This window comes from Lipophrys pholis (genome assembly GCF_963383615.2).
Source record: "Lipophrys pholis genome assembly, chromosome: 16".
Lineage (NCBI taxonomy): Eukaryota > Metazoa > Chordata > Actinopteri > Blenniiformes > Blenniidae > Lipophrys > Lipophrys pholis.
Genome location: NC_137634.1, coordinates 8,699,254 through 8,842,077, shown reverse-complemented (window position 1 = coordinate 8,842,077; position 142,824 = coordinate 8,699,254). Strand labels below are relative to the sequence as shown.

The 142,824-nt window shown below is 41.8% G+C and overlaps 8 protein-coding genes across 12 annotated transcripts in view; 3 read left to right on the top strand and 5 right to left on the bottom strand.

The window, feature by feature from the left end:
* Nucleotides 1-6,016, bottom strand: part of ar (androgen receptor) — a 22,739-nt gene extending 16,723 nt beyond the window's left edge. Inside the window, exons 1-4 of one of the 2 annotated variants that reach the window (XM_080482785.1) lie at nucleotides 5,772-5,905; nucleotides 4,685-5,689; nucleotides 866-1,017; nucleotides 64-180 (exon numbers count right to left, since the gene is read on the bottom strand). In XM_080482785.1, the coding sequence (XP_080338911.1) occupies nucleotides 64-180; nucleotides 866-1,017; nucleotides 4,685-5,598 (1,183 nt within the window). In that variant the 5' untranslated portion in view covers nucleotides 5,599-5,689; nucleotides 5,772-5,905. Of the gene's footprint in view, nucleotides 1-63; nucleotides 181-865; nucleotides 1,018-4,684 lie in introns of both variants that reach the window. The other variant, XM_080482784.1, reaches the window with a different exon arrangement.
* A 33,059-nt stretch (nucleotides 6,017-39,075) lies between these two features.
* Nucleotides 39,076-52,381, bottom strand: LOC308122215 (moesin-like). Its single transcript, XM_080483911.1, has 13 exons — nucleotides 52,005-52,381; nucleotides 44,761-44,844; nucleotides 44,336-44,431; nucleotides 43,929-44,203; nucleotides 43,755-43,838; nucleotides 43,337-43,483; nucleotides 43,162-43,258; nucleotides 42,912-43,075; nucleotides 42,546-42,676; nucleotides 42,299-42,459; nucleotides 42,095-42,187; nucleotides 40,337-40,567; nucleotides 39,076-39,944 (listed from the first exon to the last, which is right to left on the bottom strand). The coding sequence occupies exons 1-13, from the start codon at nucleotides 52,014-52,016 to the stop codon at nucleotides 39,780-39,782; spliced, it is 1,740 nt and encodes a 579-aa protein (XP_080340037.1). The 5' UTR covers nucleotides 52,017-52,381; the 3' UTR covers nucleotides 39,076-39,779.
* A 7,196-nt stretch (nucleotides 52,382-59,577) lies between these two features.
* On the bottom strand, nucleotides 59,578-69,470 carry zc3h12b (zinc finger CCCH-type containing 12B). Its single transcript, XM_080482597.1, has 6 exons — nucleotides 69,392-69,470; nucleotides 64,779-65,572; nucleotides 64,519-64,658; nucleotides 64,155-64,389; nucleotides 63,734-63,840; nucleotides 59,578-63,615 (listed from the first exon to the last, which is right to left on the bottom strand). The coding sequence occupies exons 2-6, from the start codon at nucleotides 65,405-65,407 to the stop codon at nucleotides 62,192-62,194; spliced, it is 2,535 nt and encodes an 844-aa protein (XP_080338723.1). The 5' UTR covers nucleotides 65,408-65,572; nucleotides 69,392-69,470; the 3' UTR covers nucleotides 59,578-62,191.
* Nucleotides 69,471-70,918: 1,448 nt separating this feature from the next.
* Nucleotides 70,919-77,169, bottom strand: amer1 (APC membrane recruitment protein 1). The gene is made up of 2 exons (XM_080482596.1): nucleotides 76,773-77,169; nucleotides 70,919-75,550 (listed from the first exon to the last, which is right to left on the bottom strand). The coding sequence occupies exon 2, from the start codon at nucleotides 75,438-75,440 to the stop codon at nucleotides 72,387-72,389; it is 3,054 nt and encodes a 1,017-aa protein (XP_080338722.1). The 5' UTR covers nucleotides 75,441-75,550; nucleotides 76,773-77,169; the 3' UTR covers nucleotides 70,919-72,386.
* Nucleotides 77,170-77,797: 628 nt separating this feature from the next.
* On the bottom strand, nucleotides 77,798-88,901 carry gab3 (GRB2 associated binding protein 3). 2 transcript variants are annotated; one of them, XM_080482689.1, is made up of 10 exons: nucleotides 88,556-88,901; nucleotides 84,762-85,062; nucleotides 81,915-82,071; nucleotides 81,376-81,821; nucleotides 81,173-81,222; nucleotides 80,080-80,326; nucleotides 79,807-79,897; nucleotides 79,320-79,404; nucleotides 78,562-78,681; nucleotides 77,798-78,301 (listed from the first exon to the last, which is right to left on the bottom strand). In XM_080482689.1, exons 1-10 carry the CDS (start codon nucleotides 88,625-88,627, stop codon nucleotides 78,185-78,187), a joined length of 1,686 nt encoding a protein of 561 aa, XP_080338815.1. In that variant the 5' UTR covers nucleotides 88,628-88,901; the 3' UTR covers nucleotides 77,798-78,184. The 2 variants fall into 2 exon arrangements, with proteins under 2 accessions (XP_080338815.1, XP_080338814.1); XM_080482688.1 differs by having other exon boundaries at nucleotides 81,915-82,074; nucleotides 88,556-88,805.
* A 1,906-nt stretch (nucleotides 88,902-90,807) lies between these two features.
* On the top strand, nucleotides 90,808-103,635 carry aifm1 (apoptosis inducing factor mitochondrion associated 1). Of its 3 annotated transcripts, XM_080483649.1 has the most exons (20): nucleotides 90,808-91,056; nucleotides 92,772-92,902; nucleotides 93,134-93,242; nucleotides 93,695-93,769; nucleotides 94,790-94,849; nucleotides 95,091-95,150; nucleotides 95,259-95,570; nucleotides 95,928-96,049; nucleotides 96,141-96,271; nucleotides 97,196-97,286; nucleotides 97,516-97,600; nucleotides 97,676-97,752; nucleotides 97,976-98,084; nucleotides 98,174-98,281; nucleotides 98,375-98,463; nucleotides 98,553-98,693; nucleotides 99,235-99,377; nucleotides 100,968-101,092; nucleotides 101,926-102,113; nucleotides 102,196-103,634. In XM_080483649.1, exons 1-20 carry the CDS (start codon nucleotides 90,969-90,971, stop codon nucleotides 102,265-102,267), a joined length of 2,316 nt encoding a protein of 771 aa, XP_080339775.1. In that variant the 5' UTR covers nucleotides 90,808-90,968; the 3' UTR covers nucleotides 102,268-103,634. The 3 variants fall into 3 exon arrangements, with proteins under 3 accessions (XP_080339775.1, XP_080339776.1, XP_080339777.1); XM_080483650.1 differs by lacking the exons at nucleotides 94,790-94,849; nucleotides 95,091-95,150; nucleotides 95,259-95,570 and having other exon boundaries at nucleotides 102,196-103,635; XM_080483651.1 differs by lacking the exons at nucleotides 94,790-94,849; nucleotides 95,091-95,150; nucleotides 95,259-95,570 and having other exon boundaries at nucleotides 95,931-96,049.
* A 759-nt stretch (nucleotides 103,636-104,394) lies between these two features.
* LOC308122132 (glycine receptor subunit alpha-4-like) lies at nucleotides 104,395-114,585 on the top strand. The gene is made up of 10 exons (XM_080483792.1): nucleotides 104,395-104,692; nucleotides 105,109-105,236; nucleotides 106,026-106,093; nucleotides 109,116-109,339; nucleotides 110,487-110,569; nucleotides 110,672-110,809; nucleotides 111,017-111,231; nucleotides 111,959-112,117; nucleotides 112,672-112,767; nucleotides 112,862-114,585. The coding sequence occupies exons 1-10, from the start codon at nucleotides 104,634-104,636 to the stop codon at nucleotides 113,132-113,134; spliced, it is 1,443 nt and encodes a 480-aa protein (XP_080339918.1). The 5' UTR covers nucleotides 104,395-104,633; the 3' UTR covers nucleotides 113,135-114,585.
* Nucleotides 114,586-116,506: 1,921 nt separating this feature from the next.
* On the top strand, nucleotides 116,507-124,406 carry nufip2 (nuclear FMR1 interacting protein 2). Its single transcript, XM_080483118.1, has 4 exons — nucleotides 116,507-116,732; nucleotides 118,807-120,474; nucleotides 120,872-120,904; nucleotides 122,591-124,406. The coding sequence occupies exons 1-4, from the start codon at nucleotides 116,585-116,587 to the stop codon at nucleotides 122,641-122,643; spliced, it is 1,902 nt and encodes a 633-aa protein (XP_080339244.1). The 5' UTR covers nucleotides 116,507-116,584; the 3' UTR covers nucleotides 122,644-124,406.
* The last annotated feature ends 18,418 nt before the right edge of the window (nucleotides 124,407-142,824 follow it).

Genomic DNA, 142,824 nt, shown 5'->3' with positions numbered 1-142,824 from the left:
TATGCAAAATGTTGCTGTGTCGTCACAATCAGAAGCACAATGTAGTACTTAAATCCAACCCACCTCCGAGAGTCATTCCAGCTTCAAAACACTTCTTCAGACGACACGAGGGGCAATTCTTCCTTCTTAGCTTATCAATGGTGCAGTCATTTTTGCTTGCACACAGATATCTCTGTTTGCCTGCATGAGAAACAGAGAAACTACATTTTAACGGCGTGACCGTGAAAATAATTCCGACTGAAACGCGAGAAGAATCGTGAATACTGCCGTTAGTGAGTGTCGACTGTGGCGACAGGGTCTCCAAAAAGTGTCACTGTGTGCAGAGAAAAAACGGCGAGGAGCTCCAGAGAGGAGAGGGGAGGATTGAGGTGTACCGAACTCAGCACCTTTAAAACGGGGGTGTTTTACAGATTTTCCACGCCTACCAGCTGCTATTTCCCACAATGTTTTGTCTAAAAACCAAGGCGTATTATTTAGATGACTTCCTAATGTTTCTCACAAAATGGCTCACAACTGTTGGGATCCATAAACAATAAAACCAGAACGCTTCTCATGCTAGTTGGATGCTTATCCTTTTAAATATCTGGTGAGACTTTATATGAAGTCTGCATCCGACATAACTGTTATGATTTTGCAGACGACATAAAATGATTTCAGTTCTAAAAATGTAAAAAAAATTAAATAAATTCATCGTTTTTTCCTGCACTTTCTTTTTTTTCTAAATCACGATCTATAATCAAAAATCTGGATTTTATTTACTTCATCTGCAGCCCACTCCAAATGTTTCTCTGCAAGTCCCTCGGGGGGACTATCCCCCACCTCACACCCCCCACACACTTTGGAAAACCACGACTTTAAACGTTACCTTCTGCAGCTCTTTTGAAGAAAACTTTGCAGCTGCCACAGGTGAGAGCGCCGTAATGGCAGCCGGACGCCTCGTCTGAACAGATGAGACACGTCCTCTGCGGGGGGAAGAAGAACTCCATGGGAAACACATGCTCTCTAGCAGCTTCAAACCTGCAACCAAACACAGGAAAGTTGACTTAGAGGAATCATAAACAGATCTAGAATGTGTGAGGGGTTACAAATACTGGCATTTGATTGTTTACAACTGTGGAGCTCATTTCCATCAGCAGTGTCTCTTGGATTGCTTCAGCTTGGACGTGCCAGACGATCATCTTTTTTTATTACTTTTGCAATCATTTCTTATAGCTGATTTGTGGAAAGCAATGCCTCAAACGCATCCAACCACAGGAAAACCTTAATGTACATTTCACCAAGACTCTAACCACAGTATTTACTATCAAATCTTCGCTGTAGTGCTGTAGTTCCTCTGTGTTGTTTGAGGAAGGCAGAGTAGGGCAATTTGGTGTGGGAAAGACTGAGGTGCCAACTCTGTGGCCAGGGGTTGGAGGGGGTGGGAGGGGGTGGGGTCAGCTGGTTCAGCTGCAGCCTTGAACACACAGAGATTGGAGACGATTCAGACATAACGAGTGACACACGGCTCAAGATATCAAGGTTTGGTTGTAAAAGAGACAAGGATGAAGTTTAAAGTGGGGAGTCTCCAACTGTAACCTGATTCATTTTAAGGACATTATGACAGAATGTAGTCAGAGGAACTGGATTTTACCGAACGAGTATTTCCCTGTGCAATTCAATTAAAAAAGAAGAAAAAAGGAAAGAAAAGCTTATCACAGCCCGGGTGGTTCACAGTGTAAATTAGACTCATTTCGCACACTGCCATGCAGACTGTAATTAGACTACTGTAAAACTTGAAAAACTGTCAGGCCGTGATTAAAATGAGACGGCAGGTTAAACAGTGAGGGCTGAGAAAATAAAAAATGTGATAGAGAATTCTTTTGGCAACCTGGGATCCATTGACAGCAAGTGTGATCTGTATGCCGTTTGCTCCGAAGGCATACACCGACAAAAGGTGGCTATAAATCATAAGCAACTGACAGAATGGAAGGTGTGGATTGATTAAATTGGCAAGTAATATGTTTACAGCGAAGATTCTTTTTTTGTTTAGCACACATTCCTAAAACACTGATTCATTTGATCTATAATTGTATACAGCCGAGCTGCCTTGGCTTGCAGACATCGTAATGGGATGACTGACGAGGAAGACATCAACCACAATAAATAAAGTCATTTTTTTATTCTGAAAACTGGAAGCCAGGAATATTTTAGACATATCTATAAAATTCAGTGAGAAAAGTGATGAACACCGGCATTTCATTTGTATGGGAAGCAGCCAGATAGAGAGCATGATGTCTGACTCTTCAAGAAACACAAAAATGTGGAGTTGATTCAGTGTTGGGGGGGGGGGGGGGGGAGGCGGGGCGGGGTATATAATTTGTGTCATTCATTGTTTTCATTTATCGACTGATCATCTCAATTAGCTGAACTGAACTGGGTTTGCATTCAGTCAAGTGTATATAACAGTGTCATTTATGTAGGAAAATGTCAAAATACAAACCCACTGACCGATCTCTCAGGATATTTTCCAAAAGAGAGGTCCAAAAAAAAAAAAGAAAAAAAGAAAAAAAAAGCTTGCCGTATCTGCCCGAATAACTAGAAGTCTTGTCTTTTAGCGTCTGTTGTTATGATTCCCGTCCCCACTCACACAGAACATGGCCACAGTATCAACTGTGGTAAATATGTGTGGTGTATCAAAGACAAAACAGTCCTCTGACCTGGAAGTCTGTCAGGTTACAAGCATGCAGATGTGAATTTGGCTCACGGAGCTGTACAGAAGGAAACACAACACGTCTTTTTTTTTTTTTTTTTAATGTTTGTTGAATTTATAATAAGGGATGCTTTTATAACTACTTTTCAGCATGCATGGTTTGAAATGATTTCCTAAATGATCACCTTTAAGCTTGGCAGGACAAACCGATTTGCCTGAACAACTTTGATACTTGTTTACTCACAAAACTGCACCATATCATTTTGAAGGGATCCACCATACTTCAAAATAAACAGGATACACAGACAAGGCTGAATTCTTTGCAGAAAGACACATACTCACAAACACTTTCCCACACAGCCCCTCCTGTGTTCACTGGATTGTAATCTAACTACACACCATATAAGCGAGACGGACCTGCTTTAAGACCTCAAATATGAGTCCGTCCTACGTTTCTTGCGGTTTTCAACAGTCAAAACATTGAGTAAATTCAAAGCACTGTAAACCAAAACCAGCGTGTGTGCGACCTCTTGCCATTTGGCACAGCATTCTTGGGCTTCTTTTCTCCTTGTTTTTTATTATTTATTAATTTTTTTAACATTCAAAGCAGATGAAGTTAGATCATTGCTGGGCAGAGTACGCTCCTGTACCTCCTCTGAGCTGTGATGGGAAGATGAGCAGCTGGTTTCACTGTCCTCACATTCAGGAACATCTCGGACTTCCCTACGTTCATGTTTGTGCTTTCGACATTCACTGTACATACGCAGTTATGTAGAGTCTTTGTGTGCCGAGCCCCGATGTGAGGCAGCTTTCTTAATCATTCACCCCAGTGAACTCACACGCACTTCCAAAAAGGCCTCAAATGACCTCAGCTGCATGACACTTCTGTCTGCGGCACACTCAACAACTCGTGCATCGTCTGTCAGCGCTTCCACACGAGTTGTTTTTATTCCTCAAGGCCAAAACTTGCATTTCAGAGAACAAACAAATGTAACTTAAATTGAGTTTATAGTCATTAAAAAAAAAAAAAAAGCAGAACCAGACCATGCAAAAAAAAAAAAAACAACATTTAAAATCAGAAACACAAATTACCTCATAATGTGTAAAGATGTCACAGGAACACATAAATTCTTCCACTTTCAAAGGCTGTATTTCTCTACAGTGGATTCAGTCTGTGCAGTCACACTGACCTTTTTGTCAAATTACTTTTTTTCTGTGATCCTTTTTAAACTTGGTATACTCAGGAGAAGTTTATTGAACAACACGCATGTGTCATTCATTCAATATATATATTAGCTAAAGAGAACGCCATGAAAGAAAATGTTAGTTTCATGCAGGACAAATAAATTTAATTGAAGCTTTTGACAGATAATCTTATTGTAATATTTTACAAATGAATGCTGGGTGTATTTTTTATATTCATTACTTATAAAGAACCTTTATCAAAAAAATTTAAATAGTGAAACTTAAGTCAGCTTCAAGTAACTAAATATTTCCATTGCATTTACATAAAATGCAAAGTTTGAAATCATGCGTTCACAGAAGAAATTACGGACGATTTTTCTCCTTTTCCATTTTTCCACTACTTGGATCGTAATTGAACAGACAACTGTGGAATGAATGTTTCCAGCGTAGTTCCAAAAAACATCACGACCACAAATAGCTGTCACCAAATGCTGGGCTCATGTCGAAATTGAATGTAAACAAGTGTAATGATGTTGGCAACTTTATTATGAAGTCTTGCAATTTGTTAACATGTGCTGCGGGTGGATTCAGTCCCAGAAACACACTGAAGACGATATTTGGGATCAGACGAGTCAGACTTTAAATACGAGGCTCATTTTACCATTTTATTTGCTCATATTCGTAACGAGGCAGAAGAAGCTCAGTCTGAAGCATTTCACTTTTTAAAATTGCATTCTCATTTACCCACTATTTCTCTCTTTTTTTCGTGTGATATATTCTTCTAGTTGTTATTCCTCAGTTATTACTCACCTCGTGTCGTTGTAGGCGACGTCCAGCCATTCACCCACTTCACTCTTGATGTAGCCAGAGTTGTGATAATGGGGCCTCAGCATCCCACCAGGGTACCACTGCTCAGGACGCACCACGCTCCTCTCGTAGGGATTACATATAAACGCAGCGTTTGACCCGTTGCCGTGCGCATTGACGCACTGCTTCGACCCCCAGAACTGTTGCGAGTTGTACTTGTCGGCGACGTTGCAGTTGCTGCCCCACAAAACCCCCGCGGAGTCACTGTCCTCACACTTCAGTTTGAGGCTGTACCCTTGTGGCTGGTAGCCGCCGGACCCGTTCTCCTCGGGCGGGTTGTAGGTTGCGCACGGCCTGTCCGCAGCCCGGTGCGCAAAGTGCGACGGTAAGCTGTCCGGAGCGTAGGAGCATGAGGCGGCGCGCGCGAGCTCCAGGTGCTCGGTGTCTTTGGGAGCCGCGTCCTCTGCCTCGCACAGCGCGAAGCCCCGCGCGCCGCCGCCGACTGGGGTCCCGGTGGAGGTGAGCTGGTGGAAGGGCGCGGGGGTCTCCGAACTTTTGAACATGCCGACGAGTTGGCTGCGCGTCGGCCGCTCCTCCCGGTCGGGACACCTGTAGGACTCGGCGGCTGGGGGCACCGGGACACCGGGACAGCTCGGCGGCAAGGCGTCCATCCCGAAATAATACTCTCCGCGCATTAGGTCACTAGTCAGCCGCGGGGGGAGCGCGGCGTCCACGTCGCCGGTGTCCCCGGACTCCATGGCCAGACCCAGAGACACGGACACGGCTTTGCACAGCTCCCGGGCTGTCTCCGAGATTGTGGCGCAGGCAGAAAACGAGCGACTGTCGCCCACACTGCACTCTGCGTTTGACAACTCCTCGTGAGGAGCGGCGGCTGTCTGACAGCACTGCTTCTCCATGTCACAGGCGGTGGGATTCACGCGCCCGGATCCGTAAATGTTGGCATGGTCGTACTCCGCCAGTCTGCCGGTGCTGCTCCCCGTCAGGTTCCTGGAGAAAAAGACCTGAGTTTCCTCAGTTTTCAGCGCCATACCGGGAGCGCTCGCAACGTCGCCTGCCTGTATTTTCTTACCCTCTGGCCAAATATTCCTACAAGATAACTGTTGGTTAGTTTGGCTCATCTCCCGGAAAGTGTTTACTTGGCCAGAAGACCGGACTTTGCGCGACACAAGTCTTCGCAGGTAATTGTTGCCGCTCAGCCCAACTCTCACGTTGTGAAATAGGCGTCGGGAGGCTAAAGGTCCTAGGAGAGCTGCAGGAGTCACAAACTCCTCCTAAACAGAGATGTTGAGAGTCAGAGGCGCTCAGGTTCAATATGAACTCAACTCAGGAAGGCACTTCTGTGTCCGTCAACTATCCCCCCTCAAAAAAAAAAATAGAAATAAAAAAAACTAAACAGGACGAGGAGTGATTCATTTCTGAAATTTAATAATAAAGTATTTTTTGTTGTTTTTTTTTCTTCTTTTTTTTTTTTGCACAAAAATGTCAAGTGGTTTCACCATGAAACAAAACCCCTCATTATGCTGTTCTGCATCAGACTTACATGTGTGTAGCACATTTCGAGTGTCACGGTATTACAGGGTGATTTCCACTGCCTATTTATTTATTCATTCATTTATTTATTTATTTATTTATGTATTTATTTGAAGACGTCCCACCCCCACCCCCCATTTCAAATCAATTTCATGCATAGTGACCTAAAGCAGTAAACATAGGGCTCCGGGACCAAGACTGGTATGACAGAGGCTTCGATCAGGCATTGTGCCTGCTGGAGTCCGCAAAATTGATCAACAATTGGCATTAATGCTTATAATATTGTTCAAAACGGTTTTGTTTTTTTTAGTGCTGATATTTTAACTGAAGATTTTGTGAAAATGTAATAAATTGAATATAAACTCTTGATAATATATTCATATCCTTTTGCAGTAAAACAATGAAAAAACATTTGGAGTTATCTAAAGAATGATCATCGAAAGGTTATTATGTTATTTTCCTCCCTATTAAAGATCAATTTGGGTTCAATGTAGCTGCAGAAGTGAACTTGTGACCCAAAGGTCACTGCTTTTTGGATCCTTCTGCCCACATGTCACCACTGTGGCTCCCAGTCCCTCAACCCCCAACTGCTCAGGTTGCATAAGAAAAGAGCATCAGGTGTAAAACCTGTGCCAAACCAAATACCCAGATCACGTGACCTGCTCTGACTGAGGAGCCATGAGCAGCTGAACCACATTTCCAGTCCCCTCTTGTGTAGTTTAGTCACCTACATGTAACTGAAACCAGCCAGACCTGGCAGGTACATTGTCTGTTTCTCCTCCATTTTAACCCCGAGCCAATTTGATATCCAACGCTGAGCATTTACCAGGACTTGATTTGAACTGTGCGAACAACCTCTCCATGCTAAGCCCTCAATCCCCTGAAATCCTGGTTACGTCCCTGCCCTTAACACCCAACCCAGCATTGGAAAAAGAGCTATATATTTACCTCCAGCCTGTCTCAGAATTACAAAGTAACTTATACAAGCCATCAGTGCAAGTTGCGATGAAATTTCACTGCAAGACGCAACGCCGTCTGTCTAACAAAGCGCTATACGGTTGGGGGAGGGTGCAGAGGGGGCATTTGAAACACTGATTTCCCCTGAGTGGTTTTAAGTCCACCTTCCACGGTAAAAATGCTGTTCTGTTGTCACTTTGGTTGTTACTTTTAAATGTTTGACCTTCACTATGCAAATGATGCATGCTTAGAGTTTGACACGAGGGGTTTGGGGGAGTCTGTGCTCACCTGAAGAGTTAAGAGCGTATGCAAGCATAAATCTGTTGATATCACAGCTGTCATGGAAACCAGCCAAAATCCAATAAGACAAAAAAATCTAATCAGGGACAAATATTTATTCAAAGCATGTGTGAAAATGGTCTTCAAAAGAAATCTGCACTGTCAAGGTATGACATGATGAAGCCATCGCTTCTTCGCTGGTATACGATGACACCGAAATTGCTTCATTAAATTAAAAGGAAAAGGAAAAAAAAAAATATCTGTATTCTGGATGCCTTCTTCATATTTTCTCAAAATTGGGTCTCAGTTGGAATTTAAAATGATATTCTCTGTTTTCTAACGTTGGGGATGTGTAAGCTAATGGACCTGATCTGACTTTAAGAGCGAATGAGAAACCAGAATTCATGACCACGTCCGAATGCTGTGACCTCCCACTAAACCCCGCAGCCTAAATGAAATAATACATTGTGAGTATAAGTGCGACACCTGCCTCAACCACAGGTGCAGTTATTACTTCTAAGAATGTTCATCTTGCTTGTCGCTGCATTTTTCAGACACCGAAAACCACCGAGGCACTCTTCCACCCCACAGTGTGTTTCATCCTGTGTGTATTAACACTGAAGGTGTGCAGCTCTTAGCAGCCCTAGATGTCATTCCAACCCAACCATTAAACAAGTGAGCTGCTGGGCCCGAATTACACACAATGCTGCAGCCTGCTCCATGGTAGTAGAGAAAGCAGCAGCACATATGTCTCTGCTGCTTTTCTGCTCTTATTGTTTGAAATACATGCCAAACCTTAATTACGTTCATTTTTTTTTTCCCAGACCTTTTCCGTACATTGAAAGAAATCAGTTTGCATCCACAAGTTGGCTTAATACAGGATTTCGAAATAACTTTAAAGCATTTCTATCTGCCCCATAGAGCCACATGAAGGATATCCTTGTAAACAGTGTCAAATAGGATTGGTAAACCAGTTGGTTTTTCTACAGCCATAAATGAGTGGCCAAAGCCCAACTAACATGAACTGACAGGACACTATGAAGACACAAAGGCCTCCTTAATGAATGCATGACAGAGTAACAAGATGTATGCCTGAAGCGCCAGCTAAGATCAATCAGGATAATTGCTTTAGTAGTTTTGCCGTGTCAAGAAATCACGCTGTTTTCTCAAAATACCCTGAATGTTAGCAGTATTCAACGAATAGCCTTGAACTCACATTACCAGTGTAGACTATCTGACCTTTGATCAGTCTGCTGTAGATTCAGCGCACAACTATCCATGCCTGTAGGAATTCCCTGGCTCTGGCTGGATTGCTGGAGCAAACAACTAATTATCCACTTAAAGTTTACAGAAAGACTTCATTTTTTACCGTGGCACAACACACATTTCCTCTGATTACTTTTGCTCTGTCTGACATCTTGAGAAAGTAGATCTAATAGTGTTATGGCGATGCAATCACAGACATCTCCGGTTGGTTTTGGCCTGCTTTCACCCTCGCTGTTCAATCACATGCTTGGAAAAATTAACACTCGGGGCCTGATTTACTAAGATCCTACAAATAAGCGTGCTGAATGGCAGGCTCATGCAAATGGCTTGTGCTTTCAGTTTGCATGCATTTCTCGGATCATTTACTAACAATAAAACCATGAGCGACATCACAAATAAACATGAGTATTCAAAAGAGGGTTTTGCATGCTTTGAATCCTCTTTGCACAAGAACTATCTGCTGGGAACTGTATAACCTCTGCACTGAGCACTAAGATGGAGAGTTTGACACGTAGGTGGAGGAAGATATTAAATATATTAGACCGTTAAAGCAAATATATGTAGAAAATAAAAGAAGCTTGCAGACAAAAGTCGTGCCGAGCCAGTTGAGGAAATGACTCCCACCACAACTGTGGTACAAACGGACACAATCACGATTAACTAAAAATGTGTTGAGAGGGTTGTGCATCGTACATAAAGCTATTGGCTTTTACTCATTCAAGTATTTTACACAGTCAATGAGACAAGTCCAATATTAATCTTCATCCATGAAGACAAATGTGCCACATCGATGGCGTTATCTCGTGTGGCTGGAAGCCACCATCCTCAACACATCCTGTTATTAGATCAACATTGTGTAATGTTTGCACTTGTGAAGGTGAACTGCATGTTTGCCATCGTACCAACAAGTTTGTAACTGTTGGGTGGATGCATGAAGATATATGTTTTTCGTAAGTACATGGATGAAAAAGGAGGTCCAGCATAACTTGATGCTTGCATGCATTACGGGATTGAGTTGTACAGCTCAATCTCTATATTCTGATTTAATAATGTGAAAATGTCTCACAGAGAGGACGTATATATTGCAGATTGCTTGTGTAATAATCAAAGGGAAGTATATTGTTTTGCAAATTGATAAAGAAAAAGGCAGAATTTAGAACATTTGTACTTCCTCTCAGGTTTGTATGTTTTATGATACTGGTTCATTATTTCAGATTATATAAAAAAAAAGAAAGTTCACTTGTTCATTTATTACAGTAGCGTATTCTTGAGCTGGGAAAAAAACTAAACCTTAAAAAAGACGTGGTTAACTTTCAGTTTGTGTGTCTCTTGGGTGAAAGTCCGGGCCTTGGGCAACTCGGTGACAGTTTTAAATATGGCCTTGGTGACTACAAATTCATAACAGAAGTGCTGTTCTACAGAGCCTGGGTTAGAATAAAAAAACAAAAACAAACAAACAAACAAAATAAAAAATCCTTTTCAACTGCATTACTTAAAAAGATACTGCCTTTTTCTGCCTCTGCTTCACCACGTCTGCTTGGTGAAAAGAAATCCTCCTTCAAGGTTCTCATTGTTTCTCAAACTTGTGATCACACTCTCGATCAGCCTGTTAAATGACTTGTGACAACATCTATAGGAAAATATTTGATAACGGCTTTAAGAATGTGTCGCCGAACTCACTCACTGATGGTTGATGATTGAGTGACCTGCGTGGATGTGCAGTAGCTGGTGGCGTCAGGTAAAGTGAGTGCTGCTGTTAAGGCTGGTGATGAATGTTGATCGCACAAACATGGAGCTCTTAGACTCATCGGGTTAGGAAATTACTTTATAAGCATTCATTCCCCAAAATAGATCCATAAGATCATCAAACTGTGAAATGATTTATAATTGAAATACCAGACGATAATTTGAGATTTACATCTGTCTATGTATTGAGACATTTTGTACATCAGTACTTTTGACATGCGACTGTTTAATTCACATTTTTAGGGCATTTCCTTTCCTCGGTTGAATGAAAAGCTGACCTTCTGTGACGCATCTGTCAACACTGAAACTCATCGAGATCTGGTTTCAAAGCTTCTGCAGCCTGTTGCTGGGATAAAAGACTCCTCAGTGCTCTGGAGGGCTCCACACCATCACAGTGCAGCTCCTAATTGAAACTATTTCATCTTTATTTCAATACTATAACTGTTTGGAGTTGTACAATCAACTTTATGTGACACAACAGAATAATTCAATGCCTGATCTTTCCAAATCACTCCTTCATTGTCTCTTTATATGTGTTAATTTATTTTAAGAAGGCGACATAAGCTTTTGTTTCCTTTAATGTACACAGTACAATAGTTTATCTCTAAATTCAAAGTTTATATACTGTATATATAAAGTTGTTTTTTTAAGATTTTGCCCAATGCCAGCTGGAAAGAGATGACTTGATGTGGGAGGCAGCCTTCTGTCATTCTGACACAGTGGCCATTCTTGTCAAGCCGTTTCTACGAGTGCAGGACTTCAGCTGGTGCTCTTTGTCTCTTAAAATATGCTGGCATTTGTCCTTCAGCTCTGCCTTAAAATGTCAAGGCTTCGCATTGCTGGTGGATCCCTTCAAATGCTTTGCTGCATCCAGACATCTGGTTGTAATGCATCTGCGTACTGTAATGTCTAAATAGTAGAAGTTAGGCTTTTATTCTTGCCACGGTGGATAATAGATTCAATAATGTCATTAGAATTCAATTTTCTTCTTCATTTTTAATTTTTTTTGTTAAAATATTAAAGTCTCAAGGCTGCTCTAACACCAAGGACACAATTTACACTGCGGAAAAAACTAATATAAGTAACTCACTAAGTCCTCAATGAAATACAAAATTAGAAGGATTAAAAAAATCAATATTTGGAAAGAAAAAGTAAAAAAAGAAAAAGAGTAAAAGTGTTATTGCACTCTGAATTGAAGACCCTGAAATGTACAGTCATAACATTGTTTCTAATCATCATGGTAGATGTAAAGAAAAAAAAAAAAAATGCTGTCCTGCAATAGATTCAAACAATCAATCTACAGACTTATTATCACCTTTTCACACACTGATATGGTGACATGGTGAACTGTGGCACAGATGTGCATCTTCCCAGGCTGGGTCATGTCGTCACGACACGAGAGTCACAAAAACTCACCGGACCTGTTGTCCCACGTACAGCCCGAGTATTTTCAGATGCGCATTGTAAGCTTTAAATGAGATGGAAAAACACTGGCGCGATTAATCTGTCACCGAGCCAGCATTCAGTCAGATAAAGATTCTAATGCATGTTGCGACAAGTCAACGCTCGCTGTCTCTTTCTTCCTCCTGCTGCTACTCAACCGGTTAACAACTCTGGAAACACGTTCTGAGGGAAACATAAAGATAATTTAGCGGCCCGCTTTGTAAAACGTCCATGTTTCGCATTCTAGGATATGGATGAACCCATAGATCAGATAATTAGCTTCTAAGTCTTCAAAACAGAGGTGAAAATGTGAAGTGTTTTTCGTGACGCAAACAGTCAGCGAGTATATAAACTGCTTTTTCATTATCAAAAGCCTCACCCATGAGATCAAGCCTTGGTTTCCTCCCAACAGTACATGTCGGTCAAGGATTTCTTCTTTTGATCCATGTTTACCTTGATGTTGCCTGGGACAACCATCTCCGCAGTGCTGCCAGTCAGATAAAAAAAAAAAACAACAAACTCATCACTGGGATTAACTCATTAAGACCTGAAGTAACACGTCTGCATTGAGAGCCCGATGCAGAGGGCTCTCAAGCGGGGGAACGATTTCGGAAGGATGTCTGAGGTTCCAATGGCTTGAATTCAAATTTGACTTTTTGGTTTGCAAGAGGCACCTTTTGAGAAAAAAATATTAAAATTATCGGTGAGTTGTTGCTTCGGTCGCAGATGGAAAGAGGCTTTTAGCTTTTAGCTTCAGCGTTAGCCGGCCGCCGTTAGCCTGCCGCCATTAGCGTGCCGCCGTTAGCCTGCCTCCGCGGTGCTGATGTCGTATTCGCAGCTCCTAAATAAACATTTACCCTTAAAGATAGCTTGTCCAGTGCTGTATGTGTGTTAGTATTTTTGCTGGTGCTGCTTTTGGTCACTTTGTCATAGAAGTTGTTTTTTTTTCGAGAACAGACTCGCTGTCGAGTTTTACATAATCTCAGAAACCGCTCCCCACTAACAGGAGCAGGTTCAGTGAATTTTTTTTTTTTTTTTTAAATTACAGTACAGTAATAATGACTGACGAACACAAACAGGCCAAAATTATGTGTTATACTCATATCTGACTTATGTAACTTTAGATAAATTTAATGATGGAGTCATTCAGTGATGACAGATGATCTAATCTGTCACACTAATGAAGAACACGTTCACACTATTAGGATGAACTTGTTTTTTAGGTTTTAGCGAAATGTGTAATCACTCGATTGAAGTAACTCACAACTGTTGTCAAGTGCAAATTTTCAGTAACTTGCACAATTTTGAAAACAATCTATAATATTTGTTAGTTGCATCACATTGAGGAGTGTAGTTGGTGTTGTATTAATGTTAATATCCATATATGAGGCTCATCTGTTACTGCCCAACCCAGCACAATAGCTTTGTGAGTGTGTGTGGGTTTTTCTTTTTCTTATTACACAAAAAGTATGAAGAAATGAAATTTTATCTTCATGTCAAAATAGGATTAATGTTCCTAATGAGATCATTTACTGCTATTCTGCAAGAGATCTAACACTCTGGAGTTGGAAACCCTTGTGCCTTTTTTTTTTTTTTTTTTTAAACATATCCTTGGATTTTCACTTTCACAGATTTTCTGGGTTTTTTCAGGAGAGGAGAAGAAGGTCTAATGTCTCAGCCTTGGCTTTTTGCCTCCTTCAAACCTTGCTTTTTTCTTCTCTCTCCCACACATTCCCGCCTTTATCCTCGTCCTCTTTCAACTCGAGGGTGATATTAGGCTTCATGCACAACGAACGTGTAAAAAAAAAAAAGAAATAATGGTGAAACCAAATTGCCTTTGTGAATTCTTGCCAAATGTTTATTCGATAAAAGGGTAATTTGTCACTCCGAATCCAGCAAAGTTTAGAGCGGACGAAGCATATGTCCAGCAACAAGTCAGCTTTAATTGAACCAATCGTGAAAAATTGCTCTCAACATCATCTTTGGAGGACTTCCCTTTTCCTACAGGCCTGAATCAAGGCTACTACAAGATGCAGGTGTTAAATGTTGCTGTCAGTGTTTTTTATCGAGGACATTTTTGTCTGGCAGTCATTCATGGCCTTCATGGTGCTTGCTTTTCCTGGAACTAAATCCTTCGAGCAGACGGACAAAAAAAAGGGGGGGGTGGTGGCGGGGTGGGGATGGGGATGGGGATGACCTAACCCGAGGTATCATGTTGAAACTCCCAACTATCCCAAGCACAAAGATTTACTCCAAATGCTTTCACCTTTAGATCTCCTACACAGGTCATTGAAGTCACTGCACCTAAAGCATCCATTGTGAAAACTGCAATCCTGAGAAACATCTAAAACAGTGAACGTTTGGGCTTGTGGCTTAAGGTGGCAACGGCCCTGGCTCATCTTTAACTACTAATCTCACGTTGACAGAATAAAGTGGGGTTGCTCAATGTATATTGACCAACAGTGACCTCCGACAACCTCACTTTAATCCAATCGGTGGAGGAGACGGTGGTTGGCATATCCTCAGGTTGGAGAAGCAGGCAGCAGAAGCAGTGGTTGGAGAAAACCCACACACGCACAGAGAAAACATGCACGGAAAGATCTGGCCTGGACCCAAACCCTCAACCTTCTCATGCAAACGCCACACACAAAACCTTCACTTCAACTGGGGATGTTACTGCTGTGAGTCATAACGGATAATCACACGGCAGTGCGTCCCATGTTTTAAGCGTAATATGTTATTATGATATACAGGAAGTGATAATATGTATCAGTTTCAAAGATGTCAACTTGTATATATAGATTGTATTGGTTAAATATGCTTTAGATCAGAATTATGTATTTGTACATGAACAGTTTTTATTCACGAAATTCAATAACTCTGAGTGCGAAACCATGAGTGCAGATGCAAAGAAGCTAGAAAGACTTTATAAAGATTTATATAAAAAAAAAAGAGTTGTGCTTTTCAATGGATGTCGGCAGCCATCCACAAAAATATCATATATTGGTGAAAAATGTGAAAGAAGTTACATGTGAAACAGCAAATTACTTCATGTGAAATGAAGCAAGTTCAGCATGAGCGTTGGGGGGGACAATGTGGCTGAAGTTCTGTAAGGAGCTTTGAAAAGCCATTCAAGACAGAGTATTTTAGTCATCAGAAAGAAGGAAAAAAAAGCCTGTTTTTAATTCCACATTTAAAAGGCTTCATAAGTTAATATTCCCTTTGGAAAATCCCTTTTCAACAGGGTACAGTGACATCACATTGCTCAGTAATTTCACGAGGGAAGAGCACAGAAGTTGCTTTTCGGTGCTATTGTGCGACCTCCCCGAAGAGTCTCACCAGACTGCAGTCCTCTAACTTTTTTAATACAAAATTTAAAATTTTATTGTGTTGCAGTCTAACAAAATATTTTGATGCGAATCAATCTTTTTTTTATTTTTTTTATTTGGGAATAAAAATGTGTAATAATTGATATGCAGGTACATTCAAAGTTTTAAATCTAATAAAGTTTATCTTTAGAAGACACTACATGTTTAAAGAAGTCTAAACAGGTCAGTGTGACATTAGTTGAAGCCGGTCATGGCCTGCAGCCTCATGATTAAAATGACAAAAATCCTTTTCTTATTTTCTTCCTATGTTTAGCCTATGCTTATCTCTTTGCATAGTGTTGATTAAGCTGTTTTAATAAGGTGTCATATCAACAGTAAAGTTTGTATTCCATTCACAGGTGTCAACTGCACAGTCACTGATTGCACTTTGTGTCCCTGCGTCTCCTGTTGCAATGCAGTCAAAACATGTAAACCGACCTGAATACTGTCATTGGTGTTTGCCATTTGTGAGCCATCAGGAAGTATTTGTTTTCTGCCTCTTCAGCACCATTGTGTTTACTGCGCAAGTTATGTTGAGACAACTGCGTGGTGTTCAGTGTGTAAACAACACAAGCAAGTTATTGTTTAAAAGAGCAGAAAATGTTCTCCAACATTGGCTAATGTATGATGACACGATTTTCTTTCGGGATTTGCGTGAACAATTTCTTTGATACGATTTGCTTAATCCGTAGTATCCCTATTTCATTCGCAACTAATTAGAGGCGTGAAAACGCGGGAAGTTGACATTTTTCACTCAAACTGAATCAGTATATTTGCCCAGTTCAATTCTAACCTTTGACATGTGTCTCACAACTGTGCACAAACACTTGACGGGGTCGCTTTGTCATCAAACCAAATGGAGCTCATGAGACACGTGCAGAAGGCCACGCTTACACATAGCCAGGTATTTACAGAAACGGATATTTCTCCCTTCTTCAAAAATAATAGAGCATTTCTGAGCACATCTTCAACCGCATCCATTGTCATCACTTTAGCCAAACTTGTAGCTTCGTTTACGTGTAAACAAAAGGCCCCAAACGCATTGAAATATCACAATACTTTTCGGGGCGTAAACGGGCCCGACGACGCATTTCGCATTAGTCTTACTTTCTAATTTGCAGAAAACAGTGGAACGATCACCAGTCTGGCAAACAGGCAAACACAGAGCGACTGTCACGTCACTCATGGCAATTCGGTGTCAGCAATTAACCTCAAATACGTGTTTTTGGACGATGACGGGAAACTGGAGTACTCCGAGAAAACTAGACAAACTCCACACAGAAATATTAGAAGTGGGGATCTTCTCGCTGTGGGGTGGGAACGCTAACCACTAATCCACCGTGCAGCAGCCCAGCAACAGATTAGAAGAAACTTTGAACCCTCGCAAATGTTTAGAGATGTTTTGGAAGCTCCTCTACCGATTCCCTGTCAAAAGGGATAGTTTGTTTCCACCAATGACATTTTGATGGTTATCAGCCTTTTTGAGTGGCTGATATCGACTTCTCCTGGTAGATGTTCTGCTATACTAATTACAGTCAGCGTAGTCCTTTACTATCCTTGTGCTCAGTTTAAAGTGGTTTCTAGAGAAGCTTCATCATCGCAAACACAGTGTTGTAACTTTAAACGCAACATGTACTAAATGGAAATATATTCTATCATGATGATTATCATTATTAAGTTGATATGAGCAGAAATTGTGAGTGGACGGTCCTTGGAAAAGCAGATAACGATCCCTCCAACATGTTAAACTCTAGAGTTTCAGACAATATCATAATAATAAGTTGAGGACACCTGTGCCAATGATGTAGACAGAAACATTTATTTGTACAGCTTTAAAGTTCAGGAACGTCTTGGGGAGTCTTCATGGTGATTTGGCCCCTCTCAAAGTGTTTCCTAGAAATATTGCAGTTCATTATCAAGCCAACAGTATCATGGAGGTCCTTCTCTTACAGTTATTACTGCAACTTGCCAATTAACTTTAAAAAAAAAAAAACCTGTCATCAAACATACAGCATTTGAAACTGCTTAACTATTGGTGAAAATGTAATTATACGAAGAGATTCAGGTCTATCTTATAATCTAACATGCATTCAAATTCTAATGAATTTCAACAAGAATTTGTGTAGTCCTTTACAGTTTTGTTGATTTTAAATTGTCTTTGCATTGTTGTATTGTATTAATCTAAAACTATTTCTAGTTTTCAATAGACATATGTATCCCATTATATTGAAATAGAAAAGATCAAAATGGCTATTTATAATACAACACATGTAGTTTTTCTTGTTTGTTCGTCCAGTTTTTGATTCGACAACAAACAGGAAAGAAAATCTGTTTGGTTAGCGTTATTTAGAGATCATATCTGAGCTCAGCCCTTGGTTTTCCACTGGTGTTGTTTACTGGGCACACTGTCAACGTAATCTTGTGAATCAGCAAGAAATCAAGTATCAGTTTTAATTTCCCGCTTCTCCACATTCAACGGCGCGGTGTTTGAACAGAAACCAGCGCTGAGAGACTGAGCTGACAGTGTTTACGCTGCTGTGGCTGTACAGTGAGTTCATATCTGTTTCACATTTGCTCACAGTCAGTAAAGCCGGAGAGAGTCGCAAACACCGGCAGCAATTCAGAGTGACCGTATGGAGAACATGCTATGGATGTCAAGATATTCTGCAGTCATAAGTTTATATTTGAGGAGGTGCATGAGGAAACTTGTATGTTTTCTCATCTTTTTTTCCTGCCAAAGCAAACAGAGATTTTTGTGTAATAAATTAGTCTTATTTTATCACTTTTAAAAATCCCGTTTTTCCTCGCAATCATTTGGATCGTTTCATTTTGACTGTGAGAAAAGAACTAATGAAGTCTTAACACTTAAACATATTAAAAACTTTCAGTTTCTGCGAAAGTCAAATACAACATTCATTTTGATTAAAAGTGGAATATATGGGGACGGCCTTAATTCCGCAAGATTTTTTTGAATAAGTTTGAACTGCAATTTGGCCTTGGCTTTCCATCAGGCTTAAAATAATCCCCTCCAGCTTGTTGATGGATAAAGTCGTCCTTACAGAAGGTGAGTGAGCAACGAAACAAATGCACGGTAATTGAATTCTATATGAGGCTTCAACGGTTAATGAGCCCCACGGAGGTCAGCAGCCTTAAAATGAATTGAGTGGGTTTGGGGAGATATCAGGAGAGTCACTTAATTTAATCCAGCTGGCCACTTAGTGTTTATTCCTTCCACCCAGTTCAACACAAGCACCTCTTTACTAATGCAACGTGTCCAAAAACTCTGATTTCTGCTCATGAATAACAATTAGAGGCGCTTTTTCCAAAAAATCTGATCATCTTATTGATTTGAAAATCCTACTAAAGAATGGCAAGCTGTGCTAAAAGAGTAAAATCTGGATTTCAGAGGGAATATATAGAAAACAACATGCTGAAGAGTTGCGCTAACTTTCAGCATTATTGTATCAGCGATCCTACGGGCTCTTTTCCTTTAGTTCTTTCCTGGAACAGAAATTAAACTGTGTATCCGTCAATTATTGTTCCTATCAAGCAGCTGTGCCCAGAAAACATGTTACTTCTACTTCATTTGGTGATATCAAACTGATTATTAGGAAACTATGTTTTTGAAAGAAATGCTCTAATTGAATTCTTCATCTACCAAATATTTTAAATGTACTAGAAAAAAACCTCAGGCTATATAGTCCCGATGGTCCTAATACACTATGTCTCTTACTAAAAAACAGTTAGAAATAAAGGACTTTCTCAAAAAAAAAAAAAAAATACATTCAAATCATTTTCAACATGATTTCATACTAAGTGGCACTGATAAGCTGATGACATCAGGTGCTTATCTGACTTCACCCGAACCCATGCAAACTTAACTTACTTTGATACTTTTCCCTACAAGTGGAGAAATATCGAGGCCACAATGTTACACTGAGCAGCTTCTGGTTCTACGTTTCAGTCAGAAAGCAACAAATGACTTAAATCTTCAAAGGCTTTCATCTCAAACAGGAGGAGAGAGTTACTTGAGTGACGCTGCTCCGGCGTGAGAGGAAAGTGAGAGGGCGCAGTAGAATGGAGAGTGGCCAAGAATCGGTGCAGACTAAAATGTACTGCAAGTCCTTCTAAAAGTACAGTGTCGACCGCATTTACTCACACAAATTGCCAAAATACTTTAAAACTGAGTCATATGTTGAGCTTCCTGTTTGCTGAATCAGGAAGCTGAAATAAAATCAAACAAAGGTAACTATGACGCTGTCGGATCTCCTTTAAATCTATAATCAGTGGGGAGGACACAGCAGGGGATCTGAGGAAAGTATTTCTCCGCTTTATAGCTTTTCTAGTTTCAGCCTGCAGATTGTGTGTAGGAGACTTTGCCTTCCACTTTGGTTGCTTCAAAGCAATTTCTTCATTTACTAAATCCTCCCTCAAGCAGGCACACCTGACAAAGTACTTCAAATAGTAAAGTAAGCTATGATATGCCACTGAGTCATAAAAAGTCAATTATTTTCTTTGTTTTTGTATCACATTGATTCACGTTGTAATTCTCCAATTCCCAGTGAGATGTTTAATGCAACAAACAAGCAAACAAACCAAAAAGCACAGGCAGTCAAAATATGTAAGAAAAGGCCCGAATCAGTCAGTACACAAGTTTAAAAAAAAAAAAAAAAAAAAAAAAGGAAGTCAGTGTGATTTCTTACAAATTAAAAGAAATATATCAGCCTTTTGTCTGAGTTGGGACTTAGATAAAAAACAAAAACAAAACACAATTACAGCCTAGTTGTTTTTGCCCAAAGTAAGCAATATTTTATAATATCATATCATATCATATATCATACCATAAATAAAGTTTTCAATTGTGAAACTAGAAGCAGCTTGTTATCATCAACAATAAACACATACTGTAGACGTTCTCATTCTGCATTATTTGTCTTCGGTCTGAGGTCCAGTGCTTCTGATTTCACTGTGACCGATTAATGATTATCAGAATCAAGTAAACAGCCTGTTTACGTTTTCTAAGAAAAAAGGTTGACATATTATTAGTTTATGGTCTTTTGGTTAGGCGAGTCTGTTGGATTAACCTTTGGTCCTTTCAAGGAAATCCTTGTGCGTTCCTGGAGTTTTTGTAAAATTCACACCTTGAGAGTGTGAGGTAGCTCACGCCACCTCACCAGCTGTGTGAACCAGGTCAAAGCAGGGCAGATGGCCCCAAGATACCCCAGGAAAAGTTGCTTCTGTCATGGTACTCACTTAGTTTCCTGTGTTATTTTGAGATTCTAGCTCTGTCTCTGGTTTCAGTCTTCCTTCTTGTCTGATTGCTGTTCTCTGATGCGTCTCACCTGTGCTGTGATTGTCTTCACCTTGCGGCTGTGGTATATATTGGGTGTCTTCTGTGTGTTCTGGTTGTTGGTTTGTCTGTGTGTTTGGGCTTTTCCAGTGTCTCATCGTTTCTCTCCTGTGATTACAAGGACTTTGTGATTTTGGTTGTTGAGATTTTTTTATTTTTCTCATGCTCCTGCTTCACCTCTGTCAGTGTCTGGTATCATGAGTCCTCCTCTCATTGAACCTTAACGGCGTCATGAAGCTCCAGTAAAGAAGTGATAGTCCCGCGCTTTTACCACTACTAATGAAACACAAGAAGGCAAACACAGAGACAGACAATCCCATTACCTACAGGCAATTGTAGATTCATCAAGTAACCTCAAGTGGGTGTTTTGTTTATTTATTTTTTTTCCACTGTGAAAGGAAACCAGAGCGCCTAAAAAAGAAAAAAAGAAACACCCATGTTCAAGGAGAACATGCAAACTGTACACAAACCAGGATTATTTTCACTGTGGGGGGAAGACTGCTCACCACTACACCACTGTGCGGGTTGTTCAAGTGTGGTAGCGTTTGTGTAACTTGTGTTTCCATAGCAACCCAAATCTGGGGTGTTTTATTTATACCTTTCAGACATGCATTACCAACCAGAAAACTGAGCAAACTTGTCTGCAGCAATTAAGTATCCCACTGGGTGCAGTCGGACTGAATTCATTAATGATCTTCTGCCAGTCACTCAGAAAGTAATTTTGTGAGCTCTGGGATGTTTTTATTTGAGTGACTTTTTTAGTAGCAGGCGAGAGAACATGTAATCCTCCTTCAACCATGGGTTTACCTCAATTAACAATCTCATCCAGAAGGATGCTCAGCCCCTCCAAGAAGTCAGGGTGACACTGAGAGTGCAACATCCACAATGAACGGGGTCACACTGCACCGCTGACTAAGAGAAAGGCAGTGCTCGCACTGAGTAGCATCAACTTATATGGCCCCCTCAAAAAAAAAAAAAACCTGCACTCCATTCGAACATGTCTGAAACGTGACAGTAGTGGGAAGAAAATGTGATATACAAAACCTATTGTGCAGCAGCATGTGTTACTCTTTGACTGTGATGTTTTCCAGTCTTTGCACAAGTAAACAGAATTCTTGCCACTTTTTTTTTTTTTTTTTTTTTTTCCACCCTTTTGTTAATCACTGCCTCAGACCGAATCCGCGACTCAAGTTTGTGCACAGCGCGTCTGTTTTAGTTGATCATTACATTTGATGTGTGATAAAGTAATGCCACGAGTTTTGGCAGCAGCGTCATATTTACTGATTACTATTTTAATCACCCTTCATGGGACACTCGCTGAAATTCTTCAGAGTGGAACCTTTTAATCCTAGGGGCTTTCTAAAGGGTATCTTTTCTTCGGGCTGTTTAAAATGAGAAAAGCAACAGATAACACCAGTATCTGCCAATTATTTATGATAAAATATGTGGGTTGAAGCGTCAAACTGACAAAATAACATATTTCATAATCTGTGGCTGAAAATGTGGGGATAAATTCTCACTGGACTTCTGAGGAAAAAAAAGGCTAAAGTCTCATTGATGCAGCTCATTCAGCACTGGTGTTACACAATCTGGTGTGTTACTGGCGACAAAGGTTGCAAACATGGCCTCAAATGTGTCTGTTGTCACTTGTTTGATGGGTGTTTAAAGATGCTGTTGCAATTTTAGTTGTTTTTTTTTTTTCCATCTTATCAGTTTTTCTTTTTTTACGAAAAGCACACATCTGATGACCTTGTTCACTAACCGGGAGCAAAAGGTTATTTACCATGGCCCAAGTGGCGAAACACATCAGTGACTATGTCAATATATGAGAAGTGTGACGCAAAGGTTTCATCATTATTTAGACTCCTACGCAAACAGCACTTCATTTCATTGTTGTTGTTTTTTTTCAAGACTGCCAACAGCTCTATTGTTAGTTTAAAGGATACACAAAGGGATTAAGAAGTTTTTAAGCTTTGCCATCATAGTGAAGGTGTTCTCTTAACGGTTTCTATTTCATAAACTCCTGTTTACTGGAGCAGACGTCGTGCATTCCCATTCCTTATTGAACATGAGTATTTTTTTCTCCACCTGTCTCATAGCTGCTTCTTTTCATCAATGCGTTTTTAAGTTTATATTCAGTTTATTTCATTAACCGCGAACATTCAGATTATAGAGCTTCCTAGAACACTGTGGGGAGACTGTGGCAGAACAGATTGCATTATCCTCTAATTCCAAAGTTGGTGGTTCAATCTCCTGCTTTTCTTTAGTCATGGGGACTGAATTCAAAGACTGAATTCAAACTGTGAAAATGTGTTAGATTAATGGATATGTAGCATCTTTTTTTTTTTTTACTTTTTTACAAATGGCTGATGTAACTTCAGTCATCAGACTGACTGACACAGTGCTGACAGCGTCATTAATATCTCACAGCAACACCAACATGCTCTATAAGACAGGATTTACTGCGGTAGACTAAAATGACACGACTTACTTTTCCAAATAGCAAGTTACTTGTAATTTTCGGTAACTTTTACAGAAATGCTTAAACTCTTTAAGAAGTAACTAGTAACTACAATCAAGGCCCTGTTTTCCATAAATTCCACAACACTGTGGTCGACCTATAATGGCCCCTTGTCTGGGCGGATGTTTTCAAATTGTGTCTAAAAATATTTTCTGTGCACGCAAAACTTGATGCAGTCATATGAAAAAACTGAAGGCATGCCAATAAAATAGTTTTAGTGCTTTGAAAAACAGGCGCATGAAAAAAATGTCATTGGGCAATTGTCTGCTGATATCAGTGACATTCAATATTCCCTTTATTCAACCATTTTGTTTGAGGGGGTTGTTCTTTTTTCATTTTCTCTCAATGAAAAAAAAAATGGAGATACCAGTCTCCGGAAAACAACCTTCAGTAGTCATTATTGCCCAACCAGTCTTATGCATTGACTTGCCAATACATTTGACCAATGTCTCATGCACAATTCCTTGCATGTATTGCCTGTTTAAAATCCCCCTCCACTACATTTCAAACTAATTTAAATTGGTTTTCCTTGATGAGGCCAATGTATAAAACCCTCCATTACTTTTTTTTTTTTCTGAGCTGTCCTTTCTGGATTTGCCCATGTGCACACGATCATTATCCTGTAAAATCAGACACTGCCAGCTGCCCAGTTGCTGAGGCTGCGAAACAACCCCAAACCATAACATTTCTTTTCCACTGCTTTCACAGTTGATATGAGGTTCTCCTCCTGTAAAGCTGTGTTTGGCCTGTGCCAAACATGTCTACTGTTACTGTGACCAAACAACTCTATTTTTGCTCATCTGTCCAGAGCAATTATTTCAGAAGGTCTGGTCTTTGCCTGTATATTTATTGGCATGGACTTGTTTGGCTCTGATGTTCTTTTTGGAAAGCAAATAGTTTTTCCTGGCAAACCTGTCATGCAGGTCAAACTTGTGCAATCTCATTTTGATTGTCGGCGCATACACTTTGATACCAGCACTTATGAGCTACCTGCATATCCTGTTATACCGTTTCGTGATCTTGGAGGCTTGTTTATGCAACCGATCAAGTCTTGGACTGAATCTTGCTGGAGCAGCCTCCCTGGACAAGTTTGAAATCTACACCATTTGCGAATACTGTAGTTTCCTTTCCAGCAAAATGGTTTATTTTACATTTTTTTTGTCCGACTCAGGCAAAATTAGGTCAATTTTTTTAAGTTGTAGAGCGTTCTCTAATATAGTGGCTTGGTGACGGCAAAGAGAAGAGCTGACACCAGAATGACAATGATAAATGAACTTTACTTACATAGTTCATTTTATTCGTATTGCTCATTGCATCAGTGTTAACCCACATATGAGTCATAACATTCACCCATTCATGTAAGTGGCAACTTGGCATTCGTTGTTTTGCTCAAGGGCACTTCGACCCAAGGACAGGGTGAGGCGGGGGATCAAACCTCCAGCCTTGGTAAACTATAGCTGCTACAAGTCACACATACGTTTTTAAGAACTTTTTCCAATTATCACAACCATATAAAGTTCTAATTTGGAACTACTAATTCTCATTTGATTGATTTTTAGGTATAATAAATGCTTGTGTGTGTTTATCACTCCGACTGTTGGTTCTTTTATGCATTCAGATCATGAAAACTCTGAATAAAAAGCCTCAAAGTCTGATATTTAATATGTCCATGTGTCATTTCTACAGATAGAATAAATACAGTGTTTGAATCCATTGAGTGCTCTTCTACAAATATGTGGTCATCAGTTCAGTTTACCGGCATGCAGATCCAACAGACGCAACCCTTTTGATCCACACGCATCCGGTCTGCTCAGCAACTGTAAATAGGCGTGTCATTGTGTGTATTCTATCAATGCTGTTTTCTTTTATGTACAGTATGCCTTACTGCTGTCTGTACCACAAACTGTCCCGACGGAGATAATGAAGTTTTCCTGACCTTGACTTTAACGTCCCCAAACACTTGACAAACAGGTCGCGTTTGAAGGGGATATTTGAATATTTACTTATAATTCATTCATCCAGACTATAAAGACCAGTTATTTGGAAAGTTACTGAACAAGGCAGAGAGTCTTCAACAATGCCAGCTGATCCTTGTGGTAGGCTATAATTTGGCAACAATGAAATGCCAAAATCCAATGTTGATGTCAAACAAATACACAGTTTGTTGTGCTTGAATTACACACAAAGCAGAGCGGAGTCAAATGATCGCGTATTCAGCTTTGCTGAGATTTCGCCCTCACCAAAGTATTGGACTAATCCAAACTCCAAAGATGCTTCAGATGTAAAGCTCAAGGTTCTTCAAAGTTAAATAGATGTGAATGTTATGGTGATACAACTAACAGTCGCTGAGAGATTTCGCACACACACACACACACGTTCACACTCGGTAGTGTTTCCAGAGAAATGCACGCATAAATCATGAATGTCCCTCAAAATTTTTCCTGACAATCTATCCATCACTTGTTGAGATATTTCAGCCTGGACCAAAGTAGCAGACTGAGTCAATGTTGTTCTCGTTCTCAGAGCCTGCGGGCCGGCACGGTCTAAAATGGATCTATACGAGGCTGAAACTATGGAGGACACAATGTGCTGTGAGACATGACGGAGAAAATCCACACATAAGGAAAACCGTAACGACGGGGAATTAAAGGACACCTGTTTGAGATCATTGTGGTCAGTTTGTGTACAAAGCAAATGGGTAACAATACGAGCAAATGCAAGGATCCACACTCGACATTCCAGGAGGAGGAACTGGAACAATAAGACCACATTTGAAAGTGCGTCAAATGTGTTATGCCCATGTCAAGACAAATTAGCTTAGGGTGGATGGATTATGGAGACTTATTTTGGGCATTTTATAAATATTTAAAAACGTCGAAGATGAATTTGTCATTTTTGAGTGATGACTTGTCAAAAGTGTACAGTAAGTTGACATTTTTTATTTGAGCGTATTGTTATCAGCAACTATTCCTACAATATAGTTGCCAACTTTGTATCATATGATATGATATAGCACAGTATAGGAATGCATCATGTTGTTGCATCATATGCATTAAAGCGCAAATGTACAAACTGTGACGTTTGCATGATCTTTCGTTTACCTTGAACAAAAGTAACCTTGTGAGCTCAGCCCTGCCCCCTACAGTGAGGCAGAGGTACTGATTCCCTCACGTCTCGCTATCCATTACAGTCTAATATAAAATCAGCAAAAATGTATATATTGTTTTGAATAAACATGCCAACCTGTGACATGTGACGTGTGACAAACAGCAAGCAAAAAAAAAAAGTGTGCCAAGCAGCATGACGGTGTGTTTCCTCGTTCTTCTACCAGGAAAAAAGATCAAGTTTGGGAACTCGATCATAAAAAAAAAAAAATGACATCCCTACTATCCAGTTAGTAATGTGTTGGTCTCATTTGTACTGTCAAGACTGTTATGACTCACTGAGTCACATGAAATCCATCTGGCACCAAGATGTTAGCGCCATAAATCCCTGGAAGCTGTGAGGTGAAGCTGGCCGGAATCAGACGTGTTTGTCCGGCACATCCCACAGATGCTGAGATCGGACTGACATCTGATGAAACTGAAATCACGGACGACACGCCGAGCTTCCCTTTGTCTCTTTAAACCATTCCTGGATGTTTTTGTGTTGCACGGTGGGACACATTATTCTTGTGGGAGAGAATACTGCTGCCATGAACAGTTGTGCTTAGTCTGCAGATAGCCGGTGTGTGTCACAGTAACATTAACACCAGCAGCAGGACACACAGTTGTTCATTTTGCCGCCACTGGTTTGGCTTTGTCCCGAAGTCTTTGCCATGCTTTCCAAGTAATCCCTGCATCTTTCAGTGCAATATCGGAGAAATTGAGACTGATCGGTGACCTATGTTCGTAGCTCCATGGTTCAGTTCTGATGTTTGCATGTGGCTCGTTTCAGTGGCGGATTGTTGTTATTGTAGTCAACGTTCAGCATTAGGGTTTTAAAAGGTCGGTTCTTCTGTTGCATTGGATGACATAGACTAACTGGTGGTCCTTCAATAGACCCCTTTTGGAAGGTAACCCACTAACCACCTCATACCTAGAACAACTATGACACAATAAATAACATTATCTTCTCACTTCATCCGTCACTGGTTTTAACAGTGACCAATGCAAACCTTATCTTTTTGTTGTCCGAAGCGTTGAGTAAAGCCCCTGGAGGAGTAACAAAAAAAAGCTTTTCTCACGTAGATTGTCTGGGTATCTTATTTTCTCACCTGGTGAATTTGGAGCTCAGACCTATTGTATACCTCAAAGAAAGAAAATTGCAAAAAAACAGAACAACAATCAAACCGCTGAGTCTCTCTCTCTCTCACTTATCTTTTTTTTTTTCTTTTAAACGAGCAGGATCAATCACTGTTTTAGGAGAATAGGCCGACATAATAAACATAGAATAGACTTCAGTCTGTTGTTATAGTGACTGGATGTTTTTTTTCCCACTGTGTGAATTTAAATGCCGTGATGCCAAACAAAAGTGTTTGGGCATCAGTGCTTCAGCAGTTTCTGGACAAACTGCTCGTAGTAGAAAAAAAAATCCCCATGCAAAGGAAAAATCATCAATTTTACGCGTGTTTCTCAAATATCATGACGTTTATTAATGATGTCGTTTGGTCAGTCATTTTTGTTTCATTTGGATTCATGTGACATAGCAAAGCACAGCTGCGAGAGTGAATCACTGAAAATATCAACCGCAAAAAAAAAAAAAAATAAAAAATAGAAGAGCCCACCCTCCAAGACTGACATCCATCCAGAGGACTCCATCAGAATGACATTTCACCCATCGTCGCGTGGTGAAGCAGATTTTACGAGGTGCACGTGGTTCAGTCGGTCTGTAAAGATCTTTTCAGCCTGAGTGAGGAAATCTACAAATTACGAATGTATGTCCAGCATTGTATGAAAACTTTGTGTGCAGGTTGGAACATTAAGGTATTCTTGCATTGTGTTTATTTATTTGTCTGAGCTAATTGAATCTTAACGACTATCTGAGAGCATCTACATCAATAACGGATCCACCGCAGCCTCATCTTATCGTCCATGGACTTTTTTTTCTTTTTTCTTTTTCTTTTTTTATGGATGGAACAATTTAATTTTTCTTTTTATTGGTGCGAAGCTTTATTTGGCTGCAATAAGAGTGTGATTCACCGCCTCAGACTTTTCTGTTAATCTCTGGTACAAACACTCTTGAAAACAACCTGATAAAAAGTATGAATGTGCTTTTGGGAAGTAATGGATTATTAAGTGATTAAGGAACTGATAACATAGTTAGAATCACTGACGTTTCTATGTGCCTGATGATGCTTACTTTGGATTAGAAGAGCGGCGGAGCTGCTGTCTCTCTTTGTCCTGCTTCCCGAGGACATCAGATTCAACCTGCCCCCTCAGTGTATCCCTAAATGAACACCAGCATACCTTTTATTACGAGCTGTTTGTGTCTGTCTGCATGTTAGTTTATCCAAGCTCTTTTGTTGCTTTCTTTGTTATGACAAGTGTTGCATGACTGTTGAAAGGTGCATCTCCTTTTGGGGGGGGGGGGGGGCTTTTGTCAAGAAGGTAAATTGACATTTTTGTGGCACTTTAAGAGGAACAACTTCGCAGAAAGTGGGTCCAAATCTCATAAAAGTGGAATAAAATAAATGAATAAAGAATAATAAAGCAAAGCAAATGTACACTGCACAATACAGAGACTCCTAAGTCTAAAAAGAGTCTTATTGCACACGGACGCCAAATCGAAGATTAAATATGTTATTACACACCGATACAAGGATAGCACAAACCTCTTAAGTTGCTCGTAGTGACTCACACACGCCTTTCTCATCCAGCGTTGGTCGGGGTTTGTTATGCAATGCTTTGTAATAGTTCAGGCATTTAAGAAATACTGCCAAGTAGGAATACCTTGAAAACAAAAAAAATCATTATCAATTAAGCAATAAAATGCACGGTGAATGGACAAAAACGAAATGCGATCCATATTTGATGTGCTCTGCCCTATAATCTTTACTTTCCACTATAACCTCAATCGGCCTTAAACTTTTGCACAGAAGACACAACCAGAGACTGCCTTTTCATTTCTTCATATCTATTCTTGATCTCATATGCTCGCCGGCATACAGTATTTATTATCCCTGGAATTTAAATTGTGAAAAAATGTAAAATAAAAAAATTAAATAAAAAGAAGCCCAATATTGTTAAGCACAGCATCTTAGAACTATTTCTTCATTAGCTATTAAAGTTTGCAGAAATAGGTGGGAACAGTTGTGACCTGAGGTGGTGCCGCTGTTGTGATTCTTTCAATGTTTTAATTAAACATCCAGTGGTGACATGAAAGAAAAGAATTGCTGGCTGTTTCAGACTATACGAAAAAAAAAAATCTAAAGATACAATAATGTTTGATCCGACTGATGGACAACAAACCGCAGCCTCCAAACAGTGCAGTGGCTGCAATTAACATGCACCTCATGCTTTAACGAATGCACAGTCTGTACCTGCAGAAGCATTAATCTCTTTAAATATCTGCAAAATACTTTATATTGGGGTTGAGTGTATTAAAAATTTAGCACTGAGAAATTAAAAAGAGCAAAGAGCTGCCGAGGGGAGATCAATCGTGTGTTGAATTCCTGAAAATAAAGACGACTTGTGAATCTGCATCGTTGGGTTTTATACTCCAGCTCGTTGTGGTGGGAGAATCTGATTGGACGAGAGCCATCAGCACTGGGACACTTCATGGCTGTATCACACTCCACCTCACCACTCTTCCTCTGTCCTTTATTGTGAAAAAAAAAAAAGAAGAAGAAAAAAACCCCATTAAGGATGGGTGAAGTATTTTTTATTTTATTTTTTTCATGAAATAGAATCATACAAATCTGCAAAATACAGTAAAAGATTCAAATAAAATCCTTTTGAGATGTGGTGATAGCACTGGCTTTGTTGAGATGTGCAGAAAAAAAAAAAAAAAAGTCTAAAAACCTAAATCAGTTTGTAATATTCATTAATTAGCAGCATTGAAAATGACAAAGTTGCATGAAAGCCTGATCGGAGTTCCAGATATTAGCCCAGATGTAATTATGTTGTCAGACAGGGGTGTCACACTCTTGAAGGGCCACATGCGGTGCAATTTGATTTTGAGTGGGCGGAACTAGTAAGATGACAGCAAGACAACTTTTAATAACTCGAAATGTTTCCTTTCTTTCAGCACTAATGAGTATTATGTCTACATTTGATTACATATCTTTTCAAAATCCCCATTATGGTGATTTTACTGACGTCCACTGATTAAAAAAAAATATTGTCTTCCAGTTTATCTTTGACTTTTGTGACGTCTCGCCTTGGCTGTCAGTGTTATGTTACTATTTGTCTTTAACCTGACTGAATGGACGAGGAACCAAAACCTGTTATTCAAACTTTTAGAAATCAAGTCAATGTTGTATTTGTAATTTTACTCTGACTCGGGCCAGACTGAGACCCTCAGGCGGGGCGGTTTTTGGCCTGCACACCGTACGTTTGACACCCCAGTTTTACCTCGTCCCAGCCAAAGCAGGAACTTCAGTGTGATATTACTTAAACATGGAGCGGCTTAATGATTTGATTTACAGAAAAGAGAAATGTCTTGGTAAAAATCAAAGCGGGGAAAACTATTAATAGTGTACTGTATTATGTTGAGAAATGAAGCCATGGGCAGAACAATTCAAAGAGAAGCCCTCTACCACCAGCTGCTGGACAAACACAATTACAGCAGCAGCCAAGAACAAAGCTGACAGGGTAGTTTCAGTTTGAACTTCAAATATAAAGCTGTTAGTTCCACCGAATTAGATGCATTTTTTGAAACATTTCCAGTATTTTCTGTATTCAAACACTGTTTCCTGGGTTCCACCTCAAGTGTTTTGTTGCAACAGAGGTTGAGGGGAGTGTCACAGCGTGGAATTTATGTCTGTCAGAGAAGAAAGAGTCATTTTTCAGACAGATTGTGAATTTGACACCGTATATATGGAGAAGAGGGCACGGAGCTGCGGCATTCCCATTCCAGATTCATCGTTCATGTTCATTGCACTTAGTTGGGATTCCTTTATGTATAGTCTGGATGTCTTCACACAACCGCTGCTGTATTGGATGGGAAACTGATCTTTTTATTTGACTGTTTTACACATCACTGGGATATTGAGATGGCTTTTAAACGTGTACTCGAGTTGTGCTCCAGACAAATGTTCATTTGAGAACATTTCCAGCAGCCTTGAAAAGCTCAACAAGACGTGGTTACATTGTACTGAGCAAGCTGACGTTTGGACAACCTTCAAAAAAAAAAAAAAAAAAAAGCAGTTCTGGAAATCGGTGAGCGTGACAGATTTTGGCTGCGCTGCCTGACAAAGTGAAATAAGAGTTTTATTTGCGTAAAATTGAAGACATTTTTGACTGTGCATATGAAACAAAACTGTGCATTTTCCGCATAATCTTGGTCAACTTCTATGCACACGTCAAGCACAACAGCACACAAGCAGCTTTTATTGCCGCAGAGTTCATGCGACTTTCTCAGCATGGCCCTTTATTTTGTGCACCGTGGGTGATAGTGAATTACAGCATGGGCCAGTGTGCACGCTCCCTTCTAAAGGAACAGGACACTCAAACATCTGAGGTGCTCATTTGGTGTATTATTATTATTATTAGTAGTAGTAGTAGTAGTAGTCGTAGTAGTAGTACACGTATCAAGACACCATTTCAGTCCCATTTCAGTTCAGGTCAAGTTAACAGGACTAGAAAACTATTTGAGTAACAACAACCCCACATGTTCTTCATTTTATTATTATAAATGAGTGCAAAAGCATTCTAAAGATTAAAAAGAACACTTAGAAGTATGTTCTGCAGTATTTAATGACGCTTCTGAGGGCGACTGACATTTAAATGCCCAGAATCTTGTTCCGTTTTGCAGCTCATGCTTTCTTTTTCACTTTGTTGATTTCAAAATGCAACAACTGAATTGACTTTCATTCAAATTTAAAAAAAAAAAAAAACACCAAAAAAACCATTTGAAATCATATCTGTCACAGTATTTCTCTCTGGGCCATTTTGGAATAATGCCTTTCGTTTCTAAGGCAGCAAAATTTCCACATGAATGTTTTCAAAAACAAAGTAAGTCCTTCCAATAAAATAGCTTTCCTTCATCACTCCATCACTATTGTTCAGGCCTCACTGTCCACCTCCCTCACCAAAGCTGGGATATCCCCAGTAGGTACACCGAGATACTTTTATTCGCCTCTGGTCGGCCGGTTTGGTGCCACGTTGGCCAAATGTTTGAGGCGCCGGCGATGCAGCGAGCTCCCACAGGAAGAGGAAACACCGGGCGTCTGATAAGTGTCCTTTTAGAGAAGTCAGTTTGTTGGACTACAAGTGGCACTTTGACAGGCTCCACGTCGTGAATGCAATACACTCATAACGATGATTCCATGACTTTATTCAGATGATTTCTTCGCACAAACATTCACAGGACATTTTATTGGACTTGATTTGACAAACTGCACACAGATGTTGGCTACACGTGAAACACCAAAACAATTATTATTTTTTTTTTTTCAAACTCAACACACATTTCTATGAAAACTTTACAAAATGCATTAACCTTCCCACAGGACATCTCATCGGTGCGTCACGTGTGTCGCTGAATACAGAGAACTACTTTCCTTGTCATTGTCCTTCGTGGCTGCAAGAGGAAAGTGCTTGCAGGCTGTTACCTTTCTGCTTTGTGTCTCCAGGACCAACCTGTGCTGTTCGCTGGGCGCTCTGTGGCGTGACCTCAGTCTGTAGACAAATGACACCTCACTTGGGGTATTTGACAAACTGACACTCACTGATACTGATAGTGTCCGACTCAGCTTGTCAAATACACTAAGTGGGGGGCCTGATCGCTCATCCACCCAAGCTGGACCTGTGGAATTGATGAACACGATGCCACTGCATATGTAGATCATCAAAGAGTGCTTTTTTCTTTTTTTTTTTCTTCTTTATTTAATATGCAATGTTTAAAAAAAAAAAAAACCCAAAAGAGAATCTAAAGTCATACCTGCCGGCAGCACGAGAGCGGATGAGTCGAGGAGCAGCTCCACTTTCTTCTCGCAGGAGTTCACAGTGATGACACTGTCAGCAAGACGGTCCGTTTGACCACCGGGCTTCGGTGCAGCAAAGAGGAAGTCAAAACAAGGAAGATAACTGCAAAGCTCGCGCTCAGGAAATATGTGGAAATAAAGTGTCAACATGTCACGGTTGTGAAATGCTGCTGAAGCTTTTCGTGCCTCACAGTTGGTTTTTTTTTTTTTGGTTGTTGGAGATAATGGTTTTGCAGAGACATATTTAACAGTTTCGCTCGCCTTTTCCTTGTGTTCATTGTTTCTCGGCACCGTGTGAGGTGGAAGTTTGGTCAAAGTTTAGAACAATCAAGGGATTCCTGCAGTCTGGAATGGTGTTGTTGCTTTGACCGTCTCAGTATGTGCTCCCATTTGGTGTTGGTGTGTCCCAAAATATATAAACAATCATGTATGCGTTTGAAGGTACTTTAGATTGTGTTTGTTTGTTTGTTTGTTTGTTTGTCTGATCGTGCGTCTCTGTCAGTCCTTCAATGGACTGATGATCCATCCAGAGGGCATCCTCTTCCTCTTCAGCTCTTCTTCGTTACCGTGATTTGTTAAAAGAAAGAAATTAATATTAAAGTATCTCATCACTGTTTTCCATGATTTGCCCTTTCTGGACCCAGTATTGGTGATCCATCAGTCATTTCACCTTCCTGAGCAGAGACAGAGCCAGGCAAAGATAAGTTGCACATTTCTCCCCCTTTTTCTTTTTTTTCTTTTTTTTTTGCAACTGTCAGTGCTCTGCACATCGCTGTGTAACTTCCTCATGCTACTCTGGACCAACGCTCTGTGAATCACCCGCCAGACTTCCCTCCACTGCCACAACTGTACTGTATGTAAGAGACCAAGTGACTAAACACTGAATCCACAGTATACAAAACCGTCCAGAGTGCCCAAAACAGAGGAGGCTGTTGTTCTCGGGGTTGCTCGCTTGGATTAATGTAGCTGCAAATGCAGAATGACAGGGTGGGAGAACAAGAAAAGCCTGGTTGTGGTGAGCTCAAACAACTTCAGGGTAAAAAAAGGCCCGACGTGAACTTGCTCTGTGCCTGGGACGACCCACTGCGGGTCAAACGGGGCAAAAGTGCTCGCATGCATCGCTCAGGCAGAAATAATGATTCTTGTAAAAGAAGGACCGATTCAAATGTGCGATGGGGAAAACAGAAAAAAACCTTTCTCTGGGCTACTTATTGCATTTAAGGTTTTCACTTCTTCTTTTAGGCCTGAAACTTCTGTTCTGAGCAGTTCTAATAGTTCTCCAACAAAGGCTCATGTGTTAGAAGTGTGTTGATGCTTTGAATCGTTTCAGCCATATGGCTGCTCCTTCCTTGTGACACTGACCACAGGCGTCACATGGAGAGGGCGAGCATTTCTGTCTGTCGTCCTGGTTCTGACATTTCTTTAAAAAGTATTGTGATCCATGTATCGCCTAATACAATGATTACATATGGATGGCGGGATCCCAAAACCGTCTTGATTTTAAGGACTACACATCTTGTTTAAAGTTTTAAAAGATAGGTATAAGCATTCTTAAGTGTAAGCAGCGGAAGAAAGAAATGTCGATGCTAAAGAGAAAGATGGAGTTGCAAAGAATACGGCTTCACTTGAAGCAACGAGCAAAATAAGAGCTGGATGCAACTTTTGTGATAAAATCAGACAAAAGTTTGAAACTGTGCGAGCTGGAGTGACACTCGTCCACCAAACACCCCGATATGACGAGTGAACCCAAAGCGTTTATCCTCAGGGAACAGGAAGTCATTTCACATGAAGTATGTTATGAGGTTCCTTCAACTTTTTTTTTTTTTTTTTTGTAATTGCGTGGCGGGGTGTCGCCCGAGTTCACAGAGGTAATAATGTGGGTCCCTCAATGAAAACCCAGAGAGACACAAATGCAGAGAAAGGACATGAAAACTCCGTATAAACAGGGAATTCACGTTATAAACTCACCCTAACCCCACGACATCACTGTATGGTTGATTTACAGGTAGGTGAGTAAAAGCCTGATAGGAACCGTCTGCCTGTCGTGGTTGCGGCCTCCGGTTTTCACTGCAGGATGTTTAAAATGTGTAATCAGAGCTGGATTGGGATCAAATTCTTGTTCTTGTTCTCAAGCTCAGGCCACACAAGTCACCAGACCATTAACTCTGCCAGATAACAGTTTGTGAGATTTGTGGCAGTGTAATCGGTTTGCTTTAGTGTTTTACCGCCATACCGCCATACTTTATGTGAATATACTTTTCCATCAGGGTCTATGGCCGTTCCGTTGCTTATTTTAAAGCCAAAGGCTGCTTTCGCGGCGAAGCCTCCTCTCGTTATTCATTCCTCCTCTTCTTTCTTTATCTGGGTGACGTGTTGGATCACAGTGATCATTTTGTCCATATCAGATCAGATGCAGCCCGACAGATTTTTGTCACACTCCGTCATTAAAACCGGATGTTCCTCAACTCTGAAATCTTCAAAGAATCTGCACAGAATGTGTCTGAACAAGCAAGAAAACTCCTGGTTTGTGTTCGGCAGCGTTTCTGTTTTTCTCTGGATACTCTTCTCTCCGCTCTCATGTCCAAAAATGTGTTTTTGAGGTTAATTACTGGCTCTCAGGTGCGAATGTGAGTCTGTCTGTTGCTCTGCAGGGTGGAGCCTGGATGGACTCCGGGAGCGTCGTGTGGCGCTCAGAGTTTTCCTCCAGACGGCCCGCGAGCTGACACTGATCCTGACTCATTCCGTGTGAAACGCCGAGTGTATTCTCTGAGCTGTGGTCATACAGGAAGACTCACTGCGGCTTATCTCTAACGGGCAGTTTGAAGTGCGAACCATTTCGACACCACTAGTACAAGGGAAGTTGGAGATGATAAACATCTCCCTTTTAGGTTCAGTGCTGAATTGCCTTCAGCTTATCTGGTAAACGTGCATTTTCCTCCCGTGACAGATTAAAGATGCGGATGATTTCGCACAAGTAAGGAAATGTTGTCCACCCTGCAGGGATGTAATGAATAGCAATTTAATTTAAATGTGAGCACACTAATAAGACGTCAGTGAGGAGGCTTGTTGCTCAGGAAATGTGTTTTCTCCCCCTCGCTCTCTCTCTCTCTCTGTTCAGCTGGAGATGGAGGCGTATTCCACACTCTGCACCCACATTCAGGGATTTTAACTGCAAATCAAAGTTTATTGTTTCCCCTCCTGTCAGTCACCGGGGGCCGCTGTATATTCAAGTTTTGGCTCTAAAACCTTGACGCTCCCGGTGGAATTTCCAAAAGTGAATGTGACTGTGTGACATTTGAGTCACTCTCTGAGCATAACACGGCAGCTGTGGGAGTCTGTCTGTGCATACTGTAGGCTGGAAAAATAGAATTTCTGTGGAGGTTGGGTGGCTTTATGTGTCCTCTATAAGGACGTCTATCTAGATACAAGGTTTTGTGCCGTTTTAAAAGCTCAATGAATTCCAGTCAAACGCGTACATGGTGAACATGCTCACCTGTAATGAACATCTGGAAATATGTAGAGGTGGATGTTCAAATTAAAAATACATAGTTGTAATTAAGTAGAGTGCTTTTTCCATTAAATTTCACTTGTATTTATGTAAAAATAATGTCATTAAAATGCAATCAAGGGTGTACATTTTCTAAGTTGCTGCTGAGCATGTCCACAATTCAAGTTCATATTCGAACCTTTAGATCTACTTTTTTGTTGCCAATAGGTTCATTTCTGTCCTGAAAATTATTCATATTTTCCACCTACATTTGTTTACAAGCAAATAACTCAATTTAACAGCGAAACATCAGTTTCAGTCCAAATCTTCAGTCATGTGAAGTGAACGCTTTCATAGCTGTTTCTCAGTCTGCAGAGCGCCATCTGGTGGCTGCTTTTGAGACATGAAAGTTTTACTCCTTGAGCAAGAACTGCTGTGAAAAGAGAGAAAAGAGAGAAGCATTTGAATCTAACTTTTGTTTATTGGTAAAAGGAAGACTGTAAGCAGCAAGATCTGATGAATAAACGGGGAAAAGGCACTGTTTGTCGTTTTTACAGCATCAATTATGATCCACTCAGCTGAATGTTTTTCATAAATTCGTCCCACACAATAACGTCAATTCAAATTAAGCTGAGAAACATGATGCTACAGGGACAAAAAGAAAAAAAAAAACAACACACTGTGCAGCATTATCAATGTCCCGCTCCAAATCATGGAAAGGAATCCGTATAAGAAGTATACACAGCAGGGGGGGGGGCAAATACTGTATACGAAAATGCATTGCAGTACAAATGTTCATTCAAAAAAATACTTATCACTAAAATACAATTTCAACTTGTAAAATAGTGTAAATAAATCTTTCAAACCCTAATTTACACACATTTCTAGAAACAAAATCTATGAACAAGCAAAATCCTCTGTAAGTCTCACTGATAAGATAAACTGGAACGATGTCACGAGGAAGAACCTTTTTTTTTTGTTTTGTTTTGTTTTCTGGTTTACATTTTTCTTTTATTATAACATGTAAAATGATGACCAGCCACACCTGACCTTCCCACCGGTCCTATGACAGAGATGCTCAATTCATCAGCTCACAATAGTGAAGTGTTCAATTAGATCCAAGCATCATCTTCAAAATGTTGTTTCTCATTGGGGAAAAAAAACAAACAACAACAAACTTTGATGATACAAAAATATCCCCAAATGTGTGTTTCTCTGTTGTCAAACCTCACATGGTCTCACATCTGAAAAATCCGCATTACAAAACGCACCAAATGGAATTAAACAAATACAGTATATCAAAAATGCATGTATTGCAAATTTAGATTGTTTTCCGAGAGCATCTTTAATGAAATCAGCTCATTTTATGCACTTTACTGTTTAAAGGAGAATTAAAAACAAAAAACAAAAACTTTAATCTTAAACTACAGTTTTCATCTTTACAGATGACTTAATTGTAATCTAAAAAAAAAAAAAAAAAAAAAAAAAAACCCTCAAACTGTGACGATTACAATGTAATTCCTTTTTCTGCACCGTTTCAGTTTCAGACAATAAGACATCCTCGTCCTCGCTCAGAAACAGGATTCAACATTAGAAGCGGATGAATAAAACCTTTAAACTGTAGAGATCTACTCGCCAGCTATTTGAACTGAATGAAGTTTGTCCTCTGAAATCAGCAGTTTTCAAACCCAAACATCTTAAACGGTTTTGGAATTCTAACCGTCTTCGGTGTTTTTATTTACGTTAAAGGAAAACTCTCCCTTTGCACACGGCGGATGTTACGCGATTGAAAGCAAACTTCTTCACAAGAAAAAAAACATTTCTTTTTTTAGATTGTTAAACTGAGGAGTTTCCATAGTGTGTGTGTGTGTGTGTGGGGGGGGCTCACATTCGAGTCACATTCAGAATTCATTACCAGCATGTGTTGGGATCCATAAGATTAAAAGATTTAAAGATTTTTTTCAATGAATTCTTTACATCACAACTTTTTTATGTTTTTCATAACTTATTCTCAATAACAAAAAAGGAAAGAAATGCATGCTCATTTTGCTTGCTTTCTGCCCCACTGAAGCTCTCTGGCGCCCCCCAGAGGAGGACCAAGCCACTTTGAAAATGGCTGCTTTGAAAAAAAAACCAAAACAAACCTTGGTATGTTTGTTGTTTTGCTTGTGATGGGGAGTTTTTCTTGTCTATAGAACGTTCAACAGATATATTCATTAGTGCTGTCACACCAGATTTGACTCCAAGGCCTTTTAGTCTCAAATGTACTGAAAGAAAAATGCCAAACCAGACCAGAAAACTCTAAGGACAAAGGTTTTTAATATCACATTGTGTGTGGGGTGTAAATACTGGATGATTTGTAACAGTTGGCAGAATCTGAATACAGAAAACGGTAAAATTTCAAATCGTAACAATAAAAATAATAATAATAATAATACTGCTCTATGAGCCCTTCACGCACACGTCAGTCAACTGTAAATGTATTTTCTTGTGTCGATTACAGTGCGGTCGGGTTTAAAACTACAGAAATGCATCAAGGGAGGAATAGATGACCATGTGTACAGCAGAGATATGTTTTGAGTTTGATTTTAACTGGGTTCTGAGCCCTTTACTTCGAAATCGTGGCACAATTATGTTAAATAGAAAGAAATGAAAGTTGCTTGCTCATTGTCCGGACACGAGGCGCGAGCCCATTGCTAAAATGCTACATAAACCCCCTTGTGAGGAATGCACTAATAAAATACAGTATGTCCCTTTTTCAACCAGTGACTTGCCTAAATTCAAAGTTAGGAATGATAACAAATGGAATTTTCCAGATCCATATTTGTACATTGTGCTGTGCCTGTGCAGACGCGTCATGTCGTGGACCTGATTTATTTGGATACAGAGAGAAACGGCTGGAGTGAGGCAGGACTGCAGTCCAGGCAGAGAGGCCCCGCGGCGTGGGCCTTTTTTTTTTTTTTTTTTTTTTCCTTTCTTTTTTTTGCATTGCCGAATGCACGAATCACATGCATTCAAACTCATCGATGCGCTGTTTGGTGTTTCCTGACCGGATCTGTCTCAGGGTCTTGTACTTGTCTCGTCCTTGGCGAATATTCTCTGCGTGGATGATGTCGTTCACCGTCTTCTTGGTCTCGTCCCGGGCGTTGGCCAGCTCCGAGCTTAAAGCCTGGGGAGATGATCATCACGGGATTCAGACCACACAAACTCTCTTTCTTTTTGTTTTTTTCTTGTTTACTTTAACATGGCCTCACTTTATCGATGTCCGCTGCTCATTCACTCCACTTCTGTTTTCAAACATTTACCAACTGGAGCTTTCAGGGTGTTACTTGCTAACTATTATCTGATTATACAGTTCCGTATCGTGCACCTAATAATTGTATTAATGCTTCTTGGCATTTTAACTACATTGATTGGCTGCCGTTTAAGCAGACTGTGTATAAGAGTACTTATCAATAAGGTTGAACAAAACTGAAATGAGTGGAGTCCTCAGCTTCAGCTGTCAACTTCGTTGCAGTTCGTTGCAGTTTAAAGTTTCTCACCGAGATCGCCGATACTTACAAGTAGATGTTTCTGCAGGCGTTCGTTCTTCTCGGCCTCGGTCATCCTCTCCTCTTCGCTGCGGTCCTTGTACGTGGCGGCGGCGGTGAACTCGGCGCTCGCCTCGGCGCTGCTCTCGTCGTTCTCGTCGTGCTCGTTCTCGGCGTTGAGGGGCTCCTGGATGTGAGCGGCCATCACTTTGTTTTTCAGCTCCTCTTTGGTCTTCTCCAGGTCTTCCTGCACCGTGGTGGCCTGAAGGGGACGGACGACCGGTCGTTAAGTGAAGGTCTCTACATTTACATGGCTGATTTGGGCTTTAAAGCTTCACAGTGTGAATGCTACTCTTAGAAAGGAAGCCTTTACAAGCTGTATTAGGCCTTGTTTCCCCGCTTCATTTCCTCACTTATACCTCTCACTCACTTATCGAAGGAAACACAGCGAGGAAATCCGAGAAACATTTGAATTATACTTCTGTGAACGCTTCCGGGGAAAAAAAGAAAGAAAAAAAAAAAAGTCCAGTTATGAGTGAGGCTGGAATGTCGCCTGAGTGTTTGCCAAACAAAATGCCCAACATGGAAAGCACCAGTTAACACGGCCGTCTTTTATGAGCCAGAGCATCATAATGGCTCCAAAGAGTTAAACAGGATTTCCTCTGCACACAGACTGGAGTCGCCGCCACAAACAGCATGAGTCACTCTGACGAAAAAAAAGGGGGCTGGCCTAACACACACACACACACACACACACACACACACACACACACACACACACACACACACACACACACACACACACACACACACACACACACACACACACACACACGCATTTTGACCAAAAAAAGACATGTGGCAGGCAAAGGGGGGCTTCCAACCCCCTCTCCCCTCAGATCCACACAATAAATGAGCCCAGGAATGCCTGTCCTCTCTGTGTCACCAGGCAGAAGCGACAGAATTCGAGTGATGAACTATATCAGCCATGCCCAGTTTAAATTTGTTATAAATGTCGGTCCAGCTGATGGCACGTTACAGGTAGTCTTAACTTGTTTTTATGGGTAAGTGTAGTCACGACATGGCCAGGGTCCCTTTGCTCATAGTCGCCTGGGATTGGCTGAAGCGTCCGGCAATCTCAAGCTCAGTAAAGCCGTATAGAAGATAGATGAATGTTCGATAGAGCAAATCAAGGTTCAGTCATCTTCTAGAGCTTCTGTATCCGAAGTTAGGGCCGAGGGGTTGAATGGAGCTGGTTTGTAACCCAGCTGAGATTGGGGGAGGGGCAGGCTACACCCTGCAGAGACCACCAGTTCGTCAAGAGTAACACAGACAAAGACATTCACTCACCATGTAAACCAACAAGCATCTTCAGATTGTGGGATAAAGCAATAGCAACCACAGGAACCCTGAATTTTACTTAAAAATAATTAAACCCTGGTCCTTTAACTGTGAGACACAGTTAGAGCAGAACCTAACTTTAGATTAGAGGCAAAAACAAATTCTCAGAGCTGAAACTAAATAATCACAGGTACAAATATTTGGTGTAAAAACAGCCAAAACTGAATCAGAGATTTAATGTGAGAGTAACCTGACCTCTGCATCACTTCTCGCCACGCGGAGTGGCGACGGTGGTGGTGGTTTCTCTTTGACCAAATGGAAGGACGAGGAAGGAAAAGAAATGGGGCTGTGTGCACATGGAACTTCCCACTTCTCTTTTCTTTTCTTTTAGCAAACAGTCCACTTTCTTCACCGACAGTAAGACATCAACTAGAAAAGAAAAATGCACCTTCTGTTGCCACTGCACTGCCTCGTCTTCCTTCTTCTTCTTGGCGTCCTCCAGCAGGGAAATCTTTGAGGTGAGGTCAGCCAACTCTGTAGCCTGAAAGGACATTTTATTTATTCAAACTGACGTCTGTAATCTTGAAGACTTGCCACACCACGGTGCTACTATACTGTGTATAATCAGATGAAGTGTCCGGTGCTCACTGACCAGGTGCTCTTGGTTCTTCATCTGGTTCTCTGACTGCTGCAGCAGCGCCATCTTGGCGTCCTCGGCGCTCTTCAGGTCGCCCTCCAGACGCTCGGCCTCGATCTGAGCGCGCTTCCTCTCCTGCTCCAGCTCCAGAGCTTTATGTGTTTGCTCCTCCAGCTCTGTAAACCACCACACCGGTACAATGTTGTCAGAGTCCATCACGGCGAGACGACGAGTGTCTCTTGAGGTCTGGCAGGTTCCCCACCTTGTTGAGCTTTTCTCGTCTGCTCCTCAATCTGCTTTAACCGGTCCATTAATTCCTCCTTTTCCTTCTCGATCTTTTCCTTCTCCTTCTCTGCAGCTTCTCTTTTCCTCTTTTCATTCTCCAGCAGAGCTCTAATGGAGGGAAATGAGTTTGTTATTATTTGATTATTATGAGTTTGTTGTTATTAATATACAGAAGATGATCCGCAAGTTTTACTCAGGGGACTTATTAAACTACAAATAGTTCACAAATTGTTTATAACCCCCCCCCCCCAAAAAAAGACTACAACTGTTGCCCTGAACCACACAAATGCACAAGTAAAAAAAACATCGGCGCGGCGTTCTGGCGGCTCCATGTGCGTCTTACCGCTCCATCTTTTTGTGATTCTTCTCCTCTCGGGCCTGAGCCTTCATCTGCTGGACTTCAATGGTGTCAGGTTTGCGGCGGCGCATGTAGAGCTCGTGGTTTCCCATGCACAGAGCCAGAATGCGCTTGTTGATGCGCAGCCTCGGAGCGTAGAATACAAAGTCCTGCCAAACAAACAAACAAACAAACGTTTGTGTCAGAGGTATACACATAAAAACACTTAACAACATGTTACCAGGAGCTCACATACAGGTGCCTTCTTGTCAATTGGTTTGATGACAAACTTCTTGTCATTGAAGGAAATATTTCGGATTTCACTCCAAGGAAATCCAATTTTGGGCGTCATCCTGTGGAGGAAGGAGCGAAAAACTTTAGCTGCTGCAACCAAATATCAGACTGAAATTGACGTTTGTGGAATCACTCACTTGTCATTCTGTTCATAAATGTTCAGTCCCAACGCATCGACTCCCAGGAACAGCTCTGTCCCTTTCTTATTCTTGATGTTGAAGTAGTTGACGCCGTACATCTCCAGGTCTTGAGCGATTTTCAGATACTCCATCATCGACTCTTCTCTGTGGACCGACCAGTTGTTAATTAAAGCCTCAAGAGCGACTTACTGAAGTCTCCATATGATAATAGGCCTCTTTAGAAATGAAGGATGCTGAAGGTTATGGCTTATATTTAACTTGTTCTTAATGTTTTCTGCTCAGGAATCCACCGACATTCACTTTCGCTTCAATATATTTATTTATTTTTATTTTATTTTATTGTGAAAGAAAGCATTGAAGTCAAGCGCTCTCTCTTCAAGCTGTCTGGTTTTTGCAGGTTTACAGAAGTGCTCACCTCATCATGCCCTTGTGTTCCTCATGCCACACTTGAATCCTCTCCTCCCACTGCTCCTTGTTGAGTTTGTGCTGATCCAGAACTCTGCGAAACACCAGAGCGTCGGAGGTCAGTGAAACTCTCGGCTGGCTGAAAGCACCACGAGCTGCCGGGAGACGTTTTGGCGGGGGTTACCTCTGAGGGAGCAGGTGTTCACTGTTCAGGTACCCCGGCGTGTGCACTTCCTTGTTGTAGTCGGCGTACTTGGCCTGCACGGCGTAAGAAGCCAGGAGGACGGCGGTCTCCGGGGGGCAGTAGATGTCGTCATTTAAGATTCCCTCTTTCACCTGCAGGAAGAACAGCCGCTGCGTCGCATCCTGGATTAACTCCTCTGAAACGTCCTCGGGGAAAAACTTGGCACGAAACTTGAACAGCAGCGGACTTTCCTTCCTCACATCCTGTGCTGTCACCTAAAAATACCGACGACACAGGGTGAGGGCAGAGGTTAGTCTCTGTAGAACGACTTCACTTTAACACACCGGAGGTCAGTCTAGACAAAGAAAGGTCAAAGAGTCCTGCGAGGCAGACTCCTGTGAGCTCACCTTCTTATTGAGCTTCAGCCAAGTGGAGAAACCCTTTGTATCCTGGTACTGGAGGCCAAAGTACCAAACCTCTCTCAGCCCGATGGTCTTCACCACCTTCAAACATTAAGAAAATGCATCATGTGTTTGCCCAGTCAACACTCACACGCTCTGAATGACTTTACTTCAAACTATATTCACAACCATGTTATTAAAAACTCTAAATGTTCAAATGTGATAATTTCCGGGCTTCGTAAATGTAATAGAATTTTCCTGTTTTCTCAATAGATCCAGAAAAATACTCGTACTTTATTTATTGTGTACATTATGCATGCTTTGGATTTCCAAGAAATAGATGTATTTTGCCTAAGCTTAAAATTTCTTTTTAAAAATAACCTTAAACAAAAAAACAATGACACTTTGTCAGAAGCAGACGTTTCTCCTACCTGATCGAAGAGCTGCTTTCCTGTTGTATTGGGCTGAATGGCAAACTCCAGTTCAGCGTCCATGGTGGTGACCCGTACACTAATCTGGAGAAGGAGGACAACAAAAATAAAAAATTCAATTCGACATTGACAGTGTTTGTAGATATTAAATTACATGAGATTTCTTGGGGAGAAACAGAATTTGAAGGACATCTAGTTCAGACTAAATAAATAGAATAGATTCAAGAAAAAAAATAAGTTTGACAAACGTCTAATGCATGTTTGGTATATCAGCTGATTAATACATATATTAAAATGTATAATCGGTATCGATCATTTTGACTCCACTGAAGTGGAAAGTTGTGTGTCCACTGCCCTCAAAATGCCCCGTTATAGGGTAACTCCCCTCAACAAAGTCAAACAACTATCATATCACCATGTTATTTACCATATTTTCACATGAGCAGAACGTATGAAAGACCTCATCTCATGGCCTCACAATGCAGCCTATAGACGAGGCCATCGCTGCGCCTCAGTATAGAACTTATCTACAGGAAGTAACCACATCCTCTGGTGGCTACTCCGCGAGAGGCCCGCACACTAAACGCCGAGTTCTCATGAGAGTCGTCTACATCCTGTAATGTATTAAGCAGCGTGTCAGCTGCCGAACTATCTGCCGGAGCACAAACGAATAGGAACAAAGTGAAATCTTGACTGCGACCAGTGGCTCGATTTCCTTTGGAATTCCGTCTATGGGGCCCCTTCTCCTTCTTATAGTAAATGTTTGTTCTCCGCAGAGTCACGTGTCAAAAGTTAGGTACATTTATTTAACCTTCAGGTCCGCTTCACAGTTTGCCAAGAGACCAAATGCTACTCCATGAAGTGAGCGAGCAGGAATCTCATTTTCTCTGTCCTTTTAGAGGGAAAACAGCAGCACGCATGTGTGTGTGGGGGGGAAATAACTGTGCAGGCAGAGGCCCACGCCTACCCCGAACAACAATGGTATGCATTATTTCCCAGTTGCGGGGCTGATTAGAGTTGCGTTCTTTCCCATCCATGTCAGCAGGACCCCATTTACTGCTCAGGACACTTGTCCCTCTGTCATTTCCTGTCATCCCCAGCAGTTAAGAGTAAGAGTGAAACCTCCGGTCTGGTCCTACGGCAAACCTCAACCCCGCACTCTCTGACACGGCAGTCTTGAAACTGACCGCTATGAACTTTGATGAGCATAATTTAACTTCAGTTCACTGGTGTGTGTGTGTGTGTGTGTGTGAGCGGTTTCATTTCCTGAGTCAGAGCAGTTAATCTCACATGAAGAAAAAAAAAAAGGAACTTCGCTTAAAAATGTTCTGCCTGGTTAGGGTGTGTCCCCACATGGCCAGAATTCAACAACACTTAACACACTATTATTAGCGCACGCTCGAAAACACACGCCTTAACACACTATGACCCGCATGCAGTGTCTTTCCATTACAACAATACTCCAGAAATAAAACATTTTTTAACGCGGCGCAGGCTTTACATGAGTCGATGAAGCAAATGTGTGACGCTGCTGTATTTGATAATTATTGGCCCGTTGAAGGACCCACGTCAAGTGAGGTTTTCCTTCGAGAATCCTGCACGTCACCGGCTGCCTGAAACGGCTTATTTATTTTTTATTTATAGTTTTCCATGTGCTTTGTCCTTACTTATACTGATGTGTGCTACTAATGGTTCTGAGCAGATGGTGAGAGGCTATTGAGGCTGTAATTGGCGCTACCAGTGTCGTTATGCTCATGTTCAGAGCTTCATCTATTATCATACAATGTCCCTGACGAATGCGATCAATCAAGTAGAAAACCAAATTAAAACAAAGGGGATCTGTGAGGAAGATCTTAACACAATCTGAATATCATTGGCATCAAAATACTTAAATTGTTGCTTGCTTACTTATTTCTTGCATTCCTGCCACTAAATGTTTGTTTCATTAACTGCATCCACTAACATACGATGGGTGACTGAGTTACAAAGCAAAACAATCGTGTCACTAAAGAAATGAAGATAGTTGGACAGCCACGTTTACTTGAGATAAAATTAACTGAAAAGCTACATTTCTATTATCATTAAAACCTGAATGTTTTGTTCTGCGGTTGTCATGACATTGCATTAATCGGGAAACCCGAAGGACAGCCAGCACAGGAGAGGAGACAAGAACTATTGAGACAAACAAAACAGACATGATGCACACAGGCAGCGCCGCAAGGAGAACACACAATCCAGCAGACTTTATCTAAAACACTGAGTCTCAGACACGTTACAGAGACCACTTGACATGGAGATAAAACGTCACTGGAAGCATCTGACATCCCGGCGGGTCGGAGTCACCGCCCTCATTTTCCCACAGCGGTGTTATCTCGGTGTGCTATTCATGACCGAGATCCTTTCAAGCCGAGCCAGCACAACAAAGAAGATAACACCGAGTCAGTTTGGAAACAATGGGGAGTCGCGCTGTCGACCGGCTGCGGCCACACGTATGTGACTGACGGCTGTACAAGGGGACGGAGCAGTATCTCCGTCGGTTCTTGATAAGCCCGGTTTATCTCCGGAGAAGCCAGACATTTCATGTGCGTCTTAAGTAACTGGGGAGATCGCCTGATAAAGCTTAATCATACGTCTGTGTCAGAACCCATCTAGTATATTACAATACAAGGTCAACGACGACAAGGAACAACTGGATCCTTCTGGAAACCAGCGACCATCAACCGTCCTCCATGACTCAGTCAATATTACACAGTGAAGAGTGAGTCCAGTCAGGTGGAACAATTACGTTAACACGTGAGCGCAGGCGATTGACATTCAGCACCATATTGATGAGCCGGTGTGAAAATGTGGTCGTTTTCACGCCGTCATGTGATCGGCAGGGCACAGCTGCCCTGTTATGTTCTCATTGGAAGTCAATAATAAAAGAAAAATCATGTGAAACGTCTCGACAGCAAGACAGGAAGGGAGTTTTATCTCGTAAAACTGGGTGGGTGATGGTCTGTAGTGTGTCCACTCATCCATCCATCTTCTATTTGGTTTTAACCCGCTGTAGGGGACTGATGCAGGACACACCCTGGACAGGTCACAGATATCCACAACACACACACACATTCCAGTCACCTTGCAGTTGGACTGAGGAAGAAATCACAGGCACACATAGCGAGAACATGCAAGCTGTGCAGAAGCCCCGACTCGGCCGGTCTGCATTCAGACTGGAGTCTCAACAACAGTTCATCATTTCTTCTGTGCTGCTCAGGCTGCAGTTAAGAGGCGATGCAGCTTAGAAACACCGCAGCTGAGAGTGAAAACCGAGAAAGAGGAAGAAGGCGGAGGACAGGATGAGGAGGGGGACGTCAAACCCACGAGAATACGTTTGTCAGTCTTTGAATTATCACAATAAACTGAAACAAAATGAAACAAAAAGAAAAAAAACAAGTTTGACTGACCAGAAGCTTTGACGTTGATATTGCGACGTCAAATTGATGATTTCAGAAAATAGTCACATTTTCAATAACTAGCAGCAATGTGGATAAAATATTTAAACAACTGTGATCATAATGCACCTCGATCGACGAAGTTTCATATCACTAAATTAATACAGAATTGACATATTGGCCAGTGACGCTCCCGATTACCTGATTATAAACTATTTGACCTTTAGCAGCGTTTTGTGTCAAACCTGTTTTAAATCTTGTGTCGTACACATATATAAACATGTAGATATAAAAAAAAAAAGTATAAAGATGAGGCACTAATTTGAAGTCCCTGTTATTGAAATGTAGCTATTACCTGCTAAACGTTTGCACAGACGACACCAGACTGGATCCTTGATTTCAATACCAGAAGACTTGCAGTGATTTAAACCACTGGTTCTCTGGCTTGTTTAGTGCGTTAATAATCAAAGCCAGATCGCGCCGTAACGTTAATATAATTCTTTTAAAATGAGCTTACTGATTATGAGTCCAACAAGTGTCAATAGTATCAAAAGATGAATTTACATCTTGTGCCATTAAAGCAGCTGGAACTATTATATCTACTATAATAAACTACACTCTAAACTAGAGCAGCAATGGAGATCACGTGTCCAAACAAAGTAATAAACAAAAGTACTCACTCTCAGAAATGTGATATTCTCACAGCTTTCAAACAACAAAAAAAAAACTTCCTTTTTTACAGTAGTTCATCCAGCACCTCCACCTCTTCGGACTGTTAATCTGCTCTGCTATGTGCTCCACAGACCCATTTAATCCCCTGCTTGCATACCTCCAGCTCTTTCCATTAACCACGTCTCCATAGCCACACTTGTTAAAGGTTTGGTCCTCCTCACAGGGGAAAACTGCATCAGTAATGGTTTCTACACGCTGGGCTGAATGGTGAGTTATAACTTCAGTTTCATGTGATACTAAACGGCTTCAGTGCTTTTTTGGGTTTTCTGTGTTCACTCCCAGATTTCAAAAGGCTGCTGTAACTGCAAGTAGGAGACGGGCTTAGTTAGCTGGAAAATAAAGAATTTTTTTTTTTTCATGCCAGATTTCAGCCGTAATCTAAACATTAAACAAGTCTTTGTTAACGGATTCACAACAATGGCGCACTTTAAATGGAAATGTATGTCAACAGGGCACTTCCTTCATAAGAAAAGAGGCAAAAATTCCTGATTAGATGTAAATACGCTTAGTAAACACTTGAGATGTCATAAAATGCGGGTTGTGATGAAAAGGCAGGGAAACACAGGCAGAGAGTAATCTGCAGTGGAACATGGCATGTGAGGACCACGCCGGGCAGGAGCTGGGAGGAGAACAGGCAGACTGTGATGTGAAAGTCCATATAAGGCTGCGGGCGAGGAAATTACCAGAAAGGAACTGATGTAAGTGCAGAAACCTTGAGTCATAACATGACTTCCTTGGGAAACTCGAGCGCAGCCAGGGGGAGTGCGGCAAAGGCCAGAGTTTCTCAATAATGACTGCTTTTGGTGAAACGTTAGCCCCCTTTTCAAATAGAACTTAAACCCCCCGCATGAATAAAAGTGGGTTAGAAAAAAACCAGGACACCAGACACGTACTTCTGAAAGCCTGAATCTTTACCCGCCGAGCTCATTCGGGGATGTTTGCTGCTAATCTGCAACTTTCACTGGTTGCCGAGCGAGTTTCGGGGCGTCTGCTGAATCAGTGTAAACAGCTTCCTCGTTTCGAAGCGCCTCGTCTGCTGAATCAAGTCAAACGAAAGGAAAGCAAAGCTCCGAGTGTTTAAAGTCTGTTTGAACCGAGGGGTGGAGGTTGAACCGCCTCCCCTCCGTGGAGCTTCAAACCCCCCCCCCCCCCGCCTCCAGGCCTTGTCTCACCTCAACTGTGGACATTTTTTGGTTGATCACCTGATGTTTTCCACAATTAAAGATTATTCTTTCACCTTCTGTGTTTCAAGAAAATAGTGAATCGCTTTCGGCATCGCCAGCACATCATTGCATTGCTTATCTGACACCTGGATACTTCCCGTTAACTATGACACCTTCTCACTGAGAGTTTCCCTTTTTTTTTTTTTTTTTATATTGTATCCAGGCGACAGTCTCTACAGCACGGCTGCTCTTTCCACTGTACAGGCGAGCAGGTTGTGACTGCAGGAAGAGCTGCTTGGGACTGCGAAGGCAACAGCAGACACTGTGCGCCACCGCTCTGGTGATGTGGAGGTTTGCAGCTCCCGGATGCAGTCTGCAGACATTTGGCGCCAAGACCGGTGCATTAAAAATTAATGTCTCTCTTGATTATGACTGGTAAATTTATTTTTAAAAATCTCTTCTCAAATATCAATTTTTTTTTTCTTCTCTCTAAATAGAAAATGCACATTTTTGTCACATAACAACGGACTCAAAACCAAATTCTTGCTCATTTTTAAAATGGTCGTAAAATAAAGGGGGGAATTCCTTGTGGGGGGGGGGGGGGGGGGGGGGAGCTTAGTGACGGCTCTTAAAAGTCCACATTTTAAATGTCAGGCAGGATGCTTAACAATCCTTTCCCCGGGTTGACAGCTGGAAAAAAATATGGAGGAAGTAGTAGCTGAAACAATACGGCAGGAAGAGAGCAGGTAGACCCGGAGCCATTCGTATTGTAATGCTGTTTGCACTTTACTAAATGTTCCAGCCATTTTCAATGAGAAAGTGAAGTATAGGCAGTGGCAAATGGAAATGACCTCATTATAGACGGATCAAGTTGTAATAATTATCAAGGGCTCCCGAGTTCAGTTTATATAACAAATCTTGAAATTCAATCTTAAATGTACTTGGAAAAACCTTATTTAGAGAAGCATCCTGTTCGTTTTGCAAGCGACTCTAAGGCCATGCCTGCACACTGATTGCCTAGTTTCCATGCTATAATAAATATTTCCCTCAACTATGCAACACGACAAGGAGACTAGAGAAGAAAAAAAAAAAGGATGGGTTTGAATGAGTTTCCAGTCTGTCCACCGCTGAAGGCATGAGCAGAATGACTGGGCTGTGCTTTTTTTTTTCTCAGGCTGTTTGGATAAAGGACGGGTCTTTGTGTGGTCTGGTCTTCTCTCTCCTTTGTGCAGAGCTGCAAGGTACCAGCTCCCATCTATCAAGCCCGAGGAGGAGGAGGAGGAGGAGGAAGAGGAGGAGGGGGGGAGAAGCTTCTTCATTTGAGAAATCACTGCTCTGTGCTCACTATTTGACCCTCTCTTGTTATCTCAGCAGTGTGGCACAGTAAATCCTGCTCCCTCGCTGTTGAGTTTTGCCTCCATTTGCCTGAGATTTGGGCAGACAGCTGGTCTGGATGACAGTTGGAGGAAAAAGGGAGGCCCCTACAGGGAGGACTAGCTCGGCGGCTACCGCAACTGCAGGCCACACTTCCGCTCCAAAAAGAGTCCCGACAGAAAAGAAAAGACAAAAAAAGTGGGTCTGTTCAGTGTTTCGGAGATAACTTTCAACCAGGAGGGCCCGAATGAATGGTTTTTGACGAAAGGCGCAAATTTGGGCAGACACACCGAGAGGCGCGAGCGCGCGCGCGCCTGCGCACGCACCCTCCTAACGGAAAGTAACAAGAGTTTAAAGGATGTGACTGATTTTAAAAACGGCATTATATGTGGCGACTTTGTAAGCAGCAGTGTTTGGATGGGGGTGGATGTGAAAATGTTTTTTTGAAAATTGAATAAATGTGATAAAGAGTTAAAAAAAAAAACACACAAAAAAACAACAAAGATAAGATAATACGCGTCAAAGTAGAGTTCACTCTTACCGTTTTCGGCATCTTTCCCTTCTTTAACGTCCGGTTCTGGTTTAAATATATATAAAAGTTATTAAATCAGACGAGCGGTTAGCGGAACCAGCAGAAAACTTTTTCCCATCAGAACAACGCCTTCCCGTCTCCTTGTGTCCGCCTGCGAGCAGCTTTCCGCGGCCGTGCGCCTTTTTCTCTTTGTTTCGCCTTAAAGTAGAAAATGGACTGGGGCTTGATTTCCTGCTAACGGTACCCCTGACGGCAGGGGGAAAAAAGAAAAAGAAAGAAAAAAAATCAAAACCACACCCAGACCGATGACAGGACAGCGAGCCAGGCAGAGTGAGAGAGAGAGGGGTTGAGGCAGCAGCAGCACGAGACTCCGCCCGCAGCCGAGCGCATCATCATGGCTGCAGCTGCGCTCCAGCTCCCGCCCCGAGCGCGCGCACGCACACACACACACACACACACGCACGCACGCACGCACGCACACACACGCACACACACACACGCGCGCACGCACGACAGCTTCTAAAATGTCATGCAAAAAAACCAGTATGTTATGTCACATTTATGAACTTTCAATTACAATTTAGGATGGTAAACACTTTGTACCTGAGTTCAGGGGTTTCATCCTTCTTTTCCACCATTTTTCAGACAATTTTTGACATTGCAGAATAGAATAGAATAAAATTGATTAATAAAGTGTTTCTTTTAAGTATTGTTCCACACAGAAGAGCGAGAAAGTTAGTTATCAATCAAGACCGGATACATGAAATAAGGAATGTTAGATATTAAAAAGCACAAGTTGTAGTGTGTCCTTATATCCTTTCTGAATATAAGTTCAGAAAGGATGAAATCAACCAAAACACAGCAGACACTATTCACAAGGAGCAGTTTCACAGTCTCATGGGCACAGGAAGGACATTTTATCCGTCTTAACAGTTTTATACCTTCTAAGCAGTTCAGCTTGTTGGATTATGTTCATTTTGTCGTTCTGATTACATATGTATGAGTTCTTTTTTAAACGACATAGACGCAGGAAAACGTTGAGATGAGTTTAGCTTGTTCTTTTTCTTTTTATAATCTTGTTGCCCTTTTAGAAATTCTTGTCATTTTAGCTTTTTATTTCTTCCATTTTAGTTATTGTGCCTATTATTTTAAAGCCTTTTTTATTTTTTTTTTATTGCAAGCGATAAGTCATTCTGAAAAGGACTTCGGTGTGTAAATAAAATAAAAACAAGATGAAATGTTCATTCAGCTATAATTTTCCGATAGCCTCAGGGAAAAGGGCCACATGTGGCTCCACAGCTGCAGGTTGCAGACCTCTGATCTGGAAGATTACTTCAAAACTTGGGGGGATGCTTACCTCTCTGTGGTCTCTCCTTCTTCCTACCTTACCAGAAAAAAAAGGAAATGTTCCGTCTTTTTAAATTGAAAGTGGTGTAAAAGATTGAAGCGTGACTTGGCTTGTTGTATGTTAAGATGTAATGGTTTTAATTCGCCTCGAACCTAATCGAGCATATGCTTCCATAATTCACATTTGAGCTCATATAATCGTGTCCGGTCCTCCAACATTTACGCTTTTCCAAACAAACACAATCGTAAATCCTTCAAGGTGACTTTTATTATCTGACTGTGGAGTATTTTTTCAGCTAAATGCTAAACATTCTGGGTTTTTTTTTTTTCATGATAAAAGATTGGAATCCAGCTGCTATTTAGTTTATATGAATAACACACACACACACACAAAGAGAAGCAGGGCTACAGCTGTGATTACTTTGTAAGACATAAAAACATTTCCAAAAAATAGATAAACAACATAACATCAGTTAGGCCGGAATAGTTCAAATTAAAAAAACAAACTTTAAACTTGTAGAAGCTTTGCTATGGTGTGGTGTCCGTGGGATAGTGCAGATAAGGATGTTATAATGACAATTATCAGACTTGCGCTGCGCTAACTAACAATATTACAGGGCGATAAACGCTTGCCAGGGAACTCCGTTGCCTTCAGAATAGAAACACTTGTGCAAAGGGCATGGCCGCGTCATCCCGGAAAGCTTTCCGTGTACAGGAACCTATCAGTCAGCCTGAAATGTATCCCAGAATGTTTCATCATGACCGACTCCAGCCGGCCTTATCACACCTCAGGCCTCTTTGCTTTGGGTGCATCAAACAGCTCGCACATGAATCACTCTGCTTGATACTTTCTCACTGATCAGCAGAGCAGAATTTCTACCACTGAACCTTGAAGTACTCTCTCTAGCATCAGCTTCTACCTGCTCTGGAAAAAAAAAAAAAAAAAAAACCTTTCTTCATCCACTTATAGTTCAGGGAGACAAGTTGAAGGTATTTGAAGTGAAACGACGACTGCTTGAGGGGAGTCCCTGGAGAGAGGCTGCTGTCTTAATATTCCCAGAGAAAACCCAGCCCTGTGACGTCACTGCGTTTGTTTGTCGAGTCATCCCTATACGGCCGGGGAAAGACGACCTCCCACAGCGTACACCCACCAACAGAGCGGCCTGCGAAGGCAAGATGGCGTGTAACTCAACCTGATTCAAGTCCAGCCGGTGAAAACTGGTCCTAACCACCTGTTTGGTCAAAGAGAATTTGTAAGAAGTATCCAATACTTAAACGTCTGTTGAACTCTACTTTTAATTTGGATTATCTTGTGCTTACAACAATGTCATATTGGAAAAGTTGAAACTTTGCAACAACTATTAAAGGCAAAAGTTGCCCATGTAGAAATACAGTATTTGCAAATGTTACATTAAGATGTTATTCACCTATTGGACTTACCGTTTTGTAGCAGTCATCTAGAAAATATCTCATCCGTAATGCATTTATGAGCAAATTGTGTGTTACATCTACTGTATATCTTTGTTGGGTTCATTGCTTTATTTATTTCAGAGGAAGACTTTTAACTACTCTGATATAAATTTGGTGAAGTGACTTCATGCACACGCACTTTCAGCTGTTACAACATCCAACCAGCAGAGGGGGCACAAGCACCGCGTGACTTGTTGCATCACTGCAACTGCAAAGGACACTAGAAACTGCAAAAGCAAGGTCACGGTCTATTTCTTAAAAAAAAAAAAAACCATCTTAATCCAAAAATATAAAATTGACAAGATTCAGCCTATGAATTTACCAAAAAATAAAAAGCTTTAAAATTGGATGAAGGCGTCATCAAGGTAATTGTACTCAGGGCTTTTGTTCTTTTAAGAATAGGCTTGGATTCTGCATGACTTTGCCTCCAAGGGACCAAAAATAATGTGACATTCTTCTTCTTGATTATTGGCTTCACCTTCCTCTAACAAACAATGGTGACTATTTTCAATGAAGTTATTTCAAGCCACCTATTCAGCTGTCAGGGAGAATACATCGAGCTATTATTATAGTGTGACTGAGTTCTGAAGTGAAAAATCTGTCGACTTTAGTCCAGTAAGTTACGGCTTGAATCCCAGAAACTTCACCTGAGGATGAACAACGTGGTCTGATCGCACTTTCTGATTGCTTTCATGTACGACAGTGATTGTGACAACAAAAAATTAAAAAAAAGAAATCTGGCACCTCATTAAAAACAAATAGAACACAGTTTGAACAGATTATTTTTTCTTTATTTATAGAGAGAAACACAGTTTGTCATTAAGACTTACATTTTGTTTGAGCCCACAGACCCAAATAGTCTATTTTTGTATATTTTGGTCTATAAAAGCAACGCTTTCCAGTCAGTGAGAATTACAATACTGCAGATCATCACCCCCACCCCCCCCCCCACCCCACCCCCCCGACCCCACACACCCACACCCACACACAACTAGTTTTGTTTCCCTTTTCACATTGCAGATACAATGGGGTTTGTTGTTTTTTTCAAACAGGAGATCTACACTTACTTGGAAAAAGTGACCACTGCATTTCTCCACATTAGAAAACAACCAAATTTGTGATTTAAAATGTTCCGTGTGACTTAACCTGAGTATTACACCGTGTACTGTTTATGTACAGTCATGTTCAAATGTGTTGTGGCATCCGTACACCAGTAACTTTGTATGGTGGCACAAACTGCCAGGCGTCAAAGAGTCCGCGACACTCTGACGGCTACGCGACGTGAGCGCGTCGAAAAATCACGTTGGTCTTGATCAAAGTGAAAAGAAATATCTCTGAACCTAAATTTGTAATGACAATCTCAGCCTTAACATTTCCAAAAATGGCGCCAGTCCAAAGCGGCCCGGCCTCAGAAGCCAAAAATAATCAAATTACAATTGGTGAATTAAACAGTAGGAAAAGAAATCACAATTCAACACACCTCTTCTTTGTCCTTGTGGAGGGTTAGTCATAAAATCAACTGCCAAACAATCCAGTAAATCCCACTTTAAAACAAAAAAAAAGAACAGAAAAGAAAAGAAAATTCTGTGAGTTGAGAGGATGACAAACAAGAACACGAATCAGAGTAAAAAGCTGAATATAGGTGAATGTATGAATCCTCCCCTGTGGATCCTGATCCACGTTTGACCGGGCTCAGGTTTTAGTCCCACAACTAGAGATCAACCAGGACTCGTCCTCGATTCGTGTCCCGTTTGTCTGAATCCTCGCAGCCTACAGGGCGTGGGAATCCTCCGGCCTCGGGAACACCCCAAGTCATTGCATGACAACCCGTGTGCTGAATCACAAGAAATCATTGTCGACAAAGCCAACCAACAATAACTTTGGCATGTTTTATTAGGCAAAAATAGATCCAAAATACTGAGATTCCCATGAAAAGAGCATAAAGCAGACGTGTCAGTTGAGAGGAAATAGATGCACTTTACCAAGGTGCACAGGTTACAACACAGAAATCATCTGAAGGATTAGAACAACTTAACTAACCGGTACATTTACAGATGCTTCTATGCGTGTGTGTATATATATATACACACACACACACACACACACGTGTGACTATGTACAGAGAGGACATGATGCTTACTGCTGTACACAGGGTATCTGTGCACGTCTAGGTAGCACGTAATTGTCCCTGTTAATTAACTACTGTACCCAGTAAGAATTAGTACATACCAATGGGCTACTCCCAGTGACACACAGTGTCACAAACATTATGGCATTGATTTTTTCTTTTTTAAACCCCACCCCCCCTTTATTTAAATAAAACTATGTTCATATTATACATTTCATATTTAGTTACATTCAAGGTATAGATACAATTTGTATCAACAAGCAAAAGTCAATTCTAGACATTTGTGGCTTAGTCGTTTGCGGCACTGAGAGAGGGAAGGAGGAGGGGACTTTAAACAACCGTTCTGGCTCGTAGTTTAATCTTCTCTGGCACATTGGAACTTCTTTTGTCATGATAGTGAGGGCTTATGTCTGTCCTGGAAGTAGTGCATTGCCCAGTGAAAGCGGCTCTATTCTAAATCCTGAAAACAAAGCAAAAACATTTTGAAATCTATTAGCAGGGACGAAGGGTTGCAAACAAATCAGGGCGTTTACTTCCACGTATATTCTATATTTGCAATTACATTTTTAACTGATGTTCTTCAAATAAAACCGTCTGGGAATATGTTCACCAGGCTGGGAGCTTGAAAAGCGAAGAAACGACGTAAAAGCTAACAAGGTGACCATCGTTCTCTACATTTTGTGTGGTACAATTATTGTTGTCACAATGAAATATTCAAATATTTGAGGTATTTTTTATGGCGTATAAACTAATATCAATTTTTGTTGTAACAAAGGTAAAATATTTTTAAAAATTAACTTTTTGTTTTATTCAAATTGTTTTTAGATGCACCTCAAAGAGTTCATCGATAATCCAACAACATTAATCCCAGTCTGAATGAATTCATTTGACAGTAAATCACAGCTCAGGATTGATGGACCCAAAAAAATGTATTTTGCTCTTCAGTTGTCTAAATATACAGTATATATAAATAAAAGTAAATCAATTCCAAATCATTGCAAATAACTAGTTTCATCTGGGTGTGTATGAGTTCTTAAGATCTTTATGTTAAAATCTTTATGTAATCTTTATGTATTAAAGGGCAACGGACTATTCCAGGATTCATATTTAGGAGTATTACAATCAGGAAACATATATTTTGAAGCCCAAACCAGACTGATCTCAATTTGGTTATATAATCTGTGATTATCTTCTTCTTCTTTTTTGTTTTTAATCAGTGAAAACAAACAGCACCTCAGTTTTTGCTGCACCGACGGTGCTTTTTGAAATCTGTCGCAATTCATCCACCTCAAGGGGAAAAAAAAAAAAAAAAGGACGGCGCGCAAACTTTTAGCCAAATGCCAGAAACAACCTTGACAGCAGCCTTGCAATCTGATTGTTTCACATGAAGAAACATTTAGGCAGTTTGTTTCACCTTCTCATGAACAGACGGCCAGCCGAAAGTGGTCTCGTCTTTTTTCATGAAAAAACAAAGTCAGCAAAGCCCAAAGCTCATTTGGGCGGAACACATTCAACAAGTTTTTTTTTTTTTTTTTTTTGTTGTTTTTTTTTTCTTTATGTCTGTTCATATACCACGGTTGTACCTAAACGTTATAAAGAAATATCTATTTTCAAAGCACCACCATTGAGACAAAGTCAGGCTGGCATACCATTAAAGAGTAATACCACTCAGTCTAGAAATCCTCAAACGTTTTTCTTTGCAACCATAAACTTCTTTTTTTTCTTCACTAAAAGACGAAATAAATACAGGTTTGTGATCAGAGCATAGCCTGATGCTTTTCTATTACAAATGGGAACTTTAGGACTTTGAATTGAGCTCAACACCCCCCCCTTTTTTTTAAATATCTTATAATATAATCACATGCTTTAACACTAAAGCGGCCTTCAATTAATTCCTTGTTTTTCGACTCAGTTAGGATATCTTCAAAAACCGGATTGGAAAAAAACTAACCAAAAAACAAACTCGAAGGCCAAAACAAAAGTCTTCAAACATGTAATGCTCAGTCATGCAATTTAATTGCAGGCCTTTTGTGTAAACCATTCCCACAGTCTGTAAATAAGTGGCATTTCCCTTCAAATGCACTCGAATCATTTGCGCCCTGACGGTTTTAACGTGGTGCAGCCCGGGTGTCACGGTGGCGCTTCATCCTGAGGCTGGGAGTCCATCGTCAACAGAAACAGTGTTTCTGAGGTTCTGCTCTCTTTGAATCATTAGTTTCACAAATATTAGAATTTTATAGACTCATTCGAGATCGAGAACGATCAGATAAAAAAAAAAAAAAAAAAAAAAAAGGGGGGGGGGGGGGGGGGGGGGGGGGGGGCAGGAAAGTATCACCTAATATACGGACCGACTACTTAACGTGACCTTAATCTGGGCCCAGGCAGCGCCACGTAAAAAACCGACACTCCCAACTCGCGCTTCCACATCTCAAGGTGCATAAAAGAGAATATACACTTAAAAAGTACAAAGTTTTGCAATGCCACCTTCCATGTTTCAACTGTACATCATCAACTTAAAGGTACTACATGTTACATGTAGGATTCTCACAAAAAATATAATACTAGATCAGAGTACACTCGTGCCAGTAAACCACTGGGGTTTTTTTTTTTTGTTTTGTTTTGTTTTTTTTTGGGCAGGAAGAAGAGAAAGTAAGATTAGAAAACTGAAAGCATCCTGAGAGCGATGTGCTGCAAGGCACAGCTTGAACCCTTCCATTGACCCGCGGAGACAGGCTGCATGTGTGTGACATCCATCTCCCCTTCAGCAGTTTGTCCTCCCAATAAAAGCCACACAGGAAACTTCCACTCCAACATGCTTTCTCGCTTTTGCTTGAACTTTAAAATTGTTTTTTTTTCTTTTTTTCTATTGAATATTATTTTCACTAGTTATTGAAACCTAATACTCTACAAGATATCACAATATTTAATCCACTACCAGGCCGAGCATGTTGATGCCAGATTCTTATAGTCGTCTGGCCGACGTGACCAGGAATTCATTGGGCAAACATTTAACGGCGACGCTCGAACACGAGCTCCGGCTCTAATGGGAACATTTCTACCACTCGTCCTAAGGAAAGTCACGTCACGTCCTGGAGAAACGCATTCTCAAAAAGTTTCACCACATTTACATGCACGGGAGAAAAGGTCTGGTGAGAAGTCGGGTTTAAGGCATGAGATCGGATGAGTCGTTTGGATGCACTGCAATGTTGTTTGTTCCTCGAAAAGCGCAGCGAGCAGAGGTGCCACTCCGCTCTTTCCGCAGTTTGAATCACTTGCCATAGTTTGAGTGTGTCTAATAGGGTGAAAGGAAAGTTTGAGCGTGAATGGGGACTCTATGGGGACAATATGGCAGCGTGTTTACCGTGTTCAGTCCAACTAATCAACTAGTTCCTCTAGATGGAACCGCGCTGCCACAGTGACGGCACCTTCCCTGTCTTCGGTTTATGTCAAACACTTGATGACCAAAACGGATAAAAAAGGAAACTCGTCCCTGGGTCAGGAGTCGGGTTATTGACAAAAGCTGGTATTCATTAGCCCGCTGAAGTGTATGAAACTCAATTAACCTGCGCCCGGACACCAAACGGCTTCGCTGACTACTTCGAGGGAGTCCATTAGAGCTACGAAGCAAAGATACTTGGGAGTACTACCACTGGAAAAGGATTAGCACGACAGATCTGACGAATATAAATAGGATCGTTCTGGATGTAGTCTCCAGTAAAATCAGATAGGTAACTATACAACATATCAAAATCATCCCAATACTGGTATTACTTTGTACTATAATGCAAATGATCTTTTGGAAAAAAAGAATGGTAAAGTTATGTGTACTGACACTATATAAATTCGGTCTTTTTTGGCATCATTTAGCAGCTTATAAATGACTTTGAAATAATGGCTTTTGTGTGATTATATGTACATAAATATGTGCACGCGTATACAAGTCGTATCTCTTCTGGCTTGTGGTGTGCACTGTCAAATCCTACCAAAATAGTAGCTTTTGTTAAGCGAGGCTGAGAAAATATATCTCTTTAGACACTGAGATAGTGCTTTACATTTGAAAGTAGGAGGCTTCAATGACAAAAGACGTCCACTGAAAACCAATCTGACAATGACTAAAGCGTGAGGTCATTCAGATATAAGGCCTTAAAATGTCGTAGTTCATGCTGCGAGGTATGTACCTACCTCCCATCTTCCCGCTTCTAAAATAAATGCACGCACACACACACACACACACACACACACACACACACACACACACACACACACACACACACACACACACACACACACACACACACACACACACACACACACACACACACACACACACACACACACACAAAAAATAAAAATAAAAATAAATCACAAGTATATTTACAGCAGGGCCAGACCTAAGCAAGATTATTTATAGTTCCACTGCACCAGGAGCACTTCAGATGCCTTTCATAACACATTCACAGGGCCTGAACAAGAGCCTCGGGAAAAGCTACATGGCGTTGGAGTTCTCGTGTCGGCTCTCGTAAGAGACGCACGTCTTCCATGATTTGGACCAATTTGTCCTCGTGTGGACTGAGTTGCTATGTTACTGGTTCTAGATTGTTGATTATGTTAAACGACTGAAAAATAGATCAATGAGCACTATAATCTTGTGAACTAAATGAAAATAAAACTAAACTCGGGAGTCGGATACGTTTCACATCGTCACGGATACTTTTGAATTCATTAAGGGAATATTTGACTGATAACTTTGATCATAATGACATTAAGTGTCAATAAAAAAATAAATAGTAGAACTGGGGAAAGTATTTTCAATCGTTTTAAAACCTATTTCACATGTATATATTTACAGAACAATTCGCATCAATCAAAACAGCAGAATTATTCCTAAATAACCTAAAAGTCTTTCTACAGAACCGTCAGGTTAAAATGAACCGTCACGTTGATGATTGGCTGCTGCGTCGCTCCTGCTCAGGCACTGGCAATGTATTACAAGTCAGATTCTAATGGAGGCGTCACACCGGCTCCACCACACTCCAAATAAAACTTCAATGTTGATTACTTCTACATCAGCACAGTGATGTAAAATCTGATCATCAGATTTCCCAACACAAACATTTGTAAATTAATATCTCCTGAGGGCAGATGTTGCTCTGCAGCAACTTTGTTTTTTTTAACCGGGTGCCTTTCTTTGCGTTCAAAACCAATATTCCCGTACCCGCTCTTTTCTGGGGATTTAAACTCGAGCAACAGCTTAGTGGCCTGACCTCAGCTTTGTAACAATGACAGCAGCAAGTTGTTGTGGGTCTGTTAAATGAGGGTTCTTCTCCATCACCGAGTGGACTATGTAAGCAGGAAATATGTTACAAAGGTTTCTATAGGTTTGGTACTGGTGGTCTGGGATGACGTACCGCTCCTGGTGTTCAGCTGCGGACGGGGTCTCCCATGGCGAGCTCCAGATTTGTTCCATTTTGTCCGGCATACTGCGCACCATCACCCGCTCGCAACACGGCATCAGGCTGTTACTCAGTGGATACGAATGATAGCCGTAAGACTCGTTACCACAGGGCAGAGGGTCCCAGCTCGCGTGCTGCTCTCGGCACAGTGGCGGTCGCCTCTGTCTCATCGGGTTGCTGTCGTATAGCCTGGAGTCCGATATGCTGTCCATGCGAGTCATACCGAGGGACCGCGTGGGCTGGGAGGACAGAGGCGGGAGGACATTCTGAGCGAGGGGATAGTCTCCAGGACAGCTGGACCTGGCTCCCACCGCAATGTGCTGGATGTGTGGCGCCAGATGAGCTCCAGGCTGCTTGCGGGGGCCTTGCTTGGGCTCCTCCGGTCCGTAACTCTGTACCCTGGTGAGCGCCTCATGGCGAAACCCATGGGAGAACGCTTGCATCCTGGCCTGCGCAGGAGACTGCTGCTGCCCCTTCATGCTCTCCTCTAAGCTACTGTCCACCGAGCTGGGGTACAGCTCCCCGTAGGAGGAGAACGAGTCACTGTTTGAATGGCTGAGGCAGGATTCAGGGCAGTGGCTGGGATTTCTCTGATACACATGCTCGTGCTCCATGCTACAGAAACTGTCGACATTATGCATGCTGCTCATGCTCATAGTTGAAAAATCACTGTGCAGTGAATAATAGCCATGGTCGCTTACCGAGTCATACTTTGGGAACTGTTCGCTGTATGTCACAGAGGCGCCATGACTGTTAGTAACTAAAATAGGAGGGTACTGTACACTGGACATGTGCTCCAGGGAGCTGTGGGCAAACTGCAAAGAACCTGGCACTGGGCTGCTGGCTGATCGTGTGTTCAAGGCCCCAGCTGCGTGGCTCTTGGCAGGCTGCATGGTGGGCACGCTGAGAGCGGACACAAGGGAAGGCACTGAATTTGTCTCAGACTTCCGAACAACGGACAGGGCCTCCAGAGGTTCACAGGCCACTGAGCGAATGCTGGGGTCGGACTGACGTTTGGGTGCCACACGTTTGACCTCGGAGTTGCTGTCCCCCTTTACAGTTGCCGGACCAGTCCCGCATTTTACTAAAGCCCCCTCGCTCATCGTTTTCACCGCAGACAATTTGGCAAAGGCCCGTAGTTCGTCAGCCACGGACCTCAGTGGCTGGTTGACACGCTCCGGGTGATAGTACTTGCACTTATGTCCATATGTGCACTTTTTCCCTTGTTTAAAGAGAAAGTAGATCAAGTCAACAAAACAACACATTCAACCTATTATGACAGAAGTGCAACAGTTTTTTTGTTGTTTTTTTTCAGATATTGTTGTGCAAAAGGAACTCACCATAGGGGCATGGTTGTTTTTTGTGCTCTGGGACAACAGGCCGCCTACGAAGAAAGTTTTCTAAGCTTGGCCCGTGTCTTCCCAACGGATCATCAGGTGGCATAAACCTAGTAAAACAAATGAATGAATTGTTTAATGCAAATAGCTGGCACAAAGAGCCGCTTTCACAAGCTTAATCGTCACTGGTCTCACTAGTTCTCCAATGACCAGTAACAAAATTATTATATTATTAATGAGGGGAGAAGTAAACAATCCTAATTTACACAGTTATATTTGATTATTCTTTATTTGTCAAATCTTTGGCATCACAAAAGAACAAAAGTCTTCTAGATACTAGATGTCATCATATCTTGTGATGCCTGAAACCTATAAAATTATTTCACTGTTCAGCTGCCATGAAAATGCAGTGCGAGTTTCTTACTTGTCATTGACAAATGAATACATTAGGAGACGCTCCTCTATGAACTTCTTCCACTCTGGCTTTTCATTTTGCAAGTCCCTGTAGTTGTCATTTGACACAATAATTCCATCAGAATCATAAGCCAGCTTCACTATGAAGCGATCATCATAGCACACCACTCTCCGGCCTTGGACTCTTCGAGATGGGGTGAAAACCAGGATCTTCTCTTTCTCCAGTTTGCGTAATATTTCTTGATCTGAAGGACAAAAGACGACATTAACTTACGATGCTGATCAAAACTTTCATCAGGATCACATTTAAAACCAGAGAACCCCGGTGTTCTGAAGACATAAGCGATGTAAACACACAACACAAGCGTTAGTACCTGTGATGAGGGAATCAGGTCTCGACTGCTCTTTTCTCCAGGCTGGCACAAATACAGTGATGTCTTTGTGTCCTTTCTCCAGAAACCATTCAACTGCAAGCTGGATACCGCGGCAAGAGAATACCTCTTTGTTTCCGTGGCTGGAAAACACATATCAGAACAAGGTGAACTTAAATTTCAAGGAAGTGACAGCCACTTGAGCTAAATGCTTCGTAAGACGTGCCGAAACCTAAAAATTTCCAGGTGCATAAGTCTCTTACCTCATCGCCACATTAGAGCCGTCGATGACAATGGGTCTCAGGTTATCATAGCAATCCACAGATTCTTCTTCGACTGAGGCTTCTGGACTAACAGTCTCTTTCACACAGGGGGAGCGAGATATTGGCGTGGCTGTACTGCTGCAGGACTGACTTTCGGGCTCTGCTTTGTTGCCGAGTCGCACTAACTCGGCGAGGACGTCGTTGATAAGCGCCGTCGCCCCCAGCTTGTTGAGCACGGTCTCCACCTGCTCTCCTGAATAGCCCAACTTCAGAGCGAACTCCATCTTCGTCTGATACTCTCGCTCCCTGGCGGGCTTGGTCCCGTGTGCCGCGGCGGTCTCATCCTCGCGGAACTCCTGCGCGGTGCTACCCTGGGAGAAGCTGGGCCGGTCCAGGCACGGAGAGCGACAGAGCTGCCGGTGGGGTTTTGTGACAGCCAGGGGCTCCCTCTTCTTACAGCCACTATTCACCTGAACCCTCTGGTGCTGCAGTTCTTCCGATTCGCTCTCGGAGCTGCTTCCATCCTCGGACTCGTCAGTGGCATGCTGGGCCTCGCTTGAGTCAATGTTCTCATCCCTGCATGGGCGTTTTTCCATTTTGAGCTTCTGCACCATGGACCATGCTGTCATCACGTTTGTCTTGACACTTCAGATTTCCGCCCCATGCTTCCTCACCTCCACCACAAACAGGGAATCATACTCCGAGTTCAAACTTCAGCACTACAGGCTTTTTGTGTAGGGCCAAAGTGACGCGTCCTCGCTTCTGTGAGCAGGCTAAAATATAATTATGTGATCCTGTAAAAGATTTAAAAAAAAAACACAAGCATTAACCTTTCAGCAATATGTTGAAAATTTCACTTCTTATTTTAATATTATTGGCTTCAAAAGCAGCTGAAACTGTAATAAGACAGAAGAGTCTCAAACAATCATAGCAGCTATGATCAAGTACTTGTAATCAGACTTCAACTCTCTCTCACATCTAAACTCTGCACTTGTGGTAAACCAGTAAGTTCACCATTTCTGCAAAACACTGCTTTCTGGGGCGAGTGACCAAAACAATTCAGGGAAATAGAAACCGTCAGTCACACCACCTGGTGCATTTTTGTATTTGTGGTTCTCAAAATTGTAAAAACTGAATGAAGTCTAGTGATTTATTTGGTTTGCTTTCATTGGGACACTTGTTGGTTGCATGCAAGATGAGCTCACAATCTGTCAGCATGTGAATATAACAACACGTTCACAATCAGCGAGAAATGTGAGCACTATGAGGACCAATACAGATGTTAAAAGACAATGAAACCTCAAACACGTTCGCTTTCTTACTGGTTTTAAAGTGAAACAATCTTCCGGCACAAAATGTGCTCAAGTGCTGCAGAACAACCCTCGTCACAAAGAGCGCAAAAGCAACATCCGAGCCAGACACACACACACATACACATACATACACACACGCACGGGGTGAGTACACGAGTCTAACATAAGCTGAGACAAAGTGTGGGCTGAAGAGTGTATCCCTGCGCCTCCAGCCCTCTGACAGACAATCTGGATTGGACAGAAATCCATAGGGAAAGAAGCTGTTTTATGGTGAAGTCGTGCACGGCTTCAGGGGAGCCTGCGGGAGAAACAATGCAGCACTCTCAAAACGCTCCAAATGTCCACCGTGTGGACACAGATAATCTAAATAATGCTCATATCAGCTGCATTAATGAACAGACACGCTACACTTTGAGCCAGTCTTGCAGAGAGTAGGATACAGCCTGCTTGGAGAGGCACAGCCCATGATGTGCGTTGCCTAGCAACACAGCCTTGTCATCAGCTAACTCCTTTTTACCAGTCACGACTAACACAAACACAGCTCATCATCTCTCCTCATGCAGCCCGTAAATGCAGAACACTTACAGCCGCGCTACAACTCCACACCGAAACTCCTCAGGTAGCAGCTTTAGCTTTTGGTAAATACGTTTTTTTGTTGAAACATCTGTCATTACTGACCTTTGAGCATGAAAGAAGCCAATCTGGAATTTACTGTGCAAGGATATTTACATTGCAAGTGTTGATCAGATCATTTGTTGACTTTTAGTATCAACTCATAACAACGCAGCGCCACTGGAAACACTGTTGAGGGTCGATGGGTATTTTAAGGTTCAGCTTGCGGCGGATCGACGACACGTTCGATGTCACTGTTCTGCGTAGGCTCACAGCATCAGCGATCCAAACTCGGAAGAGAACACCAACTATGATTTGTGTACTTCCCACAGTTGAAACGTGGAGGGATGTCCAGGCACGGCTGTGCTGCTTTCAAGATTACCGACGGCCACAGTACAAAGGCTCCCACAACCCGCTGCCATTTAAGACATTTTATGACCACATCAATGCACGTTTAAAAGGAGCACAGTTCTTTCAATCCTCTCCCTTCCACCTCCAGATTCACAGGCTTCGTCTCAGCAAGGCCTCTGGACCATCTCGGCACACGCACAGGCTCGTGTAGATCCGTTTCATAGCAACAAGTGAAGCAGGCCCGTGAAACCATCCCTCATATTGCTGCTGACCCTAAAGTAATATCCAGCATGGAGCAGGAATACACTGCAACATGGTCAGTTATTGTTACATCTATCACTCCAGTAGTTAGATTTCTTTAAATCAAACCAGAAATATCACAAAGAACCAAGTAGATAACAATTTCTAACTGTTGCTCTGGTTTGTGCAATATAAAAAATTTTGGGAGGTTTGTTATACCTCTTTATTTCACTGTTTTGCTTCCCAAGCACCAAGTGTGAAAACACAATCAGCACTAACAGTGTCGGTGCTCTACATAAAGACAGCTCTGACGTACTTCAGCACCACTTTGAGGAAACTCAAATCATTTGTAAGCGGAGGAGAGATCACAGGATGCTCTACAACAGTGGCTCAATACGCGAGTTCTGAACCACTGAGACACAAAACAAAATAAAAAAATGCATCAACATTTTTGGAAACAAATCAGGAAATTGCATCACGAAAAAGGCAAAGAAGAAGAAGCAAACATAATGATCGTATCTCTGTCTTGACATTGATCAGATGATGGCACTCTGCTCCCATCAGCTGACTCATTAGACCAGTGATACCACTGATACATCAACAGGAAGACCCAACACTGGCTAATGTTCATCTCGATATGTTTTAATATGTTTTTGGAGGATTTGTTCACTTTCATCTCACACAAAAAGACACTGACATCTTTCTCTTAAGTTTGACATGACCTTGTAACAGTGTGTAAGTGAACATTTTACCACTAAAATGCCACTTTAACTTTTTACCATATTGATGTTTGTTTTGTTTTTTTTGCCGATCACAACATGATCAAAATTATTTCCCCTAATACACTGACTTCAAATAAATTTTCAACAACTTTCTGTTGGCAGTCCATGATCATTCACATTAATTTAAGTATCACTCATGCAGGAAGTAAGATATCACTTTCACATCTTTACTCTTTTTTTGAGAATATCCCACAGACATGCAGATAATTCATAGATGCTCCTTTCCTTTTTTACTTCGACAAACAATGTAGTTTACAATTAAAACAAAACTATAACAGAAAATACAGCTGTATCTACTCTGTTAGATGAGACTTTCTCATTGTTTTGTGCCATTAGAACTGCATTACAATGTCACTACAGACTCTTAACCATCTAAATGTTTGAAGTGTTTCAACTGTCACAAAGTTTCCCAAATCATGTATGTTGATAGACTGAGAACACATATGAAAGTAGAAGGATTTTAAAGTTGTCCACGATTAAAAATACTCATTTGGCAGGAAGATACTGACATCAGGCAAAATGTGCACTTTGCTTTTATTATGTTTTGTCACATTGACAACCTGCAAACTATTCTAACCTTGAATTAAAACACTGATCGGCCTGAGATGTTATATTAACTTTCTTTGCCCTGTGATGTAGCATCTATTCACCCAACAAGACGACAAGTCAATACAATTTAAAAAAAACAAAACTGATGTATTTAGCTCCAGAATCATAAATTAAAGGGATGAAATGGAGGAAGACCGAACAACATGACAGCACAGGACATCTCGTACTTACAGTGCACTTTATCCACTGCCGTTATAAACATGTCCAGTGAGCACGACGTCTCCTTTAAGTGTGATTTTTTTTTTTTTAATGAAAGATGAACGTTGTGGCAGAATTAGGCCCCGAGCTGCGCTTAGCATCGGCTAGCAGGCTAGACTAACGTTACTCAGCCAGCATAACAGTCAACATTCCAGCTCCACTAACTAACCAACCGCCTTCTGTTCGCCTTTCTAATGCCTACAGGGCCGCTGGGTGATATTCACTACGAGCTCGGCATCAAGCACCGAGCCTGTCAGCCCGCCCCGGGCTCTTCCCGGTTAACGGTACTCGGGCTCGGAGAACTCTGAGGCTAACTCTGGATGCTAACGCTGTTAGCCTCCGCTGCTGAGCGTGCGCCAACATCTCACCCCCGGAATACTACATTAACTTGAGATAAAGTTATTAATGGTCTCAGACGTAGCCGAGATAGGAGTAGCGCCTCACGATCGTCCCCGTACTGTGCACGTACGTGGCTGCCATCAGTGAGTTGAAGCAGTGCTGCTCTCACCTTGTTGCTGTCATCCTCCTCCCTGGTGCTCTTCTCTTTGGCTGCCATTGGCGCTGTCGCAGTTTGCTCCGGGTTGCCAGATAACTGGCAGGAAAAAAGTAACCTCGCACACAAACTTCACATCTGCCTGTCTCTAACACGTTTCCCAAGTATTTCCTGTAGGTAGATAAATATTAATATATTGGCTCCTTACGTGGATTTTCTACAACCACGTATGCTTTGCTCAGGACAAACCATTTAGACTGTTTTGACTAAAAGGCTTGACATCTATGTCATACATCTTATCTATAAAGCTTTGAATGGTCTCGGGCCTAAATACCTCTTAGATTTACTGGTAGAATATGAAACATCCAGACCCCTGAGATCCTCAGGAAGAGGTTTACTAAGTGTATAAGAGTCAGGAGAAACAAAGTGAAGCAGCTTTTTACATTCCTCCCCCATGAAACAAAACTTCCTGCTGACAAGCACTTCTTTTATATCAGGCCTTAAAACACTCTTACTTGCTCAGGCTTTCCGATAAACAATAAATTTGACTTATTTCATACCTTTATCTTAATAAAGTTATTACATATTTATTATGCCTTTCTTAATCGCTCTGTTTGAATGTATGTCCTTTTTGTAAAACACTGTGAATTGTCTTGTGTCTGAACGGTGCTAAATACATTAATTTCCTAAAACAACAATTGTGTGCCCAAACTGTGATAGAGTTAGTTTTCAACTTTTTGCAGTCATTTCTAACTAAATCTGTTCTTGTCGCACCTAAAAACCTATGCATCCACCAGGAGAACATGCAAACAAACAAGAGAGTTTTGGTGCAGTAGCAAAACCAATTGTAAACATGTATAAACCCCTATAAAAATCATAATTTTGCATCTTCTTTGCTGCTTTATCCAATTTCAGATTGTGGGACTCTAGAGCCAAGGCAGGGTGCACACAAGTCATCAATCCATCACTTTTAAAGGAAACATTCATGTACGCATAGGGAGGATGTGCAAACTCAACCCTGCTAAGCTCTCCAGTACTAAGTACTACACTTTTATTACAAGAGTATTAGTAACTCTTGCAAATATGAGCCAGAAAGATGAAGTGCATTCTCCTCATTGGCTACAAAATGGATGTGAATCTTTAAACTCTTAGGACCTCTGTGTAAATTCATGTATTGTTTCACATTTTCTGAGCTTTTAAACCACACCTTGGCATGGTACTGTGTGTGTGTGTGTGTGTGTGTATATATATATATATCTCCTGTGGGCCACCCTTGGCTCTTTGGTTATGCAGATACCTGATATTTGTGTTGAAGGATTACACTTAGAATCACCACTACTGGACTAAACACTGGCACAAGAATGAAGGTGCTAAAGAGACAATAACTCGTGAAAATCCTGGAACAATCTGTTTTCTTTCAAGAAATGTATTTATATTAGCAACTGTTCCTTCCCCTCGTAAAACTATTGCCCTTCCCTGCTACAGATCCAACATCTATCTGGGTTTACATGGTGAAACTGATAAATGAAAACACACAAATGTGAAGTCTTGCCAAGTTTATTTTTTGTGTAAGGCAGTGTTTAATTTTGATAAAACAGCAAGATTTCTCAGAGGATTTCATGTAGCATGGATGTAACTCAAACTATTGTTTTTTCTTTTTTCTAAAGATCAAAAGTAAAAAAAATATAACTCAAAAACAGTATCGATGGGTTAAAACCATTCAGAATACATATTACAGTGTACAAAGAGCTGAAGAATATAAATACAAATTCATTTGACATTTGTTCAATATTAGGCTATAAAAAAAACCCAAAAAACTACATCATCTGACGGCTGAATTGAAGAAACATTGTATTCACAAGGACATGATATGAAGAGAAAACACCACTGCTTTGACATTTCATCCCAAAACCAAACAGAAGAAAAATCCCCAAATCAAGTTATTTGTTCAATGTACAAGTTGACAATTATTCCTGTTTTACTGAGACTTCACAACTGAGCAAGTTGTAAACAAATCTGACAGAAATCATTTAAAGAGGGTTGACGCTCGACAGGTCAAAAACAAACACAGCAAGTCTGAGACCATTTTGTATTACAAAGTTGTTGTTTTTTAATTTCACCTCATTTCATCCATTTCTTTGACATCATTCATGACAATTGTGCTGCATCAATTCTAAATGGAAACCATATATAGATGACATGGAAGCTGAAGTTAATAAACGTTTTGAATGGATGAATGAGGAGAACTAGCCGTTATAGTAACAGTCAAAACCGTTTCAAAAATAATTAATCAAAGGTGATATGCGCTTATAATGATAGTTTGAAATATTCTTGTGAAAAATTCTCCTCTCATGTATATTTATTTATTTATTTGAACCCAATCTGGCTTGAAATAAATCAAAACACTTCAAAAACACAACATTTTAGCCTCATGTCATATAAACGTGAACTTCACTGGAGATAAAAAAAAAAGCTGCAAAGCACAAACATAAGCCAGCATTTAAAGCATTGCAATTCATGTAAAGAGGCAATTGGCAAAGTAAGCAGAACTCAGTCAGCCCTGTGTGGCTGTACAATGGAAACCAGGCAGATGAATACCAACCGAACAAAGCACGGCATTACTGTCGAGACCCGACTACTAAGGCGACACGTGGGTATTAACATTCTACTAAAATTCACTAGCTTTATGAGATGAACATGTGAGCACCTCCAATGATAATGTAACAATCGCTCCCTTAAATACCCACAAAAGAACTAATATGTGTAGCTTGTGTGAAGTAGGCGATGGTAAATGTGCAAATGCAGAAATCCAAACTCCCAAACGCTGTATTTGACTCCACGTTTTAGCATAACTTCAGAATCACTTAACACAGAGTTAAAAAAAATAAAAATAAAAAATGCAAAAGCTTTCAAATGAATCAGATGTGCAAGAAAAATAAAAAAAACAGTAAAGCAAGAATGACTCTCTTTGTATGAACACACCTGCCTCCACTGTGTGATGGAGGCCGACTCAATTAAAGGTTGCCTCGGGAAGATTGTTGCAGGCCACATCCCTGTCAGGTCTGACTTCCTCTTTGAACGCACACGAGTTCAGAGGACTTCCAGTATTGGACAGAGCTTCCCGACTACACCCTGGTCTGCCAGGGTGATTGTAAGACGGCGGATTCGCAGCAGCTTTACAAAAAATGTTAGCGTCGATGTCGTCTGATATGCCCTCTATCGCTCCGGGATAAATGAAGGTGCTGTGAGGTGAAGAAGAAGAATCTGACTGCGAGGGAGAGCGACACTGTCTGTTGTTCAGCTCTGTGTTCTCCCGGTCCGACACGTTAGAGCCACGACGTTGAGAATTACCGCTCGGGAAGTCGGCGTGCGCGGCGCTCGGAAACATGTTGCGTTTTACTTGCGTCTGAGCGAGACTTTGCACCTTTCCGGTAATGTCTTCATCGGTCATCGGGAGGCCTAAAGCCATCTCTGACCTTGTTTGCCACGATAAGGCCGAAACGCTGTTGCCGTCTTTGACCTCTGATGCCGACACCACTACATTCTTTCTATAATATGGCGAGGAATCTCTCTCAGAGTCTTTTTCATTCTGAGGACAAGAAACGATAGCCGCTCTGTTCTCTTTGTACGTGTCGGGCATCTTCAACTCGAGGCTTTCTGTGTCCAGAGACCTCGTTCTTCTATCTAGAGACAATGGATTGGGCATGGACTGACCGACTCTTGTAAGGCCATGGTGCCGTGGGAGACTCGCAACCGCCCATGTGTTACTGATCAGATTCTGTTCATACAGATCTAACATTTGATAGTCGCACTCAGCAAATGCATCCTTCTGAAGGTAGCTCTCCTCAAACTCCTGATAGGGCGACGTGATGTCCTCCTCTAGTTCCATGTGAAGCTGCTCATCGTATTCACCCTCGTTATGCAGATCCACCACATCAAACGTAACTATAGCAGGTAAGGCCTCCATGTTCGGAGTGATGGCAGACTTTGTCTCCAAGTCGTCGTCGTCGTCGTGCAAGTTGCTCATCATCTCGGTGTGCTTGGTGTAGTCCACAAGCGCTTGCGAGAAACACACCGTGTGCCCATCGTCCAAGTCGTTATTACAATCTTCAGGTTGAGTGTTAATGTTTCTGTACGGTAAAGCCACTGGCTTGTTTTCCTCAAGGTGCTCCTCTTTGGGTTCACAAAATGTTTCGAAGTCCGGGTCGGATGTGCTGCCGAATGATAAGCTGCTGTGCCGTTTCTCACAGTCGGCATTAAGGGGGTTTGTCCTTTTTTCAGCATGACCAAGCTTATTTCCTTTTTCTTCAAATATATCCACTTTCATATCTTTCATGTTGCCTGATGCTTGATGTTTCGGATTCAAATTGGAGTTTTTATTCATACCGACTCCCTGCTGAGCTTCCTCTGGGGAGTTACTGCATGCGTTTGGCATTTCTAGGAAATCGTCAACTTCATACAAGTCGGCACTTATTTGTAACCTGTTCATTTCTGGAACAAAGATAGACTCTGTCACATCCACCACCTCGCCTAAATAGTTACACTGGTTTGAAGGAGGGAGTTTGGCTTTGTTTTCATAGTGTGGGCTGATGAGACTCTCGTCAGGTGCAAAAAGTTCATAAAGGGCGTCCCCGCTGTAGCTGTCCCTGGGTAGTCTGCTCGCACCCAGTCGCTCGGTTTTTTCCTGTCCCTCCTCTGGCCCGGGGGTCGTCGAATCGTAGTAGCCCTCGTCACTGTTTGGAACCGACTCTTGATGCTCGCTTTGAGGAGTTAAGACATCAGCAATGGAGGAAGTGTCCATAGCGCTGCCCTGCTGTGCACTGCTGCTGTTCAGTAAGTCCATGTTGTGAGAACTGGTCAGCTCGGCCGTCATTTCTGTGTTGTCTTGATTGCAAGTGCAGCACATTTCTTCCGATGCGTTATTTTCCCAAAAGTCCTGAAGACAAGTTTCATCCAAGTCTTCAGGCGAGGCCATCTCTTCACCACCGCCCTGATAAGTCAGATAACAAGAGGCCCGCTTTCCTCCATTTCTGCTCCTTTCTCCCGACACCGTGCTCTCCGTGATGCTGTCGTCTTCTTGATCTGCGATGATATCGCCACAACCGGTGAGGGAATCAAAGCTCTTTAATGATGCGACGTCTCCGAAAATCACGTTGAGCTGATCCGAAGAGCCAGCAGGCGTTCCAGACTTCAAGACGGGCTCAGACATCGCCTGAAGGTTCAGACAAGGCTCGCTGTGTACTCTAAAATTCTCCTTAAACTCAGGGGAAGCCACAGCCACCAAATTAATCTCCTCCAGTTGAAGGTCACCTTCTTGATCGTCAAGCACAGACTTTGGACTTTCTTTCTCCGCACGCCTTTCTAATCCCATAGCATCGGCATCACTACATTCGGGGCCAATGGAAATATCACATATAACATCTGCAAAATCAGGCACATCCGGTTCAGATCCCAGGCACTCTGTGACATACTGCTTGGTGTTGTCCTGGACAACAGGCACCTCTTTCTTGCAGGGGGGAGAGGACATCGCAATCATTTCCGGTTTATCCAATCCAGCATTTCTATGGTTTCTGTGATGCTTAAAACTCTGAAAAAGACTCATGAAACCTCGTCTCTGCCGACCCAGAGTCAGTGATTTCTGGTCAGCGGAGGGGTGACTACATTCATTGGGACAGCCACTGTGGAGCTCTCCAGCAGCGTCCTTCTGGTTGTGGTACTCAAAGTCTCCAGCTAAAGAATAGCCGCCTCTCAGATTGTCATCATGACTAACTTTGCTCAGCCCATCGTGTGTTCGACTTTTGATGATGCCTCTCTTGGCCGACCACTTGCTCTGATTCTTACTCCTCCCACTGAAGAAACTTGGTAAAATACAGATGCTTTTACGAACACCAAAAAATGTCAGAGCAGTCCTCCTGAATTTTCCAGATTTCTGAGATTTCACCGCTGCGTTCATCGCGTCAGGATGAAGCTCCTCCACGATGTCGTCAGGGCCACACCGGTGTTTGGTGACTGAAGGAGAATCATTGTTTTCACTCGGTAGTTCATCTACCTTGCGAAAAGCCATTGCTACCACATTTAGCAGTGCTTGAGTCAGACAGAAGGCATAACAGCTGAGGTTTGAAATCAGCTCGTAGGGTGGACTGCAGTAAACGTCTCCTCCATCTGACAAGAGCCCTGTGTTGAGAAAGTAGAAGCCAAAGTTTAAAATCTTTGTAATACACTGATAAAACATAATGTCTTAAACTGAGTGTTTCTAGTGTCAAAACTAATGAGTCACAATCATCATCTTATTTGCTGATGTAGTTGTGTTCAGTGTTTTTTTTTTGTTTTCCCGACGTAAACTTGGATTGGCTCTCGAATCTGTATCTCTACGTTGGTAAGAAGATCAATCTAAATGGAGCAATTCTGGATTTGATGCTTTAATTTCTACCATTTTGTATGGCATGTGACTTTTTACCCTTGTGTTTTCAAGCATTTTAGGGTAATAATATTTAAACTTAGTACTGATTAAGTGTATTAGATGCAATGGCTTCTTGCCTTGGCTCATATTACCAGTACAACAGCAGTAAAAATCTAAATTAAATTGAAAATTCTTCAAATCAGTTCATTAAAAGGTTACAGACTTTGAATTTTATGTACAAATGAATGTGAACAATTTATGTTTTCATGCATATTGCAGATTCAAACTTAATCTTTTAGATTTGTTGACATGTCTGAATAATAATCTGCACAACAATGATATTTGATAAAGCCAAAAAATTATCTAAAATGAAGCATGTCACTTATAATATTTGGATGCATGCATTGAAATTTGATGATTGCTAGTTGAGGAACCAGAAATCTTTCTTCCCGTGTGGTAGGTATTGAGATAATCTTTTTATATGGCAAATTGTAAATTTGCCACCCTCACATGGATGATTCCATCGAACAAGAAGCTACTGTTGTGCACTTTTGATTCTGCATTACGATTTATCATATAAAAAAAAGCTAAAACTCACACCACAAATAAAATACATAACCCTGGGGGAAAAAAAGGGGGGGGGGGGGTTGGGATTATTTCAAGTTCACTATTATACTGTTACTGCAATCTTATAATGCTCTTCATATTGCATGCAGTTATTTATACATATGATAGACTGGTTGTTATTGGAATAAAGCTTTAAACTCGTACATTTATCTCACTTGATGGATAAAAACAGAGGATTATTCACTAGGATTAACATTAGAAAAGGTTGCAACTGTGTGGTCCCTTTGCATTAGTAAAAGGATCATTGAAATGTTTCAGAGCCACGGCAAAACGTATATATAATAAAAACGAAAATACTTCCATGCAAAACGGAAACTTTAGCAGAGCAACACGACAGAGCAAACAGATCCACGAAGTAAACAAACCTACCGACAATAGAGCCCGATTCTGCTGGTTATCTCGACGTTAGCGCTCAATGCATGGCTCCTGGTGGCTCCAGCTCGGCTTTAACTCCGGGCTGGCAGCAGCTGGCTTGTGCTGGATCCGGGCCCCGGAGCAGGTTTACTCACACACGGTTTCATCTGCCCCCGTTAGCTGGCTGATGATAACGAGGGTCCGAGTGTGAAGAGACTCTGACAGCGGCTAGCGGCGCTACTCGTTAAAGCGAGCCGCAGCTAAAATGCATCACAGCAGCACACCGAGCAGCCAACCCGGAAGGTTACCGAGTCCGGTTCAACCCAACATGACGATCCACACAGAAAAGAGACATTTAAAAGCCGGATGATGACTTCCTCTCTCTCCACTCCTCAGGTAATTTTCCTTCTCTGGCTCCTCGGCGCATGTTAGTGACGTAACACGCGAGGCAGGCTGCGTCACAAGTAAAACATAAATTTTAATATTTTTTTTATTTTGTTCCCTCTGTGTGCAATTTTCTCGCTCTCATTTTATATATATATATATAAATATTTATATATATATATATATATACACACACATATATATATATATATATATATATATATATATATATATATATATATATATATATATATATATATATATATATATATATATATATATATATACACTGAACCCCAATTCGCACGCAGTGGAGATTGAGGAACTTGCATGTTGAGGACTTTGAGTGAATGTGCATAAATGGGTGAATATGACCAAAATTCTAAAGGGCTTTGAGGCAACTAAAGTAATGTAAACACGCTACATACAGTACATGTTTTTCTTTAAAAAGTGTTGACGATATGCCAAACATTATAAAGTAATGATTGATATTGGTTTTAATGAGGTTAAAATGACCTTACCCCCCTCGACCTATGAAACCAATCAGTAAGAATGACAACAGGAGCTGCTTGTGGCCTGCTGGGATCCAGACACCCATATCTGATCTAACGTATGCTATCCGGCTTATTTATGAAACACAGTCAACCATGAGGGAGTATTAATTAAAAACGTTTTTATTAGAACCTTCATTTGTATGGTACACACATTTACAGCATCCTTTGTACAATGGAATAATGCGATGGCCTTTTCAAAATTCAGGAAAAATGCTACAGAAAAACCACAGTGAACAGTGTATGATCAAGGCAGTATTTACAGTTGAGCTCCTCAGAGATTTAACTTAGTATTACCAGTGCAATTTTGTGTTTCCTCAATGCAACAAGCATAAAATTACCTCAATATTCTTGCAAGTTCATTTCAGTCCTGCTTCAGAAAGTGCTTCTTTTGGTCCTCTTCATATGGGTCCTCTGTGCAGCTTTTTATTGTTGGTCTTCTCACAACCAGGTTCTCCTGACATTATCTTTTAAAAATCAAGTGCTTTACATTCATGTTTTTGACTGCCGGACGTCTGTCCACTCCATCCTGGTGCTTTGAAGTGCCTGAGTCTTCTTCTCATCCACCTTAACATAATCCACTTTGTGCTCATCGGACAGAAAAGGCTTCTGCTGGACGTAAAGAGAGAATAATCAGGGATGTTTTATGAAAAAAAGTCTCCAAAATCATGGTAGTCTGCACACAGCTATGCTGGACTTTAACTATTGATGTTCTTCGATGCATTTTGAAAGGAGTCAGTTTTTACATTGTATATTTCACATTGGGAAAGGTAAAGGCACGGTTCTTCCGTATAATTAACCTTATAATAATTATACTGGTTGTCCAACTAATTGTATAACAGGACGATAATCGTGTTTTCATACTATACCTTCTGCACAGGTGAGGGGGAGGCAGAATTGAAATCCAGTGACAAATAGTCAAGGTTTGAGCTCTTCATCCAGGGCTGCACGACTCCATCTAAGGTGAGACCAAGCTGTTGCCTTGATTCCTGCAAATGAAAAATTATTGGGTAAACGGCACTGTTTGCATTTGAACTGGGCTTGAATTAATTACAATTCTAAAGACACAACCGTAAAACATGTACGTTTGAGCTCAAAGTCCAATTCAGTGGTATCACATTAGATTTCTATTGAGCACAGAAGATTTGGCATCTGCTTGTTTTCACGCTCTTTTAGTACAAACAGGAAATTGTACCTGCAAACACAATACATGGCTAATAGATTTTTTGCAAAGGTTTGTCCTGGGAAATAAAGAAGATCTGCACAATTTCTAGAGAAACAACATATTACACTGCCACTACTGTTCAATTACTCATTAATCTTTTTGAGAAATCTGAGCACTACTCTCCTCCCACAAATTGTCCAATTTAAGACTATTACAACTGAAAGTTGAAGACAGTGGTGGCCCACAGGGACCTTGTGAGGAGTTGTAAAAAGTAGTGGACAATAAATAAAATACGATATGAAACTGCAATTATTCAGGAAGTTTCTATCTAGTATCCCTTCGTATTACTAAATATCCTTAAGCCCTACCCCAAAGAGCTGATGATCCTGATCTATGTACTGTAGGTCTGAATGAACAGTGTGTGTATTGTTTGAAAATAGTTTTTCTGCAGTGAAGTATTACCATTGCAGAGCCGTTTGTGGCGTCGTCTCTTGAACTGTCCCCATTCTCAAGTTTTCTCTCCAGAGGTGAACGGTTCATTGAAAAGCTGCCAGTTCACAAAAAAGAAAAAGAAAAGAAGTTGCAGTCAGACTAACAAATATCTTCTTTGAATTTCTGTAAATAGGAATAAATAAATTCCAATATGTGGTGATTATATCTGTATTGTAGGTTTTTCCTGGTAAATCTCTCCCTTTTTTACAGACGTTTTCACAGTAAGCATTAGGACTGTACATTTGCCTAATTTTTTACCGCAGGTCGCCTTCCTGCACTCAAATTTACTTCCCTGATTTCTGTATACACGATTTCCCAGAAAAGGGGAAGTCATGTATCAGTCCCACATGCAGGCGACAGTCCACGTATGCAAATACAAATACTGACCTGATGGCCATTAAAAGGAAATCTGAGGTGTAAAAAATGTACTAGTTGAGGACGTTTTGCTTCTTCTCACCATGATTCCGTCAATGCTCTGCTCAAAGGAAGATGAGTGGGGCACTCTGTGATGGTAGAAAGGCCCCGGAGGTCAAGAGGTGGAGGCCGAGCTGTGAAACAGAGAAAAGGACACATTTACTAAACTGTAATTCTTACTTTTTGGGCAGAGAGACCAAATCAGTGATCAGATCCTCCCACAGTTAAAGAAAAAGATCAAAAGAAATCAGAAGTCAGCTCCAAACTACGTCAAACCTTGACTGTGGGCCTATAATTCCTGTGGCGTGACTCTCACCTCTCCTCAAGCATGGCTTAAGGTGCCGGTGAATCGGCGGTGGTTCGACATCTCCAGGTTGACACATCAGCGGGCCGAGAGATGAGGCGGACTCCACGGAGGACTTCGTACCGTGGAAGCTGAATTTCCCAGGGTTCATGGGGATGTAACCATCACATTCAACAGTTGTAACAGCGGGTGAAGGGGAAGCCATGGGGACGTATGAGTCATCCCGGTAGCTTTGAACTTGCGTGGTATTTAAACAGGGCTGCCAAACAGCAAAGGATAATGAGATCAGACAAGTGCACCTCTTTGTGGAGCAGTTGGAACGTGAGCTAAAGCTGCCGCTGTGTTAAGACTTGTTGTTTGCTTGTGAAGCGTCTCGCATGTTATTTTGAGCTCAGGTTTTTATTCAGGCTCTGTACAGTGATGGGGTGGTGAGCATTCTCGCCTCAAAGAGAAGGTCCCCAGTTCAGTTCTGTGTGGACTTTGCATAAAGTCCCTGTGTGTTCATTTCGTTCAGGCCCACTATTACCCTTCCATAATAAAAAACAAATATGTTCTGGGTGAATTAGCGCTGTAAAACTATGTGTTATAGCTCCGTGATGGACTGGCGGCTCCTCCAGGATGTCGCCCTCTCAATTCCCTGAACTTCAAACCCCGGTGGGATAGAGCTGTCTCCATCACTGCCCTCTGGGACTCTCCTCCCAAGGCAACAAGACTCCCTCAACACTTAACTTCTTAAAAATCCATTAAAAAAAACTAAAACTCTCATACTTGGAAGGGCTTTTAATGTATAATCCAGCATGTATCTGTGTGTGTGCTTTTATACTTCTAAAGTGTAGAGCATTTGAATATTATCATTGTTGTTATTGTTATTATTATTATTGTTAGTAGTAGTATTTATTTGCCTGCATTATCTGCATTGGTGAGTGGGGATTGTTTGCAGCCTCATATGACAGAGATCCTTTCAAAGTAAAATATACCACCACTTGAGGGCGCCACAGTTGTAGCTTTCAAATTAATGTCTTAACATTCATCTAGGCACTTCTAAACAGCTTCTCATTAAACTTTTTGCAAGGCAAAAACTAATCAGTATTTTTTGGTGTCTTACCAGATTAACACTTTGCCTCCTGTTCCTTGCCAATCTGCTAGTGGCATCCCCTAAAGAAAGATTAGACCATGAAAGAATAAATATTAGTTTGGTTATATGCAGCCTTTGTCATTATATGTCGAGGTGTATTCATCTTGTGGTTGAGGCTTTGTCAGCCTCTGCTCTGTGCGTGCCGAGACGATGCTTTGACATTGAGGATTTACCTATCCTGCAATGATCCAGGCTCGACAGAGAAGTCCTCCGCGGGAACAGTGCGGCGTTGCCGGCGAAATGTCTCGCGGACAGCGCCCTGGGTGTGTGAGCGCCTTCATCGCTCAGCGGCTCCGACAGGTGATTTGGCTTGGGTGGCAGTGGAGGAGGAGTCTGTCCGTCGCCCGTCACCTCGAACGACGCGGAAGAATACAGTTGATCGAACTGGAAGACACTTGTGGCGCAGTGACGTAGGGGAGAGGAGGAGGATGACGGCAAAGCCATGGAGATGCACGGAGCGCTGAAGGGAGGGTGGGCCAACCTCCCGTGGGGGAACTGCGAGGGACTGACGCTAACATGGGAGACGGAGGACGAGCAGGAATCGACACAGATGTCCTTGACTGCGTCGTCTGACGACCTGTGCTCCAGAGAGATCTCCGAGTTCGAAAAGCTGTCGTGTCTACAGAGAGGCGGGGGAAATGAAAACATCGCAACGTGTTAAACTGCAGTTACTTCAACGTTTGCCCCCGCGGGTTTTACGGGCCGTACATACCGAATGGTGCTCACACTCCCCGTCTCACACTGTGAGAGGAAGAGGTAGTCCAGTGGATGGCTTGAGTCGGGTTGACTTGCTACGGACGCTCGGTCGGAGCTGTCGGGTGACAGCTGCAGGGAGATGGGAGTGTGGGGGAAGCCATCCTCTGAGCTCTCTGCTGAGAACAAGCAGAGAGAAACAGAGGGAGGAGATATATATATATATATATATATATATATTCTTTTTTTTAAATGCTTTCAAACACTGAAACAGAAAGAGAGTTTTGTTTTGGCTACTCCCACCCGTGGCCGCCAGAGTCAGTCTTGTGATCCACACGTTTGATTTAACTTTTACTCATGAACACAACCAGGTAGGGACTCGGCGGCGGCGAGCGCCTGTGGCGCGGCAAAATACGTCGAAACCATACCTGCAGCGACAATCACAGATGTGTGTGAGCACGTTGCTTCCTCCCGACCTGCGCTCACTTTGCATAGACTGTAAGCAGATCAGGTGTGATATGAAAAGAGGACACATGCGAGCCATGTTCCCTCTTTTGTTTAGACATTCTCCCTCCCTCCTCCTGTCAGCTTGGCGCTCGCTCAGAAATTCGTCTCATTCCATTTGACTCAAGGCCGTCTTGTCAAGGCCAACCTCGCCGAGTTGTGAGTTCAGCCGGAAAGAAAAAAAAATAAAAAATCCTGGAGTTTTTGTGAGTTCTCACGAAACAATTTCTACTCCAAACAGATATCTGCGTTTTCATGTGGGCACAGAGAAAAAAAAAAAACCTTTATATTCCTTTTTAAACCTTTGAATCGGCTGCTTTTTCTACATCGTCCCAACAACAAAGTGTGTGAAAATAGCCGCGACAAACGTCGATCGACTGAGTTGAATATGAATCGACGTTATTACAGACAGCTGGCGTGTGTTTCTGAGTGTGTTTGAGATTTGCAGAAACCCGTTTGGGCAGCCTATCAGTGACTCGCGAGCCGTTGCTCTATCTCGCCGCTGCAGACGACGCCGTCCTAACAGTCAAGTCTCCACAAAACATCTCCACCGCCGCTTCGGCGAAAGCAACCGTGAAACAAAAGTCGGAGCGGCACCGAGTCAACAGTAATCTGCTGAGCGCCGGAAAGGACCTGCGAGCAGCGGTGGGAAGAAAATACCACAGGAGTGTAAAAGCTGCTGCTTTTGGCAGCGACGTGCTGGGAACTGATTGCCGCGATGAAAATGTTGGGCAAGCTTGTTAAGTTTTTTTAGTGCATGAAAAGAGTTGTCGAGCTGCTGTCTCTCTTTGAACAAGCTTTACCTTCATCCAGCTTCAAAAATATCAGACTGATTACCTCAATTCGACCACAAATGAGTGACATTTGACTTCATGCTACCTGATTTAAATAATAATGAAATTAAAGCAAAAGGCAAAACCACGACCGGTCACCAAATGAACTTTGTAATCAAGTGAAACAGTTTCAGTTACTGGCACAACATTCTGTGTGACTATAGAAACTATTATATTATAATATTATAATAACGATATGTTGTTATTTCTGTGCTGATCCGGATGTGAAGTTACCTCCATGTCTCTCTGTTGAGCTGCGACAACGTCACAGTGCTTGAAGTTGGAAACGGCTCACATGCACAGACAGCACTGTAAGGTCACATCTAGTCGTCCCACAAATAGAAAAACAAACCATCCCCCCCCCCAATATACTGAAATGTGTCCGTCTTTATCTCCATTCCAGTCGCTTGAAGTCGTCAAAACATCCGAATATGTTTAATGTTTGCATTCTTACTTTGTTTGTGTCGGTGGCGTTGCATCTTGGGAAAGAGGACAAGAGGACCAAGCATAGTTTGTGTGTAATGGCCATTAACCGCAGGTTGATTATGTGGCTTTGCAGAGAGACGCGTCAAACCACAACTCTGCCTCTTTTCAAACTGTTGCATGCGACAAAATGTTTCTTCATTATTCGCCCCAACAAGGGGTTTGCAAGACGGGAAAAACATTTTATAAAAAATTGACAACTACTCTGATAGACTGGTGAAATCTGTAATCCACTTCTTCCTTGAAACATTCATTTTCTCTCTAAGACAAAGACAAATCTAACGTTTTGAGATCACGGGTGTTTCTCAGTTTTAGTTGCATCTGTTTTCAATATGACTGCAACTCTTTGTACGTCACTTTTCTCCAGTTGAGTTTTGTCGTATTTCCAGTTAACGTAATAACAAACTCAGATATCGTCTCGCTCAACCACATACAAGATCTGCAGATCCTTGTTATCTAGTGTGGTTAGGTAGAGGCTATGATGGTCGTATATTTTGAGGGGTTTGTTTTTCCCCCGATCGAATGTTTTTCAAGAACTTTTGTTCACTTAAGTGTTTTCAAACTCGCTCTTGCTCAGCCTGTTGATGAACACAACCCTTTCAGTACATTTCCAGGACCTCCGGTCGTCCTCTGCTGCGCCCAATAGCTGAAATCAGTTTCGGGCCTCGGAGGCCGCGGCACGTAAAGCGAGAGCAGGCAGGTGTTTGGGTGACCTGCATCTCTACATCCTGTGCTTTTAGCGTGCCGTCACTTTGTATGATGGCCCTTAACCCCAACTTTGACTTTCACATTCCTCTTTTTTCATTTCTAGGTCACGGCGTGAAACGTCTTGCAACTCTTTTCTACGAAAACCGCGATCTAACCCGGTGTTCTTCTTTTTCCTTGAAATCATTTTTTTATATATTCCTGTTCAAGCTGCCGCTGAGAAAAACACCCGTTAGTTCTGACCTCATAGAGTTTGTTTTCACCACATCCTGTGTCGGGACAAGCAGCCACACTTTCTTTTGGACCAGCTGAGCGAAACATAAGTATGTGTATGTAATTACCGGCGTCTTCCAGGGTCCCGAACTGGCAGATCTGACTGATGCTGCTGATCCAGCTGTTCATCTCCTCCTCCGTTTTGGCCACCAGGTAAAAGACGCGCGACGAGGTCCTCACCACGAAGAGGTGCTTCCCGTGGAAGTCGCGCTTTATTCGGAGCTGCCCGTCCAACATTTCCACCTCACACTCCTTCAGGTCGATGGTGCGGATTGGTTTTTTGGAGTTCTTGCTTTGGTAGTATTCCAGCACGTCGGGGTTGCCGCTCATGCGGCCTCTTCGGAGGACAAACCAGCGTTTCCTCCACGCCTGCAGCAGAGAAGAGCAGGCGTTTAAGGCATTACAGCTCGACATCCATATTTCTCTCCAGTCTCCTTCGTACAGCCGGTGGATCCCAGGGCAGACACAGTGAGATCATCTATCTCAAATGGGAACATGTAAACTCTGCATAGGAACAATTCCCCAGCCGTGGACTGCTCACCTACACTCCAGCTCAGGTTATAATAATATTTAAAGTAAAGACACGTCACAGTGCAAAACCCACCACACATGATGACTCAGATTCAATCCCACAACCTTCTCGCCATGCGAATCGAGAGCACAAACCACCACATCATGCAGCCCCACTATACTTTAACATCATATTTAATGACAGTGTTTTGTGTTTTATAACCGAGCGTGCAACACCCCCCCCCCCCCCCCCCCTCCGGTTATTAGTCATGATGACCATCAAGTCATGAGAGTCTGTTCACGTCTCCTCCTCGCAACCGCTCACTTTGCAACTTTACTTTATACACCGTTGGTGTTTTTTTTTTTTTTTGACGTTGTTATGGTCAGTAAGCGGAACCTCGACTCCAATTTCCCAGAAGTGCAGAGAAGAGGAAGTTCACTGTATTTAACCGAAAAAGTCGAACGCAGCGAAAGAGGTATTATCTCTTTATCGAAAACTTCATACCGAAACCCTACAAGGCTGGCACTTATAGCTCCGACGTCGACTCAGTAGAGGTCACACCTGAGCAGAGACGTCGGCGATGTAGAGCGTCGTCTTGCTGGAGAGGGTGTCGGCGCCGTGAATAAAAATAAACCTGATTAAAGTAGACGAATGTGCAGAACAGAGGTGGGGGTGTGTTGTTATCGTTTCACACTTGGGGTTTTTGTGGCTCGGCGGGTATTGGTGGGGTTGCAGCGTCTACCGAGGTTCTCGTGCGTGAGGACTGTTCATTTTCCCTCCGAGCGCGTGGGTGACGATCGCCTCCTGCACAAGTCGGGGGATGATTTGTGTGTGTTCAAACCAGGAAGCCGTGAAAAACACGCCACGCTCGCTGCCAGTGGCACTGCCAAGTTTGAGAGGAAACCGTAACTGGCCAGATGGCAAGTCGACCCTATAGATGCTCCGAATATGAAAAATCCATACATCTTCTTATATATTTAAAGTAGAACAGTTTGTGTTATATTTGTTTGGGAAAGAAAACCCTCCAATATAAATAAATAGAGAGCAGAGTTTCATCAGATTATGAATTTTTTTTTATAAAAAAAAAGAAAAAAGAAACTTATGTTACTGTCGAGCTTTTAGCAACATCTCAAAGTCTTTTTGCATGAAATGTAGTTTCCTTATCTGCCATCATGTGACCTCGGTATGAAACTCAGGTCACATGACAGGTGGTCAGCGGCAGCAACAACTAAACAGAATCCAGAGAAAACAAACCAAAAGCCAACTTGTTTTGTTATTTTTGGGTTTTTTTTTTTACACTCACAACATTTCACTGCCCCATAAATCAGGACCTAGAAACCCAAGCAGCTAAATGGAATGCAGCCATTTCTAACCTGTTTTATTAATGGGCCTGGCTGGGGATCGGTCACACTGGATCTGAAATCAAATTGTGTGGTTTATATTTACGGCACTATAGTGTCCCAGTGAGCCTGGACCGAGAAACTGAAGTGGTGAAAAGGAATTCGGCTATTTTTAACGGTTGTTATTTATATGCTTATATGATCCAGGTCCAATTTGTTCTTACACCATTTTATACTCCCACCGAAGAAAACAAGGAAAATCCAGATTTGTAATATTATTTATTAAACTACTATTAATCCCACGGTGGCAGGTCACAAAATCTACTGTCACGATACAAGGAGGTTATTTATGCAAGTGTTAAAACTCGGCACGAAAATACTTTTAGACGAGGCGTCATGTCGTTTTACATTATTTTACTCTATATTGCCTAATTTCTGAACCCATGTGCTCTCATTTTTGTTTTCAGCTAATTTTTTTTAATAGATATTAAATTAAAACAAATATTTAAAAAGTAACTGTATGGTTAATACTTAATAACATATTTCATTCTTTTATATTTTCAAAAGTCATTATAATTCTATTATGTAATTAAATTTTCATATTTCCAAAAGTTATTGTATTCTTTCGAAAATATTAGATATTTAATTAATTCGGATATTAAGAGCCTTTATACTTTATTAAGTTGTTTTCTTATGTTTTAAAAGTAATTATTTTTGCATATTTCTATATGTTTTAAGAACTAATGATGGCTTCAATATGTTATTATTTGTAATGTTTTGTATTTTCGATATTTTATTACATTACATATATTTTTAACAAATAATTTGTTGGCTTTGTTTGGCAGTTTTGTCGGCAGATGTGCCCTGCCATGTACCAAAGATGCTGGATAATAATATAATCTAAAACAGTACAATATACATATGTGCTGGACGTGTGTATTTTCCTTTTCCTATAGATATCAGCAATATAAAGCATAAATAGAAACACAACAGGAACTGAGGTTCTGTTTCCTGCATCATATCAATTATTAAACAAATAATGTTTCTCCTCGTGCGCACGTCACTAAACAGAATAGTATTCGCTGATGAGTGGGGGTCTCCCTCGCTGCTCGCTGCGGTGGACAATGCACAGCTCACAACCGTTAAATCCACATTTATTATGGCAGAAAGTGGAAATCAGATATGGACAGAAGTGGTTTCACACCAGGAAGGCTTTTGTTCCTGAGCAACAAAACAAACGGCATTATTACAATTGCCATACCAACACATGTCGGCGGTAGATGTTGTGATTGTGGTAAACGATGCTCCAGTCTTTTAAAGAAGCTCATTAACAATGTTTGCATGCGTGCTGAAGTTTCTATTTCCCGCTCTGAGCCCCCCCCCAAACCCCAACACACACACACAGAAGCACCCACTGCCCTTTCCACACACTGCTGTTGACAGATGAACCCTCCTTCGTTTGTACTGAGGAAGTGCAAACAGCCACCGTAAAGCTGGACTATTTCTGCTTGTCGCTGAAGCGTCTGAGGGCTGCTGACACAACTTCCCATGTTTCACAACACGCAAACAAGAGCACGGCGAGGGGCCAGAATAACATCGTCACATGACCCCAGCAACTGCAGAAATAGTGGCGGCTGGATGCCGCTTCGCGTAAGCAGTGGGGATGCAGAGTCGTGCGCGTCTTGTCTAAAGTCAGTCTGCACTTAAAGACACACTGACAGGCCGCTTTATCGGCCAGCGGCACAAGGCTGAGGCGTCAATACAGTCAATCGCAAAATATGAAAATGTGGCTCAAACTGTAAGCGTACATACAAATCAGCATGTCTCTGAATCCTCACTGCACACCGGAACACACACACACACACACACACACACACACACACACACACACACACACACACACACACATAGCCATAGAGCTCAGCAGCACAACCTGGCACTCCTCCTCCTCCTCCTCCTCCTCATCCTGGCAGAGGACACAGTCAAGTGTCCGACGTGTACTCCTACTCACAAATCTCTTCAGTTTTTTCTCCGGTGGGGATTTAATGAGCCAGCCGGTGCAGACCTCATCCCCAGCACTCATCTTGACTGCAGTGTGTGTCGTCCTCACAGCTGCTGCTGCTGCTGCTGCTGCTGCTGCTGCTGCTGCTGCTGCTGCTGCCTGCCACCACCACCTCCACCACTACTACTACCTCCGCCTCTGCTGCTGCTGCTGCTGCTGCTGCTGCTGCTGCTGCTGCTGCTGTGAAACTGAGAGCACTGTGAGGCATATCCTGTGTTCTGGTATTCAGCTCAGCCACTCCAAAAGGAGGAAGTCAAGAAATTGATCACACTGACACAGAGAGAGCGAGAGAGAGAGCGAGAGAGAGAGAGAGAGAGAGAGAGAGAGAGAGAGAGAGAGAGAGAGAGAGAGAGAGAGAGAGAGAGAGAATTATGTGTTGACTGGATGGAGCTGTTGGTGTGTGGGGGAGTAAACCAAGAGAGAAATACTACACATACAAAGTAGTTCCCAACCTTTTTTTTTTCTACCCGGAGTCGGGCAGATTGCCCTGAAGAGGGGCTGCAGACCCTCCTCTTCAGTCTGTGATTCATCAAAACACTTGTGTACACCCCCCCACTCTCACCCGCATACAAAAGCAGGAGACCTCAATAGAAAAGCAATAGACAGTTTTCAAGGTCTATTATGTTTTTGACGTGTGCAAATTTAAATTTGGAAATATTTCTTAATCTGTGCCCCCCCCCCCCCCCCCCCCCCACACACACACACCCCATGGGGGTCCCCGACCCAAGGTCAGGAAACACTGGTTTAGACTGGGCATGCTACAGAATTTTTTTTAATCAATTTTTTGACGTTATTTCTTCATTCATCTCTCTGATTTCGAAGCTCTGACAATAAAAAAAACCCACAAATGATGCAGCCAGACTGCTGAACTGCTCAAACATGCAAACACTGAATATTAACAACCTGCACAGCAATCCCAAGTCACTTTAAGACAGAAGAAGACGTCGCTGCACATATCTCTACTTCTCCACCTCCAATGCTTCTCGAATCCACGTATTTACAGATGTCAAAGGTGTACAGGTATACTATCTGTATTTCTATATAAAAAGCCGTGTAGATACTTGGTAGCACGGAAGGAGAGGTTGCAGCTGTCATATATCTTTAAGCCCAGTGGAGTGTCTCTCCGCCATCTGATGCTGCAAATAGTTCTATGCATTCCATTTTTCACAAGTAAGCCACTGTGTAACTGCTTAGTCACAAGAAACGTCTGCATACAATCAGGCCTCTGAAGATGAGGTGTAACTGCGAGTTCAGATTTTGTATAGGAAGCTGAGACTCTCATTTATCGTGGATTTAATAACCAAACAGACTCTTATAGAGCAGCTCTGTGAAACAGCAATAACCAGGCAGGGGTCTGACTTGGCAACGATGCATTAGATCCACGATGCAAGGTTTTTAAAGACATTTTTGTGGACATTTTTAATGTGTACTTACAAAATCAGGACTTTGCCGTTGATTGCAGTCGCTGTCGTTTTAAAAAGAAACCGCTAGGGGGCGACATCACTTTATTATTTGTAGCTCACCACGGGAAAAGATTTCATAATAACAAATCATGACTCAGTAAAAATCTTGAAAGCATTTCTGGAAATAACGTGAATAAAATGGACAACAACAGTCGAAATCTGCACACTATTATTGTGTGATATATTATTGACATGATGACCTTAAAATCTAATCTATTTATAGAAATAGATTTCTATTAAAGCCATTTCATTGTATTTTTTTTGTTTTTTGTATGAATGTGACCTCCACAATATGAACGATACCTTGCTGTTGTCCACGTGCGTTGTTGCCTTCTGATACTCGCTTATTAAACATCCCGGAAAACCTTTTTCTTTTTTTTTTTAAAACATGTCTTTATATGAAAAAACCAGTGGGGGCAGCAGCGCGCCATGACTTAGATAATTTACAAAGAAACATCAAGAAGAAGAGTGACAGCTGCCAAAGAGCCACAAGAAAAGATGCATTAACAGATACCACTGTAATTAACACTTTAAATCACAGCAGTGCTGGTGATGAAAATCTTACTTTTGCATTCTGAATAAGTTATGTTCAGCTCTTTTGTTCAATAAATGAAACGTTAAAAAAAAAAAATGGTGTGTCTCTTTTGCTGCCGTAACTGGACCGAAGCCAGACGCCATCTTGCTTCCTCGGTCACTCTTCGCCATTGAAAGAGTCTCTAGCAGTTACCCACAATCCCCCTGTAACGTGTGACCTGTCTCTGGCCTTGGCGTGTACCGCGGTGCTGCTGGTTGTTGCTGCCCGCCGGTTGTAGCCCTCCGTTCACGGTAACTCGCTGGTGTTTCTGCCCGACGGGTCGGCCGGTAAACCTGGGAGCCGTTGGACGCGGAGCTGAGCCACAATGCTGAAATGTAGGGCAGTGTGGAAGAAGCTTGCGCCTCTTGCTAGAAACTCCTCCACAGTGTGCCGGCAGAATGTGAGACGATCAGGTAAGAAGCTGGTAACAGCAACGGCTGGCCGCGGTCCAAACACACGTTACCAGTTACACCCGCTAACACTCTATTAAGTCATTAAAACCTGACGGGCTCTAATCTGGCTGCCGCAACTTACTTAAACTGTTCCGACCTTCATGAAGCTGTTGCAAAGCTAACTGGGCTAATTAGCATACGTCAAGTGCCATTCTGACAGCTGCTTTAAAAAGACTTGTTTGTTTTATAAACCTGCCAGGAATCAGCTGGACTGAACATTAAGTCATGTTTCTGTCCTGTTTGGATGAAGGCGCTGAACGTTCTTACTGCCTTTTGTGACACTGGCCCACTGTGTGACTTGGATCAGTGGGATTTTCATTCCTCCACTACTGGAATAAAAAACACAAACAGGTCCTGGTGCACAGAAGTGATCATGAAAATATGAAAGTGATCACACACAAGTCTGTGTTTGGTGCTCATGAGGCAGCACAGATGTTCTTGGATAAACGTGTTTAACATCCAGGACTTATAAAGTTAATAGATTGATTTGCTTCTCGAGTCATCTTGGTATTGTGTTGGAAGTACACACACTTTTTGTGAGACCTTTTCTGCACTAGTGTAAAAACCATAGGGTTCACGATGGGTTAAAATAACAGAGTTACAGAATCTCCCTGCAGGCTACTTTCAACATGGTGGAAGAAATAAAGAAACTTATAATCTATTCGTGCCACACATGGTCTGATGCAGTGTAAAGTCCTACACCCTGCTACTCGCCTCACCATCAAGCCCCTGCTGCCCCCAATACCTACACATTCTGGTCATGCCCTTCATTACACACTTATTTCTCTCGATCGCAGCATGCACTGGTACTCCACTTAATCACAATGGTAGTAATCAGTAGCTGCTGTATTTGGGATCTTACCTCCCACTTGATCACTCTTAAAAGAAAATGTGGCAGATTTTGTCGCACTTGTCACTATATCAGCACAATGTTTAATTCTGCCCACTCCTCCAGGAATAAAAGACATACTTAACTTTATCAAGATGGAGAAAATCAGGCGCACATTAAATAATTCACTTACAGAATTCAATCTAAGATGTAGGCCTTTTCTTTTAACTTGCATTCCATTTACATTACATGTATGCATGTTGTATATTAAATCTACAGCTTAAGTTTAATTTGGAACACTAAAGCGATACAATAAAGAGCCACTGACTTTTCTTTGCATTTTCTAGCTGTTTAATATATTGAGGTTTTTTTTTAATATAACCGTTTTGCTAATTTCCTCATTCATTTAGTCATGTTTTAAGTAAAGATATGACGGCAAAGTTGGAAAATGAGCGATTGAATCCGCTCTCAAGCCACCTTTCACAGCTCTCCGTCGCCTCACATAAAACAACCTGTAAGCCCGAACAAATAATAACTTAAATACAGTGAAATCAGAATGTGTGAGCCAGTAAGGATATTAAAGTCTGGAGGTCCTGTGGGAGTGCATTCCACCTCTGTGTTGGCAGAGCACATAACAGGCCTTAGTCCCCCTGGTGGGCACAAGGAGTGCAGCAGAGGGCTTTGGAAGTGAGAAGCAGGATATTAAAGTCCATCCAAAAGCAGACCGGGAGTCGCTGAAGGAGTTTACGACCATCTAGAGATCATGGAGGGGTTCGCGTGCTAAAACATAGAGGCAACATGTCCGCGTGTTAAAAGTCATGCAGCTTTCTACATTTTCCTCTTTCAGGACTGAACACCGGCAGAACACCGACATGCGTACCCACGGCTCACATGTCCACGGGTCCAGCAGGCGGAGGGAAAGAAAACTACGTCTATGCCGTCCTGGTTGGCGTGGCGTCCGTGGGTGGAATCGCATACGTGAGTAAACTTTATCTCTTTTCTCTTTTTTTTGTGCAAAAGATTTCATATATGGTGTAAGCAGCCATTAACAGAGGCCACTGTTGGGTTTATTTATACAATTCTGTTTTAGAAGCTGCACATTTGTTGATGGTTGAAGCTGAAAGACAATAAGACGTGGATAGTTTTTATGATTTGTTTTTTTTTCTGTCCTGTTTGTGAGTGAAAGCGGTGCGTGTTTCATTTTCTCAGGCTTACCAAACACTGAAGGGAGACCAGCAACGATACGATGAGCGTATGGCAGAAATCGCATCCAGGCCACATAAAGCAGCCGCCACAGCAGCCCAGTCAGAGCCTCCGGGTGAGCTTTCTTTATAACCTCTTTTCAGTGGCAAAGAAATGCTTTCGCTGTTGCCATAGTTCTGGTTGGGGTAGTTTAGGAAAATCACTTTGCCCGTCTGTGTTTTAGCTGCATCCAATATTTTATTAGTTTAAGATCCAACTTCATTCATGTTAATGATTTAACTCTGGTTGGAGAGCCTTGTTATCTGCAGGCCTCATTGATATGAAGTCTGCAGGGGCACTCTTCTGGGTGGCACATTTGTTTGAATCCAAGTTGAAGGTTGTTTGAAGATTTAGCTGACTCGGCAATAAGCAGTTCTGCTTCCTCTTTACTCCTGTAGAGCAGCGGATCCTCTTAACTGTAAAACCCTGAAAGTACCCGGTTCTTGAATTCAATGTTTGATTTTTGTCAATTGTTCAGTGTTTTTAGGAATCCTTGTTTGTTAAACGTTCTTGTTTCCCCCCCCGCAGCCGTCCTTGAGCCCGAACAAAAAGCCCCTGAAGCTGAAGCAGCAGAACCAAGTGAAACAACTGCGCCGCCTACAGGTTATTAATACGTCTTTCTACATTCACATATGTGTGTTTAACATGTGCTTCCTGTATAACCTGCAGCTATGAGCCAGCGTGAAAGCCCTGGCTTATTTTTTTTAATAAGGCAGGCAATATAACCCAAAACTATTCATCTTGATCATGGAGTATTGTTTGTAGTACATGGTGTACTTTTAGCTAGAATGTCGGTCCTAGAACGTGTGACGCCAACTGTGAGGTCAATGGAACAAAATCCATTCGGCTTGTAAAACACACCTGCTCAAATACTAAAAATACAGTGGGTGCATGTTTTATACAGGAAGTACCCTTCATAGTCCAAACCAGCGCTGTGTTTGTTATTAACATCTGTGTCAGGAGACTGTGAGGTTAACTGCATGTACTTGTGACTTTATGTTGCATGTGTGTAGTTCACTATGGGGTTTTTTTTTTTTTAATGTGTACAGTACGGTGTTGTGCATGTTTCATTCTTTATTTGTTCTGGGATTCATGAAGTTGTCACTTTCTAACCCTGAAATGAACCCTTCGCACCCTCATGACAACATTTAGAAAACTCACATAGAATACTCTGTTTCTGAAATGGTTTTCTTTTTTTTTTTTTTTATTGAATTTTATTTGTTACAAATATGTTGGTTGACTCACTCTCATATTTGCGACTGTGTTCTGTCGTACTTTGCATCACGCTCTCTGGGGCTAACTCCATGTTGTTGTTTTTTTTTTGTTTTTTTTTTTATCCTTGTCTTCAATGTCATGTTTCAAACTGGCAGCTGCCCTTACATGTGGACGTTTCTAGTTTAACCGTCTGCAAACTGTCGGTGGATATTTCTCTCACTTCGATCTTATAGGAATTCAACCACAATCGGGGCAACTTCCAGTTAGTTCTTTTGTTTGTTTTTGTATGAATGCTCTTAAGAATATTCCTGGATGAAGCAGAAGAAATGCATGGATCCTGTTCATTTTCCCCTTTTAGTAACATGTTTAGACTTCAGTTTGAACACATGCTGTGGATTGCCTCAACAGCAGATGAGCCAGTGGGTGAAACCTCACCAGAAGAAACAGCAGCACCTGTAGTTGAGGAGGGTAAGAACTGTGAAGGAGGGGTTACAATCATAGAACCTTTAGAATTAAGTCTAATATAAGGTTACAAATAAAATTGTGATATGGGCACATTTTCTTAGTCATTTATGTTCCTGTATGTTTTCAGTTTGAATTGAGTCTGTCAAGTGGACACAGACTTCAGATTGGCAAAATATGGTGTCCACGTGTTAGCTGGCGTTTACCTCACAGGCTTTCTTTCTCACTTTAAACACTTTATGAGCAGAACCGGCTCCTCCATCGGAGCCGTCCCCATCAGAGCCCCCGCCACCCGTAGTGGATAGTGGTAAGAACTCAGTCAGACCTGTGCATGGAAACACCGATGTACATTTTCCACATCTCAGCTTTCATTTGTTCTCGTTTTGACTGGTCAATGATTCGGCTACACTAACAGAACCACCAGCAGCAACAGAGGCAGCCGAGCCTCAGCCCGAAGCTGCGGCTGAAGCAGCCGAGCCTCAGCCCGAAGCTGCGGCTGAAGCAGCCGAGCCTCAGCCCGAAGCTGCGGCTGAAGCAGCCGAGCCTCAGCCCGAAGCTGCGGCTGAAGCAGCTGAGCCTCAGCCAGAAGCTGTGGCACCCGAGCCTCAGCCCGAAGCTGTGGCACCCGAGCCTCAGCCCGAAGCTGTGGCACCCGAGCCTCAGCCCGAAGCTGCGGCTGAAACAGCCGAGCCTCAGCCCGAAGCTGTGGCGGTCGAGGCAGTGAGTGGTAAGAACGTCATCCAGCATCAGTTGGACTGGGGAACCGGGCAAACCTCATTATTCTTTCCTCTGTGATAATGTTAATGCTAATTTCCCACACCCTTTTCTCTTATTTTGTACTGGTAACTGGTTTCTTTTTCCCTTTGATTACAGATCCTCTCCCTGCTTGTTTCTTTTTCACATTGTTTGGGTTCTAGTAAAGATAAAGATTAATCTCACTCGCATTTCCTTATTTTTTTCCACCAGGTTTATTTATTGCCTCCCGGTGTCTTTGTGGCTGTTAATGAGATCAGGCACTGACTGGGTCTCCCTCCTCTCTTTTGCTTTTTTGCTTCTCTCTCTGTTGCTCTCTTGCAAACTCCAGCAGGAGACGCCACACCTTCCTCCCCCAAGTTGCCCTCACACTCGCCCTACCTCCTCATTGGAGGGGGCACCGCCTCTTTTGCTGCCGCCCGGTCAATCCGTGCCAGAGACCCCGGTGCCAAGGTCAGATTTCTCTCGGGTTATTGGCCAATTTGTTTGTTGGTTTCCGTTTCTCATCAGCTCTGTGACAGATTTGTTTCAAATGTGTTTCCAGGTTCTGATTGTGACCGACGAGCCAGACCTCCCATACATGAGACCGCCTCTTTCTAAAGAACTGTGGTTCTCTGACGACCCCAGTGTGACTGAGACGCTGCGTTTCAAACAGTGGAACGGGAAAGAAAGAAGGTGCGTTCAAAGCCCTCTAACCTGCTCTAGGTTTATTTACCTTCAGGGACTTTTATATTGTACGGTTTGCCGTTGATATTCTTTCCATTTTGTCTCATCAATTTCATTCATTCATACAGACCTTTTTTTCAGTTGGTTAATTGTTCTTGACAAGTTAACGTTGAGAAAGAAACAACTGAACCAGAAAGTCTTTGGGATTCATCTTTCAGTTTCAGAGACATGGTTCATATCCGCAAATACTTCTTGTAAATAGCAGAGAAAAATAGTTTATAGTTTTTATAAGTCGGAGTGGCTCTACACATTGGCTAAATCTTGTTCGCTTCAAGTTTATCTGTTGTTGGAGTCATTAACCGAGTTTATTAACTTGTTTCACCAGCTGTGCATGTTTTAATGCACATTTTCACATCACATCATGTTTTATAAAAACTAGAGCATTCCAGAGGTTTTAAAATACTTTGCCTTGCCACTGTAAATATATATATTTTTGGTCTTTTCCTGAAGTGACGAGTCACTATCAATCTGTCAGTTCAGGAATAACGTGGCTGTAAGGTTTACAAAAACAAAAACAAAACGGGCCGCCTCATAGGCCAGGCTGGGGCGAGCTCCAGACAATGTACAGTAATACCGTTACCTCCACGGGGACACTTTCGTTAATGTGAACGTGAAGTCTCGCAATGTTCCCAGAGATCATTAACCACCTGCATATACCACATATCCACTGGGTTTGCGAGGCGATATGACAGATAACAAACTGCTATGTGAATGTAGTCCGAAAGCAAGCACCACTTCCTGTGCAGCAAATTTCTTTAGAAGACAAAAATATTCATTATAGCAACACGTGAAGATTTGGTTTATTTTAGTCTTGCCTTGAAAGTAGTGAAACTTCAGCTCAGTGATTTTGATACTTCTGTATTTACTTTCCAGTATCTACTTCCAGCCGCCTTCATTCTACATAAATGCAGAAGAGCTGGACAAGGCTGAAAATGGAGGAGTCGCTGTTCTCCTAAGCAAAAAGGTTGTTTTATTGTTCTTTATCTCTGTCGGTCGGCCTCTACAGTCTGCTGGCACCTTAACCAGGAACAACACATGGCAGTAATTTCATAATTCTCATACCTGTGCTGATAATGCTTTCACTTCAAATCTTGTTTGTATTAAAGAATGTGCTTAAATACACTGCATTCGCATCTCAGACTGATAAGTAAACACATATATGATATATTTAAACTAGATTGAACTCATTTCAGGTGGTGCACATGGATGTGAGAGGAAACAAAGTGAAACTGGACGACGGGACTGAAATTTCATACGACAAGTGCTTGATTGCTACAGGTAAGCCTCCTCAGTGTTTGAATGGCTGCACAAGCTTAAGACCTGATGGAGGTTAATCTGCACCTTTGTCTTCAGGCGGTGTGCCCAGAAACCTGCAGGTCATTGAAAGAGCCGGAGAGGAGGTTATGAAGAGGACAACTTTATTCCGCAAGGTCAGTATCTAGCCACAAGGGGGCGGTAGCTTTATTACAGTTTTGCAACTCGTGTATGTGTATTATTTCAGTTGGAGAAACTAAGACAAAATGATTATCTTAATGACCAGTGACTCAGTAGATGCCCTCAAATGGGGTATTTTCCTGATGTGTCGTTTACTTTAATTGTGTGCCTCATTATGAACTCATTTTAACCGGATTGTAAATATTTGTCCCCACACAGATCGAAGACTTCAAATCTCTGGACAAGGTCTCCAGAAATGTGAAGTCAGTTACGATCATCGGCGGTGGCTTCCTGGGCAGCGAGCTGGCCTGCGCCCTCGGCAGGAAATGTAAGCATGGGACGGGGTAAAAGAGAACACTGACTGTTAACAGACCATACCTGTTGCTCACTTGTCAGCTCTCCTCTTTCCTGCTTTAGCGACTGAGAGCGGCCTGGAGGTTATCCAGATGTACCCTGAGAGGGGCAACATGGGAAAAGTGCTGCCTGAGTATCTGAGCAACTGGACAACAGAGAGAGTCAAGAGAGGTTCATGTCCCACTTTGTCATATTGCTAGGAGAAGACGACCGATCGTCTCTTAATCTGTTTTATTTTAATAATATCTATTTGTGCTTTTCTAGAGGGAGTAAAAGTCATTGCAGAGGCACTGGTGAAATCTGTGGCCTACAAGGATGATAGGTTAGAAATCTCTTTGAAAGACGGCCGATTGGTAAGTGAACATTCTGCCTGAAATAAACCCTGAGTCAGTAAAACGGCTCCACTCTTTTGTTACTTATTAACATCGGCTTCATGTTTCAGGTGAAAACCGACCACATTGTCGCAGCCGTTGGCCTCGAGCCCAACGTTGATCTTGCTAAGTCGTCTGGCCTGGAGGTGGACTCTGACTTCGGTGGTTATCGGGTCAACGCCGAGCTGCAAGCCAGGTCCAATATTTGGGTGGTGAGTCGCTGTGAAAGTCTCTTCCTTTGTTTGCTCATCGCTTTGTTCGGACCAGTGCTGATACACACCTTCTGTACTCTCCTGACTTGTGTTCGGTTTGCACATTTTAAAATATTTATAGTCAATTTAGAGTAACTGATTATAAATTGAAGATGTTGAGCTTTCCTATGCTAGGCCCTATGGAGCTGTTTTTCCAAAATGAATCATTTACTGGTGTGATTTAGGTTTGTTTTGTTTTTTTTATCCCAAATATTCCAGTGAGGCGCACTTTGTATGACACTTAGGGGATCAGCATGGTTTTTAAGTGCATGAAAAATGAAACGGATTCTCATTCCTTCTTTGATGACTGCGCCCTCATCAGGCCAAATCATGACATTGTGCTAGAAATTATTCACAGCAGAGGTTTATTCACACCTGTATTTTTTTTTTCCTTCTTTTGAAAGCCAATTGTTTGAGTCAACCTGTCGGCAATATTCAGCCCAAAATGAACCTCGGTGCTTCTGATCCATGCTGCACATCTTTTGACCCCCTCTGTGTTCAGGCGGGAGATGCTTCGTGTTTCTACGACATCAGGTTGGGCCGCAGGCGAGTGGAGCACCACGACCACGCCGTTGTGAGTGGTAGACTCGCAGGAGAGAACATGACCGGAGCCAGCAAACCTTATTGGCATCAGTCTATGTTCTGGTGGGTATCTGACGGCTTCTTGAACTTGTGTCTAAAATTCGAGCTGCGGCTGCAAGCCGTGAAATCAGTCCAAAGTGGAAATGGAGGAAAAAATTTGAATTGTTGATTGCACAGGTACACGTCCAGTGAATGCATTTAAATAAGTCAGCAGTGGGGCAGCATGTCCAATCCCGCAAATGACTCAGATGTAATCCTTTTAGAAGTCAAACGAACATGCATGATTGCTCTGAAGACTTGGGAAAACCATCGGGCTGAAATATTTAAAACGCCTTTAGAGGACATTAAGGTGAGAGCTGCTTGGAGAAGACGGTGAATTTATTATAGGATTGAAAAATGTCCGGCTCTGAGCAGTACTGATATGATCGCAGGAGGACGAGCAGATATTGAGGGAGTTTTCAAATATTGAACTACAGTGAGGAATGCAACTCGCACTCGTCTGATGAATGCATGTTGCTCGCTGCTGGTGCGCCAGGAGACACTGCTGACAACTGGGCTTCATTATGGGCTGCAAACATACACATGCAGGCCGATTCGTCAAACTGCTATGACTGACACACCAGGAGATCCTTATTTGATGTATTTCTGTTTCTGTCATTAATAGAGACTCAGATCATCCCATGATAATCATTAAGAAATGTCTTGCTCTATAAAGCGTGTACACATACACAAGATCAGGACTGGTGGGGAAATAAGATGAAAAGTTAACTTGCAGTCAAAATAAGTGTCATTTGTTTTTTTGTTGTCGTTTTTTTCACAAATTTAAAAGGGAAACAATAGTGTCGTGGTTAACACTCGAGCCTCATGGTGAGAATGTCCCAGGTGGGCTTGGTGGTTTCCATATACTCTGGTTTGTTACTGTAATACACAAACATGCACTTGAGTGGACTTTGCTCTATTTTATTTACTGGTCAACGGTCCGGGATGTTCCTGCCTTCAGTAATGGTCAGCTGGGATCTGCTCCAGTTGAATAAAGCAGTTTAGAAGATGAGAAGACGTCTAAATCAGAGCTTTGTATTGGCAACAAAATTCCACATGTGCCTAAAACATTTGGAAAGTACTGTGGTTGAAGTGTAAAGCTGTTTGACCGCGAACTATATTGTAAACACATTCCCAACAGTTGTAACACTACAATAATACTAAAGATGTGTCTATCTTAATGAACCATGAGTCTGGATGGCCGTGAATCAGTGCGGTTACTGCACAGCTTCTCTGGGCAGCAAGTAATTTGTCTAAGGTCAGTCGGCCATAGTGGTACTCCAGGTCATCAGTTATCTTCAAACTCATGAGCTGGGCTGGGGGGGGGGGGGGAATCATTCAAGCCTGGAGCTCAGCCCTGTTTGCTTTTTGTGTCTGTGTTGAACTGTGAGCCACACAACCATATACACTGTAGTTGTGAAGCTGCTTTGACATTAAAGCTTTGAAAGCTGGTAGTTGCTGTGCTTTCATATTACAGTTCAGTGAATTTCAGTTAAATCGTTTACAGCTGAGACATAAAGAAGATTTTGGTCTTTAGTTTTGATGGTTGTAAAACTTTTCTTTTCTTTTTTTCCCCCCCTGGGTCCTCACTGATTTGTGGTGGTTTTCTCACAGGAGTGACCTGGGTCCTGATGTTGGCTACGAGGCCATCGGCATCGTCGACAGCAGCCTACCGACAGTAGGAGTGTTTGCCAAAGCAACTGCCAAGGATACACCAAAGGCTGCCACTGAGGAGTCAGGTAAAGTCGTTTGCAATGGAGTCAAATTAAGGTGTATGCTGTACATCTAAAATAAACAGTGGCCATAAATAAGCTGAAGTGAGTGACTGAAAACAACAAGTGTCTTTGCGACTTTCAGACGAACACGGTTGTCATTTTCTCATCAAGGCTCCTGCTGCTGTAAAATCAGATTTACTCATGTTATGAGTCCACTGGTGTGAAAACGAGCAGAACACAGTCATGTCAGTGGTGCACTTCTCCCTTCATCATACAGATTTTGCTGTGAACCAGCAAAAGAAAATATGATGAAATTAGATTTCCTTTCATCATATCAGTCTTCATTCTGAATACCTGCAAGTTAATATGACAGCAGGAGTTTTATTCTAATCTCAAAAGTATTCCAGTTTTGTACGTTCACACATGTGGCAGAACATCAAAACATCATTAGCTGCTCATGAATTATTGCTGACAGGGAAGTCGACATGGTTCAGGATCTAACAGCAAATGATTTGCCGTGTTGTTTTGGTTCCTCTTCGCTCACAGATGAGTCGTTTCACAGTCGGTTTATTTGTCATCCGGAGACCATATACTGTTTAAAATCTCAACATAGAAAGCATGTTTATCCTTGTGCACAGTTACGTCTGTTGTCTTGGGCAGAGATTCCAAAAAAACTGATGCAGACTGGATATTAGTTTCATTTTGACTCTTACAGTTGTGGCTTTAGCATGCACATTGCCAGTGTTGTCAAAATATGAAGAAATGAGTGAAACAAAACCACATGTACAAGGATTATAAGATTATTGTGACACTTATATGACAAATAAACTGAATTTCCGGATTTGTGTGTGTTCCAGGGACTGGGATTCGGTCAGAGAGTGAAACGGAGGACACAGCCACCAGCCCAGTGACCTCCTCAGCCCCTGCTCCCACCATGGAGCACAAAGACGACTACGGCAAAGGAGTCATCTTTTACTTGCGAGACAAAGTGGTGGTGGGCATCATACTGTGGAACGTATTCAACAGAATGCCAGTCGCGAGGAAGGTACGTAGCGCTACGCGGTGCCGTGGCCCAGTTAGCGTCAGGGCGTTGAGTCGCTAACTAACCATAATGTTTTCCTTTGCAGATCATCAAGGATGGCGAGGAACACGCAGATCTCAACGAAGTGGCCAAGCTGTTCAACATCCATGAGGATTAAGACGACCGAGGCTCGTGGGCGGGAGTCACGCTTCACTGGAGGACTGAACTCTGACTGTCATTTCCACTTCCTTTAAGACGAGACCGATCATGCATACCAGAGGATCAATGTAAATTATATCACGTCGCCGAAATATTTTCATATTTGGAATTTGCATTTGCGGGGCTTTTGTTCTCGTTGGTTTCCTTTCTTTGTTTTCTTTTTGAGACGAACCGTCTTATGTTTCCGTCACCTGGACACGAGCCAGACTGTCGTTCAGTTTCTCCCCCATCAGAGTGGAAATGTTTCACATGGATTGTTGTTCCCATCTCTGTGTGTGATCAGAGCAGCTTTCTCTCACTAAAGCTGTAATAAAAGCTATTTTTAAACGGGAGTGAACCCATTATTTTCATTGTTTTGCTTTGAGATGTTGGTGCTGACAAGTTGACCTCCATTCTGAGCCCTGATTGTTTTGATGACTGTTTTTAAAAGTACGCGTGCTTGAGATCATCCACCCTAATCAATGTGCAGCCTGCGGCAGATTTACTGTGGTTTCTACATGTAAACTATCACAACTTTACCTTCGAATCGAGGCAATGTTGGAAGTGTGGCGTCTGCTTAACCAACTCATTGTCGTCAACAGGGTCGGGCAGACTTGTCGAAAAGGCACCTGACATGGAACATTTTTACATTGTGTGGATGTTTGATCCAATTAAAATCCAATGTGCTCTTCAACGAAATATCATTAAAATGAAGCTTGGCCTACTTTTCCTTTCCCGAGGTAAATGTGCGCAAGCATGCAGAATTTCTTATTTATTTTACTGTGGGCTGCTTGTTATTAGGAATGCATTCATGTTTTATATCCTCACACATTTCTTATCCTTTTTGACACCGTGGGCTTTGGAGCGAAGTGAGGAATGGCCTTTCAAGTGTAAGGCAAACACGTGCAGCCGTAACGTCCCTTCGCTTTCTTTGACATTAATTTTACATGAGTAAATGGCTGAACTGCCTCCCCCTCTGTACGGAGGAATAAACATGAGCCCTGCACATTCATATTTGAATTTGTGGGGCGATATGAAGATGAAATAATTAGACCAGAAACTTGAGGCGGTACAGCTGAAGATGACTAACGTCCACATGTGTGCTAACACTTAAAGGGATCTGTTACATTTGATTTTTAATTTGAACTTTTTTAATCTTAATCTTAATTTTAATATGCAGAAACAGTTGCCAACTCAGGGTTTGCCTTTTTGATTTTAATCTTTTTGCTCAACATTTTTGTTGACTTCTGCAATTCTTCCAAGCTCTTTCAAAGTAAAAATTGCACATTGATGACATATAATTCAGGAATGAATTGTTACATTAAACTTTGGTGGTGCTGCTGCTGGTATGTTTTGCCTTCTTCCTCTAGCAAAACGTACTTTTTTTAAAGCCAGCTATTCTGGTGGATGCTTTCAACCTGAAACTATAATGAACTGTGATACAACCAGACTTCAGCAAAGCATTTCACATATAAACAATGAAACCATATTTATTGTTATTTTTCTGTATGTGCAAATAATACAATGCATACATAAAAGTAGTTTAACTTTATCCAATTTGCAACCTTTAAGTTAGAAATGTGTTATGCTGGTCAATTTAATGATAGATGAGCATGTGTGAATGGAATATTAGAGTAGTGATTTACATTGTTTTAATATATTTAAGTCATTAAATGGGTCTCTATGTTGTGCTATTTTAATGAATTCACTAAAAGAGCTTTAATAACGTCCTTCAAGTACATATTATTGGCAAAGCAATATGTCTTGTTTGATCTGTACATAACTCTAAAGAGGTGGTGTTCCCATTTCAATGTTGTATAAATAGTTGCTTTACTTTTGGTTAATTTTATTTAAACTTTTTTCATCCACATTTTTTAAAATTAGATTTTCTTAATATGTAGATGTATGAAATTGACAATAAACAATTGCACACTTTCAGGTTCACATTTCCATGTGAAACATGTGTTGAAAATCCAACTCTTGAGGTTGACACAGGGAGCACAGTGGGGCCACTGCTCTGAAATTGCTGCTGTCTCTTTAAATATTCCTGCAGTAATTCCTTCAGCATGCATATGCCCATGAAAAAGAGATAAAGCTTGAAGTCATCCTCACAAACACGGCCAGGAAAAGAAAAAAAAAAAAAGAAAACTTCAGTAGGATTTGAATTATACAGCAGCAGCTTCCTGTATTTTACACCTGCACAGAAGGGAGGGAGGCTCATCCGAGTCCAGAGCAAAGAAAGAGTCAGACTGAAGTTCACTGCATCTACGCTCTTCACTTCCAAATACCATCTCTTTTTTTTTTTTTACCCCCAAATCCCTGGACTATCTGTTTTGTTTAACAAGAATGCTACTCCACATTTTCTGTTTGCTGTGGACTTCATTTCACTTTTTTCTACAAGGCAGGTAAGACACAGTTTGATATTTTAATATGCAGAAATCAGCCTCTCCTGTAATTCTATGTCATCTTCAGGCTGCATGCTTTCTTTAAACTTTATCAACTGTATTTATCATGGCTTGATACATGAGCCTGATGAAGAATATTTTACATCTTATCAAGTGAAAAACAATAATAAAGATGCAGAAGAAAGAGATAAAAAAAAATCTGCAATTTTACTGAAAAAGTTGTTTTTTTTTAAGACTTTTAAGACTCAATTACAAAACAGATTCAATTAAGCTCAAATGTAAGATATTATGCATCTTTATTACACACTTCGCCAGTCGGGAAACTGCAGGACAATCATATTCATTCATTTATGAAGAATTCGACAGAAGGGGAGCTGGTACATCACAGCTTGTTTGTTTGTCCCATCACTTGTTAGGTCTGTGCTGTGCAAGGAGATGAAGTTCCCCAGCAGGGCGGTGAAGCCCCCCTCGCCATCTGATTTTCTGGACAAGCTGATGGGGCGCACATCTGGATACGACGCTCGCATCAGACCAAATTTCAAAGGTAAACACGTCGTGGCGTGCAGCGGCAGGACCTCCTCCCTCAGGACAGGTGTTGTGAGGGGGGGGTGACACACAACAATCGGAGCAGTGAAGTAACACAAATGACTCACAGATGGGTCATAAGTGAGAGGTGCTGCAAGCTATAATATTGTCACACAGACGTGTTTCTCTCGTGCTGTTACTGCTTCCACGTTGACCCACTGCCTTAAGTTATGATATTCTTAATAGTCATCTCTTCCAGATTCTTCTCTCTTTTGACAGAAATGAGCAGTCGCCCTTGTGCGTTACCCCACAGGCCTATTTCAGTTCAGTCTTGACCCCCCACTTGTGAGCGGAGCAAGCAAATTCTCTCTGACATACTTCTCCATCAGCCTCAGGGGTCGCATTTCATATATATTTCATACTTGCTCCACATCCCTGTCAGTGCATGCTGGGTAAATCCCAACTGATTATCTATATATACACTAATGTTACTAAAGTAGAATCAATAAATCATTGCCTCTTAGGAAATGAAACCCTGAAATATTTAGAGTTACGTTGGTCGACAGATGGACCTACGCTGATGGGAGCGCACTGGAAACGACAACACAATTTCATGCTGGGTGTCTTGGATCAGAGTGTTCATCAGGACACATTGTGGCACATTATGAAGAGAACAAGCAGATGTTATTTCACAGGAACACTTTGGCCCTTACTGCTTTCAATACTTCATGTGCTTCTCTTGCAAAACCTCATCAGTGGACTTTACCAAAGGGACGTCGCTGTGATGTATGAATCTTGCTTTCTGCAGGTCCGCCTGTCAATGTGACCTGTAACATCTTCATCAACAGCTTTGGATCCATCACTGAGACAACCATGGTGAGAAATTCCTATTTTATGACAAACCTTTACCAAGAAATATGTCTTGCTCTAAATGTCACGGAGAAAGATGTCAGCAGTAGCAGTAGAGCTAAACATGTTCATCAGATGTTTCTTTTATAAACTTGAATTTCGGCAACAATGTCTCCGCGTGTGCGTCACTCTTGACATTTGAATCACAGTGACTCGCCCACTGTGGGCTACAGATGAAGACCTAATGAACTTTGACATAGCTGCTGCTCGCACCACCATGATGTGTCTGAACTCGTATGTAGGGCAGTGAAAGGAAGGGGAAATAGTTTTAAGCAATTTTCTCTTAACAGCGAGGGATTCCTCATTTTAGTTTAGGTGCAACAAATGAGCTCATCATTTCTATCGTCCCGCCGGACACTCGTAACTAAACGTGATTCCTGCGCATAACATAAATAAGGTACTTTCATTGGGTGTGAACCATTTTTCGGAATATTGCACCATAAAGACATGACAGCATCACACAGCGGCTGCAGACTTTCTGAATTTACAGTCTTGATATGAGGCTTTTGTCATAAAACATCTTAACCCGGCTCGTGTTTAGGCACACCATCTTTCGAAAATCATTTAAACTGATAGACATTTGGTGATATAATGTAAAACCTGCTGGAAATAGCGACAAGAAGATGGTACATTGCTGAATATATTGGATCATTGATTTTAGCAGAAATCATGTTTTGGTTGGAGCTTTACATTTATTAATACATTTTTATTTTCTTTGTCAGTATTTATTGAACGATACTTCTGGACTGGAAATTGAATCAACCTGAAATTAAAGCAACAGTTTCCTCGGCTATTTAGAAACAACATCATGAATTTGAGCTCTGAAAACACAACACACAGTCTCATGATTCCTATGTCAGAATCAATTTAACCCTTTCAACTCCAGAGGTCCCTGCACAGGGACCAAGCTGTATTCATTATTAAAATGCAACCTGCCACCACATTTTCTATGTAGCTGAGGGTCGCACATTTGTGAAGTGGCCGCCCGTTGCAACCATGATTAAAATGGATGCAACATTGCGGCGCTTCACTGTAAGATGACTGAGTTGTACTTAAAATCTAAAGTGGGTTCAACAACAGCCGACTGTGGGCCTGGTAACTGAATGTTTTGTGAATGCAATGGAGTCAAGTTTGTCCATGAATAAAGCAGATCCCAGCTAACTATAAGTCAAAATGGGTAACAACCTGAAAAGACCACCACGTGACAAACACAGAGAGACAGACGGTTACATACACTTGCAATCCTAAAGAATATCAAGACGATAAAATAACAACCGATGTTCAGGAGGAACATTTGAAGTTTGAACCATCCAGAGTGCCACTACTACACCACTGTGTGACCTGAACTCAAATCAAAATGTTAAGATAAGCTTTTGTGGAGTACTAAAGTCTTAACTGAATAGAAACACCCCGATGACCAAAACTTTTTAATTTAAAGCATCTCTTTTACACAAGAAGAGTTCTGCTTTTCATTGTTGGTTGGTCCAAGCAGCTGTTAACAACAGAATCATGTTATTATGTGAAAAACATGACAAAGCATGTGAAATGTGTAATTTGGTTCAAGCCCTGTTGGAGAGGGCTCATCCTCCCAGTCTTTGAAAATCCCAGCTGTAATTTACAGTTTTGGTTGTTTGGAAGAAAGAAAAAGAGACTTTTCTTTTGGAATTTACTAATTTTTTTGGTGTTAGGGATAAGGAAAGTACTATAAATAGTCTAATTTGTCACCTCTGGATAGCATAGAAAATTATCCATCCACCTGTTTTAACACACTTTCATTAAATTATGATTAATTAATAGCTTTAATCATCGTCTTTAGAGTTTATTATATAATATCAACCATCATTTACTCTTTTTGTCAACTAAGGACCCATTCTTTATTTAACAAACCCATGAGGGGCGTCTGCGGATTGCCTGGTTTGTTCATTTATTCAAGTTTAGAGTTTGGGGGAATTGTGCATTTGCCAAAATACTTCTCAGAGAGAGCCATGAAATATTAACTGATGAAGTTGTAAGGGGAGTTTTCTGTCATGCAGGTTATGAGCACTCAGGTTTGTCAACGTTTATTTCTTTGCTTTTATTTCTCACAGAGTCAGAGTCCGTGTTGTTACTGCACTACTTGCTGAAAGAGGCTGCAGGGTTATTTGTTTCTTGAGTATTTTTTCCTTCTTATTTGATTTTTGTTAAAGTAATTACATCTGTTGGCAAGTGCCAAATAGTCAAATGTCACTAAATATGTTCAACAAACTGTCCAAAATATACAATCCTAACATTCCCCTCAGCTATATCATAAATACAAATATTGCAAATTTGACATTCATACACTGTGCCAAAACATTATGAATGCTGACAGGTGAATGCTGATTAACTTTGTTTGGTATGAGACTTTATAGCAGCAGACCAGTCAGCTACACTACAACTACAGCTACGCCACGTAGCAATGGGAGAAGGTGGCGTCTTCTGATGAAGGATATTTTATCCCATGAATGGTCAAGTGCCCTTACCTGTGAAACACATGGCATGTACTGTGGGGGAAAAGGCAAGCCATTGGGAGGTAAAGATTTCTGCCGGGAAACCTTCAACCTTGCCATCCACACACGTGTTACAACGTTACACCATGAGCAACAGAACTGTACTCATTTATGCTATTGACCTTTTTCAGCAGGATGATGCACAAATAAGCCACAAAGCCAGAATGGTTTGGGGATTGTAAAGAGATTCCGACAAACAGGTGTTGACTTATCCTCCTAATTCTCCAGATCTCAGTCAAATTGAACGTCTGTTGTATGTGTTCAACAGACAAGTCCAATCCACTGACACGCCAGCTTGTATCTTCACAGATTTTTTGCTCACAGCAAACATTCAAAGAGTCTGAGATGTTTTGGCAGCTAAACGTTGACCTCTACAATATTAAGCAGGTGGTCATAAAGTCATGACAAATCCATGTTTAACCTAATAACTCCTAATAATGTTAACTTCATACATACTGCAGGACTACCGGCTCAACGTCTTTCTGCGGCAGCAGTGGAATGACCCCCGGCTGGCATATAAGGAGTATCCAGACGACTCTCTGGACTTGGACCCTTCAATGTTGGACTCGATCTGGAAGCCGGACCTGTTCTTTGCCAACGAAAAGGGTGCAAACTTTCATGAGGTCACAACCGACAACAAACTGCTCCGGATCTTCCAGAATGGAAATGTCCTCTACAGCATCAGGTGACCTCTTTTCTGTAGTGTCACTCCGACTGAATCAGCCACCCTGATTCTGCACTACCAGCCTGTACAGACCCATTATCGGTAGTTTGTCAGGTTGCCCAGTGAATCTGAACTTCTACTTATACAAGCTGTCGTCTAAATCTCTAAGTGTATGGTCCACTACATGTCGGTTTCATTCCAGTTCGGCTCGTTAAACCATAACTGCAGGCTAAAAGATAATCAGGTCAGTAATGTGTCACTAAAGCAGTGGTGAATTGTAGCGTAATAGTAAGCAGATATAATTAGAATAAAAGGAACAAGAAGCAGAGCTCCATTAGCAATTCCATTAAACATGAACTAAACCCTGGGTTGTTTTGCTGGTGACTGAGCTTCAAACACGACCCGTGACACTGAAAACCACACAACACAAATATGATCATTAAACGCAGATTAAAAAAAAATGACAAACAAATGACTAAAATTTGCTTTCACTTGTGTACATACTGATATGAAACAGCGGCCCAAGTTGACTCTAAACAAGGATCATTTTTGTTCCTGCTCTCAGCTTATTTGAGCGAGAGGCTTCACTTTGTCCTTGTAGGAAAAAAAAGACAGAAGGTGCTTAAAATGCGCAGCAAAAGACATCACGAACCCTCAAAGAAAGCCATGACAGCCAAAGAAACTCAGTATGTTATCAGCAAAGTGCTTGCCAACACCTGCACTAAGTAATGGGGTGTTCTTTTATAAATCTCGATCTTTGTGTCCTGCAGGGAAACACTCTCCTTTTTTTTTTCTTCTTTTACAGTGATGGTGGTGTTCTGTTCTCAGCCCATTTTATATCAAGCCCGCCATAAAGGCTGACATGTTGACTGTCAGCAGCTGTCAGTCCTTTCAGCTGTTTGTATAGGGTGCTGTGGGACAGAAAGATGGAAAGGAGGACAGGTGCCAGAAAGGTTAGAACTGCTTGATGTGACCCTTAATGTAGGGTGAGCGTGCAAAAAGGCTTTGAGTGACACCTGAGCGAAAAATAGCCAGCGCAGTGAGGTTTAGAAGTGCTGGGCGCCTGGGTTTCCACTCACTTTTTTTTTTTACTACTATGTAAGTGTAGCACCTTTTTGTTTTACACCCCACTTCAGTAGCATTATGGTGTTGCTGCCTCTGTTTTCAGGCTGACACTGGTTCTCTCCTGTCCCATGGATTTAAAGAACTTCCCCATGGACAGCCAGACATGTACGATGCAGCTCGAAAGCTGTGAGTTTGTCTTTCAAGCTTCAAACATATGCTAAAACCCATAATACATATGCCTTGTTGTAAATTTATTGTATGATATCATTTTTTTTTTCTCTCCTCCAGTTGGCTACACTATGAATGATCTTATTTTTGAATGGCTGGATGTGGGAGCTGTGCAGGTGGCTGATGATCTGATGCTTCCTCAGTTTGTGCTAAAAGAAGAACAAGGTCTGGGATACTGCACCAAGCACTACAACACAGGTACACAACATGCGATAATCTGCCATCTTTAAACTTCTCAAATGTTTTGAATTTAAATTTCTTGTTGAATAGATTGTGCTGCACGTGATTTATTCTAATTCATGCAAAGCGCACTAAATTGCTTTTTGGACTAAATCTGTGGTACGTATAAACTGGCCTTGATAATGTCATTCACCTTTAAATAAGACAGCCTGTACCTCTGTTCAGGGAAATTCACTTGCATCGAGGTCAGGTTCTACCTGGAGCGTCAGATGGGCTACTACCTGATCCAGATGTACATACCGAGCCTGCTCACAGTCATCCTGTCCTGGGTGTCGTTCTGGATCAACATGGACGCAGCTCCGGCCAGGGTGGGACTGGGAATAACCACAGTGCTTACCATGACCACACAGAGCTCTGGGTCCAGGGCGTCCCTGCCAAAGGTCAGCAAGCTGATTTGTGGTACTTTGGTGTAAAAAAAAAAAAGAATCACACATAGTGTATAATAATGTTTAAAGCTGTGGTTTCAGCAATTAAAACTTTAAAGTGTTTATATAGTCGCCACACTACTGGACTGTCCCTGTAAAAGTAACGGGGATCCATAAAAAAGATTTAGTAAATCTACAAAGAACGTTTATGTTATCGTTTTTTTATTTCCATAAAATTTGACATACCAATATTATACTGTATGTATTTCCAATTAAAGCTTAATAATCATGTTTCTTTTGTGGATATCAAAACCATATCATTCATTCACTGTTCATTTATTAAAAATGCATTAAACTTTCCTAACACTGTAAACTGTACAGCAAAAAAAGCAGGTCAGCATGTACTACTGTAGTACACACAATCACAACAGCAGCTGATCACATATTACGTCAATAACTAAGGTTTACAATAAAGAAACATCCATCCATATATAAAATGATACACCGTATTAAAGCTCAAAGATCTCAACCAATACCAACATCACATATTACTGCAATACGTAAATAATAGATATTTAGAAAAAAATTTAATTCATTCTACATGATAGAAGTTGCCTTTTCCTTTGTTTTGAGTTTTCCTAACGATACTCCTTTTGCCAAGCCGTTGTGTCCCTGTGCCATGTCAATCTGTTTCACTGCCCACGTTCACGTTAACCCAGTGCACTTGGTTGTGTGTCTGCAGGTGTCCTATGTGAAGGCCATAGACATCTGGATGGCGGTGTGCCTTCTCTTTGTCTTCGCTGCCCTGCTGGAGTACGCGGCCGTCAACTTCGTCTCGCGCCAGCACAAGGAGTTCTTCAGACTGAGGAAGAAGCTCAAAGAGCAACAGAGGCAGAGAAACGTGAGCGCATAACCCACCCACTCAGCCCCTTGGGCGACTGTCACCTGCTATTCCCTACGCCCAGCTATGCACGGGCCACAATTCCGCTACGTGATGCTCCCCCGCTGAGAAATAGAGACGGCGCTGACCTGTAATTAATTCCTCATCACCTCACCCCGCTGTTGGCTGCATTTTCTTATCATCTTGCGGCTTCACTTTGAATACCATGAGAAGAAGAAACACAAAACAGGCCAGCACACCTTTTAAATATAAAGTGTTTCCTAAATGCAGCAGTGTGACAGCAGCATGGGGGATTCATTAATACCTTTTAATATTAATACCACAATGAACAAAACATCTGCTCTGAACCTTTGCATTTATTCATTTATTTATTAATTTTTTGTGTGTGTGTGTGTGGGGGGGGGGGGGGGGGGGGGGTATGCAATGCGATTGAAATTTGCGCTGACTTTAAAACATTTATGCAGCACGGCTGAGTTGTGTCACGGTTGCATACTGTTCAATCAGTCCGTTCCGTTTGATGATTAAATTTATGTGCTGCACTTTTCCCCTATCAGCAGGGAAGCGGTGACAGCAAGGCAAAGGGAAACAACATGTCAGGCAACAATGCTCCTCATGGAAACGCAGCCCAGCAGTGCAGCGCCTGTGCCAGGGTACGCGCCGCCGTATTGTTCAATAAAACACCAGCCAATCACCGAATCAAAGCTTCTCCCTGTCATCACGCTGCGTTGTGTGTTTGTTTTCCAGGAGGAGGAGCTGGCACAGCAGGGGTTCCTCTTTCAGAGTTATGGCCTCGCCCTGGGAACGGGGACCGCACCAGAAATGGATGCGACACCCATTTTTGCTGATCTGCCTCCCGGTTTGGGCTTCTACGACATACGCAGGCGCTTTGTGGATCGCGCAAAAAGGATTGACACCATCTCCAGAGCCGTGTTCCCCATGAGCTTCCTCATGTTTAACGTCCTCTACTGGCTCACCTACAAAGTCCTGCGGCACGAGGATGTCCAGGCCACGCTGTGACGACGCACAGACTGAGGACCATGAACACACTGGATACCTTTAATCCGCCTCTTTTGACTGAAACATTAACGTGCTGAGAGGCCTCAGCTGAGCCGTGCAAGATGCACCGTGACGGCATGTCCAGTGCCACCGGGGAACTCCACGACATGGAGGACTCCATCGGTTCTTCTAAATGTTTAATACTTCCAAAGAAATGCACTTTTTATTAGCACTGATGCTTTAAATATTCACAATTTACAGTGTGTGTGTCTACAGTTTGCATTTTGATCATATCAGCTCACATGTTTTTCCTAAGTTCACAGGGATTTGGACTCCTCTATCGGGCCTTCATTGTTTCTACAGACATCGATGTTGACAGTGTGTAAAAATACATAAAACATACATCACTTCTTTTGCAACTGTGCTGTGATTCCCATCTTAACTTTGCTTTATGAGCCGGGAAAAACATGATCCAGTGTGTAACTTCCGTCATAGTGTTTGGTCTCTAGGAACAAATACTATCTTCTTATAAGTAATTTAATATTACCAGTTGAGTTACATTATGAGTCTTCTCATAGGAAATTGATCATAATAAAGAGTGGAAAAAAGACGCAATAACGTTTTTGAAATGTGTTTGTTGTGAAAGAAAACCTTGAACAAAACAGTAACCCCAGATGTAACTAGATATTGTTCTGATTAATGCTGTTGTGTCAGTAAATATTCTGGAATAGTGGTTTTCAAAGTGAGGGGACAAAAGTTTGATATAAAGAAAAAACTGGAAGGTATAAGCGATCAATTATTTTGATGTAACACATATTTTTTCGAACTTAATTCGGACAATGCATTTATTAGAATAAAAACATCTAACTAGCAGGAAAAGAGTTTTCATTGCTGAAAATATTTTGTGCACATTAGGTAATGTAACATTCAACCAGGTGGAAGTGAGATGAAACAATGTGCCGCAATCTGATACAAACTCTGAGAAGGGGGCTCATAACTCCCACTCTTTGAAGAGCCCTGGTTTTGACAATTGATATATTACTTAGAATATTCCCCTCAACTAAACCAGTCTTGGGTTATCAGATCTGGTGCAATCACATACTTGTCAGTCCCTCCAAAAGAACCTCTTACTTTCCCTTCACATTTAACACAAATAAATGATGGCATTAACTCTACAAAGATGTTTAGTGCAATTTCAGGTGGGTGAATGTCTTATTAAGCTGCATGAAAACAGTCATTAAACATATTGCTTAGCTTGTACTAAGTTCCTCAGGGTTTGAAAAATGGGTGTTTCTTTCTTTCATTTTTTTTTTTTAAGGAAATTTTTTTGTTTTTGTCCAGCCAAGTTTAAAAGTACAATAGATTTTTGACTGTGTATTGTTTCTGAAGAAACAAAATATGTTCCAGAATATGTTCCAACTCTTTGTTGGTGGTACATGTAAAAATAAAGACATGTTTTCATTTTAAATATCAATCATAATGTAACTCTCGTTTGATTCATACCAGTTTTGAAGCATTTATTTCAACTTTGACATGAAGTGTAATTCTGCAACATCATTTCTTTGCCTAATCATCACCTGCGTTCCATTTACTAACCATGACTTTCTCTAATGGCCAAACTATCTCATCAGCACTTGAATTAGTTTTGTCCTCCTCTCCCTCTAATGCCTTTCTCATTTCAGGTTATTATTAGTCCTCCCTCAGCTCAAATGCTGAAAATGTCCCTGCGGGCGCTGGCTCTGGAGCTTTCTTCATGCCATACTCAGTACCTCTCAGTGAGTGTGTGATGTTAAGATATTGCTTTTCGGCATGCATGTACCTGCGCTGTGATCCATTAGTAGAAGCCTCTCATTTTAAAATAAATCTTATCATAAAATGAAGCTATCATGAATATTTCATTTCAAAAGTAGCTGTCACATGCATGTGGTGCACGGCTGCACTGATTACCAAGAGTCTGTATGAAGCATATCTGATTTTATTCCACCAAAAATATCTTTAAATGATGTTCGATCACTAGTTGTTAAGTTTGTTGACTTTAATCAATCAGACCTTGAAAAAAAAAGAAAAGCATCTTCAGTTTAATATTTTCTCCTGCTGCATAAACAATATCCTCCACCTTATGAGCACTGGAGCTTAACTGATGAGAGGGGTATAGATATAAGAAATATAGGCGCTTTTTGCAGAAAAAACGAAAGATAAATTGCTTTACATGTCATGTTTACTGTGACTTTGTACAACTGGCCACTAGAGGACGATGCTGGCTCGAGTATGCCTTCTGCGAGTACTGAAGCTCTGTGCCACTGACTCCATCTGCCCTTTATTCCAGGTATAACATGAAACAATTCATGAGACCGAGGTCTTTCATCCTATATCTCCAAGGCTTTTGTTTATTTCCGGTTACAGATTCAACATGGAAAGAGTTTAGTTTGCAATCTAAAAGGGACAGAGAGCTGTGAAAACTTTGTTTGCCCCAACTGAGGTCATGTCGTCACGGAACTCCTTTTATGGTAATTTTCTGCAAAAAATCAAAAGGCTGGTGAAAGTTTTGGCAGAAAAATTGCATTTACATTATTTTAAGGTGTCGGCTTGCAACAACAATAAACACTACAGACGAAGAAATTTCCCTCTGGGACTAATAAGTTAGTTTCATTATAGACACATCATATAAGGGGTTATAGATACAGCACATATACACTACCAGTCAAAAGTATGGACACATTCAATGTTGTTTTTTCTTCATTTTCTTGACTATTTACATTTTCGATTCTCATTGAAGGCATCACAGCTATGAATGAACACATATGAAATGTAGTGGAGGATGTATGATATGATTGATGTGTGTGTGCAGAAAAACAGTAATAATCACAGACAGATTATATGCTGATGTAATCCTCATAAAGTGACAGTTTGCAGAAAGCAGTTTTCTCTGTAGTCCCACATGTTCAGATCTGAGTGGCCCCGCTGTGTGTGTGTGTGTGTGTGTGTGTGTGTGTGTGTGTGTGTGTGTGTGTGTGTGTGTGTGTGTGTGTGTGTGTGTGTGTGTGTGTGTGTGTGTGTGTGTGTGTGTGTGTGTGTGTGTGTGTGTGTGTGTGTCCATCCAGCGGCTGGAGACGTGGCAGCGCCTCGGGTCAGATGATTTCACTCCACACATGAACCCCACCCCGCTGCTGCCCACCCTCAAAACATTCCTGTTTTTTTTTTTGTTTTTTTTTTCAAACTGACTACTTTGCTCTTTCTGTGTAAAAAAAAAAAAAAAAAGTCAATTTAAACGCTCGGCAAACCTAGTGAAATAGTCCCAGAATAACTGTAAGACGTGGATTTTTTAGAGACGGTGGCCACCCAAAACAGAGCCATTTTTAGACGTTTACTGCTGACGTTACAGCGGCTTCAAATAGCTTCCGTTTCACTCTGGTAGTGATTGGACTGTCCTGGAACTGAGGGGAGCTAACAAGTCCGACATTCTTCACTTCAATGGAGGAACAGCCCAACGATCGGGCACGAGACAGGCAGTACCACCACCACGGGGACGACAGAAACACTATCCAACATACGACTTGTGTGAAAAATGCTCAGAGCCAGCTCCAGTGCCAGCATCAGGAAGCGCAGACGAAGAAAACAGGTTGGGCCATCCGGAGGAGTTTTAGCCGTCGCGCTAACCGCTAGCCGCGCTCAGCTAAAGTCAACGAGCCGCCTAGCATCGAGCTAACCGACGTGAAGTGCAGCCTTTAGCCCGCCGTGCTAACGCTCGTCTCGAACTCCTAACACTGTTGCACGGTGTGATTTAAGAGGAAAACCTAAGCACACGGGGAGGTTGTTAGTGAGACGGATAGTTGCCGGCGCTGAGGCGACCAGCCGGCCGTGGCGTCAGCGAGTTGCGGCTTGCTAACGTTGCGTGACAGTTGTCGCTGGTCGTGGTTTGACACATCGGGGATTGACCTTGTGCGCCGGTTTCACCAGCCAGTTTTCTCGCAATCATTCCACCAAACCCCCGCCGGGGCGACGTGTGCCTGTCGGCTCACTGTCCGGCGGTAAAGCACGGAGAACCGTCCCCGGAGTGGGGGGGCCGGAGCTCGGCGCTTTTCGCCTCGGCGTGCTTGTGTCCACTTTAGGAAACTGAGCCGGCTCCACTGGAATGTTCCGAGCTGCCATTTCCTGTCGGCCATGTTACAATATCACAGCGAGCTAACGCTACAGTTCCCCGCTTCACTCAGTAGATCCAGCGACCGTCTGCACCCTGTGCTTTTGACATGTAGCTGTTTTCGCTCGGTTGGGGACGACAGCAGCAGCGGCGGCGGCCGGTGCTAGCAGGGTGTGGTGCGCTTCGTTGACATTAACCAGCTAACTGGCGCTAGCCGTGTGTGACAGGCCTGTTGCATGTTGTCCAGTGAATGTGAAGCCACGAACACACACACACACACCGTGCAGGAGACAGTGTGTGAAATGAGTGTCCCTCTCCAGTCAGATCAGCATGAACAAAAGCAATTATGTGGTTGCAAATGATGAGAGTTCATGTGAATAAATCCTCCTACGTGAGACATGCCATGTAACCATCCATCCACCCACCCATCACTACAGTTTGATCGAAGCCAGTCCAGGCCATCAAATCAGCACAGTTGTAAATTTCATCTACTTCCAAAATGGAGAATTTTGCCACCGTTGTATCGTTTCACATTTAGAAGTTCTGTAAATATCACCTCCTGCATGCATGTAGTCACATTGTATAGCTGATGGGTGATACATTTAAGTTCTGCTCAATATGAACTCATCTGTTTGAAATCAGTGTGTGACCTGCTTCTGATAATGTTGACTCGCATTGTAACCTTTCAACATGGTGCAGAAGGGCCAAGGTACATCCACTAATGGGGGGGGGGGGGAACATTCAACAGTTAAACATGTACAATAATTTACATTTCATTCACAAATAATCATTGACCGATTACAGGCTGGCAAGGGAGAGCTTAAGTGACTTATTTCTTTTGGCTTATATACAAATATAGACCAAATAAGATTCCGATTTAAATGTCACCGTAGTACCAAAGTGGTGTGAGTGAAAGATCCACAGCTTTATTCTTAACAATAGTTTAAAAATACCCAGCTCTGTTCTTTCAAATCAAAGCTATTCCCATCTGTAACTGTTGTGTGAGCATCAGCCTCATTGGTTGGTATTGTTATAAACTAATTTTCTGGCTAGTAAACAACAAACCTCTGTGTGCCTGAAATGGAGTAGGGCACCACACCACCACTGAATGGAGAGTCCCACATTGACACAGCACTTCCCAAACCCCTGGGTGTTGCACAGTCCTATTCCTGGTCTAGTGCCAATCCCTGTGTGTACTATAAACGCTGCTGTGAGCCATCCTTATACATCATGCAACAACTGGTCTGTGATGGCAGGTCAAATATCTTGCACAAAGTTTAATAGCTTGTAGTGTGGCACGCTGAAGACTGTTTGGCGATATATCACATGTCCAGCACTTGTTAGATGTAATGAACTCTGAAGCAGCACTGTGGAAATAAACTGAGCAGGTAGTACACAGAAAACATTCATTACCTGTTTGTTGGTGCCGCTTAGAAAGAAAACATAGAGTTGACCTGTGTAACATCTGAACTGATATTAGAATATGATTATTTCAGGTTTGGATTTTTTTTGGCTGCCTCATTATAGTATGAACTGACTTTGTTTCCCCTTTCAGGCAATAAAAAAGTGACCGTCGGCGACGAGGAAGGAGAGAGGAATCTGCATCTGTCTGATACCGTTGGCATGTCGTATCCCCCCAACAGCAATGGTGGCAGATTCACAAGTAATACAAATGTGAAGCCCAAGTCAACGCAAAAGGTGTACACGACTGTTCCGAAAGCGAGCAGCAAAGGATCGGACTACAAGAAGAATATGGACCTTAAAAATGACAAGGAAAAAGCTGTTGATTTGAGTCCTCATGAGGCCCAATCTTTGGATAAAAAAGACTCCATGTTGCTTCAGAACGGTCTTTTAAACTGTGGCTTGATTACAAATGGCTATTCCAGCAAGGACAACGATGGCAGCGGCTCCGAAGGTGGATATACTACACCGAAGAAACGCAAGACCAGATCCAACAACGCCAAGAACACTGACAATGTGATCAGAGAAAAGGAGAAAGACATGCAGCAGGGCAACACTACACAGGAGCAGGGGACTTTTATTATGGAAGCCGGCGAAAAGGGAGTGACCTCTAGACTCGATGGCTTTCGAGCCGCCCATAAAGCAGAAGCTCTGCCAGCAGCCAGGCGCGCTGTTGTGTTGGAAACTTCAGCCGGTGAATCTCAGAGGAAAAACTCTGACGGCAAAACAGTAGGCACCTTCGGTAAGAAAAGTGAGGAGAGGCACAAAGGCAAGCTTTCTTCACCTTCAAAAGAGGACTCGTGGACTTTATTCAAGCCCCCTCCAGTATTTCCTGTGGACAATAGCAGTGCTAAAATTGTTCCCAAGATCAGTTATGCAAGTAAAGTAAAAGAAAACCTCAATAAAGTAGCTCAAGGTGGAGGGGAGGCGCTGCCTCCTGTCAGACTGTCGCAGGTCCCAATGTCTGCTATGAAAACTATCACCTCAGCTAACTTTACTAATGGTCCCGTTTCTGGAAATGGAAACGGCTGCCCGTCAGTGGGTACCTTCTTCGCTCCTGCTGCTAGTAGTATTCCACCAGCCCCGTCTATCCCAAGTGGCGAGAATGTAGCATCTCCTCTGGAAAGTAACTGTAGCTCTTCAACCAGTCCTGTCGACGGGGAAGCGTTCGAGCTTAGAAAGTGTACTCTTTTAATTTACCCTTTAAATATGCAACCTGTGCTCCCGAGCGCTCGCCACCTTGACCCACCGGCCGCTCAGACAAATCAGAAAGCCCTGGGAGACATCTTCCAGAATCAGTGGGGGCTTTCCTTCATCAACGAGCCCAACTTGGGGCTGGACGGAGGCAGCGGGCCAGCGTCCGTGGAGGACACCACCGTTGCCGTCGCATCTCAAAGCGAGCCCGCCCAGCCCTGCTTTGATATTAGCCCTTCCTTCTTAGAGCCTGGTATTTTGGCTCAAGACCCTGAGAAAAGGACTTGTGCCCCTTGCACTGTGTCTAACGCTTGTTTTCCCGCTCGCCCGAGCGAGGAGGAGAACAACCCACAGCCATGCGGCCAGGAGAAAACCAAACCCGAGGCCAAGGTCGCGGGTTCTACTGTGTCGGCCCCCAGTAAAGACAACGGTGCTAAACCTGCGCAGGGCCAGATAACCACTCTGTTGTTTGGCTCACCTAAAGAGCAGACCCAGTCTAAAGACATTGGCAGGAGGTGTAACTGGGGGCCCATTGACATTAGAGCTGCTGTCACTTATCACACTAAAGGTAAATCACTTTCTCTCAGCTTCATCTGTGATTTTAAGATGTTGGTTGTCTCTTTTATCTACAATACTGCAAAAACACAGCTTGTTTATCTCTTTAGTCCTGATAAACAAAATCCATCAAATGTATTTAATCTAATTTGTCTGATTTGTTTTTTTTCTGATGGTGACCTTTTGTGAAAAGTTGATTTCCTGGAGCTGTTTGTTGTATGTTTATGTGACAGTGCCTCTCTGCTCTGTTCCTGCACAAAAGTGAACTAAACTAAATGTTCGAGGGACTTCACTGACATAGAATATTGTCATATTTTGAGTAGTAGAATTAGTGTTTGTTTTTGATTAGATTGTTCTGAAAGTGTTCATATGCTGATCTAAACGCAATACTTTTTGTTTTCTTTCAACAGAAATGGAATCCATTTTCAACTTGCAAAAACAAGGTAAACTGAACTCTTGGTTCTTTTTCTCTCATACTTTTGCTCTTTAAAACAAACTGGCTGGTCAATTCTTTCTGGACAAAAACACAATTCATCCAACTTTGTGCTTTTCACTTCCTTTGATGAGAGTGGAGATTTGGTATAATTCTAAGGTGCTGAAGTAGGTGAATCATTGTTTTTGTCCATGTCTAAAAGAAACGTATCAACAGCAATACAAGAGTCACAACGTGTGATCATTTGGTCTACTAAAGCAGTGGTTCCCATTCCTCGCCAATTTTAGCTCTCCTGTTTCTTAAATGGTCTCCAAGAAAGACTTCAGACCTGCTTTCAGAGTATTGTTTTGATGAAGCTTTACAGTGAAACCTTACACACACACACACACACACACACACACACACACACACACACACACCAAATCAAATCATCAAGCATTCACATGACTCTGCTGTTCATTTTAGAAAATCATTTATGTATTTGATATGTAGTAATCTAATTGTCTCGACCTGAGAGCAGGCTTGTGATCTGGGTTGGCACCCCCTGCACTAAACTTATTTCCTCTTGGTGGAAAATTAAGGTTGGAATAGATGCAATCACACAAGTATAACAGAGTACTCTGAAAGGAGACTTGTCTCTGCCTGATGTCATCTCATATTGTACCTGACAGCTTCTGCAGACTCATTTAGCCACTTTCTAGTTTTAAGGCTATTTACAGACCTGTTTTATTCTTGTAGAATAAACGCAAGTCTATTGACTTTGTTATAAATGCAGATATCTTTCGATGTCTCACAAAAAAACAAAACAAATTGCAACTTGGATCATCTCTGTGCTGAAATGTGTATTTTGTTGATTTCAGAAATCAATCCTGCAGCTCATTATCAATTAAAAACATTTTAACTTATTTTGCACATTCATCAGTCGACTTCCAGCTTCATTAATACAGGTTATCTTCTCGGTAAATCTTTGTGCTATTTATAAACCTCTCATCAGGACACACTTGGAAAGAAAAAAGGTTGCGGTGTGGCAGCTTGACAGCATGTGCACTGAGCGTGTATTAATGCCTACGACATGCCTCTGGAGAACAGGAGCACGTATGGCATCGGCCGCACAATTCCTACGGAGACAAAAGGCCGCAGTCGTTTGATTAGTGAAGAGCAGAAACATAAGCAGTTAAAAGTCATCACCAGCACGCCCAGACAGTGTCGGAAGTTATGGAGTGTGACGTGCCGCCGATGGAGGGTCCTCTGCTACTGTCGCCGGGCCAGCTGGCAGCCGAGAGGCGGCAGCTTTCCCCCCAAACAATCTGTTGATATCAACACAGACTCCAGTTCAGAGATGATGGAGGCTATGTTAGCTTAACATCCTCAAGCTGAAGGGAAATGTGCCACAATGCGTTGGCTGGGGATTGTTTTCATTTTTTTTTTTCCAGTGTCAGTGTTATATCAAGGTTGCAATGCCAATTAAAACATTGAAAATTATTTTGTTTGAATCTAAAAAAATAAAATAAAAATGCGGGTGTCAGGGTGGTGATGCGTTTTCTCAGTACGATTTTCACCTTTTGATCATAATACAAGAGTTGCAGTTTTTAATAGTGAAGAATTCTGATTGCTTATTGTAAATACTGGTTGTGTTTTATTATGACGCGAGTCCTGCTGAATCACCTAACCTCGTCTCTCTCTCGTTCTGCCGTAGATCCAAAAAGAGTAGTGGTTTATGATGAGAACAAGGATGGACCGGATCAGTGAGTTAGACTTTCTCCAGTACGTCTCCTTCTTCTCCTCTGGGTGCTGCAGTTATCTACCTTGGAAATCACAAATCCTGTTGGATAGATAAAAGTGACAACTGTGAAAACATTAATAGTTTAGCATGACAGATTTTCCTTGGAATCTCGGGTGGAATAACAAAGACTTCTTGGGGGCATCAAACAAAGCATACCCACACGTCGTACACGCATCTTCATCTACACGCTCTGGACGAACGTTGAAGGAGTCGATCGGTGCCTCTCCAACACGGCGAATGGACTCCTGCACCTTTGGGCGGTGGCAGCGGTTTGTCTCACGGCTCTTTAGGGAGAACGTTCAGCAGAGGAAGGCAGGGCGCCTTCCCGAAAAAAGCCTTTCCCCTGTTCAAACTGTGGCAGCCGTCGGTCGGGCTTTGGAGCGCCTCGGCCATTTTTGTTCTTCGCGCATTGAAATGAGTTCATTGTAGATATGTTAGGACGTTATGCATACACATCCGCGTGCAAGCTTGAATTCACGGTGACTGAAAGAAGAAGACGCTTTGCAAAGAATGCCTTGAAGTGGTGGAACAAAGGTCTTTGGAGTCCCATTAATGTTTATGGGGATTTTATAGGTGAGGCCCCATCCAGGAATGGAGAACCTCGTCTTCAATCCTTCTGAGTGAGAAAGAGAGAAAAAAATCAAAGCCCAGAAATTTTAAAATACTTTTTTTTTTTTTTTTCTTCTTTCTTTTCTTTTTATGCCGTCTCCTCCAACCCCCCTGAGATGTTTATGCCCCAGAGCACAGATTCAAACCCCCCCCCCCCCGGCCTTCCCTCCTTCATTTCAATATCTGGTCAGTGTGCTAAAGATTTTTAAGTCAGGTTCAACTCAAAACCTTTTAAATCTTGCCGCGTTTCATAACATTTCATGCATGATCAGTGACTGTGGTGGACGTTGGGTTGGTGGGGAAGAGGAAGACGAACTGTTGAAGAGACGTTGCTTCCAATGAGACCTGAGTTTTATTTTCTTGTTCAGCAGGACTCAGGATGTCGACTCACATTATTTTTCCTGCATTTCTGTTCAGTTCCTCTCATCAAAGGAACTTTTTTGTGTGTGTGCGTGCGCGCGAGCGCTTGTGTGTCATAATTCGGTCTTTACTTTTCTACAGTGCGTTTCCTGCATGTTTACTGGTGGGAATGGTCGAGTCGGTGCTCGCTGTTCATCGCCACAAAAAGATAACAGTAAGACGACAGTTGCAATACGATTATAGGTTCCTCCTCCTCCTCCTCCTCCTCCTCCTCCCCCCAAACTAGCCACTTTGTCAAACTGCATTGAAATGTGAAGATGAGTTGTACTGTTAAGTTTTACTGTGGATAACATTTTTCAAACCCGTGTGCAATAATGGAGGGAAAAAAGAAAAGTATATGGAGCTACAAACACCCCCCCCCCCCCCCCCCCCGCGTGATCCTGCCGTGACCTGCAGTTCAGTATGTTCAAAACAGTTCCAAGGTGCGTGTTCAGTTTATTGCACAGTTACTTTTTTTTTCTCTTTGAAAATAGCTCATGTTGAACTATCTAATTAAGTCTAGGGAGCCCAAATGTGCTAACTGCTAACTAGCCGGCTGCGACGTCACTTCTCTCACCATCTTCCAAATCAGGATCGGTTTTATTACTCAACCCAACTAAAGAGCTGTCCGGGCTTCTTTTCTCTACTAGATATGATTTGGTTAATGTGTGGATTAATAGCACTTTATGTAAACTAATTGCTTTTATCTTATAATTGCTAGAAGAAGAAAAAAAAAAAGAGAGAAAGATCTATATGTACTGACAAGAAATCCTCCTTGAAAGAATGGCTCTGGGCTGTTACTTTTCAGAAAAAAAAAGATAATAAATACAGAATTATTAAATGTAACTCAGGTAGTGTTGATAAAGCCATGACTGTGTTCAATTTTTATTTTTTTTTTACATTTTTTTGCCAAATGGCCCCTGTCATGTGACGTTCTCATTGGAAATGTTGAATAAAGTCCTTCTGTACAGAGTCTCACAATAATGTGACAACACACCAAATAAGTAACTTTTGGGAAAATCTGTCAGTGTGTTCTGTGCTGTCATGCATCATTCTGGGCTCTAAAATGATACTTTATATGTATTTTGTTTTTTTGTTTTTACGTAACCCCCCCCACCCCCTCTCTCCACACCACCAATTTTTTATTTTCGAATTTAAACAAAGCACATTGCTCCATGCGCTGTTTCCTGTGTGCCAGGCTGTGGCTCTTGCAGTCTTCAGTGGCTCATTTTCTCCCGTCATGTGTTGGTTGTGAAGCACCTCTTGATTTATTAATGCTGAACATCAGCTGTGGTTCTGCAGGGGGAGCTATAATCTAGGTATGAGCTTTCAAGTACACTTCTTTCCACTGTGTCCCTGATTACCTGATTAGGCCGAGCCTCAGCCCGTACTTGTGTGCCTGACAGGGGGGTGGGGTGGGGGGGCTGCAACCTCAGCCAGATTCTTTTCTCTCTTTAAAAAAAAAAAAAAAAAAGTGTATCTTTTATTTTTCGTACAAATTGTCTTGACATTTAACGTCCGATTGCGGCCAGCTCCCTGGTATTTAAAAACCCTTTTGTTTTGGCTTCTTTTGTGCGGCGTGTGATGGATGAGCGCCTCATCAGGCGCTGCCCTCTGAATGACAACACTTACATCTGGTCAGCGAGGACGCTCGTGTAACATTTACAAAAGTATTACACATTGCCATTTGGATTTCTTTCTTTCTTTTCTTTTTTTTTTTTTTACTGTCACTCAATTTTGGGGTAAAGTTGCACAAAAATCAGACATTAATTTTCCTCCATAACTCACAGAAAGTGACCGTGTGGTTAATGCCAAATTACTGGGGCAGAGAGGATTCTCATTGGACAGCGATGCTTCTAGATGTAAAACAGGGTGATCCGATTGAGTGGTATGTGATGTTACTGTAGTCTTACAATGAACTCTGTTCTGTTTTCCTGAGAGGACGAGCCTGGTACTGGGAAATCTGAGACTCTCCTCCCTCCCACAGGCTCCTCTTGTTTCCTCCGAGCACTTAATACAAGGCTATGCTGAATATGCATTTATTAAGCGAGAACTATTACTTTGAAGCCTGCAAACCAAAAACAGGTTCTCTGAAGCCGAGTAGATGTTCAATCAGTGATGGTGGTCGGGGAGGGATATGACTTGACTGTTGGTGTGATAAAGCCTGAATCATGTGGAGTATATTTTGGAATTTTATTTCCATTTTTAAAAATTGTTTTTTTTTTTTATTTCCACTCCCTCAGGATGTGCAATCACCTCAAGGATGCTAATGCAGGCTTCCACATTTTTTTTTTTTTTTTTGTGTGTGCATAGCAAGTTCTTCCTATTATATGCAAGTTCCATGTTTATTTAAAAAAAAAAAAAGGAAAGAAAAAGAACTCCTCCTCCTCTTTTTCCCCCCGTTGTTTCATGTTCAGGTGCCTGTGTGGAAGAAAAAAAAGAAAAAAAAACAGCTTTGATTGTTTCAAATCTGCTTCCAGCATATATCTGTGCCATTGTTTTTTTGTTTGTAACATTTGCAATGCTGTTAAAGTTTTCTCAGAGCGAATCCTGTTTTTTTTTTTTTTTTTTTTTTTTTTTTTTTTTTTCTCCCTTTCTGATGCGACATCTTTTCGTCGATTTTATTTCTGTCGTGTGGCTTGTGTTCGCCGTCCACGCGAACGAAAAGCCCCCAAAATAAACAGTGTTGAACTGGGGGACGGATAACTGCTCGCTGGCGTATACTCATGCCAGTTTATTGTCAAGCTCATGTCTGAAGTAGCACACAATAATTAATTTGAACTGATTTAACAAATTAATCTTTTAACCTATGTTTTAAAAGCGTCTTTTTATTTTGGAGTTATAACCTAATTTATCCATAGAGGCACAAGTAGGATGAAACTAAAAGGAATAAATCAAGATGTTTTGTTTTGATGAGCTTTAGATGTTTTAGTTATTGATTTAAGGCTGATGTAAACCTCCCCAATAGTCCCAATGTTAATATATTTGAAGTTACTCTTTCGCAGCAGATTTTATACAAATTACGTTAACGTGCTTGCTTTTTTTTTTTTTTTTTTCCTCTCATAGTTGTGATGGAGCATTGAAATCCACTGCGTCTCGAGTTCCTTTTTTTTTTTAAATATATTTTTTATCTGTTATTGATCATGTGAGGGCGAGTGAGGTGGTAACGTGCAGTTCAACAGCTCTGAATCTGCTTTCGCCAAAGGTACACTACTCAGATGTTGAGTGACTGAAGGGCAACACGCACAGGGTGGAGGGTCCTTCTCCATGTCCCGACCTAGACCTCCGCTTCAGAGCCGGAAGGAGAAGTCCCTACTGTAGCAGCTGAATGTCACTCTGAGCGCGCGGTGACGAGAGGAGCGATCTTATTTAAAAACAAAAATCCCACAAATATACCGAAAGTGCTGCTTCTTCACCCAGTAATCAGTCTGTAATGGGAAATGCTGGACTTGGTGTTTGGAAAAGAAAAAAAAAAAAGTGTCCCTCCTTTAAACTTGTCACTGCCTCCTGTGGAAACCTTTAAATCTTTTTTTGGGGGGGGGGGGGGGGGACCGAGAGGTTCAGTGTTTGGGCGAGGTCACGAAGACAATGTGGTGATGAGAGATGATACGTTGTGCCGAGTCATCCTTCTTTTTGTTTGTGTCATCTCAAATGGCTGGTGTGCTCGTTGATGCATTTGTTATTCTTTATTATTTTCTCTGTCTGCTGTTCCTCCTTCTAATCACTGCTCCACCAATCTCCCCCCCCCCCCCCGTAAAACATCGAGGCAATAGCATTTCTTTTTTTTTTCTTTTTTAAATGTCTTACAGGTTGGCATTTAAGTTAAGTGAGCAGTCTGATTTATTTCATTTTCATTGTTTTGAATTTAACAGAAGTGTCACATTACAATGTTGTTGTTTTTTTGTTTTTTTTTTAAGCATGATGATAACCCTCAAATTCCAAACAATGTCATAGAGACAATTAAATAAAAGGAAAAAAAGAGAAGAAAACTCCAGTGTTCACAATTTTAGTTTCCATTAAAATGTCAAATTTTCATGAAGAAGGTTGCGTTCGTGTTTTCATTCACTGCAATAAATTCCCCTCCCCTTATATTTGAACAATATTTATCAGATGTGTTTATTTTTGAACCATTTTATGAGCGCTGATGTTCAGTGCAACACCCACTGGGAGAGTATCAGTCCAACACAGGCTTTAAAATACATAACCACAGGGCCAAAAGAAGCCCCGCTAGGAATAGAAATGTACAAATAAATGTTGATTCAAAGGAATAATTTGAGAAACTTTTATGTTCAATGAGAATAACTTTTGTGGCGGCGTCATTTTAAGCGTTTTGTTTTATTCCAACAGCCTGTTGTATCCAGTATTGCAGCATCCCGCTTATAAGTTTAAATTAGAATAAATACATATCTCATTGAACAATGCATGAGATTTGGGTTTACTGCAGCCCAGTCTTTATAAAGGAGGGAGGGGGGGGGGAATAGGGGCATTTTAGATCAGTAGCTGTTTTCTGAGTGAATTTGTGACGAGTCTCTCCTTCCAGAGGGCGGCAGGGAGAACAGATCATTTCCAGGGTTAATGGAGTGTAAGAACCAGTAATGTAATAATCACCAATAACATAATTTCTGCCAATAATATAATAATTGTGGCCTTTTTCAAATTAATAAAACCCATGATGTAATGACATCCTTGAGCCATTATTGTAATGACCGATTGAAGAAGCATTTCAAAACAGAAAATACATAAATACGGCTGAAAATTCTTGGGAAAATAAATTGTACAGCTTGGTTGAGTAGAATAGATACAGTGGATGGGATAGTTGTCATATTCATTCATTGAGGATAAAAACAGCAACACTTTCTATCACGGTTGAACATTTTTTATCTTAATACATTATTGGCAAGTTATTGCTTTATTGATTTTATTACATCCAGCATGGCCAACATTCTGAAGTTATTGGCAACTCTAACATTGTTGGTTGTTACAGTAGAGTAGATCTACGCCTCTAATGTTCTTTGCGTCCTTGAAGTTCCGCTGAAGGTCGTTCCGCTCCTCAATGCAGTGTGGATGTCCAGGTTATTGTCAAATGTTGCATTTAAGTAGGTGACTACACTATTATATATTCCATTTAAAAACAAAACAATCACATTGACTTGGTAGAGCCCATTTTCATAGCCTATATTTCTATTACTAATGCATCACTTAAGAAACTTCCAGAGGAGAACAACAAACCGGAGCGTAAGTGAAACAACTTCCTAAATGTGGTTCTACACTACTAATATAGAAAATATGGTGCAAAACAATAAAGTTGCTACTTTGAAAAATGCAGAGATGAAGTGTATGACCCACATCTTTACTCCAAATCAATGCAAATGAAAATATGAAAGAAAAACTGAACGTGGTGATATTTGATATGTTTATAAAACAAGTGGAAGTGACTGCACATCGATCCTTTTTAAGTATTTGGGGCTTGAAGCTAATCCCAGCTGGGTTTTAGGGGAAGGCAGGAAACATCCTGGACAGTTCATCCGGTCCGCCACAGAGCAAAAAAACACACAAATTCACATCTACCGGCCATTTAGAGTCGACAATTAACCTCATATAGTCAAAATAATAGCAGTGTGGAGTTCAATTTGTGAGGTCTTTTTCATTCTGTGAGAAAATGTTAATCAGGTTGTCTGGAGTTAAGAACAAAGTCTCGTGTTGTCCGTGGTGTCTCTAAAAACCTGAGACTTGGCGTCAGTCCAGACATTGTTCAGAAGAACAGCGTTCTTTGATTAAAACGTTGATTGGAGAGGGGAGAGCGTCTAAAGAAGTACAGAAAATTATAGGCTGCTCGGTTAAAATGATGAAAATAAGATTGGTCCTTTAGAATCCAAGGGGAGCAGGCAGTTTGTCAGACGACCCCAAAACGCTGAATTCAAGTTGCAGTTCACTCTAAAGACAGTGAAGCACGGAGGTGGAAGCATCATGATATGGGGATGCTTCTCTTACAATTGTGCCAAGTTTTCACAAACCAGGGATCGTGGATCAGTTTGCACACATGAGAATACTTGAAGGGGTCATGATGCCTTGTGTTGAAGAGGAAATGTGCTTGAAATACGACACGACAAAGATCTAAACCCATCAGTTAATGAGTCGTATTGTTCGACCATAGACAGACATAAATGAGTGAAATCTTCCCACATTCTCCACATTCTTGTCTATTCAATATCATTCCGACGGAGTTATCTTCCGTCACTTCAGTTTTGACGGAGAGGAAGAGCGTATCTGCTCTTACTCCGCAGATTGGGCAGCAGGTTTCTGTGACATTTGTCTGCCGGCTCCTGACAGCATATGTTAGGAAAGCTCAGCTCAGCGGGTCCAAACTGTCTCTGTGTGCAGCAAGGACATGGGCAGCATTAGCAGAGAGCGTGTGGTCCTAATGAGCTCAGCTGGATCACAAAGCTTCTCAGGGAGCTGCTGCAGCATCACCAAGGCAGACGATCGTAGCCCAAACGCGCCCCCCTGTGGCCGAAGGAGGTGGCTGCATAACTGAGGAGGTGGCTGGGTTTTTTTTTTTTTATTATTCCTGTTTAGATGTGAAGAAGAGGAGCAGCTCTGAGCAGCCCGAATCTGCTGGTTCTGCTGGTTGAAGGTCAAATACATTGAATTGTAACTTCTTCTCTTTTAACAAAGTTACAGTAACTTGATGTTTTTTTTTTTTTTTTTTTTTTTTAATCATTTCTGCAGAATTTATTTGAACAGTTGGCATTAAAAAAATGATTCAGTCAACAACCACAAAGTGAATCAGGGGAATTCCGGGGTCCCTTTTTAAAGGTAGAAATAATTTTGTGAGTGTGATAACATAAAAAAAATTAACAACTTCTTAGTGCTTCATTTCATTTGTTTACCTTCTCATGATAACGTTTTTTTTAAAGTGAAGTAGTGATAAGCTTCGGTCTTGAATACTTTGAGAGACTTCCTGATGTAAGAAGAAATGAGACAAGGTTCATCTGGAGTTAAACGAGGACCAAATCTTTAATACATTCAAACAGAGAGTGATTGGTTGTTCCGTTATTTTAAATACTGACCTGATTGGTTCACGTTCAGTGTGTTGGCTTTCTGCAGTATTTCTAGTCTCTGGTGCATTGAGATGAATGCGGACGTTGCTTGAGTACCGTGACGACCCACTGACACCGCAGGTCGTGTATTTTCCCCTGAAAACACGCATTTTTTTCCCCATCCTGCCCATGGAATCTAATCGATGTACAGTCACACACACACACACACACACACACACACACACACACACACACACACACACACACACACACACACACACACACACACACACACACACACACACCACCCCTCTCCAATTTCACCTTGATTACTGTGTACTTCACGGTGGCCTTGTGGGACTTGAGTTTTAGTCCACTGGTGCTCAGAGAGATTGTCCAATGTGCTGGAAGGTCACTAAAAGGTTTGATCTTTGTATCAACAAATCATCTGTGCCGAGGTGTTTCTGAACGAGATGACAACCTCCGTTTCACCTCCGCACAGCCGCAAAAAGGACGAGTGCATTGTGACCCCCTTTTGCAAAAAAAAAAAAGAAAAAGAAAGAAAAAATGACAAGCAAAGCAAACAATGTCATTCCAAGGGCAAACAGGCTCGTCCAGATCTACTGACGCTCCCGCGGCTGTCTTTAAAATGCATTAGCCGGCAGTGTATCGATCTGATTCATATCTAACAGGTTCACACAGAGTTGTGAACATTTCTGTAACTTCAGCTTCCTCCACAGTTTCAGTAAGAGAACAGTTATTTCCTTTACTTTGAGTTCCAAAAAGCGATCCACAGATTTGATTCCATTTGTGTCACAACTAGTGGTTTATTTTTCTTTTTTTGGGGGGTTTTACCAAAACCTAGCCTTTTTTTTTTAAACTTCTACTCGGCGGCCCAACAAAGAAAAACTTTAAAGTTAAAATTTGAAGCTTGTTATGTCATGATGTGACTGATCCAGCTCACTCAAGATGAACTATAGCAGCTTGTGGCTCCTGAACTGAAACCTGCTTAATGTGTCCACTGGAGACGACGTGTCCAACATCCTGAACCAGAACCAATCAGGGCGATTTGGTACAGACACTGTAAATAAATGCAACGTTTCATCTTCTTTTCACCCAAATTTGGACGCACGATTGTGTTGCGTACAACCTTAATGTCAATGCAAATGAAACGGATCTATAACAAGGAGGAGCAGCACTAAAACAAATTCAGCTAAACAGAACGTATGAGCGGGACAACGTGAGACAGCAGCTCTCAAACTGTTTTCACATGCAAAAGAAGTAAAGAGTTAAATGAAGCGTCAGTCGTTTCTTTTATGAACATCATTATAGTCAAAAGTACCGGCTTCCAGTGGCACACGGCTTCATGGCGTGTTGAACCAAACACTGCTGTTGATTCTCAATAATGTGGGAAAAGTCAAATATGGAAAACAGCAACAGAAAATAAATAAATAAAAAATGCCTCAGCCACTTCTTGAGGAAAGGATTCGGTCTGAAAAAAAGGCAAAAGTCAGAAAAAGTAGGACTTTCAAAAATGGAGTGAAAATGAATCTCATATCAAAGTATTGAAGAATGTCGAAATAAGTGAAAATGACATGTACCTGTGTGGAGAAAAGTGTTAATGGATGTCAGGGATGAGGATTATGGCAAGAAAATAAGAAGTCAGAGAATAGATTCAAAACTGAAAAAAACTAAAGTCTTTTTTTTAAAGATGCATAAAAATTTAAAATAAAAAAAACAATGGCAAAGGGAAGGAAAGTGAAGACATCTAAAAAAAAAAAAAAAAAAAAAATCCAAAATATTTCAGATGTATATTTAGATAATGTTTAAAAAGGGAAATAAAAAATGTTTGAATTGTTAGTTGTGGTCAGATTTTGTCAGTGAGACAAGAAGAAACATCAAATAAAGTCTAATCAGCCGTTCCTTCTGAGCCGCAGCATGAAAGATTTCATCCACAAAGATTCAATTGAAAAATCCATCTGCTGTGTATCAGACGACGTTAACTGTGACAGCTTCAGGCTTCATGTCTGTAATATTCCTAATATAATCTACAGACTCATTCCTCCGTTTGTTGCTTTTGGTTTGGTTGCGAGTCACAACAGCATAAACGTGATTTATAGACATTTCTCCGCTGTCCAGGTCAAGAACTGTTTTATGGAGCCATTTTTCTATTGAAAGCCTTCACACATTTTCCCCGGGTCTTTATGTGGCGCTCGTCCTGGACGGGGACGGAGAGCAGGAGCAGTGTATCATCCCGGTGCATCTCCTGCTTTCTGGGATGAATATATCAGCTCTGACCAGACAGTCCCTGACATTCTAGTGATCTGTGATGATCAGCATAAACCTTAAATCACCAAATGTCAGCTTGAAGTACTCGCCCAAGTTTTGCCGGTGATCTGATGAACGACGCGGTTCAGAGAACAACGACCGCGGGCGCCGACTTCCCAGCGTTTCACCCGGAGGTTTAAACACTGAACCCACGCAGAGTTTAATTAACGTCAGCGGCGTGCCTCGGCGAGGACGTGTGAGTGCAGCGAGGGCCAAGAGCTCGAGCGATGGGATACCGAAGGGTGAGAAATCCCAATCTCCTCGGTGTAAATGAACGTTGCACGGCTCAGGGTTCGTCATGCTCTCTCGATGCAAGTTAAGTCTTTTTATTATTTTTTGAAAAGAAAGATTTTTCCCATGATTTTATTTGACAATTCTTCAAAGCTGCGTCACACGAGGGGACGACACAGACACGCGTGCTTTTGTTGGTTTTTTTAAATCCCACATAAAGGATAATCGAGCTTCATATGCAACAAAGTCAGACTCCTCTGGCGCCGGTTTCAAACGACGGCGACGACACCCTAACGGTGTCACCTCCATATTTCTCTGGAGCATTTAGAAATGTTCTCCAGGTAGCACATTAGCGACTTGGCTGACTTTTGAACTCGTTTTGAACCAAACCAAGAGCCTCCAGCGAAGCCAGCAGCTGTGCCGGGGTTGAGCGTCAGGCTGCTGCTTTTGAACTAAATGCTCATTTCAGACGCTCGCAGACAAGCTCACGACGACACGGGTCTTAAACAGGTCGTACAGCCTGGCCGCATGCCCACGTTTGCTCACGAGGACAAAACACCGCAGAGTCGCGGGTACAATCTATTGTATTAAAACACCACAGATTGTAACTATGAGCTTCTTCATAAGACAAAAACACTATGAGAGCATCTGAAATATATACAATCTAAACAATGAGGAAACTAAAGAATAAAAAGAATAAAACTCAGGGTTATATTTATGTTACGTAAAGCCACTTTATTATTGTTTTTAACTTGTTTGCTTCCAATATTATTATTTTTATTTCAAATAGAAAAAAATCACTCAAACCGATTACATTGCGCTGGCAAAATGAAACGGAATTGGCTATTTCAGTGGTCACATTGTCGTATTCATTGTGATATTTCAAGATAAAGATTTGAGAGTCTCTTTTGCAGTTTGGAACGAATCTTATAAGGTGAAAATCTCAAGTATGAACTGATTTGTTAGAGTTGAAGATCAGCGGGAGCTCAGGAAGCATTTAGGACTCGAGCTGAATTTATGACAGTTTTGAATAAATGTAAAGAAGAAAAGTCAGTGATGACACTGATTTAGTCCTTTCTCACCAAATTCTCTTTAAATCTCTCTGAGGAAAACAAAAAACTGTCAGAATAACTTTAAAAAATTCTTATGCAGCTGTAACTGTCACACCTGTTACACTGAGTTTTGCACTAAAGCTTCCGTTGTCACGTCAATTCATTGAATAAATTTCAGCTCTAAAAAAAAGTGTGTTTTAATGAAACACTTCACTCTTCACTCTCCTTTTGATGAATTTTATCTCTTCATGCTGGGAAATGGCAAAGCCTTGACCCCTAGATTCTCCCTGCCGCCACCCTCTCTGGCGCCCCCCGGGGGAAGGCCCACGCCACACTTTGGAAGCCACTGCTGCATAGGAGAAGTGGCCTCTCTACGACTCTTGATATAAACTGTGAAGCGGCATTGAGGTTCTGATACATGCAAGACCTTATTACGGCTCCTTGAAACGCCGTGATTATGCAGTGGCCTGTCATCATCCATCACCGAAGCTGTCCATATGTTCAGGCTCAGTGGCCTCAGAGACGTACAGTGTGTCCCCGCTCCTCCTGTGGCCATCAGTTAGCTCGCTCTCTGGATGTATATAACCCCGCGGGGCTGATCATTCACGTCCTGTTTACTCACACTCCTCAGCGTCCACGCGTCCTGACACTTACACAGCGGCGAGGGGGAGATGGAGTAAGTTGCAAAGGACTGGAAATCCATACGGCGGCAGACGTGGTGACACAGGTGTCTGCTCGCCTCTGAAATTCACATTTAGAAGGGAGGAATCAGATGTGACTCAGCTCAGGATGGATTGGACCGGACAGCCGGGCCAAGCAGTGCATGATACTGAGCTGCATGTTGCACGAAGACCGTGTGGCGCTGCTCCTTATTCCGGAATGTTCCCCCGACAAACTGCTGCATATTGTTCGCTGCGAGGTGGAATTAAGCTTTGTGTGCTAGTTGGCTGCTGTGGAGGAGGACGAGGACGAGGAGGAGGAGGTGGAGGAGGAGGAGGAGGGGGGTGGGGGGGGTGGGGGGTGGGGGGGTGGGGGGGTGGGGGGGCGGGGCATTGTGTGTGATATGGGCCATTGACTGCTTTTCCATAGCTCAGGAACAATAATGAGATTTTTTTTTTTCTTTCTGCAGAATATCAGTGCCGCCATTCAGCGCGCTGATTGTGTTTATGAAATTGTGCATACATCTCTCAATGCTGGAGCAGGGGATGGGAAAGCTATTTTCAAAACATTAGCAAATTGTTTTCTGTTATTGTGCGGAGATTGATAAGAGTATGTGTTGTTGGAACACACACACACACACACACACACACACACACACACACACACACACACACACACACACACACACACACACACACACACACACACACACACACACACGAGGAAATGCAAACATAAAAAAGCTCAGTACTCTGACTTCCACTCACAATATAACACATCACCATTTCTTCATAACGATATTCAGTTGTGACTACAGTGAATTCAGGTGCTTTGTTGTTATGCTTAGCTCTATTTCTGCTTTAAGATACCATTTCAGGGGGGACGTCCTCACTCGCATGTGCACATCCTGCTGTTCATGTGTTGTCGTTGCATTGCTGAACTACCTTCCTGATGATATATCAAAGTGACCTTGAGCTTGACCTTGACTTTAATATACCTGCCATATTTCCGCACATGCAGAAATTCCTCCAGCTTTCACCCATATTGTCTCAAAGTCATGGTAAACCTCCCCCTGGCGGTGTCACCAATTAAAGCGACTCACTGGCCTCATCACAGGTCCAATATGTAATACTTTTTCTTGTAATACCAAAACCTTACACAAGGTGGTGTAGTGAGCCTTTCGAAATGATTGCAGCTTTTTCTGCCGTCGGTGTGAGAACAGAATATGAATGGGAAATATGATGCGCGCTGACAGCAGGATGTCTGAGGAACTCTCACTACTACCACCCAGAGGACAAACATGGCATTGCTTCAATTGTACCTACTGTATTTTTAAGGCTTCCGGTAATGATAGCTGATACTTTTTGAGGTTTTTACTACATTGAAGAGGCAAGTAATTCCTGCATTGTAGTTAAAAGGTAACAACCTGGTTAAAAACAATGTCAGTGAGCAAAGAAATTTAAAATAATGAGGTGGGGTTCAGGAAGGAAATAGGAAAGTTCTGACTCCTGAGGGGAGAAAATGCATCAGAATGTTATAAATCCCTGAACATCTCAATGTGACGGTTCAGACAACTCCAGCAGCTAATGCGCCGTCTCTCAGCAGGACACCATTTGTAAGCCTATTAGAAATAATGTTTCTTCATGATGCTCTTTGTAATGAACGTTTTTACAATTTATGTGAAAAAATATCAATTTTATAGCGAGATAAAAATATAGATATTAACTTTACGATGCCATCCTTGTGCTGTTTGACACAGGTCATTAAAATGTGAGTTATCTTGCTTTATTATTGTTTTTTACAAGTAGGGCCAGTAAAACCTTTTAAGTTGAATACATTTCATGCAGAAACAAATGCAAAAAAATTTCTTTGACTAAATCTGAACCATGTTATTTCTTTATTGTTATTTATATTACACCGGGTTCTGTTTTTAACATACATGAAGCCCCCCCAATATAACATGCATTTGTAGAAGTAGAGACTTGAACGTGTGTTTCTGTCTCTCCGTGATGGACTGGTGACCTGTCCAGCGTGTTTCCAGATTACACCCTGACAAGTCATCAGTCCATCGCCATGGAAACACAGTGACACTGACAGTCACACAAATTGACATTCACACCTACGAGCAATTTTACAGTGATCAATGACCTTCAAATGCATGTTTACGGCTTGGAAGAGACTGGAGTGTCCTGAAAAAAATAAAAAAATAAATAAAAAATGCAAACTCCATATAGAAAAGCCCCAAAGCCTGGACTCAAACTGAGGATCGCCTCATTGTGAGGTGGGCGTGCGAATCACTGCCACGGCATGTGGCTCTGAATTGCACGTGCTGCAAAAAAAAAAAAATAAGCACTTAGAAAGATAGCTGGAGTGTGCTAGCAGCGAACGCTCCAGCTGCTCGTTGAAATAATATTTGTTACATCTATCAATGCCTGTTGACCCAAATGTTTTCCTCCTACACACGAACACACTCATGTCTCATTAATTTAATTGTTGCTAATAGTTTTGGGATGCCCCTGCACAGCAAGAAGCGGGGCTGCACACAGATCTCTCAGCCTCTGAAGGTGTGCCTTTTGTCAAATGAGCTTTAAAAATAAACCCACAAGTTTGCCGCAGCCCGCCAATACTTTCGCCCTCCCCCTCCCCCTCCCCCCCGGTGTTCACTCCACACTGTTGCTCTGCCCTCCAGTGATAATTGTCACTCTGTCCACCCTCTACAGTCTGTTGCGTTCTAGTTGGCTTCAAGGCAGCTATCGATTGAGGGGCATCATCGGATCCGTGAAGACAATGATGATGAACAGCGAACAGACAGCTGCATCCTCTGTGATCACGGGCCAAAACCGATGGCCTTTGTAAGCATGTAATGCTTCATCTGCTGGATAATATGAGAGAAAAGAGGGGCACAATTTGTGAATTTTCTGAGTCAGTTAGCTCATGGCCTCTTCTTTTCATGCTGATGCCGACAAGCGGCTCGCAAGATTGCTTCACGTCAGAGAGACTTGGAAAAATAGACGGCGAATGCGAGTTTCTTTTTCTGTACCAGACGCACCGATTCTTAATTTTCACCGTCGCACTGTGACAACATGTGGAATCAGCTGAACGGGCGAGAAGCAGGAAAAACAAGGGCGTGGAGTTAATGATGTGATATGAATGCAGCCACTGTGTGGAAAACCATCAGCTAATCCTTGACCTCATATTAAAACATAATTAGCATCATTTATATTAGAGGAATAATGACACATATGAGAGTAATGAGATTATGGTTGTCTCATCCTTTTGAGTATAGAAAGAAAAATGATTGCATTAAAAACGTTTCGCGTTCATTCAGCGATTGATCAATTGGTTTCTGTCTGTCAAATAAAACGTAATCTTATTATCTGTAAAATTGCCAGATTGATAATAGTCGCTGGAGAAATGTGTGGGAGTTTCTTCTGGAAGTGCTAATGAATGACCAAAACACAAACAACTCAGGAATCGTTTGGTCGACGTATCAAACTCCTCCTCAGCCACAGCATGTTTGGTTACTTTCAGGAACGCGTTTAACCTTTGACTCCTGAAGTTCTTCCTTCCTATATCGTCTTCGTGTTCAATCGAGTGGGTATGAGGCTGTTCAACATAACTTCAATGACTCATGCTTCCCTGTTAAATCCAACTTTTCAAACCATTGCTTTGGCAGTAACTTATTACTATTATTTAATGAATAATGCTTTTCGGTATTACTTTTAACAAGGATAACAGCAGATTTAGACCAGCGAGAATCAATGTAACTTACTTTTAGAAGGTCTGCTGCTGTCTTCTCATTCCTTCAATAACCTGCTTCTATTCAAGCACCGGTGTTGTGCTGAGTTTTTCATGGCTACTAAAATGTGCATCAAATCTCAGGTTCAGTTATTGATGATTGATCGACTGAAACGGTGTGTCTGCTCCCCTTTAACTAACTGAAGTAACTTCAGCTCGAGTTAAAGTGAATCAGTTCTTAGAATAAGGTTACTGTAATTAAGTACATTTCTTATGTCATTTGTCATTTGATCAAAGAACTGACACCACAAACACAGATGTTTGAAAAAACACATAAAAAAGTAAAAAAAACCAAAAAAATTTAATTAAAAAAAAAAAAAATAAATAAATAAATATATATATATATATATATATATATATATATATATATATATATATATATATATATATATATATATATATATATATATATATATATATAGCTCAAGTTGATTAAAAATGATTTAATTAGTTAAAAAACTTAAAATTTTCAAGATGGTAGACCATTAGAATAATACCTTAGTTAAATCAGTTAATATCTTAAATGTTATAGTCGTGGGACTGTTGCATTTCATTGTATCTTCCTGAATTAAAAAAACGACACAAACAAAATGTAATGAGCCCTCCTTTCTGAATAAAGGCTTTCAAGTGTCCGGCGGCATACTGGTGTTTGTTTCTTAAACAACCCAGACGCAGCGAGCCGCCTGCGTTCTTGGCTGCAGACTGTTTTGCCATTCCCAGAAGGTCATTTGGTTAATGCACATTTGAGTTTTCATGGACTCTTAACTAGTTTTTAATCAGCAATTATTAGTGAATTGGAAGGCTGTGCAGGCGCACGACTCTCTGCTGGCGGGAGAGTGCCCATCAATGTCACGTCAATTTCCATGCCAAAGGCTACATTAGGCCCGGAGTCTGGGAGGAAACAGCCACCTGAGTGCCTCATCTCCCCATCCACAGCAGTCTTCTCATCAACTATTGACTCTATTACACAGCTCTGTCAAAAAAATTTTCCGCTTCGAAAGAGGAGCAACCATTACATGGCTGTGCGGGGAGATAATTTAGTGATGCACATAAAATTAAGTGCATATCCATTGAACATTGCTCATTATTGCACTTGAATTCCTACAATGCCGGGCTTGCGCGAGGAGCCGGGATGCTTCCCAACCTTTCATTCCATTCCCATTTTCAAGGTATAAACACAGCTCGATTATTTAGGCTGATGTACTACATAAATAGCTGTCATTTTCATCTATAGCTAACCTACCTGTAATTGGCAATTAAACATGCCAGCATCTCAGACGAGCTCTTAATTACCGTTAATAAATGCTGAGGGGCCCCGAGGTGTTCTCGCAGGCTTGGGGAGGAAGAGGAAGAGGAAGGGGGGGGGGGGGGGGGGGGGGTGCAGGTCGTGAGTCTAATGCAGTAGCATGAATATGCATGGCGGACAGGTTTTCCATCTTCTGGTTTTCAGGTTGATGCACAAACGGAAGCGCCGCAAACAGGAACCTCCACCTCTTCATTTACACCTCCACAGCAGCAGCCGGAGCGGAAGTGGTGGCCTTGCTGCTGCTGCTGTTGCCATGCTGCATCCTCGCTGTGGCATTTCTGCACACTGCGACTTGTTTGTGTTTGCCAGGAGCTGTCACATTCAGCCTGTTAGCAATGGCCCATGGGAAATTTGCACGGAGCTGCTGGTATGAGGTGAGGCCATCAAATGACACGCTGCTGGATGCACACACACACACACACACACACACACACACACACACACACACACACACACACACACACACACACACACACACACACACACACACACACACACACACACACACACCCACACACCCACACACACAGTGAAGTTAATGTGTGTGTGTGTGTGCTCCTGTTTAAAGTTTTTGACCACTCTGCAATTGAGTGTTTCAGCTCAAATGTCACAAAATATGAAAGATGTTAGAAATCTGAGAGAAAAGGATTTGTTTTTTTTTTAAGTGAACTGTTGAACACTTGTGACCTTTACCTGTGGCTTTAATTGGGACGCTGCAGCAGAAGATGCACTGTAAAGACCACTTTTTAAATGTGGGGGTGGGGGGGGGTACATTTTCATGATGTAGCTGCTCTTGCTCAAATATGACTTATAATATTTAGATTTTAAATCAAACTTTGATTCCTCAGATTAATACGGCTTCCTTCGTCTCCGCGGTGAGCTGACATTTAGCTCCCATAATGGCTGCTGATTGTCGTGCCGAGCGCCACCAAAGGCCTGAATCCTCGTATTTAAGGGGCCGACGAGTGTGCCGCTCTCTGATCATAATGGCACTTTTAATTAGCACTTAATTAAAGGCAGGTGGGCTGGAAAGGTCAAGCAGTTAGGCGTCCCGGTTAAAAACACAGTCAGCGTGAGCATCAACTGTTTGAAGAATTTGTCTGCTAATTACAGAGGCCACAATCTGGACAAACTCCACTCACATCTGCGGAGGGTCATTACCGGGGAGTGTGTGTGTGTGTGTGTGTGTGTGTGTGTGTGGGGGGGGGTTATTTTCCGGGGGGAGATGGGGATAATGTCTCCCCTCTAGTCGACGATCCTCCTCGTCCACCGAATTATTTTTACCGCAGGGGAGGATACAATCCATCTCCCAGACTGGACAAAACACATCAAGTGCTGCAACTCTGAAACAGCCGAGTCATGCTATTAACTCGAAGATCACGCAGGAAACTAACTTTTTCTGCTTTCCAATTGAAACCTTTGATAATGCCAAGTGTAAGTATAAAAAGAACGCCTACTTTAGTTAAAGTCGGGACAGCTTTAAGAACAAGAAAAAAAACCCACGTTTGACTGTTTTTACAAGACGTAGAGAGTGTTCGGCCGTTTCAATGAGTCAATGTGATTGTTTTATGCACTCAGAAAGATTTAGCAGAAAGAACAACCTCAACGGACGGATCAGTTCTACTGTGGCTTTGTCACATTCTAACCACAAATGTAAGTAAATGCACTTTATTGGGATTCTATGTGACAAACCGACACAACGTGCCACATCATTGTGAAGTGGAAGGAAACGATACATAGTTGTCATTTTTTATTTTATTTTTTTAGAAATAAAGAAACTGAAAAGGGCGTCCACATGGTGGTGGCAGCATCATGCGGTGGCGCTGCTTTTCTTCAGGAGGGACAGGGAGGCTGCTTAGAGTCGATGGGGGCTGGATGGAGACATGTACAAGGCAATGTTGGGAGAAAAACCTGTAAAAGACTTGAGGCTGGGGCAGAGGTTCACCTTCCAGCTGGACAACCAGAAACAGTCGGAGCAACAACGGAACGCTTTAGATCCAAACATGCTGATGTGTTAGAATAGACCAGTCAAAGTCCAGACCTTCTTCCAATTGAAAATCTCTGGCTTGACTTGAACCCTGACGTACCCCGTAAGACTTGCAGTTAAAGGAGGATCTCCAAAGCATTGACTCAGGGGGGATGAACACGTTCAAACTTTTCAGTAAAAAAAATCTGAAAACATCTATTATTTTCCCTCCACTTCGCAATTATGCAGCAGGTTTTGTTGGTTTTGACCTCCTAAATTCTTCACTATTGCTGACAGATGCACATTGTGCTCACAGCGGAGATCGTATTGGAAACACTTTGCAAACATCTTGCAGTCCGAAAGTTGCTCATTTACATCATACTTGAATATATCAACATCTAATGTTTGTGTAATATGTGCTGCACGTGCTTCAATCTTTAATAATTTAGCATCTGCTTGAGAGCAAAAACATGAATAATTGTGAATAAGTCCAGGTAGTGAGGCTTTGTGGTCCATAGACAATAACAACTATTTGATTATAGGTCCTCGCATGTAGGCCTGCAACTGTCTTACCTGTTCCGCTCGTGGATGTGAACGGAACCCGTCAATAAAATAAATATATTTAAACTCCACCGACAATGATTTCTTGTAAAATCCTTACAGCTTTTGAGACATGTTGGGGGGATATTTATTCCAGAACCAGAAACACCGGCCCAATTTTTTTTTTCCTTCAGAAACCCCAGTTATTACTAAAAGAT

Bases quoted from the DNA above. Each gene is read 5' to 3' on its own strand.
- nufip2 (XM_080483118.1), top strand. From the start codon at position 116,585: ATGGAGGAACAGCCCAACGATCGGGCACGAGACAGGCAGTACCACCAC. The intron at 116,733-118,806 runs GTTGGGCCATCC...TTCCCCTTTCAG, and splicing joins AGCGCAGACGAAGAAAACAG to GCAATAAAAAAGTGACCGTC. The intron at 120,905-122,590 runs GTAAACTGAACT...GTTCTGCCGTAG, and splicing joins TTTCAACTTGCAAAAACAAG to ATCCAAAAAGAGTAGTGGTT.
- amer1 (XM_080482596.1), bottom strand. From the start codon at position 75,440: ATGGCTTTTCGCAAGGTAGATGAACTACCGAGTGAAAACAATGATTCT.
- zc3h12b (XM_080482597.1), bottom strand. From the start codon at position 65,407: ATGACAGCATGGTCCATGGTGCAGAAGCTCAAAATGGAAAAACGCCCA. The intron at 64,659-64,778 runs GTAAGAGACTTA...TGTGTTTTCCAG, and splicing joins GGCTCTAATGTGGCGATGAG to CCACGGAAACAAAGAGGTAT. The intron at 63,841-64,154 runs GTAAGAAACTCG...TTGTTTTACTAG, and splicing joins TATTCATTTGTCAATGACAA to GTTTATGCCACCTGATGATC.
- LOC308122132 (XM_080483792.1), top strand. From the start codon at position 104,634: ATGCTACTCCACATTTTCTGTTTGCTGTGGACTTCATTTCACTTTTTT. The intron at 106,094-109,115 runs GTGAGAAATTCC...TACATACTGCAG, and splicing joins CCATCACTGAGACAACCATG to GACTACCGGCTCAACGTCTT. The intron at 111,232-111,958 runs GTCAGCAAGCTG...GTGTGTCTGCAG, and splicing joins CCAGGGCGTCCCTGCCAAAG to GTGTCCTATGTGAAGGCCAT.
- LOC308122215 (XM_080483911.1), bottom strand. The intron at 44,432-44,760 runs GTAGGAGAAACG...TAATGTTTGAAG, and splicing joins GAAAGCAGCTCTTCGATCAG to GTGGTGAAGACCATCGGGCT. The intron at 43,484-43,754 runs GTGAGCACTTCT...GTCGGTCCACAG, and splicing joins GAACACAAGGGCATGATGAG to AGAAGAGTCGATGATGGAGT.
- aifm1 (XM_080483649.1), top strand. From the start codon at position 90,969: ATGCTGAAATGTAGGGCAGTGTGGAAGAAGCTTGCGCCTCTTGCTAGA. The intron at 98,694-99,234 runs GTGAGTCGCTGT...CTCTGTGTTCAG, and splicing joins CCAGGTCCAATATTTGGGTG to GCGGGAGATGCTTCGTGTTT. The intron at 102,114-102,195 runs GTACGTAGCGCT...TTTCCTTTGCAG, and splicing joins GAATGCCAGTCGCGAGGAAG to ATCATCAAGGATGGCGAGGA.
- gab3 (XM_080482688.1), bottom strand. From the start codon at position 88,627: ATGAGTGCTGGGGATGAGGTCTGCACCGGCTGGCTCATTAAATCCCCA. The intron at 85,063-88,555 runs GTGAGTAGGAGT...TCTCTGCTGCAG, and splicing joins AGAAAAAACTGAAGAGATTT to GCGTGGAGGAAACGCTGGTT. The intron at 78,302-78,561 runs GTATAGTATGAA...TACGTCCAGCAG, and splicing joins CCCCCTCACCTGTGCAGAAG to AAGCCTTTTCTGTCCGATGA.